General features: G+C 42.0%; 8 protein-coding genes and 3 pseudogenes across 9 annotated transcripts in view; 7 read left to right on the top strand and 4 right to left on the bottom strand.

Annotated features, from left to right (window-relative positions):
- Nucleotides 1-5,713: 5,713 nt before the first annotated feature.
- On the bottom strand, nucleotides 5,714-6,939 carry LOC121846631 (annotated as a pseudogene).
- A 2,053-nt stretch (nucleotides 6,940-8,992) lies between these two features.
- Nucleotides 8,993-11,587, top strand: LOC121846694 (interferon-induced protein with tetratricopeptide repeats 1-like). The gene is made up of 2 exons (XM_042323594.1): nucleotides 8,993-9,382; nucleotides 9,710-11,587. Exons 1-2 carry the CDS (start codon nucleotides 9,357-9,359, stop codon nucleotides 11,025-11,027), a joined length of 1,344 nt encoding a protein of 447 aa, XP_042179528.1. The 5' UTR covers nucleotides 8,993-9,356; the 3' UTR covers nucleotides 11,028-11,587.
- A 5,374-nt stretch (nucleotides 11,588-16,961) lies between these two features.
- LOC121846723 lies at nucleotides 16,962-18,341 on the bottom strand (annotated as a pseudogene).
- Nucleotides 18,342-21,029: 2,688 nt separating this feature from the next.
- LOC121846632 (interferon-induced protein with tetratricopeptide repeats 1B-like) lies at nucleotides 21,030-22,432 on the top strand. The gene is made up of 3 exons (XM_042322772.1): nucleotides 21,030-21,206; nucleotides 21,524-22,027; nucleotides 22,132-22,432. Exons 1-3 carry the CDS (start codon nucleotides 21,181-21,183, stop codon nucleotides 22,430-22,432), a joined length of 831 nt encoding a protein of 276 aa, XP_042178706.1. The 5' UTR covers nucleotides 21,030-21,180.
- Nucleotides 22,433-28,810: 6,378 nt separating this feature from the next.
- Nucleotides 28,811-30,569, bottom strand: LOC121846724 (annotated as a pseudogene).
- Nucleotides 30,570-32,624: 2,055 nt separating this feature from the next.
- LOC121846725 (interferon-induced protein with tetratricopeptide repeats 1-like) lies at nucleotides 32,625-34,617 on the top strand. Its single transcript, XM_042323703.1, has 2 exons — nucleotides 32,625-33,012; nucleotides 33,300-34,617. The coding sequence occupies exons 1-2, from the start codon at nucleotides 32,987-32,989 to the stop codon at nucleotides 34,615-34,617; spliced, it is 1,344 nt and encodes a 447-aa protein (XP_042179637.1). The 5' UTR covers nucleotides 32,625-32,986.
- A 1,629-nt stretch (nucleotides 34,618-36,246) lies between these two features.
- On the top strand, nucleotides 36,247-45,122 carry LOC112253042 (inositol 1,4,5-trisphosphate receptor-interacting protein). Of its 2 annotated transcripts, none has more exons than XM_024424906.2 (2): nucleotides 36,247-36,397; nucleotides 42,548-45,122. In XM_024424906.2, the coding sequence occupies exon 2, from the start codon at nucleotides 42,639-42,641 to the stop codon at nucleotides 44,259-44,261; it is 1,623 nt and encodes a 540-aa protein (XP_024280674.1). In that variant the 5' UTR covers nucleotides 36,247-36,397; nucleotides 42,548-42,638; the 3' UTR covers nucleotides 44,262-45,122. The 2 variants fall into 2 exon arrangements, with proteins under 2 accessions (XP_024280674.1, XP_042179529.1); XM_042323595.1 differs by lacking the exon at nucleotides 36,247-36,397 and adding an exon at nucleotides 41,436-41,509.
- Nucleotides 45,123-59,941: 14,819 nt separating this feature from the next.
- On the top strand, nucleotides 59,942-61,953 carry LOC112253431 (interferon-induced protein with tetratricopeptide repeats 1-like). Its single transcript, XM_042323704.1, has 2 exons — nucleotides 59,942-60,098; nucleotides 60,256-61,953. The coding sequence occupies exons 1-2, from the start codon at nucleotides 60,073-60,075 to the stop codon at nucleotides 61,571-61,573; spliced, it is 1,344 nt and encodes a 447-aa protein (XP_042179638.1). The 5' UTR covers nucleotides 59,942-60,072; the 3' UTR covers nucleotides 61,574-61,953.
- Nucleotides 61,954-80,661: 18,708 nt separating this feature from the next.
- Nucleotides 80,662-95,061, top strand: cfap43 (cilia and flagella associated protein 43). Its single transcript, XM_042323596.1, has 38 exons — nucleotides 80,662-80,768; nucleotides 80,997-81,250; nucleotides 81,371-81,467; nucleotides 81,570-81,740; nucleotides 81,902-82,052; nucleotides 82,211-82,355; nucleotides 82,635-82,717; nucleotides 82,911-83,042; nucleotides 83,129-83,245; nucleotides 83,339-83,419; nucleotides 83,599-83,747; nucleotides 83,873-83,976; nucleotides 84,078-84,230; nucleotides 84,409-84,572; nucleotides 84,778-84,942; nucleotides 85,188-85,318; nucleotides 85,536-85,707; nucleotides 86,122-86,232; nucleotides 86,941-87,018; nucleotides 87,139-87,264; nucleotides 87,345-87,449; nucleotides 87,540-87,656; nucleotides 87,803-87,997; nucleotides 88,510-88,716; nucleotides 88,834-88,923; nucleotides 89,151-89,231; nucleotides 89,432-89,560; nucleotides 89,680-89,799; nucleotides 89,904-90,011; nucleotides 90,518-90,604; nucleotides 90,699-90,787; nucleotides 90,902-91,112; nucleotides 91,427-91,539; nucleotides 91,764-91,923; nucleotides 92,090-92,254; nucleotides 94,240-94,320; nucleotides 94,409-94,562; nucleotides 94,798-95,061. Exons 1-38 carry the CDS (start codon nucleotides 80,686-80,688, stop codon nucleotides 94,971-94,973), a joined length of 5,055 nt encoding a protein of 1,684 aa, XP_042179530.1. The 5' UTR covers nucleotides 80,662-80,685; the 3' UTR covers nucleotides 94,974-95,061.
- Nucleotides 94,634-96,428, bottom strand: sfr1 (SWI5-dependent homologous recombination repair protein 1). The gene is made up of 3 exons (XM_024424907.2): nucleotides 96,287-96,428; nucleotides 95,586-95,951; nucleotides 94,634-95,466 (listed from the first exon to the last, which is right to left on the bottom strand). The coding sequence occupies exons 1-3, from the start codon at nucleotides 96,380-96,382 to the stop codon at nucleotides 95,275-95,277; spliced, it is 654 nt and encodes a 217-aa protein (XP_024280675.1). The 5' UTR covers nucleotides 96,383-96,428; the 3' UTR covers nucleotides 94,634-95,274.
- An 11,214-nt stretch (nucleotides 96,429-107,642) lies between these two features.
- The window catches only part of col17a1b (collagen, type XVII, alpha 1b), a 22,005-nt gene continuing 5,966 nt past the window's right edge, over nucleotides 107,643-123,681 (top strand). Inside the window, exons 1-38 of the mRNA XM_024424909.2 lie at nucleotides 107,643-107,832; nucleotides 108,208-108,255; nucleotides 108,403-108,444; nucleotides 108,570-108,620; nucleotides 108,857-109,003; nucleotides 109,230-109,424; nucleotides 109,758-109,844; nucleotides 110,061-110,129; nucleotides 110,247-110,405; nucleotides 110,487-110,582; nucleotides 110,920-110,964; nucleotides 111,061-111,216; nucleotides 113,831-114,127; nucleotides 114,277-114,327; nucleotides 115,537-115,563; nucleotides 115,662-115,688; nucleotides 115,817-115,879; nucleotides 116,040-116,144; nucleotides 116,257-116,319; nucleotides 118,691-118,726; nucleotides 118,888-118,941; nucleotides 119,049-119,084; nucleotides 120,446-120,481; nucleotides 120,615-120,677; nucleotides 120,773-120,808; nucleotides 120,903-120,974; nucleotides 121,127-121,153; nucleotides 121,260-121,295; nucleotides 121,375-121,410; nucleotides 121,514-121,594; nucleotides 121,792-121,827; nucleotides 121,940-122,050; nucleotides 122,307-122,429; nucleotides 122,566-122,628; nucleotides 122,756-122,815; nucleotides 122,970-122,996; nucleotides 123,152-123,214; nucleotides 123,634-123,681. The exon at nucleotides 123,634-123,681 is cut by the window's right edge and continues 30 nt beyond it. Coding sequence (XP_024280677.1) covers nucleotides 107,805-107,832; nucleotides 108,208-108,255; nucleotides 108,403-108,444; nucleotides 108,570-108,620; nucleotides 108,857-109,003; nucleotides 109,230-109,424; nucleotides 109,758-109,844; nucleotides 110,061-110,129; nucleotides 110,247-110,405; nucleotides 110,487-110,582; nucleotides 110,920-110,964; nucleotides 111,061-111,216; nucleotides 113,831-114,127; nucleotides 114,277-114,327; nucleotides 115,537-115,563; nucleotides 115,662-115,688; nucleotides 115,817-115,879; nucleotides 116,040-116,144; nucleotides 116,257-116,319; nucleotides 118,691-118,726; nucleotides 118,888-118,941; nucleotides 119,049-119,084; nucleotides 120,446-120,481; nucleotides 120,615-120,677; nucleotides 120,773-120,808; nucleotides 120,903-120,974; nucleotides 121,127-121,153; nucleotides 121,260-121,295; nucleotides 121,375-121,410; nucleotides 121,514-121,594; nucleotides 121,792-121,827; nucleotides 121,940-122,050; nucleotides 122,307-122,429; nucleotides 122,566-122,628; nucleotides 122,756-122,815; nucleotides 122,970-122,996; nucleotides 123,152-123,214; nucleotides 123,634-123,681 — 2,800 coding nt within the window. The 5' untranslated portion in view covers nucleotides 107,643-107,804. The remainder of the gene's footprint in view (nucleotides 107,833-108,207; nucleotides 108,256-108,402; nucleotides 108,445-108,569; nucleotides 108,621-108,856; nucleotides 109,004-109,229; nucleotides 109,425-109,757; nucleotides 109,845-110,060; nucleotides 110,130-110,246; nucleotides 110,406-110,486; nucleotides 110,583-110,919; nucleotides 110,965-111,060; nucleotides 111,217-113,830; nucleotides 114,128-114,276; nucleotides 114,328-115,536; nucleotides 115,564-115,661; nucleotides 115,689-115,816; nucleotides 115,880-116,039; nucleotides 116,145-116,256; nucleotides 116,320-118,690; nucleotides 118,727-118,887; nucleotides 118,942-119,048; nucleotides 119,085-120,445; nucleotides 120,482-120,614; nucleotides 120,678-120,772; nucleotides 120,809-120,902; nucleotides 120,975-121,126; nucleotides 121,154-121,259; nucleotides 121,296-121,374; nucleotides 121,411-121,513; nucleotides 121,595-121,791; nucleotides 121,828-121,939; nucleotides 122,051-122,306; nucleotides 122,430-122,565; nucleotides 122,629-122,755; nucleotides 122,816-122,969; nucleotides 122,997-123,151; nucleotides 123,215-123,633) is intronic.

Consider the following 123,681-nt stretch of genomic DNA (forward strand, 5'->3'; position numbering starts at 1 on the left):
CAGAGACAGAACACCACAATACAGCACAGAATGTTTCAGTGGAGCAATGGGGAATGAAGTGTGACAATGGTCAGTTGGCATCAAAATACATCACCTTCTCCGTAGTAGCTCCAGAAATCACAGTATCATTTGAAGGCAGGTAGCCTAGTGGTTAGAGTGTTGGGCCAGTAACCGAAAGATTACTAGATTGACTTCGAGCTGACAAGGTAAAAAGCTGTTCTGCCCCCGAACACGGCAGTTAACCCACTGTTCCTAGGCCGTCATTGTAAATAAGGATTTGTTCTTAACTGACTTAACATTGCTCCTTCAGTTTTATACAGACAACTACTTATCTCGAAAGGGTTTGACAAAAAATGATTTCATGTGCATAAGGCGCCACCTGGTGTTTTAATGAAGACAATCCATAACCTCCATCATCTCATGCGTCACAACCAGTTTAGCATCCATAAATTCACCCATGTGTCTCTATTTGTCATTGATTGACTGACATGCTGAAGTCCGTCAAGGAAAACTCCTGGCCTTAAACATAACATTCTCATTCCATCTCTTCTCTGTCTCTGGTGGTGTAGCTATTCATAGTAGGTGAATCCAGTGTGAGGAATATGTGAACCCTGGGCTCTGTTAATATACATTCTGTCCCGTACTCTTCGATTGTATATCCTGTTTCTCTATTTGGTTATCTCTCCCTAACCTAATATGTCAGGCCTAACAGAAAGGGCTGAAATTAGATCCCCAACATCCTAGATCTGACATGAAGAAAAAAACTTTGGGGGAGGTTCTCTTCTGCACTGTTCAACCAATCCAGTAACTGTGGAGTAGTTCAAATGGAGTATCGCCACAGATAGAACAATGAGACAGATATTTCACTAGATGTATAAATGTGAAGCATCCGGAAGCATCCGCCATCCGCCTATTTGCGGTAATGGGAGAAGATGGAATGAGATTGATTTTGGTCGACATTCTGCAAATCTTGACATCAATGAAACATTTGATCTCAATACAGTTTTCTGTTCCCAAAACTAAAATATGTTATGAACAGAACAGACAAAGATTTGTAGACTTCACCCTTTGCCAAAGCTTTTTTAAAATCGCTGCTGTTTAAGAGTGCAAAGGTGAATGGAGTTCTTACACAAACACACACACACACACACTTCACAGAGTAGGCGTTGACAAACGGAAATATGCAGAAGTAGACTAGAATGCGCCAATAGGCTCTGCCCACCTCCTTTCTTGTTCTGCCCACTATGACTCATTTGTTCCTATTGGAAACGACAAGCTTTTTAACATTTTTGTCTATCGTTTTTGTCTCTTTTTTACAACACAGTTTTTGTTTGTTTTAATGTATTTAGAAGCCCTCGAATGAATTACATCCAAAATCAATGCAACATTTCTTCAGCCAATGGCTGGGCCAAAATTCAATACTAAAATATCCAACTTGTCATGTCTGATGCAAAAACTATTCTTAAGACATGCCACTATCGTTGGTGTCTCGTTGTTAACGTCCAAAAGCGGATTTGCTTCACAGGCTCTCTTTCCATTTCTTCTGAAAGAAAGCTTCTGGAAAACCAGAACCAGATCTGGTTAGGGGACTCGGCAGAGGCACAGATAATCGATTATATTGACCAGAAACTCCAGAGAGAAATAGTAATTACATATTTTTGAGGCACACAAACTCTGAATGGTGTTTATGTAGTTTTGTTTTTGGATAAACGCCAAAAATAAGGTCAGCGGCAAACACAGGTTTAGGAGATCTTAAACGTTTTTTTGTAATCTTTATCAGGCTAATGTCACTTTTTGTGATTTTTTTTAAAAGCACATAAAGGCTTCATCATTAATAAAGGTCAAGTTAACTGACTTATTATTATTTCACAGAATCAGATGTACATGTATAAACTCTCCTAAATGTATGTTAACCTCAGACCTTATTTTCGGCATTTAGCCCAAAACCCTTTTCTTTCCCGATAAATAATCCACATAGGAATGAGTGAACCAAAGATTATGGTCATACTGACAAAATACATGTTTCTCAGCCATAACAATGGGAGTTGTTGTTCACAAAGCGGCACAGAGAGCTGTCTAGCTCCCGCTTATCCTTTCTTTGGATTGGTGGATATATCTCATTATTGTAAACCTCTTTTGAATATTCGATGAGGGTTGTTGACGTCAACTGCCCATATTCAACAGAGAAAGATGCTATGCTACTAACCTCAGACCATGCATCTCAAGACAACTCTGATTAAGTTTTTTTTCAAAGTTGCTGGGTTGTCACGCACACTCGTAACAGCAATTAGCAGTAATTAGCATTACGAAACCTATTTTCAATCAAATAAACCTCACGTAGCAAATAAGCCATGCATTTTTTTATCTACCAAATTCGAAACTCCATACAATTGATTTCCTTACAAAAAGTCCTTGCTTGGTTGGGGAAACAACAAAAAAACGTCATGCTGGAGGGAGACAAAATTTTCTCCGAGTTGGGTCTTCCTCTCTAGCTGAACGAACCAGAGGAAATGTATTTCCAGGTTTAATGGCTACAACAAAGATATGTACAGTGGGGCAAAAAACGTATTTAGTCAGCCACTGTCCACTATCCCAAGATATGTTTTCTGTGCCGTTCACAGTGAGCAAATAAAGAAATGAGCTGGGCAAAGTCAAGCACGAGATACTGGCGCCTTGTAGCAACTATTTGCATATTGTCGTTAGGTAACGCCTTCTCTGTGAAGTACGGGTGTGCACAAACTCAATTCAAAATTGCACTCCTTCTAAACAACGCATTTTTTTTTTTTTTACTTTAGCAGTGTGTCAACTCTATAAAACTTAGTGCACTGTGTTCGTAACATATCTTAGTTTGGGGAACTGAAAAATGTATTGAGATCAAATGTTTCATCGATGAGCCAATTAACAAGCCCAGTTTGACCAGAGATACTTTAGAGGAGATGGAAAACTCCATAATTCTCTTGATAACGCCATTGACGATGCATGGGTAACGTACACAAAGGGTGTGCATTCTGAGCCATTTTGGGACACAGAGCATCTCTCCTTCAAAAGGGTGAATGGGAGTCAATTGGGTGCCAGCTCAAATCAAATCAAATGTTATTGGTCACATACACATATTTAGCAGATGTTATTGCGGGTGTAGTGAAATGCTTGTGTTCTTAGCTCCAACAGTGTAGTAATATCTAACAATACACACAAATCTAAAAGTAAAGTCATGGAATTAAATAAATATTAGGACGAGCAATGTCGGAGTGGCATTGACTAAAATACAGTACAATAGAGTACAGTATATTGATATGAAATGAGTAAAGCAATGTGTAAACCTTATTAATTAAGGTGCAGGGTTGAGTAACCAGGTGGTAGCCAGCTAGTGATGCCTATTTAACAGTCTGATGACCTTGAGATAGAAGCTGTTTTTCAGTCTCTCGGACCCAGCTTTGATGCACCTGTGCTGACCTCGCCTCCTGGATGATAGCGGGGTGAACAGGCCGTGGCTTGGGTGGTTGATGTCCTTAACGATCTTTTTGGCCTTTCTGTGAAATCGGATGCTGTAGGTGTCCTGAAGGGCAGACAGTGTTCCCCTGGTGATGTGCTGGGCAGACTGCACCACACCTGGAGAGCCCTGCAGTTGCGGGCAGTGCAGTTGCCGTACCAGGTGGTGATACAGCCCAACAGGATGCTCTCAATTGTGCATCTGTAAAAGTTTGTGAGGTTCTTAGGGACCAAGCCAAATTTCTTCAGCCTCCTGCGGTTGAAGAGGCGCTGTTGCGCCTTCTTCACCTCACTGTCTCTGACCATTTCAAATCGTCAGTGATGTGTACGCTGAGGAACTTGAAGATTTCCACCTCCACTGCGGTCCCTTCAATGTGGATAGGGGTGTGCTTCCTCAGCTTTTTTCTGAAATACACAAGCAGCTCCTTTAGTTTTGTTGACGTTGAGGGAGAGGTTATTTTTCAGGCACCACTCTGCCTGGGCCCTCACCTCCTCCCTGTAGGCTGTCTTTTTTAATTTATTTTTAATTTAACCAGTCAGATAAGAACATATTCTTATTTACAATGACGGCCTATACCGGCCAAACCCGAACGACGCTGGGCCAATTGTGTGCCACCCTGTCTCGTCATTGTTGGTAATCAGAACTACTATGGTTGTGTCTTCGGCAAACTTGATGAATGAGTTGGAGGTGTGTTTGGCCACACAGTCATGGGTGAACAGGGAGTACAGGAAGGGGATGAGTCCTACCCTTGTGGGGTGCCTGTGTTGAGGAACAGTGAAGTGGAGGTGTTGTTTCCTACCTTCACCACATGGGGGAGGCCAGTCAGAAAGTACAGGACCCATTTGCACAGGGCGGGGTTCAGACCCAGGGCCCAGAGCTTGATGATGGTACAATGGTGTTGAATGTTTAGCTTGCCAAGCCAATGAGCTTAAAATATCTGACTTTGATGCTGGTGAGCAGACATAGTGGTTTGGGTGGAAAAACAAAGCTGAAGAGAGAGAAGAAAAACAAAGAGGGAAACATGGAGAAGTTCACTGTACATTTGACAGTAAAATAAAAGGTATGTGGCACACTGCAGATTCTATTGGAGGACTTCTCCAACGGATTGAAAGAGAAGTTGGGGAAACACGTGTACAACATTCGACACCAATACTCCAAACTGAGAGAATTAATAGAGAATCTGGAGAAAGAGGAGATCATTGTGCATATTAACTTTGCAGAGAACTACAGTACCTGTGTAAATAACCAGTGAAATCCAGGCAGTTCACTTTGTTTTCATATGTTTTTTTTTTCTTACATAGAAGTCATTTCCACCACACCTTGTCATTTCCATCACAACCCATATTTTTGAGGGAAATTAGTATATTATGTATAATTTACATATTTATTTGTTTTAGATATGGAAATCATACAGTTGTTATCATAATCTCACAAAAAGGTTGGGTGGAAATATCTTATTTTTCATGATAAATAAATGTTTTCAACTGTCACCAAGGCAAGTTTATACATTCAGGCATCGTGTTGAATTATTCATATTAGGAAAACCTTAAAAATCACTTAAAATAATATTCAATACCAATTCATGTACAAATGTTCATGTACAAATCCATTATAAATCAATTGTATGATATTTGATTTTCAACAAAAAATGGATGTTTAATGACGTGATGGAAATGACATTTGTCTATGGCTGTCTGGGAAAAGGGACAAATATATATACATCCTGAATAGTACGATCGCAGCCATTATCAGATATAGTTTCTAGACAAATCAAAGACAAGTACAATACTGGTAAAATGGTGTTTGAATAAGTTTTGATTCCTGAAAGTTTGCACGGCCAAAGTGCCCAAAGTTGCAGAATTCCCCATATATATATATATATACACTCATATACACACATATACATACATTCATTGTATTGAAGCAGCTACAGTAATAGTCCATTGGTCACATGATTCTGAATTTTTTCTTCACAGTATTGCACAAACACTATTTAACAACATAATACTGACATAGGTGACACAAACTCTTTGTAGAGCCCCATTCAAAGGTCCCTTTCTGGGGTGGTCCATGTGGGGTCAGAGAAAAGGGCCTCCTCATTTTCCTCTGAACTGTACCTCATAGTCTTTCACACAGCTTTGTGTAGTCTCATACACTGGTGCGTGGCTTACATCAGTCACACCACTTGATGCTGTATCACATCTTTTGAAGCATCCAACACATCTACATCAAACGTGTCTGGTTTGTCTGTATGCAGCAGCGAGCCAACAGCCTGTCCCAGTGTGTGAAGTAGGGTGCGTAGTTGACCATGAACTTGAGATGGTGGAGGTCGTGGTGTGGAGATCCGCCATAGAGCCCAAAGGGTACCAGTCTGTGAGGGGCCCAGGGCAGGTCATAACCTGAGTGGTCCTCCACAGACAGCCAGATGTTCAGGGTGAAGAAGAACATCTTGGTGAGCGGGTGGCAGCCCAGCAGGTTAGGGTCAGGGCGAAGGTGGCTGTGTAGCGGTGGTGCACCTTATGGATAGTCCGGTAGAGCCAGGGCACCTTGTGGTGCAGCACGTGCCACACAAAGTACTGCAGGTCAAAGAGAAGGAGACAGGCTAACACATCCCAGGCCACACGAAGAGAACCAGGGGCTTAGGCAGGGAGGACCACTGGTCTCCAGTACCAGTGCAGAACACTGAGGGGGAAAATGAACACAGCGTGGGTGTGCAGGGAGGTAGCCAGGCAGCTCCATGCCATTGCCCAGGTCACCCTGCTCTGTGACTGAATCTTGTAGCGGTGCACCAGGGCTACTCTGGAGGACAGGGTGTCCAGGCACAGGTAAGGCAGGCAGCAGCTCAGATAGAGTGTCATGGAGAACAGGACAGGGAACAAGGGAGAGCGGAGAAAGTCTTCTTGTGCTCTTATCTTGTCCCATAAAGTCTGTAGCAGGAAAGGAGAGGAGGACTCCAGGGAGGGCTCCATCTTTACTGTTCGAATGGTCTTCAGCCTGCAGTAGAGGATGCCCTGCCTTTTAAAGAGGGTGTATTGTTAGTCTGTGTGACGTTCTGCAGGTCCTTATGAGTCTTTTCCTGCTGGGGAACTCCGCAAGGAGGGAACGACATGCTTCACTCTCCAAACTATTTAACCCTCTGTGTCTATGAACAACTGTCCTCAAATCAAAATGTCATTTTTCAAAGGGAAATAAAATGATGTTTAGGGTGACAAAATGCTTCAGACAACGAAGTAAGTCATTATTCATTAGTTTAACATATTTGATAGTAACTGTTTTCAAATGGTCTACTATGACAACACCTTTCCACCCGTTTGAACCATAGCCAGGTAAATACATAATTTGATCACGTCATGGACTCTAGTTTCCAACTGTGTGTATGTTTGTTTTGTTTTGTGTTTTTATTTGCAAAAATACTAGTATTTAGTATTTGTTGCTGGGTAAACCAATAGGAATACGCCTGAGTTTGATTTTTATGCAGTACCTGTCAAAAGTTTGGACACACCTATTCATTAAAGGGTTTTTCTTTATTTTTACTATTTTCTACATTGTAGAATAATAGTGAAGACATTACAATTATGAAATAACACATATGGTATCATGTAGTAAAAAAGTTTTGATTTTATATTTGATGTCTTCACTATTATTCTACAATGTAGAAAATACAAAAACCCTTGGATGAGTAGGTGTGTCCAAACTTTTGACATGTACTGTTGGTACAAGGTCAGGGTTAGGGTACACGGTCAGAGACAGAGTTTTGGTAGAAAGCAATGGGGAATGAAGGGTGACTAGACTTCAGTAGACATCCCAATACATCACCTTCTCAGAAGTGCTCCAGAAATCACAGTATAATTTATCTTAGAAACATTGGACAACATTTAGCCAGTAGGCCTACTGTACAGTATATCACATATTCTTAAACTTCTATTGTACATGACATTATTGAAATACCCACTACACTGCACACCTATTGATCTTCTTGATGTTGTACAGTGCAGTAGTAGTGACAGTGGGTCATTCGTGAACGAACATCTCTTTTTGAACAGCTCTTGTTGGTGAACGTCGAATCGCATCCGTGGAAGAGACATTTCTTTGTCTCCCAGATTTGTCTAGCCTGCTGTTACCACTGCTTTTTGAGCTGCCAACAACAATTATCTGTAGATAAGTTATTTAAAATATTATCTGGAGATTCCTCACTGCAGGAACAATAGGTAGTGAGGAGAGAGCATCATTCTGGTCCACACACTGTGTTAATTATTAATTTGGTCAGATAAAAAAATACTTTAAGTTGCAAGTCACATTGTGACATAATGGCAGGTAAAAGGCTGTGCTTGACATTACAGATGTGCTCTTTTGTATGGTTTTATGTAAAAGTTTAAGAACTACAGAATGAAGAACTATTTGAGAGGCAAACCAGAGGCAAACCAACTCATCATCAAGCTTTGGTTATTTGAATCAGCTCTAGGGAAAAAAGCAAACGAGTTCGGGAAACCCTGGCCTAGCCCATAACTCTTGTGCGCTCTTAAAGGGGCACATGGCGATTTAACATTAACGTCACATCTCTCACCATCTTTTTCTCTTTGAAAAGTGAGATGACGAAACATTGCTTTTCATTTCTTAAGAAGAAGAACTCGTATCATAAGATGTTTCAAACATTATAATAAAATGTATCTAAAAAAGCTAAGTCTTGTTGTCAACTATGGGAACCTGTCCTGGGTGCACTATCACCAAGAGGAGCTGAACCACACGTGCTGTCATAAAATAAGAAACACTTGATGCCATAAAATATGAAACCTTTACATCTGGTGTACAACACAACTAGACCTTGGACCTGAAAGAGCCTGCTCTCTGATCTTAATACACTTTAACCTGTAAGATGTGATACACAAAACCTCCTTTGGCTCTACGTGTTGACTCAACATCTCTGTGACTGCCAATTAAAATGGGTCAGTTAGAAATCCACTGACGTATTTCTTACTTTTGCACAGAGTAAAAAAGGCTGAATTATGTTTGTATTCATTTCTCAGAAATATCATAATATCATATATTAAGTAATTGGGATGATGGGTCGGTTGGTTGGTTGGTTGATTAAAGTTGATTGATCTTTAAATGTAAATGATATTGGAATGGTGTCTTCAATGACCATTCACTTCAGTCTCTATTTGCTAGAAACAAAACTATGGCTAGAAATTAAACTTTGATACTGCTTGTAAAGTGAGGCAGTAAACAGCATAAGCAGCTGATTGTAAGATAAAAATGGTCTGTCGTCAGTTGCAACACTCACTACCGAGTTCCAAACTGCCTCTGGAAGCAATGTCATCACAATAACTGTTCCTAGGGAGCTTCCTGATATGGGCCTCCATGGCCGAGCACCCACACACACCCACACAAACGTTGGCTGGAGTGGTGTAAATCATGCTACCATTAGACTGTAGAGCAGTGGAAATACGTTCTCTGGAGTGATGATTCACGTTTCACCATCTGGCAGTCCGACGGACAAATCTAGGGTTTGCTAGGAGAACGATACCTGCCCGAATGCATAATGCCAGCTGTGAATTAGGTGGAGGAGGAATAATGATCTGGGGCTGTTTTTCATTGCTCGGGCCAGGCCCCTTAATTCAAGTGAAGGGAAATCTTAAGGAAACAGCATACAATGACATTCTAGACGATTCTGTGCTTCCAACTTTGTGGCAAAAGGCCCTTTCACGTTTCAACATGAGTCTTGTGGAGCACACACCCATTTGCTTTAGTCTCTATTTGTTAGAAACGAAACTATGACAATAACCACATAACCCGCCCATTGGAAGGTAACAATGTGGTCCATATCTAATCAGACAGTCATTTGCTCTTGAAACTCAGAGACGACAAGATGGCTATCTCTTGTCCAACTAAGAGGTAAGCGCTCTCTCTCTCTCTCTCTCTCTCTCTCTCTCTCTCTCTCTCTCTCTCTCTCTCTCTCTCTCTCTCTCTCTCTCTCTCTCTCTCTCTCTCTCTCTCTCTCTCTCTCTCTCTCTCTCTCTCTCTCTCTCTCTCTCTCTCTCTCTCTCTCTCTCTCTCTCTCTCTCTCTCTCTCTCTCTCTCTCTCTCTCTCTCTCTCTCTCTCTCTCTCTCTCTCTCTCTCTCTAAACAAGTAATTGGTTCACCATCCATGTCTGAAATATCTCCCTTAAGTATTGTTAGTTCTAAACTATTTTGATTGAACTGTTGTCTTTTTTAAACCAGAATGGCTCAGAACTCCTTGAAAATTAAGCTGCAGGATTTAGAATGCCACTTCACCTGGAAGCTGGACTGCAGCAGATCTAAACTAGAAAGTCTCAGAGAAACCCTGATAGATATCATCAGCAGCGAGGGGGTTCAATGTTCCTGGACGGGTCAACTGTACAACTTCCTGGCTTACCTACACCACACTTTGGGCTCCAGAGAGGACGCTCTTCAATACCTGAAGAAGGCTGAAGAGGCCATTCGCCTAAACAGCCCAGACGACGTGGAGCTAAGTCTGGTGGTCCACTATGGGAACTTGGCCTGGGTGCACTATCACCAAGGGGAGCTGACAGAGAGCCAGACCTATGTGGAGAAGGTGGGGAGACTACTGAAGGACAACCCCTCAACCTGCCCAGGTGTAGTGTGGGGAGAAAGGGCCTGGACTTTGAATAAGTTTGATGTAAGCAAGAAGGCAGAAGCACTACATTGCTTCTGGATGGCTTTAAAGGGGGACCCTGAGAACAAGGTGCTGCGATGCGGCTACGCCATGGCGTTTAATAAATCTGTTGAAAATAAAGACATTACCCCGAAGCTGCGATCTGAGATGTTGGAGCACCTACGGATTGCTAGAGAATTGGATCCAGAAGATTTGTACATCACAGTGATGTACCTGCAGAGGCTTGCAGAGAGCGGCCAGGTTGAGGAAGCACGTAAACTTGCAGAGGAAGTGATAGAGAAGCCTTTGGACAGCTTTGGTGGATTTGGAATCTTGCTATCATTTTTCAGAGAATACGTCTCTCATGATTCAAGCATTGACCTGGTAAGAAGGACCCTGGAGAGACACCCTGATTCACGCCAGCTGAAGAAGCATCTTGCGCAGTGTTACAAGTGGAAGATTTTCTCTCAAGAAGAGAAAAGGAACTCAATGAGGCATATTCTGATTGAAAATGCAGTCAACCTTTATGAAGAGGTGGTCACACTCTACCCAAAATCCCTTGCAATAAAACTGGGACTGTCTGCCATGTACAAAGAATCTGGCAGAGTTGATAGAGCAGATAAGATTTTTGAGGACCTGCTTCTTGATAGGGAAGGAATGGAACCACAGGATTTACAAAAATTTTACAACTGGTATGCCCAACATCTGTTTTATGCAAAACACGATGCTTCCAGGTCAATTAATTTCCACAAGAAGGCAGCAGAAATTATGCTACCCACTGACCAACGTGATAGCAGTATTCATGTTCTGTTGTCCATTGTCCGTAATGGAGGTGACAGAGCGAAGGAAATTGTGAACTTTCTGGATGGCCTTGATGGAGAAGGTGCTGTCGGCAAATTCTAAACCTTTTTTCCAATAAAGGCTTGAATTAAGTAGAACTGTCTGCTGAATCAGTCAAATGTGCATCACCTTTTTAATACTGATTAATGTAGAAAATATATTTACTATACCAAACACCACTAGGAAAAATCTAGGGCAATCTAGGACACATTTTGATTTAGAAGAAACTGAATACCTTAGTATTTAAAAGGTCTGCACTCAATTGCATGACCATCAATACTAACACTTGAAAGTAAATGCAATGCTGATAATAAAGTCTTGTAAATATGTAGGCCAACATGACAAACATCTGTCTGGAATCCACATTTTGAATTGAGTCTGTAAAAATGTACTTTGGACTAATGTACTGTAGACAAACGAATATGTTATTTTACATGTTTCATTATAGAGTATAGGCCCTGTATAGCCTCACAGACAGACTATCCAGAGCAATAGGATCATATTGCTTTTATTTTCTTCACACTGGACACAATAGATTGTGTTCCTGGAAAAGGTATGTAATGTGTAATATTGTACTGTCAAATATCTTGTAAGTTCTTGTGAAAATAAAGGTAGTATGTTAAGAGATCATTAATTAAAGAAATACAGTAACAGCAAACAATTCCAAGTTATTTTATAATACACCACTATCCCAGTAGGTTACTACAATTTCTTAATGCATAGCTGTGGAAATCTAGTTGAAATTGTACAACAAAATACGTTGACTATGACCAGCTATGGTCTGTGTTTGACTAAGGCTCTGAAGGTCATGCATACGGTACAAGGTCATGGTACACAGTCAGAGACAGAACACCACAATACAGCACAGAATGTTTCAGTGGAAAGCAATGGGGAATGAAGTGTGACAATGGTCAGTTGGCATCAAAATACATCACCTTCTCCGTAGTAGCTCCAGAAATCACAGTATCATTTGGGCGGCAGGTAGCCTAGTGGTTAGAGTGTTGGGCCAGTAACCGAAAGATTACTAGATTGACTCCCCGAGCTGACAAGGTAAAAAGCTGTTGTTCTGCCCCCGAACACGGCAGTTAACCCACTGTTCCTAGGCCGTCATTGTAAATAAGGATTTGTTCTTAACTGACTTAACATTGCTCCTTCAGTTTTATACAGACAACTACTTATCTCGAAAGGGTTTGACAAAAAAAATGATTTCATGTGCATAAGGCGCCACCTGGTGTTTTAATGAAGACAATCCATAACTCTCCATCATCTCATGCGTCACAACCAGTTTAGCATCCATAAATTCACCCATGTGTCTCTATTTGTCATTGATTGACTGACATGCTGAAGTCCGGTCAAGGAAAACTCCTGGCCTTAAACATAACATTCTCATTCCATCTCTCTTCTCCTGTCTCTGGTGGTGTAGCTATTCATAGTAGGTGAATCCAGTGTGAGGAATATGTGAACCCTGGGCTCGTTAATATATATTCTGTCCCGTACTCTTCGATTGTATATCCTGTTTCTCTATTTGGTTATCTCTCCCCTAACCTAATATGTCAGGCCTAACAGAAAGGGCTGAAATTAGATCCCCAACATCCTAGATCTGACATGAAGAAAAAAAACTTTGGGGGGAGGTTCTCTTCTGCACTGTTCAACCAATCCAGTAACTGTGGAGTAGTTCAAATGGAGTATCGCCACAGATAGAACAATGAGACAGATATTTCACTAGATGTATAAATGTGAAGCATCCGGAAGCATCCGCCAGCCGCCTATTTGCGGGTAATGGGAGAAGATGGAATGAGATTGATTTTGGTCGACATTCTGCAAATCTTGACATCAATGAAACATTTGATCTCAATACAGTTTTCTGTTCCCAAAACTAAAATATGTTATGAACAGAACAGACAAAGATTTGTAGACTTCACCCTTTGCCAAAGCTTTTTAAATCGCTGCTGTTTAAGAGTGCAAAGGTGAATGGAGTTCTTACACAAACACACACACACACACACTTCACAGAGTAGGCGTTGACAAACGGAAATATGCAGAAGTATACTAGAATGCGCCAATAGGCTCTGCCCACCTCCTTTCTTGTTCTGCCCACTATGACTCATTTGTTCCTATTGGAAACGACAAGCTTTTTAACATTTTTGTCTATCGTTTTTGTCTCTTTTTTTTACAACACAGTTTTTGTTTGTTTTAATGTATTTAGAAGCCCTCGAATGAATTACATCCAAAATCAATGCAACATTTCTTCAGCCAATGGCTGGGCCACAAATTCAATACTAAAATATCCAACTTGTCATGTCTGATGCAAAAAACTATTCTTAAAACATGCCACTATCGTTGGTGTCTCGTTGTTAACGTCCAAAAGCGGATTTGCTTCACAGGCTCTCTTTCCATTTCTTCTGAAAGAAAGCTTCTGAAAACCAGAACCAGATCTGGTTAGGGGACTCGGCAGAGGCACAGATAATCGATTATATTGACCAGAAACTCCAGAGAGAAATAGTAATTACATATTTTTGAGGCACACAAACTCTGAATGGTGTTTATGTAGTTTTGTTTTTGGATAAACGCCAAAAATAAGGTCAGCGGCAAACACAGGTTTAGGAGATCTTAAACGTTTTTTTGTAATCTTTATCAGGCTAATGTCACTTTTTGTGATTTTTTTTTAAAAGCACATAAAGGCTTCATCATTAATAAAGGTCAAGTTAACTGACTTATTATTATTTCACAGAATCAGATGTACATGTATAAACTCTCCTAAATGTATGTTAACCTCAGACCTTATTTTCGGCATTTAGCCCAAAACCCTTTTCTTTCCCGATAAATAATCCACATAGGAATGAGTGAACCAAAGATTATGGTCATACTGACAAAATACATGTTTCTCAGCCATAACAATGGGAGTTGTTGTTCACAAAGCGGCACAGAGAGCTGTCTAGCTCCCGCTTATCCTTTCTTTGGATTGGTGGATATATCTCATTATTGTAAACCTCTTTTGAATATTCGATGAGGGTTGTTGACGTCAACTGCCCATATTCAACAGAGAAAGATGCTATGCTACTAACCTCAGACCATGCATCTCAAGACAACTCTGATTAAGTTTTTTTCAAAGTTGCTGGGTTGTCACGCACACTCGTAACAGCAATTAGCAGTAATTAGCATTACGAAACCTATTTTCAATCAAATAAACCTCACGTAGCAAATAAGCCATGCATTTTTTTATCTACCAAATTCGAAACTCCATACAATTGATTTCCTTACAAAAAGTCCTTGCTTGGTTGGGGAAACAACAAAAACGTCATGCTGGAGGGAGACAAAATTTTCTCCGAGTTGGGTCTTCCTCTCTAGCTGAACGAACCAGAGGAAATGTATTTCCAGGTTTAATGGCTACAACAAAGATATGTACAGTGGGGCAAAAAACGTATTTAGTCAGCCACTGTCCACTATCCCAAGATGTGTTTTCTGTGTCGTTCACAGTGAGCAAATAAAGAAATGAGCTGGGCAAAGTCAAGCACGAGATACTGGCGCCTTGTAGCAACTATTTGCATATTGTCGTTAGGTAACGCCTTCTCTGTGAAGTACGGGTGTGCACAAACTCAATTCAAAATTGCACTCCTTCTAAACAACGCATTTTTTTTTTACTTTAGCAGTGTGTCAACTCTATAAAACTTAGTGCACTGTGTTCGTAACATATCTTAGTTTGGGGAACTGAAAAATGTATTGAGATCAAATGTTTAATCGATGAGCCAATTAACAGGCCCAGTTTGACCAGAGATACTTTAGAGGAGATGGAAAACTCCATAATTCTCTTGATAACGCCATTGACGATGCATGGGTAACGTACACAAAGGGTGTGCATTCTGAGCCATTTTGGGACACAGAGCATCTCTCCTTCAAAAGGGTGAATGGGAGTCAATTGGGTGCCAGCTCAAATCAAATCAAATGTTATTGGTCACATACACATATTTAGCAGATGTTATTGCGGGTGTAGTGAAATGCTTGTGTTCTTAGCTCCAACAGTGTAGTAATATCTAACAATACACACAAATCTAAAAGTAAAGTCATGGAATTAAATAAATATTAGGACGAGCAATGTCGGAGTGGCATTGACTAAAATACAGTACAATAGAGTACAGTATATTGATATGAAATGAGTAAAGCAATGTGTAAACCTTATTAATTAAGGTGCAGGGTTGAGTAACCAGGTGGTAGCCAGCTAGTGATGCCTATTTAACAGTCTGATGACCTTGAGATAGAAGCTGTTTTTCAGTCTCTCGGACCCAGCTTTGATGCACCTGTGCTGACCTCGCCTCCTGGATGATAGCGGGGTGAACAGGCCGTGGCTTGGGTGGTTGATGTCCTTAACGATCTTTTGGCCTTTCTGTGAAATCGGATGCTGTAGGTGTCCTGAAGGGCAGACAGTGTTCCCCTGGTGATGTGCTGGGCAGACTGCACCACACCTGGAGAGCCCTGCAGTTGCGGGCAGTGCAGTTGCCGTACCAGGTGGTGATACAGCCCAACAGGATGCTCTCAATTGTGCATCTGTAAAAGTTTGTGAGGTTCTTAGGGACCAAGCCAAATTTCTTCAGCCTCCTGCGGTTGAAGAGGCGCTGTTGCGCCTTCTTCACCTCACTGTCTCTGACCATTTCAAATCGTCAGTGATGTGTACGCTGAGGAACTTGAAGATTTCCACCTCCACTGCGGTCCCTTCAATGTGGATAGGGGTGTGCTTCCTCAGCTTTTTTCTGAAATACACAAGCAGCTCCTTTAGTTTTGTTGACGTTGAGGGAGAGGTTATTTTTCAGGCACCACTCTGCCTGGGCCCTCACCTCCTCCCTGTAGGCTGTCTTTTTAATTTATTTTTAATTTAACCAGTCAGATAAGAACATATTCTTATTTACAATGACGGCCTATACCGGCCAAACCCGAACGACGCTGGGCCAATTGTGTGCCACCCTGTCTCGTCATTGTTGGTAATCAGAACTACTATGGTTGTGTCTTCGGCAAACTTGATGAATGAGTTGGAGGTGTGTTTGGCCACACAGTCATGGGTGAACAGGGAGTACAGGAAGGGGATGAGTCCTACCCTTGTGGGGTGCCTGTGTTGAGGAACAGTGAAGTGGAGGTGTTGTTTCCTACCTTCACCACATGGGGGAGGCCAGTCAGAAAGTACAGGACCCATTTGCACAGGGCGGGGTTCAGACCCAGGGCCCAGAGCTTGATGATGGTACAATGGTGTTGAATGTTTAGCTTGCCAAGCCAATGAGCTTAAAATATCTGACTTTGATGCTGGTGAGCAGACATAGTGGTTTGGGTGGAAAACAAAGCTGAAGAGAGAGAAGAAAAACAAAGAGGGAAACATGGAGAAGTTCACTGTACATTTGACAGTAAAATAAAAGGTATGTGGCACACTGCAGATTCTATTGGAGGACTTCTCCAACGGATTGAAAGAGAAGTTGGGGAAACACGTGTACAACATTCGACACCAATACTCCAAACTGAGAGAATTAATAGAGAATCTGGAGAAAGAGGAGATCATTGTGCATATTAACTTTGCAGAGAACTACAGTACCTGTGTAAATACACCAGTGAAATCCAGGCAGTTCACTTTGTTTTCATATGTTTTTTTTCTTACATAGAAGTCATTTCCACCACACCTTGTCATTTCCATCACAACCCATATTTTTGAGGGAAATTAGTATATTATGTATAATTTACATATTTATTTGTTTTAGATATGGAAATCATACAGTTGTTATCATAATCTCACAAAAAGGTTGGGTGGAAATATCTTATTTTTCATGATAAATAAATGTTTTCAACTGTCACCAAGGCAAGTTTATACATTCAGGCATCGTGTTGAATTATTCATATTAGGAAAACCTTAAAAATCACTTAAAATAATATTCAATACCAATTCATGTACAAATGTTCATGTACAAATCCATTATAAATCAATTGTATGATATTTGATTTTCAACAAAAAATGGATGTTTAATGACGTGATGGAAATGACATTTGTCTATGGCTGTCTGGGAAAAGGGACAAATATATATACATCCTGAATAGTACGATCGCAGCCATTATCAGATATAGTTTCTAGACAAATCAAAGACAAGTACAATACTGGTAAAATGGTGTTTGAATAAGTTTTGATTCCTGAAAGTTTGCACGGCCAAAGTGCCCAAAGTTGCAGAATTCCCCATATATATATATATATACACTCATATACACACATATACATACATTCATTGTATTGAAGCAGCTACAGTAATAGTCCATTGGTCACATGATTCTGAATTTTTTTCTTCACAGTATTGCACAAACACTATTTAACAACATAATACTGACATAGGTGACACAAACTCTTTGTAGAGCCCCATTCAAAGGTCCCTTTCTGGGGTGGTCCATGTGGGGTCAGAGAAAAGGGCCTCCTCATTTTCCTCTGAACTGTACCTCATAGTCTTTCACACAGCTTTGTGTAGTCTCATACACTGGTGCGTGGCTTACATCAGTCACACCACTTGATGCTGTATCACATCTTTTTGAAGCATCCAACACATCTACATCAAACGTGTCTGGTTTGTCTGTATGCAGCAGCGAGCCGAACAGCCTGTCCCAGTGTGTGAAGTAGGGTGCGTAGTTGACCATGAACTTGAGATGGTGGAGGTCGTGGTGTGGAGATCCGCCATAGAGCCCAAAGGGTACCAGTCTGTGAGGGGCCCAGGGCAGGTCATAACCTGAGTGGTCCTCCACAGACAGCCAGATGTTCAGGGTGAAGAAGAACATCTTGGTGAGCGGGTGGCAGCCCAGCAGGTTAGGGTCAGGGCGAAGGTGGCTGTGTAGCGGTGGTGCACCTTATGGATAGTCCGGTAGAGCCAGGGCACCTTGTGGTGCAGCACGTGCCACACAAAGTACTGCAGGTCAAAGAGAAGGAGACAGGCTAACACATCCCAGGCCACACGAAGAGAACCAGGGGCTTAGGCAGGGAGGACCACTGGTCTCCAGTACCAGTGCAGAACACTGAGGGGGAAAATGAACACAGCGTGGGTGTGCAGGGAGGTAGCCAGGCAGCTCCATGCCATTGCCCAGGTCACCCTGCTCTGTGACTGAATCTTGTAGCGGTGCACCAGGGCTACTCTGGAGGACAGGGTGTCCAGGCACAGGTAAGGCAGGCAGCAGCTCAGATAGAGTGTCATGGAGAACAGGACAGGGAACAAGGGAGAGCGGAGAAAGTCTTCTTGTGCTCTTATCTTGTCCCATAAAGTCTGTAGCAGGAAAGGAGAGGAGGACTCCAGGGAGGGCTCCATCTTTACTGATCGAATGGTCTTCAGCCTGCAGTAGAGGATGCCCTGCCTTTTAAAGAGGGTGTATTGTTAGTCTGTGTGACGTTCTGCAGGTCCTTATGAGTCTTTTCCTGCTGGGGAACTCCGCAAGGAGGAACGACATGCTTCACTCTCCAAACTATTTAACCCTCTGTGTCTATGAACAACTGTCCTCAAATCAAAATGTCATTTTTCAAAGGGAAATAAAATGATGTTTAGGGTGACAAAATGCTTCAGACAACGAAGTAAGTCATTATTCATTAGTTTAACATATTTGATAGTAACTGTTTTCAAATGGTCTACTATGACAACACCTTTCCACCCGTTTGAACCATAGCCAGGTAAATACATAATTTGATCACGTCATGGACTCTAGTTTCCAACTGTGTGTATGTTTGTTTTGTTTTGTGTTTTTATTTGCAAAAATACTAGTATTTAGTATTTGTTGCTGGGTAAACCAATAGGAATACGCCTGAGTTTGATTTTTATGCAGTACCTGTCAAAAGTTTGGACACACCTATTCATTAAAGGGTTTTTCTTTATTTTTACTATTTTCTACATTGTAGAATAATAGTGAAGACATTACAATTATGAAATAACACATATGGTATCATGTAGTAACCCAAAGTTTTGATTTTATATTTGATGTCTTCACTATTATTCTACAATGTAGAAAATACAAAAACCCTTGGATGAGTAGGTGTGTCCAAACTTTTGACATGTACTGTTGGTACAAGGTCAGGGTTAGGGTACACGGTCAGAGACAGAGTTTTGGTAGAAAGCAATGGGGAATGAAGGGTGACTAGACTTCAGTAGACATCCCAATACATCACCTTCTCAGAAGTGCTCCAGAAATCACAGTATAATTTATCTTAGAAACATTGGACAACATTTAGCCAGTAGGCCTACTATACAGTATATCACATATTCTTAAACTTCTATTGTACATGACATTATTGAAATACCCACTACACTGCACACCTATTGATCTTCTTGATGTTGTACAGTGCAGTAGTAGTGACAGTGGGTCATTCGTGAACGAACATCTCTTTTTGAACAGCTCTTGTTGGTGAACGTCGAATCGCATCCGTGGAAGAGACATTTCTTTGTCTCCCAGATTTGTCTAGCCTGCTGTTACCACTGCTTTTGAGCTGCCAACAACAATTATCTGTAGATAAGTTATTTAAAATATTATCTGGAGATTCCTCACTGCAGGAACAATAGGTAGTGAGGAGAGAGCATCATTCTGGTCCACACACTGTGTTAATTATTAATTTGGTCAGATAAAAAAATACTTTAAGTTGCAAGTCACATTGTGACATAATGGCAGGTAAAAGGCTGTGCTTGACATTACAGATGTGCTCTTTTGTATGGTTTTATGTAAAAGTTTAAGAACTACAGAATGAAGAACTATTTGAGAGGCAAACCAGAGGCAAACCAACTCATCATCAAGCTTTGGTTATTTGAATCAGCTCTAGGGAAAAAAGCAAACGAGTTCGGGAAACCCTGGCCTAGCCCATAACTCTTGTGCGCTCTTAAAGGGGCACATGGCGATTTAACATTAACGTCACATCTCTCACCATCTTTTTCTCTTTGAAAAGTGAGATGACGAAACATTGCTTTTCATTTCTTAAGAAGAAGAACTCGTATCATAAGATGTTTCAAACATTATAATAAAATGTATCTAAAAAAGCTAAGTCTTGTTGTCAACTATGGGAACCTGTCCTGGGTGCACTATCACCAAGAGGAGCTGAACCACACGTGCTGTCATAAAATAAGAAACACTTGATGCCATAAAATATGAAACCTTTACATCTGGTGTACAACACAACTAGACCTTGGACCTGAAAGAGCCTGCTCTCTGATCTTAATACACTTTAACCTGTAAGATGTGATACACAAAACCTCCTTTGGCTCTACGTGTTGACTCAACATCTCTGTGACTGCCAATTAAAATGGGTCAGTTAGAAATCCACTGACGTATTTCTTACTTTTGCACAGAGTAAAAAAAGGCTGAATTATGTTTGTATTCATTTCTCAGAAATATCATAATATCATATATTAAGTAATTGGGATGATGGGTCGGTTGGTTGGTTGGTTGGTTGGTTGATTAAAGTTGATTGATCTTTAAATGTAAATGATATTGGAATGGTGTCTTCAATGACCATTCACTTCAGTCTCTATTTGCTAGAAACAAAACTATGGCTAGAAATTAAACTTTGATACTGCTTGTAAAGTGAGGCAGTAAACAGCATAAGCAGCTGATTGTAAGATAAAAATGGTCTGTCGTCAGTTGCAACACTCACTACCGAGTTCCAAACTGCCTCTGGAAGCAATGTCATCACAATAACTGTTCCTAGGGAGCTTCCTGATATGGGCCTCCATGGCCGAGCACCCACACACACCCACACAAACGTTGGCTGGAGTGGTGTAAATCATGCTACCATTAGACTGTAGAGCAGTGGAAATACGTTCTCTGGAGTGATGATTCACGTTTCACCATCTGGCAGTCCGACGGACAAATCTAGGGTTTGCTAGGAGAACGATACCTGCCCGAATGCATAATGCCAGCTGTGAATTAGGTGGAGGAGGAATAATGATCTGGGGCTGTTTTTCATTGCTCGGGCCAGGCCCCTTAATTCAAGTGAAGGGAAATCTTAAGGAAACAGCATACAATGACATTCTAGACGATTCTGTGCTTCCAACTTTGTGGCAAAAGGCCCTTTCACGTTTCAACATGAGTCTTGTGGAGCACACACCCATTTGCTTTAGTCTCTATTTGTTAGAAACGAAACTATGACAATAACCACATAACCCGCCCATTGGAAGGTAACAATGTGGTCCATATCTAATCAGACAGTCATTTGCTCTTGAAACTCAGAGACGACAAGATGGCTATCTCTTGTCCAACTAAGAGGTAAGCGCTCTCTCTCTCTCTCTCTCTCTCTCTCTCTCTCTCTCTCTCTCTCTCTCTCTCTCTCTCTCTCTCTCTCTCTCTCTCTCTCTCTCTCTCTCTCTCTCTCTCTCTCTCTCTCTCTCTCTCTCTCTCTCTCTCTCTCTCTCTCTCTCTCTCTCTCTCTCTCTCTCTCTCTCTCTCTCTCTCTCTCTCTCTCTCTCTCTCTCTCTCTCTCTCTCTAAACAAGTAATTGGTTCACCATCCATGTCTGAAATATCTCCCTTAAGTATTGTTAGTTCTAAACTATTTTGATTGAACTGTTGTCTTTTTTAAACCAGAATGGCTCAGAACTCCTTGAAAATTAAGCTGCAGGATTTAGAATGCCACTTCACCTGGAAGCTGGACTGCAGCAGATCTAAACTAGAAAGTCTCAGAGAAACCCTGATAGATATCATCAGCAGCGAGGGGGTTCAATGTTCCTGGACGGGTCAACTGTACAACTTCCTGGCTTACCTACACCACACTTTGGGCTCCAGAGAGGACGCTCTTCAATACCTGAAGAAGGCTGAAGAGGCCATTCGCCTAAACAGCCCAGACGACGTGGAGCTAAGTCTGGTGGTCCACTATGGGAACTTGGCCTGGGTGCACTATCACCAAGGGGAGCTGACAGAGAGCCAGACCTATGTGGAGAAGGTGGGGAGACTACTGAGGGACAACCCCTCAACCTGCCCAGGTGTAGTGTGGGGAGAAAGGGCCTGGACTTTGAATAAGTTTGATGTAAGCAAGAAGGCAGAAGCACTACATTGCTTCTGGATGGCTTTAAAGGGGACCCTGAGAACAAGGTGCTGCGATGCGGCTACGCCATGGCGTTTAATAAATCTGTTGAAAATAAAGACATTACCCCGAAGCTGCGATCTGAGATGTTGGAGCACCTACGGATTGCTAGAGAATTGGATCCAGAAGATTTGTACATCACAGTGATGTACCTGCAGAGGCTTGCAGAGAGCGGCCAGGTTGAGGAAGCACGTAAACTTGCAGAGGAAGTGATAGAGAAGCCTTTGGACAGCTTTGGTGGATTTGGAATCTTGCTATCATTTTTCAGAGAATACGTCTCTCATGATTCAAGCATTGACCTGGTAAGAAGGACCCTGGAGAGACACCCTGATTCACGCCAGCTGAAGAAGCATCTTGCGCAGTGTGTTACAAGTGGAAGATTTTCTCTCAAGAAGAGAAAAGGAACTCAATGAGGCATATTCTGATTGAAAATGCAGTCAACCTTTATGAAGAGGTGGTCACACTCTACCCAAAATCCCTTGCAATAAAACTGGGACTGTCTGCCATGTACAAAGAATCTGGCAGAGTTGATAGAGCAGATAAGATTTTTGAGGACCTGCTTCTTGATAGGGAAGGAATGGAACCACAGGATTTACAAAAATTTTACAACTGGTATGCCCAACATCTGTTTTATGCAAAACACGATGCTTCCAGGTCAATTAATTTCCACAAGAAGGCAGCAGAAATTATGCTACCCACTGACCAACGTGATAGCAGTATTCATGTTCTGTTGTCCATTGTCCGTAATGGAGGTGACAGAGCGAAGGAAATTGTGAACTTTCTGGATGGCCTTGATGGAGAAGGTGCTGTCGGCAAATTCTAAACCTTTTTCCAATAAAGGCTTGAATTAAGTAGAACTGTCTGCTGAATCAGTCAAATGTGCATCACCTTTTTAATACTGATTAATGTAGAAAATATATTTACTATACCAAACACCACTAGGAAAAATCTAGGGCAATCTAGGACACATTTTGATTTAGAAGAAACTGAATACCTTAGTATTTAAAAGGTCTGCACTCAATTGCATGACCATCAATACTAACACTTGAAAGTAAATTCAATGCTGATAATAAAGTCTTGTAAATATGTAGGCCAACATGACAAACATCTGTCTGGAATCCACATTTTGAATTGAGTCTGTAAAAATGTACTTTGGACTAATGTACTGTAGACAAACGAATATGTTATTTTACATGTTTCATTATAGAGTATAGGCCCTGTATAGCCTCACAGACAGACTATCCAGAGCAATAGGATCATATTGCTTTTATTTTCTTCACACTGGACACAATAGATTGTGTTCCTGGAAAAGGTATGTAATGTGTAATATTGTACTGTCAAATATCTTGTAAGTTCCTGTTGAAAATAAAGGTAGTATGTTAAGAGATCATTAATTAAAGAAATACAGTAACAGCAAACAATTCCAAGTTATTTTATAATACACCACTATCCCAGTAGGTTACTACAATTTCTTAATGCATAGCTGTGGAAATCTAGTTGAAATTGTACAACAAAATACGTTGACTATGACCAGCTATGGTCTGTGTTTGACTAAGGCTCTGAAGGTCATGCATACGGTACAAGGTCATGGTACACAGTCAGAGACAGAACACCACAATACAGCACAGAATGTTTCAGTGGAAAGCAATGGGGAATGAAGTGTGACAATGGTCAGTTGGCATCAAAATACATCACCTTCTCCGTAGTAGCTCCAGAAATCACAGTATCATTTGGGCGGCAGGTAGCCTAGTGGTTAGAGTGTTGGGCCAGTAACCGAAAGATTACTAGATTGACTCCCCGAGCTGACAAGGTAAAAGCTGTTGTTCTGCCCCGAACACGGCAGTTAACCCACTGTTCCTAGGCCGTCATTGTAAATAAGGATTTGTTCTTAACTGACTTAACATTGCTCCTTCAGTTTTATACAGACAACTACTTATCTCGAAAGGGTTTGACAAAAAAATGATTTCATGTGCATAAGGCGCCACCTGGTGTTTTAATGAAGACAATCCATAACTCTCCATCATCTCATGCGTCACAACCAGTTTAGCATCCATAAATTCACCCATGTGTCTCTATTTGTCATTGATTGACTGACATGCTGAAGTCCGGTCAAGGAAAACTCCTGGCCTTAAACATAACATTCTCATTCCATCTCTCTTCTCCTGTCTCTGGTGGTGTAGCTATTCATAGTAGGTGAATCCAGTGTGAGGAATATGTGAACCCTGGGCTCGTTAATATATATTCTGTCCCGTACTCTTCGATTGTATATCCTGTTTCTCTATTTGGTTATCTCTCCCCTAACCTAATATGTCAGGCCTAACAGAAAGGGCTGAAATTAGATCCCCAACATCCTAGATCTGACATGAAGAAAAAAAACTTTGGGGGGAGGTTCTCTTCTGCACTGTTCAACCAATCCAGTAACTGTGGAGTAGTTCAAATGGAGTATCGCCACAGATAGAACAATGAGACAGATATTTCACTAGATGTATAAATGTGAAGCATCCGGAAGCATCCGCCAGCCGCCTATTTGCGGGTAATGGGAGAAGATGGAATGAGATTGATTTTGGTCGACATTCTGCAAATCTTGACATCAATGAAACATTTGATCTCAATACAGTTTTCTGTTCCCAAAACTAAAATATGTTATGAACAGAACAGACAAAGATTTGTAGACTTCACCCTTTGCCAAAGCTTTTTAAATCGCTGCTGTTTAAGAGTGCAAAGGTGAATGGAGTTCTTACACAAACACACACACACACACACTTCACAGAGTAGGCGTTGACAAACGGAAATATGCAGAAGTATACTAGAATGCGCCAATAGGCTCTGCCCACCTCCTTTCTTGTTCTGCCCACTATGACTCATTTGTTCCTATTGGAAACGACAAGCTTTTTAACATTTTTGTCTATCGTTTTTGTCTCTTTTTTTTTTACAACACAGTTTTTGTTTGTTTTAATGTATTTAGAAGCCCTCGAATGAATTACATCCAAAATCAATGCAACATTTCTTCAGCCAATGGCTGGGCCACAAATTCAATACTAAAATATCCAACTTGTCATGTCTGATGCAAAAACTATTCTTAAGACATGCCACTATCGTTGGTGTCTCGTTGTTAACGTCCAAAAGCGGATTTGCTTCACAGGCTCTCTTTCCATTTCTTCTGAAAGAAAGATTCTGAAAACCAGAACCAGATTTGGTTAGGGGACTCGGCAGAGGCACAGATAATCGATTATATTGACCAGAAACTCCAGAGAGAAATAGTAATTACATATTTTTGAGGCACACAAACTCTGAATGGTGTTTATGTAGTTTTGTTTTTGGATAAACGCCAAAAATAAGGTCAGCGGCAAACACAGGTTTAGGAGATCTTAAACGTTTTTTGTAATCTTTATCAGGCTAATGTCACTTTTTGTGATTTTTTTAAAAGCACATAAAGGCTTCATCATTAATAAAGGTCAAGTTAACTGACTTATTATTATTTCACAGAATCAGATGTACATGTATAAACTCTCCTAAATGTATGTTAACCTCAGACCTTATTTTCGGCATTTAGCCCAAAACCCTTTTCTTTCCCGATAAATAATCCACATAGGAATGAGTGAACCAAAGATTATGGTCATACTGACAAAATACATGTTTCTCAGCCATAACAATGGGAGTTGTTGTTCACAAAGCGGCACAGAGAGCTGTCTAGCTCCCGCTTATCCTTTCTTTGGATTGGTGGATATATCTCATTATTGTAAACCTCTTTTGAATATTCGATGAGGGTTGTTGACGTCAACTGCCCATATTCAACAGAGAAAGATGCTATGCTACTAACCTCAGACCATGCATCTCAAGACAACTCTGATTAAGTTTTTTTCAAAGTTGCTGGGTTGTCACGCACACTCGTAACAGCAATTAGCAGTAATTAGCATTACGAAACCTATTTTCAATCAAATAAACCTCACGTAGCAAATAAGCCATGCATTTTTTTATCTACCAAATTCGAAACTCCATACAATTGATTTCCTTACAAAAAGTCCTTGCTTGGTTGGGGAAACAACAAAAAAACGTCATGCTGGAGGGAGACAAAATTTTCTCCGAGTTGGGTCTTCCTCTCTAGCTGAACGAACCAGAGGAAATGTATTTCCAGGTTTAATGGCTACAACAAAGATATGTACAGTGGGGCAAAAAACGTATTTAGTCAGCCACTGTCCACTATCCCAAGATGTGTTTTCTGTGTCGTTCACAGTGAGCAAATAAAGAAATGAGCTGGGCAAAGTCAAGCACGAGATACTGGCGCCTTGTAGCAACTATTTGCATATTGTCGTTAGGTAACGCCTTCTCTGTGAAGTACGGGTGTGCACAAACTCAATTCAAAATTGCACTCCTTCTAAACAACGCATTTTTTTTTTACTTTAGCAGTGTGTCAACTCTATAAAACTTAGTGCACTGTGTTCGTAACATATCTTAGTTTGGGGAACTGAAAAATGTATTGAGATCAAATGTTTAATCGATGAGCCAATTAACAGGCCCAGTTTGACCAGAGATACTTTAGAGGAGATGGAAAACTCCATAATTCTCTTGATAACGCCATTGACGATGCATGGGTAACGTACACAAAGGGTGTGCATTCTGAGCCATTTTGGGACACAGAGCATCTCTCCTTCAAAAGGGTGAATGGGAGTCAATTGGGTGCCAGCTCAAATCAAATCAAATGTTATTGGTCACATACACATATTTAGCAGATGTTATTGCGGGTGTAGTGAAATGCTTGTGTTCTTAGCTCCAACAGTGTAGTAATATCTAACAATACACACAAATCTAAAAGTAAAGTCATGGAATTAAATAAATATTAGGACGAGCAATGTCGGAGTGGCATTGACTAAAATACAGTACAATAGAGTACAGTATATTGATATGAAATGAGTAAAGCAATGTGTAAACCTTATTAATTAAGGTGCAGGGTTGAGTAACCAGGTGGTAGCCAGCTAGTGATGCCTATTTAACAGTCTGATGACCTTGAGATAGAAGCTGTTTTTCAGTCTCTCGGACCCAGCTTTGATGCACCTGTGCTGACCTCGCCTCCTGGATGATAGCGGGGTGAACAGGCCGTGGCTTGGGTGGTTGATGTCCTTAACGATCTTTTTGGCCTTTCTGTGAAATCGGATGCTGTAGGTGTCCTGAAGGGCAGACAGTGTTCCCCTGGTGATGTGCTGGGCAGACTGCACCACACCTGGAGAGCCCTGCAGTTGCGGGCAGTGCAGTTGCCGTACCAGGTGGTGATACAGCCCAACAGGATGCTCTCAATTGTGCATCTGTAAAAGTTTGTGAGGTTCTTAGGGACCAAGCCAAATTTCTTCAGCCTCCTGCGGTTGAAGAGGCGCTGTTGCGCCTTCTTCACCTCACTGTCTCTGACCATTTCAAATCGTCAGTGATGTGTACGCTGAGGAACTTGAAGATTTCCACCTCCACTGCGGTCCCTTCAATGTGGATAGGGGTGTGCTTCCTCAGCTTTTTTCTGAAATCCACAAGCAGCTGCTTTAGTTTTGTTGACGTTGAGGGAGAGGTTATTTTTCAGGCACCACTCTGCCTGGGCCCTCACCTCCTCCCTGTAGGCTGTCTTTTTTAATTTATTTTTAATTTAACCAGTCAGATAAGAACATATTCTTATTTACAATGACGGCCTATACCGGCCAAACCCGAACGACGCTGGGCCAATTGTGTGCCACCCTGTCTCGTCATTGTTGGTAATCAGAACTACTATGGTTGTGTCTTCGGCAAACTTGATGAATGAGTTGGAGGTGTGTTTGGCCACACAGTCATGGGTGAACAGGGAGTACAGGAAGGGGATGAGTCCTACCCTTGTGGGGTGCCTGTGTTGAGGAACAGTGAAGTGGAGGTGTTGTTTCCTACCTTCACCACATGGGGGAGGCCAGTCAGAAAGTACAGGACCCATTTGCACAGGGCGGGGTTCAGACCCAGGGCCCAGAGCTTGATGATGGTACAATGGTGTTGAATGTTTAGCTTGCCAAGCCAATGAGCTTAAAATATCTGACTTTGATGCTGGTGAGCAGACATAGTGGTTTGGGTGGAAAAACAAAGCTGAAGAGAGAGAAGAAAAACAAAGAGGGAAACATGGAGAAGTTCACTGTACATTTGACAGTAAAATAAAAGGTATGTGGCACACTGCAGATTCTATTGGAGGACTTCTCCAACGGATTGAAAGAGAAGTTGGGGAAACACGTGTACAACATTCGACACCAATACTCCAAACTGAGAGAATTAATAGAGAATCTGGAGAAAGAGGAGATCATTGTGCATATTAACTTTGCAGAGAACTACAGTACCTGTGTAAATACACCAGTGAAATCCAGGCAGTTCACTTTGTTTTCATATGTTTTTTTTCTTACATAGAAGTCATTTCCACCACACCTTGTCATTTCCATCACAACCCATATTTTTGAGGGAAATTAGTATATTATGTATAATTTACATATTTATTTGTTTTAGATATGGAAATCATACAGTTGTTATCATAATCTCACAAAAAGGTTGGGTGGAAATATCTTATTTTTCATGATAAATAAATGTTTTCAACTGTCACCAAGGCAAGTTTATACATTCAGGCATCGTGTTGAATTATTCATATTAGGAAAACCTTAAAAATCACTTAAAATAATATTCAATACCAATTCATGTACAAATGTTCATGTACAAATCCATTATAAATCAATTGTATGATATTTGATTTTCAACAAAAATGGATGTTTAATGACGTGATGGAAATGACATTTGTCTATGGCTGTCTGGGAAAAGGGACAAATATATATACATTCCTGAATAGTACGATCGCAGCCATTATCAGATATAGTTTCTAGACAAATCAAAGACAAGTACAATACTGGTAAAATGGTGTTTGAATAAGTTTTGATTCCTGAAAGTTTGCACGGCCAAAGTGCCCAAAGTTGCAGAATTCCCCATATATATATATATATACACTCATATACACACATATACATACATTCATTGTATTGAAGCAGCTACAGTAATAGTCCATTGGTCACATGATTCTGAATTTTTTTCTTCACAGTATTGCACAAACACTATTTAACAACATAATACTGACATAGGTGACACAAACTCTTTGTAGAGCCCCATTCAAAGGTCCCTTTCTGGGGTGGTCCATGTGGGGTCAGAGAAAAGGGCCTCCTCATTTTCCTCTGAACTGTACCTCATAGTCTTTCACACAGCTTTGTGTAGTCTCATACACTGGTGCGTGGCTTACATCAGTCACACCACTTGATGCTGTATCACATCTTTTGAAGCATCCAACACATCTACATCAAACGTGTCTGGTTTGTCTGTATGCAGCAGCGAGCCGAACAGCCTGTCCCAGTGTGTGAAGTAGGGTGCGTAGTTGACCATGAACTTGAGATGGTGGAGGTCGTGGTGTGGAGATCCGCCATAGAGCCCAAAGGGTACCAGTCTGTGAGGGGCCCAGGGCAGGTCATAACCTGAGTGGTCCTCCACAGACAGCCAGATGTTCAGGGTGAAGAAGAACATCTTGGTGAGCGGGTGGCAGCCCAGCAGGTTAGGGTCAGGGCGAAGGTGGCTGTGTAGCGGTGGTGCACCTTATGGATAGTCCGGTAGAGCCAGGGCACCTTGTGGTGCAGCACGTGCCACACAAAGTACTGCAGGTCAAAGAGAAGGAGACAGGCTAACACATCCCAGGCCACACGAAGAGAACCAGGGGCTTAGGCAGGGAGGACCACTGGTCTCCAGTACCAGTGCAGAACACTGAGGGGGAAAATGAACACAGCGTGGGTGTGCAGGGAGGTAGCCAGGCAGCTCCATGCCATTGCCCAGGTCACCCTGCTCTGTGACTGAATCTTGTAGCGGTGCACCAGGGCTACTCTGGAGGACAGGGTGTCCAGGCACAGGTAAGGCAGGCAGCAGCTCAGATAGAGTGTCATGGAGAACAGGACAGGGAACAAGGGAGAGCGGAGAAAGTCTTCTTGTGCTCTTATCTTGTCCCATAAAGTCTGTAGCAGGAAAGGAGAGGAGGACTCCAGGGAGGGCTCCATCTTTACTGTTCGAATGGTCTTCAGCCTGCAGTAGAGGATGCCCTGCCTTTTAAAGAGGGTGTATTGTTAGTCTGTGTGACGTTCTGCAGGTCCTTATGAGTCTTTTCCTGCTGGGGAACTCCGCAAGGAGGGAACGACATGCTTCACTCTCCAAACTATTTAACCCTCTGTGTCTATGAACAACTGTCCTCAAATCAAAATGTCATTTTTCAAAGGGAAATAAAATGATGTTTAGGGTGACAAAATGCTTCAGACAACGAAGTAAGTCATTATTCATTAGTTTAACATATTTGATAGTAACTGTTTTCAAATGGTCTACTATGACAACACCTTTCCACCCGTTTGAACCATAGCCAGGTAAATACATAATTTGATCACGTCATGGACTCTAGTTTCCAACTGTGTGTATGTTTGTTTTGTTTTGTGTTTTTATTTGCAAAAATACTAGTATTTAGTATTTGTTGCTGGGTAAACCAATAGGAATACGCCTGAGTTTGATTTTTATGCAGTACCTGTCAAAAGTTTGGACACACCTATTCATTAAAGGGTTTTTCTTTATTTTTACTATTTTCTACATTGTAGAATAATAGTGAAGACATTACAATTATGAAATAACACATATGGTATCATGTAGTAACCCAAAGTTTTGATTTTATATTTGATGTCTTCACTATTATTCTACAATGTAGAAAATACAAAAACCCTTGGATGAGTAGGTGTGTCCAAACTTTTGACATGTACTGTTGGTACAAGGTCAGGGTTAGGGTACACGGTCAGAGACAGAGTTTTGGTAGAAAGCAATGGGGAATGAAGGGTGACTAGACTTCAGTAGACATCCCAATACATCACCTTCTCAGAAGTGCTCCAGAAATCACAGTATAATTTATCTTAGAAACATTGGACAACATTTAGCCAGTAGGCCTACTATACAGTATATCACATATTCTTAAACTTCTATTGTACATGACATTATTGAAATACCCACTACACTGCACACCTATTGATCTTCTTGATGTTGTACAGTGCAGTAGTAGTGACAGTGGGTCATTCGTGAACGAACATCTCTTTTTGAACAGCTCTTGTTGGTGAACGTCGAATCGCATCCGTGGAAGAGACATTTCTTTGTCTCCCAGATTTGTCTAGCCTGCTGTTACCACTGCTTTTTGAGCTGCCAACAACAATTATCTGTAGATAAGTTATTTAAAATATTATCTGGAGATTCCTCACTGCAGGAACAATAGGTAGTGAGGAGAGAGCATCATTCTGGTCCACACACTGTGTTAATTATTAATTTGGTCAGATAAAAAAATACTTTAAGTTGCAAGTCACATTGTGACATAATGGCAGGTAAAAGGCTGTGCTTGACATTACAGATGTGCTCTTTTGTATGGTTTTATGTAAAAGTTTAAGAACTACAGAATGAAGAACTATTTGAGAGGCAAACCAGAGGCAAACCAACTCATCATCAAGCTTTGGTTATTTGAATCAGCTCTAGGGAAAAAGCAAACGAGTTCGGGAAACCCTGGCCTAGCCCATAACTCTTGTGCGCTCTTAAAGGGGCACATGGCGATTTAACATTAACGTCACATCTCTCACCATCTTTTTCTCTTTGAAAAGTGAGATGACGAAACATTGCTTTTCATTTCTTAAGAAGAAGAACTCGTATCATAAGATGTTTCAAACATTATAATAAAATGTATCTAAAAAAGCTAAGTCTTGTTGTCAACTATGGGAACCTGTCCTGGGTGCACTATCACCAAGAGGAGCTGAACCACACGTGCTGTCATAAAATAAGAAACACTTGATGCCATAAAATATGAAACCTTTACATCTGGTGTACAACACAACTAGACCTTGGACCTGAAAGAGCCTGCTCTCTGATCTTAATACACTTTAACCTGTAAGATGTGATACACAAAACCTCCTTTGGCTCTACGTGTTGACTCAACATCTCTGTGACTGCCAATTAAAATGGGTCAGTTAGAAATCCACTGACGTATTTCTTACTTTTGCACAGAGTAAAAAAGGCTGAATTATGTTTGTATTCATTTCTCAGAAATATCATAATATCATATATTAAGTAATTGGGATGATGGGTCGGTTGGTTGGTTGGTTGATTAAAGTTGATTGATCTTTAAATGTAAATGATATTGGAATGGTGTCTTCAATGACCATTCACTTCAGTCTCTATTTGCTAGAAACAAAACTATGGCTAGAAATTAAACTTTGATACTGCTTGTAAAGTGAGGCAGTAAACAGCATAAGCAGCTGATTGTAAGATAAAAATGGTCTGTCGTCAGTTGCAACACTCACTACCGAGTTCCAAACTGCCTCTGGAAGCAATGTCATCACAATAACTGTTCCTAGGGAGCTTCCTGATATGGGCCTCCATGGCCGAGCACCCACACACACCCACACAAACGTTGGCTGGAGTGGTGTAAATCATGCTACCATTAGACTGTAGAGCAGTGGAAATACGTTCTCTGGAGTGATGATTCACGTTTCACCATCTGGCAGTCCGACGGACAAATCTAGGGTTTGCTAGGAGAACGATACCTGCCCGAATGCATAATGCCAGCTGTGAATTAGGTGGAGGAGGAATAATGATCTGGGGCTGTTTTTCATTGCTCGGGCCAGGCCCCTTAATTCAAGTGAAGGGAAATCTTAAGGAAACAGCATACAATGACATTCTAGACGATTCTGTGCTTCCAACTTTGTGGCAAAAGGCCCTTTCACGTTTCAACATGAGTCTTGTGGAGCACACACCCATTTGCTTTAGTCTCTATTTGTTAGAAACGAAACTATGACAATAACCACATAACCCGCCCATTGGAAGGTAACAATGTGGTCCATATCTAATCAGACAGTCATTTGCTCTTGAAACTCAGAGACGACAAGATGGCTATCTCTTGTCCAACTAAGAGGTAAGCTCTCTCTCTCTCTCTCTCTCTCTCTCTCTCTCTCTCTCTCTCTCTCTCTCTCTCTCTCTCTCTCTCTCTCTCTCTCTCTCTCTCTCTCTCTCTCTCTCTCTCTCTCTCTCTCTCTCTCTCTCTCTCTCTCTCTCTCTCTCTCTCTCTCTCTCTCTCTCTCTCTCTCTCTCTCTCTCTCTCTCTAAACAAGTAATTGGTTCACCATCCATGTCTGAAATATCTCCCTTAAGTATTGTTAGTTCTAAACTATTTTGATTGAACTGTTGTCTTTTTTAAACCAGAATGGCTCAGAACTCCTTGAAAATTAAGCTGCAGGATTTAGAATGCCACTTCACCTGGAAGCTGGACTGCAGCAGATCTAAACTAGAAAGTCTCAGAGAAACCCTGATAGATATCATCAGCAGCGAGGGGGTTCAATGTTCCTGGACGGGTCAACTGTACAACTTCCTGGCTTACCTACACCACACTTTGGGCTCCAGAGAGGACGCTCTTCAATACCTGAAGAAGGCTGAAGAGGCCATTCGCCTAAACAGCCCAGACGACGTGGAGCTAAGTCTGGTGGTCCACTATGGGAACTTGGCCTGGGTGCACTATCACCAAGGGGAGCTGACAGAGAGCCAGACCTATGTGGAGAAGGTGGGGAGACTACTGAAGGACAACCCCTCAACCTGCCCAGGTGTAGTGTGGGGAGAAAGGGCCTGGACTTTGAATAAGTTTGATGTAAGCAAGAAGGCAGAAGCACTACATTGCTTCTGGATGGCTTTAAAGGGGGACCCTGAGAACAAGGTGCTGCGATGCGGCTACGCCATGGCGTTTAATAAATCTGTTGAAAATAAAGACATTACCCCGAAGCTGCGATCTGAGATGTTGGAGCACCTACGGATTGCTAGAGAATTGGATCCAGAAGATTTGTACATCACAGTGATGTACCTGCAGAGGCTTGCAGAGAGCGGCCAGGTTGAGGAAGCACGTAAACTTGCAGAGGAAGTGATAGAGAAGCCTTTGGACAGCTTTGGTGGATTTGGAATCTTGCTATCATTTTTCAGAGAATACGTCTCTCATGATTCAAGCATTGACCTGGTAAGAAGGACCCTGGAGAGACACCCTGATTCACGCCAGCTGAAGAAGCATCTTGCACAGTGTTACAAGTGGAAGATTTTCTCTCAAGAAGAGAAAAGGAACTCAATGAGGCATATTCTGATTGAAAATGCAGTCAACCTTTATGAAGAGGTGGTCACACTCTACCCAAAATCCCTTGCAATAAAACTGGGACTGTCTGCCATGTACAAAGAATCTGGCAGAGTTGATAGAGCAGATAAGATTTTTGAGGACCTGCTTCTTGATAGGGAAGGAATGGAACCACAGGATTTACAAAAATTTTACAACTGGTATGCCCAACATCTGTTTTATGCAAAACACGATGCTTCCAGGTCAATTAATTTCCACAAGAAGGCAGCAGAAATTATGCTACCCACTGACCAACGTGATAGCAGTATTCATGTTCTGTTGTCCATTGTCCGTAATGGAGGTGACAGAGCGAAGGAAATTGTGAACTTTCTGGATGGCCTTGATGGAGAAGGTGCTGTCGGCAAATTCTAAACCTTTTTCCAATAAAGGCTTGAATTAAGTAGAACTGTCTGCTGAATCAGTCAAATGTGCATCACCTTTTAATACTGATTAATGTAGAAAATATATTTACTATACCAAACACCACTAGGAAAAATCTAGGGCAATCTAGGACACATTTTGATTTAGAAGAAACTGAATACCTTAGTATTTAAAAGGTCTGCACTCAATTGCATGACCATCAATACTAACACTTGAAAGTAAATGCAATGCTGATAATAAAGTCTTGTAAATATGTAGGCCAACATGACAAACATCTGTCTGGAATCCACATTTTGAATTGAGTCTGTAAAAATGTACTTTGGACTAATGTACTGTAGACAAACGAATATGTTATTTTACATGTTTCATTATAGAGTATAGGCCCTGTATAGCCTCACAGACAGACTATCCAGAGCAATAGGATCATATTGCTTTTATTTTCTTCACACTGGACACAATAGATTGTGTTCCTGGAAAAGGTATGTAATGTGTAATATTGTACTGTCAAATATCTTGTAAGTTCTTGTGAAAATAAAGGTAGTATGTTAAGAGATCATTAATTAAAGAAATACAGTAACAGCAAACAATTCCAAGTTATTTTATAATACACCACTATCCCAGTAGGTTACTACAATTTCTTAATGCATAGCTGTGGAAATCTAGTTGAAATTGTACAACAAAATACGTTGACTATGACCAGCTATGGTCTGTGTTTGACTAAGGCTCTGAAGGTCATGCATACGGTACAAGGTCATGGTACACAGTCAGAGACAGAACACCACAATACAGCACAGAATGTTTCAGTGGAAAGCAATGGGGAATGAAGTGTGACAATGGTCAGTTGGCATCAAAATACATCACCTTCTCCGTAGTAGCTCCAGAAATCACAGTATCATTTGGGCGGCAGGTAGCCTAGTGGTTAGAGTGTTGGGCCAGTAACCGAAAGATTACTAGATTGACTCCCCGAGCTGACAAGGTAAAAGCTGTTGTTCTGCCCCGAACACGGCAGTTAACCCACTGTTCCTAGGCCGTCATTGTAAATAAGGATTTGTTCTTAACTGACTTAACATTGCTCCTTCAGTTTTATACAGACAACTACTTATCTCGAAAGGGTTTGACAAAAAAAAAATGATTTCATGTGCATAAGGCGCCACCTGGTGTTTTAATGAAGACAATCCATAACTCTCCATCATCTCATGCGTCACAACCAGTTTAGCATCCATAAATTCACCCATGTGTCTCTATTTGTCATTGATTGACTGACATGCTGAAGTCCGGTCAAGGAAAACTCCTGGCCTTAAACATAACATTCTCATTCCATCTCTCTCTCCTGTCTCTGGTGGTGTAGCTATTCATAGTAGGTGAATCCAGTGTGAGGAATATGTGAACCCTGGGCTCGTTAATATACATTCTGTCCCGTACTCTTCGATTGTATATCCTGTTTCTCTATTTGGTTATCTCTCCCTAACCTAATATGTCAGGCCTAACAGAAAAATGGCCAAAATCCATCTAGTTTCCTCTTCTTCTACTGCACGCCAGTAGTCTTCCTCTCACTACCATATTTGTTAGGGAGTGGAAACGCCAACCGGATGCTTCACATTTATACATCCAGTAAAATATCTGCCTTAATGTTCTGTCTGTGGCTGAACCACTTCTTCCTCATTCGCACATTTCAGAGTTTGCGTTTCCCGGTTCTAAATAATCTCCTGTTTGTCTTGAAGAATTGCAATCGCAGAAGAATGAATTATGTGAGATCTAACATCACTTAAAGGTTCGTGATTTTAAATAGTAAATCAAAACGCAATTTATCGTTTAGTTGATAATGTTTTATTTCGGCTCGTTCGAGTGTTACGGTTTGTTCATTGGCCTAAACGTTATTACGGGAAAAAACGTTTTATTTAGTTATCTCGGTAATCCACAATTATCTATGGATTGTCATAAGAAAATGGGTGAATTGCTTATATATATATATATATATACACACACATATATATATAGCTTGTTTTGATAGCTCGGATGTATTCTATCCGTATTTATGAAAGCATCTCATTCTTTCATGTTGGCACTGTGTGACTCATCCTCAGGTCCGGCAGTGCTAGTCGTCAGTGGTCCAATTTGAAGTGCCATTCTATTTTTCCATCCTTCATTAGCCTATGGGCTATTTTGAAGTACCATAGAAACAATAACAAAACATCATTGCCAGTAATCACTTTGCTAATGGTGTGTGGTTGTAGGCAGTTACTATTTCAGGCAGAGAGTACTGCAATTTTGCAAAAGTTTTTTTGTTTTATGGTTTTCCATTGAGTCAGTGTATTTTATTTTGTCCCCTTTAAGTTATGGGTTGTAAGTAGCACAATATTGGACTAAAGGAGCTAGCGTTAGTCCTTTGTCAAAGAACCATACAAATACTCCATCTGAACGTGAAATTGATTCTCAATTGCTGTATGTCTCTGGAAACATAAATCAATCTACTTTCACATCAAAATAATTTCACAAATGCAAAAAACACACTTAATGTACACTGTTTAACCGGTTTAAAACAATTGCAGACGACAGTATTTTACAGTGACAGCACGTTTGTGGAGTCAGTCTTCTGTTTAGCTAATTAGCACAGGTAGTGCACTTTGGGATTGGGTTGGCGGATCGCATCCAACTTTTAGGTGCATATACCGCCATCCACGGTCTATGAGTGGGAGGCCAGTTACGGCCTACCTACAATACATTCTAGTACTACAAAATTGTGGAAAAAGGAAAATTACCCTGCCAACTATTATCCTCACAAAAACACCACCTCATTCCACTATTTAACCGTATCTAATCTTACTACTGGCCAACGGTCTGGGAAGACAGATACTATCACACAACACCCCCTGCAACTCTTCTGCAGTAAAACCTCGCAATCCCAAGGACTTCTTTGCAGCTGCCAACACAACCTCTATTTTCTGTGACTTACTTTTTCTGTAGTACAGTTGACAACCATGGCTATGAATGCTAAGAAAACCCACCATACCGAAGCACATTCTTCCCACCCCCTGTATTGGTCTCTGCTTATTCACAGGAATCCTCTCAGGCTCCCTCACCCTGTACCCATCTTACTCTACCACTCTCTTCACTGCTTCAGCATACAACACTTCCTTTACTACTCTGACCATGGAAACCTCAACCTGCCTTTCTCTCACCGTACACCTCTGATTTCCAGCCCCATGGGCAACCCCTCAGCTAACACACACAACTTTCTCCACCGATACTACACATTCCTTCATCTCATGTCCTCCTGCACACTTCTCAAATCTAAGAATCTCCCTCTTACACACTGCTGCCACATGACCATAAACTTGGCACCTAAAACACTGTAGTACTTTTGGAACAGAATCTCTCACGGGATAACTGACACATCCTACATTGACCTCGTAGGGGCAAAGACGGCATCAAAACTCAGCAGGACAGACAATGTCTTCACTGTTTCACCACGTTCCTACCTCGTCTGCGTCACACCAAACGCCAGGCGTCACAGACACCAGGGATCTTCAATTTCAGCTGATCCTCCTCAACACTTAATGCCACCCCTTTATCACTCATTTCAACGTCGCCCTGCTCCAGGGAGCGAAGCAAGTCACAGTTCTTGTCGCGTGGTCCAGTTGTGTTTCGGAGAACGCACGCCTCTCCTGAGTCCGTACGGGAGTTGCGGCGATGAGACAAGACTGTAACTATCAATTGGATACCAGGAAATTGGGGAGAAAATGGGGTAAAACAAACAACAACGTTCCACTTTTCTAATTTCTTTCTTGTCCACCATCTTCTCCTTTATCAGATCTTCCAGAAGGCTTGTGTAATCCACCACTCCATATTTACTCATATGTCCATATGTTGTTAGCCATCTCTCCTGTTATGTCTTTCTCACCTCTATTGCTTAGATTCTGCCAGTCCACTCTGTCTTCCATCTGTTTTCCATAAACTAGTGCTGTGACATGGAAATATGGCCGTGTGGGAACCCTAAACATATAACGTTGATCAAACCTTTGTTTTTTGGCAGTTATTTCTCACCGATATGAAAGACAGCGAAGGTCCTTGTGCTTCCGAAACCATACCGCAAGCGATGCGTGTTAATGTTCAGACGGAGTGTAGTGGCTCTTAACAAAACAGTATTTTGTCTTGATTTTTAAGGCTAATGTCAGTGCTTTACATAGGGAACACAACTTGACATCTCGTTGTTGTAGGCCTATAATGTTTGTTGAGCTGTAGATGATGGAAAATACAAATAGCCAAGTGAAGTAAGTCATGGGAGGAAATGTTGCCAGTGTAAAATGTTACTCTGAATAAAAAAAAAAATCCTGGCTCTACAACTTTCATACCTCATCATAGTCTTTGACCTGAGTCATGAACAACTTTCATACCTCATCATAGTCTTTGACCTGAGGGAAATTTCAAAGAACAGACTAATTCCACCTAAAAGTCATGAACAACTTTCAAAGTTCAAAAGTCATGACAACTTTATGGTGTATATTTTGTATCATATGCTAGGCTACTATTGCTGTTTACAGGGGAAATGCCAAATAGTTGTTCAGCATCTTAATGGCCTATGGGAAATTCCAGCGAAATGTCTCAGAATGGACCAACCAAACAAATGAAATGTGTGTCTACAGAACCACTTCGGGGGAGCGTATACCCCAAAAAACAGACTTATAAATATTGGCATGTTGGAGAAAAAGCTAACAATGGACGTTATAGATGTGTCATGAAATGGACAAGCTTTTTGGGGAGACTGAACATAATTAGCTATATGAGTTTGTAAGTCCTACGTTAATGCATGGATGGCCATTTCAAAGGAAATGCTTGGCTGAATACAAAAACAATCTTTTTGATCAAGAAATCAATCATAACACATTTGTAGTCATCTGGAATAGGGATGCACAATTTATTGGTGAACATATCGGAATCAGCCGACATCAGCTACAAATGGCAACATCGGTATCGGCCCGATGTCTAGTTTAACATCGATGTGAATAACCGATGTCGAAGCTGACATGCATACCTATATGACGTAATGACGCCAAGTAAAATTTTTCACGTGCAACACAGCATTCCAAACCTAGCCCACAATGTCTGCTATGTGGATCAAGCAGTCATTTGAAAGAGTAAGAAAATTTCAGCGAGACAACTCAAAGGCGAAATCCATTAATGCCAAGATAATGGAATTCATTGCCCTTGACAGTCAACCGTTCTCTGTCATGGGTGATGTTGGCTTTCGCTAATGGTCGAGCACCGGTACACACTAACGTTACCAACTGCACTGTTATTCAGATGTTGCCCTACCAGAGTTACACAGTAATAACGTCACTGCTATTAGCTTCACGGCATAGCTAGCTTTTGCTTGGTATCTAGAGATAACCAATACAACCAGCCTGAAAACAATGACCAGTAGAAACTGCATCATTTTCACTGTTCTTAGCATTGATTTAGGAATCCTTGTGAGTAAGTATTAGCTAGGTAGCCACTTGTTGTTTGCCTATTTAAATTGAACTTCAGTTCATGAAAATAAATAGCTAGCCAGCTACTTAACCTTGATGCCCAAAGCTAATGTTATAAGCAGCCAGACAACTTCATCTGGCTATTGAGGCTTGATCTGACCGGGTTATGTGTTGTGAAGCTAGCCACAATAAGGATTAGGCACAATAGTGGAATTTGCTATTTGACTTAAAAATAAAAGTACCTCTTTGAAAGTGATGCAGAAGGTTACAATTGGTGGAATCATGCCATATTTAGATTAGATAATGTTAAACAAGGTTGGAATGTGATGCAATGAAATGGGGTATCAGTCTACTCGGTTACACCCACAGAACACAACTGTAAAGAGTTTACGCAAATAGCATTGTAGCTCTTATCGCGGGACTGACTATGTGAAATCACCTCCTCAGTTAGCTTATTGTGTGTATTGACATTCATATTGCACTCTACAGCATTACCTAAGAATTGGGAATCAATGAAATGGGGTAACACTCAATACCCAATACATTTTCTCCCAATGTGCTCCTCAGAGTTATCAGACTCTCAGCATCCACGCAGTATTGTTATTCCTCAGGAATAGTGTTCAATACACATAGGTTGACAATAAATGTGGCTCAATTCACAGTTGTTTCAGAATCCCGCAATAAGAGCTACCATGCTAATGTTCTCTGGGTGTCACTGAGTAGACTGATACCCGTGTCATTGATCCACAATCCATAGGTAAGGCTGTACAGTGAAACAGTGATTTTATATAACAACATTCCAACCTTGTTTAGCATGAGCTACTAAAAAAGTATGGCATAATTCTACTATCTGTAATCATTTGCATCACTGTCAATAAAATACTTTTATTTTGAAGGCTAACCGCAAGTTCACTATTGTGGCTAAACCTTATTGTGGCTCGCTTCACATAGATGTGTCCGACCACCATTAATCAAATAAGAACTGTCTTATAAATTAGGGTTATTTTAGATGATGACACATAGCTCTATAGTTAGCTAGCTAACTGTAGCCACTGAAACAGATTATGCCGTTTTGCTATGTTTTTGGGGAAGAACATTGTTTGCATCCATGAGCTAGCTAGCTTTTCTTTATGACCAGCACTGTAGGTGTGTGAGAACTTCACCAGCATCATAGCATCGGTATTGACGAATCGTTGTGACATATGAAATACGAGTGATTGTGTAATAACTACGTAAAAAAATTGTTGAACGCCTTAAATGATTACGTGACGTGCAGTCATATTCAGGTCTTGATTGGTCAACATGCTTATTTGACGTGTATCTTTTTTGACATGCAAAGACCCAAACGGCGTTCCATAGAAATCCTGGTTGAGAATGTAACAACTGAACAAATGAGCAACGAAACAGCCCAGCAAGTAAGTGAAAGAAATAGGTTTTGATTATGTTTTACTGGTAATGGGGACATACGTAAATGCCAACAAAATTACTTTTTGGTCAGTGTGGTGTGTGTGTGTGTAACCTTTTTTTTTTTACTATGCTAGTCACTTAAGAACACATTCTTATTTACATATGACGGCCTACCCCCGGCCAACCCCAGACGACGCTGGGTCAATTGTGCAGTGCCCTATGGGACTCCCAATCACAGCCGGATGTGATACAGCCTGGATTCGAACCAGGGACTGTAGTGATGCCTCTTGCACTGATATGCAGTGCCTTAGACCGCTGCATTCATGTGTGTGTGTTAACTATTTAACTGTACTAGAATGCTTAAAGGGCTGCCAAAAATGTCATATTGGTGCGTCACTAGTTTGGAATGTTTATGTTCAGTCTCCCAAAAAGCTTGTTAATTTCATGACCCATTCATAATGCCTACAATTTCTTTATTTCTCCAAATATTTAGACATCTGCTTTTTTGTTATATGCTCACCCCATTATGGTATTTCCTTTCCTATTTAGGCTAAATTATGGTTCCTTCCTATCTAAACACAACCAAAATGTTACATGAACTGAGCTACTATTTACTCCTTTAATACCGCTATGCAATAGTGATTCTTTGACACATCAATAAAAATGAATTATACATTTGCCAAATTAGTTATTGTAAGGCTTTTCCTCTAATTGTTTACTGGAAGCAAATTCTTTACAGATGCAATGCGATCCGTTATGTTTGGTTCTCGCAGTGCTTACTTCCTTCCATGACACACAGTTCAATATCTGGCTACAGTGCGTCACTCCTCTCTCTCTATATTTAGAGGTGCAGGCTGCTTCCTCAAGAAGGCTGAGGCTCTTCAGAGTTAACATGTGATTTTGTGTTATGATTCTACTGAATCACCTCGCAATGCATAGTACACAACGTGTTTGAAGAAGTAAACTAGCTCTCAAGCTGATTACGAAATCCTCCAAAAAGTTGCAAGGACATTTCATAATTTTGTCAAATCCTATTTATTTTTCAGGTTTTGGGCTGCAGCTTGATCAGAGTTGATGAGATGCTGGCGTGAGGGGTGACACTGGTTTTGTCTCCCCCCTGAGGTCCAGGGAGCCAGGATGCAGGGGGCCATAGCACGGGTGTTTGTGGTGGTGGCAGCGGCCATCTTGAACCATCCGCTGCTGTTCCCGCAGGAGAACACCACCCTCCCAGAGCAGGATGAGGCCCTGCTGGCCCGCATGAGGGAGCATGAGAAGAGGCTGGAGCTGGAGCAGGCGCGGCTGGAGCAGGAGCTCTTGTATGCAGGCACGGAGCAGCAGGACCCTGGCTCAGAGGACGGCTACGGCTGGTACTTCTGGAGCGCCCTCTCACTGGTCATCTTCTTCACTATTGAGGTGTGTCGGCAGGATTTGGCAGACATGGAAGCCCGATACGCTGACGATGAGGATGGGTTTGTTGAGGGTGGATCCATCAGTTCCAAGACACTCCAGCTTGATAAGGGAGTCCTAAACAGCTTCTGTGAGAGATGCATCCACACCTCGGCCCATGAGAACTGGAGGGTGCGGGAATTTGTGGAGGGCTTCGCTGATGACCTGCTGGAGTCCCTGAGGAGTGTGTGTGACAGGGAAACTGACATGGAGGTGGCGGACTTTGTGGGCGTTGGGAGCATGTTTGAGTCGTGGAGGGTGAGCAAGCCCCTGATGTGTGATCTCATTGTCCCTTTCGCCCCACCGGAGCCATACTCCTTCCAGTTCCATCTGTGGTGCAGCCCCTCCAGTGACGTGCCCCTGGACATGCAGGGCTGTGGCAGGATCAAGGTGACAAAGGTCGGGGAGAATGAGGACGGCTGTCTCTGTGGCTCTGCCAACCTGGGTGAGGACATGCTGTGCTTGCTACACAGCAAAAATGAAAAGCCTAGAGCAGACTACACCCCGGATGACCTTCTGTGCTCCAAGAACACACCTTATCTGGCTAAGGACCAGGTCATGAAGTGGTTCCAGGTCTCCGTGACCAAAGCCTGGGGTCGGATTTCTCACAAGTACGAGTTTGAGCTCACTTTCCGCAACCTGGATGCTACTGGAGCACTGAAGGTCCGATTCCGCTCAGGAAAGGTTGTTGTGATGAACATCATCCCCGTTGTGGAACTAGATGGCACAAATGCCTACTTTGTGTCACACTTCCCCTCTGACAGCAGCACCTCCTCAGACACTTATTGGCCCCTCTCCTTCGCTGTCTATGAGAGGAACCTGCTCAAACATCTGGCTAAAAGCCTGCCTGAAAATTCCTGCCACCTCCACTGCCTTCAGATCATCACTTTCCTACACAACAAACAGATGGGTCTAACTGGCAGGTGTGCTCTGACCAACTACCACCTGAAGACGACCCTGCTGCACCTGTTGTTGAGTAAGGGCTCGTCCAGCTGGGGCTCTGAGAGTCTGGAGCACAGGCTATGGGACATGCTAGGCTTCCTTCACAGGAGTCTTCAGGAGAAGAGACTCTGTCACGCTCTGGTTGGGAACAGCCAAGTTCCACCAGAAGTCCGGGTTCCGGAAACATTCCACAGAGCGGAGCCCATCAATCTTTTCCGGCCACTGGTGTTACAGAGAGAGCTTTACGCAGACACGCTTCGGCATTTCCAGGAGATGCTCAGGAACGCTCCTGTTCTGATTCAGGAGTACACGCCTCTGTTACAAAATGGTGACACTCATCACAGATTCAACTCAATGGCACAGTCTGAGTAATGGACTCTGTTTTAATGCACTGCAATGAGTGGTGGTATCCTTAATAACAACAATAATAATAACAATAATTAACAAATGTATGTTACAGCCTTAAGACATTTCTCTAGGCACTGAAAAGAGAGGTGAACAATGTTCCTTTGTTATTTTTAAATGGACTTTATGGTTGGTGGTTTTATTTGATAGCAGGTTCTAAAAACACTCAAGGAAGTTACCAAAGTGTGTTCTTAGTAACAGTACTGTAACTGCTATTTCAATATAGCTGTTTCACAAGTGCAATTATATTTTACTGAATGAAGGTTTACAAAAACTGTTTTCCCCTCACAAGATTAGAGCAGTATATTTTGATATGAAGAATAAGTATTATTTTTGTATTCTAGAGAAGACCACATCATACTTTGTAGTATGTGTGTTTTTATGATGCAGTACTTGTCAGCAATTGCTGTTTGACATGAAGGGATATTAATTTTGTAAGCCGTGCAACAGTTTGAAAATACCAATTGAAGACTCCCTGTTACATGTCTTGGCTGTCATTCACCAAAAGATAAGAATGTCAGCAAAGGTATTCCGTTGAAATTCCTTTACAATGGGTACATGAGGAACATAAGATAATTTTAGAAATTCCTGTCAGCATGACAATCTTAGAAATGACACTCAACATGTACACAGCAGAAGTTGTAAGGTTGTGCTAACTAATTGAAGGAAAAATTCCCCTCTGTTTAAGTTCAGTCTTAGGTTCAAGTATAATTAAATGGCAAATAGACAACGTATCGTTTGAGATAGTGGAATGCACTCGTAAAAATGTTATTTGTGTGTGTGTGTGTGTGTGTGTGTGTGTGTGTGTGTGTGTGTGTGTGTGTGTGTGTGTGTGTGTGTATGTGTAATATATATATATATACACACGTGTGTGTGTGTGTGTGTGTATATATATATATATATATACACACACACACATATAGGTGTGTGTGTGTGTGTGTGTATATATATATACACACGTGTGTGTGTGTGTATATATGTATATATACATATTTTGTAAGCCAAAATACACTTTATTTATTAAAAGAAAATGTATATTTTGTAGCATTACCTGCATCTCTCATACCCATTGTAACTTGCCTGTTTTACCATAGAATGTACTTTTAACAGCGTATGTTCTTTCGCAGTAATTTTATTCATAAATGTTGAAGGACTATCGTGTGTTGTGAGTAATGCCATTGATTTTTCTACACATGGACATAAAAGATAGGATTTGACAATGTGACAGGCAAGATCGTGGCATAACCAGTGGCAGTGCTCCACATTCTATTCACAGACCTGTCCAAGTACGGTGTAGGTTTATGTCAGGACTGGTGGTGAAAATAAGGTAATGCAGATGACTATCACTCTATTTCACTTCCAGATTTCAGGACAACAATAAAAAAACACCGGAACTCTTGTTGTGCAGTCTTTATTACATAATATTTATATGCTTTGTAAATGTAAAAAGAAATATCTGCCAGGTGTCGACAAAGCATGATAGAATTTATCTACAACAGACATGATTCACATAGTTCCATCGGTATTTCTGATCTAGCACTTGTGACACTAAACTAAATGATCATTGTTATGAGTTCATTGAACATCTAGTAATCAAACCATGCTCCATATGCAATGAAAACAAAGGAAAGGAGCACAGAAATGAACTTTCTGAAAAGTTTCCTTTGACATGTACAACTGATGCCCTAATTACCATAGCAGGAATATAAAATACATTTAAATGGGAAAACTGGACGGTCAAGGGTGAACTGCCACTGTACCACAGGCCATGGTCAAAATTGGGTTTCCCTCCAACATAGCTCCCTTGTCGGCCTCACTGGGGAACATGGTGGCTTTCACTGTTGGATCCTCAAACATGCACTCTGTCCACTTCTTGAGCTCAGTGGTACCATTCAGACAGCTTGGAATAAGAGATTACATTTATTTGAGTTTTGAAAATGAGATCTTGTCACTCACAGTGCCCTTTGGTTGAGCCAAACTATATAAATCACACAAGCAATAGGACCTTCTCATAATACCTGTGAGAGACGCAATAAGAATGTGAATGATTATGTCAACTGATATTCATACACTAGGGCCAGTATTCACAAAGCGTTTCAGAGTAGGAGTATGATCACACAATCATGATCAGGGGGCCCAGGGCCCATATCCACAAAGCACCCCAGAGGGGAAAATTGGTTGCAAGTTCTGAGAATAGAGACATTTTAATCCTACTCTTATGGTTAAAAATAGATTTTTAGGGAACCTCATGAGCTGTCCTAACCAGTTATGTTTTAATAGCAGGTGTCTTGATAATAGAAAATGCATTGAGTCAGTGGTTTCTGCACCACATGCAATTGCTTTGGAGTTGTTAAAATGTTTTGATATTTTCATCCATAAATAATCTAGAAGTACATGCAACAGTATTTGCGCTTTTGACTATTTTGATAATTTAATTACCTGCATCATGTTGTTTCAAGTTGTCCCTTTGGAGCGCAACATCACATCGTAAAACAAATATTTCTACAATTTGTAATGGTTGTCGTAGGTGGAAGAAGGTGAAGAGGACCAATGTGCAGAGTGGTACGTGTACATGGTAAATTTAATAAAGAAACAGAACACTAGAACAAAAAAAACAACAAAGCGGCACAAACAAAACAGTTCTGTCTGATGCAGACACACAAAGACAGAAAACCACTACCCACACCCATAGTAGGAAAACAGGCTGCCTAAGTATGGTTCTCAATCAGAGACAACGTTAACCAGCTGCCTCTGATTGGGAACCATACCAGGCCTAAACATAGAAACACAACACCTAGACATACAACATAGAATACCCACCCACATCACACCCTGACCAAACTAAAAATAGAAACATACAAAGCAATCTACAGTCAGGCTGTGACACAATTGTGCATGCCTAAAGTTGGGCAATTGAAGGCATCTAGGGCTTATGTTAACTTTGATTGTATTCGATGGAAATAGACAGTTTCAAACGTATGCAATGTTGTATGCAACATTATCAGGAAGTGACTTAATCTTGATGACTGTCAGCCAAAACGATTTAGAGTTGTAAAACTGGAGTGACGAGTGTGTTGATAGAACGGTAATATTGTAAAAATTCCGCTTTAACAACCATCAGAATTGCTTTAAAAAAAGTTATTCATGCCAACATAGTCATCCATAATTAAGAATATGCAAAGTGATCATGTCAGGCAAAAATGATTTTAAACGTTTATACTAATGCTGATGGTTGTGTTATATCAACACACTCCTCATTCTCGTTCTACAACTTTAAATAGTTTTGGCACACAGGAATCAAGATCAAGTCACTTGCTGGTAATGTTGCATACAACATTGCACAAGCAGCCGCACAATGCATAATGCCAAGCGTCGGCTGGAGTGTTCTAAAGTTCGCTGCCATTGGAAACACATTTTCTGAACGGACGAATCTGGATTTGGCAGAGGCCAGGAGAACTCTACTTGCCTGAATGCATAGTGACACATTTTTTATTTGTTGGAGGAGGAATAATGGTCTGGAGCTGTTTTTCATGGTTCGGGCTAGGCACCTTAGTTCCCCAGTGAAGTGACATCTTAATACTACAGCATAGAATGACATTCTAGAAGACGATACCGTGCTTCCAACTTTGTAGCAACAGTTTGGGTAAGGCCCTTTCCTGTTTCAGCACGAATATTGTGCACTCTTAAAAGTGGCACACATAGGACTGTGGCGGTCACGAAATTTCATCAGCTGGGGATTGTCAAGCAAATAACTGCCGGTCTCACGGTAGTTGACAGTTAATTAACAAACACATTTAGCATATCCAGGCTTCCACACAATCTACTGATGCAGACCTTTGGAAAATCTACATTTTAAAAAGTCAAATAAACCCATGTGATATAGCCTACATCTTCACAATAAATCCATTATTTATTTTGGATAAGTCTAAAGAAACATGATATGAAGAAAATGTAGTCTATTTCAGAAGAACAGAATAGCATACTCTGAGTTGTCATTATGTTAGGTCCTGATCTGGCTATGCCATTTGGCTGTGGGCTACGCTAGTTAATTTAGCAGACAAGATTTGCTTAGAATTCCGTGGCATTATTTTATAGTATGAAAAATACAATTGAACTAAGCAGAATTAAATAGAAAGGATATTTTCTCCAAACGATTTGAGGGAGTGCGCACACGTACCTATTCTGTGTTGAGTTGTTAACATACTGTAGAAACACAGTGCATTTGGAAAGTATTCAAATCCCTTGACTTTTTCCACATTTGGTTAAGTTATATCCTTATTGTTTTTTTCCCTCATCAATCTACACACAATACCCAATAATGACAAAGCAAAAGCAGGTCTTCATTTTTTTTGCAAACATATTAAAAATCACAAAGTATTCAGACCCTTTACTCAGTACTTTGTTGAAGCACCTTTGGAAGCAACTACAGCCTCAAGCCTTCTTTGGTATGACACTACAAGCTTGGCACACTCGTATTTGAGGAATTTCTCCCATTCTTCTGTGCAGATCCTCTCAAGCTCTGTCAGGTTGGATGGGAAGCGTCGCTGCACAGTTATTTCAGATCTCTCCAGAGATTGATCGGGTTCAAGGCTGGGCCACCCTAGTCTGAGGTCCTGAGCACTCTGGAGCAGGTTTTCATCAAGGATCACTTTGTACCTTGCTCCGTTCAACTTTCTCTAAATCCTGATTAGTCTTCCAGTCCCTGTCGCTGAAAAACATCCCTGAAGCTTGATGCTGCCACCACCATGCTTCATCGTAGGGATGATCCAAGGTTTCTTCCAAACGTGACACTTGACATTCAGACCAAAGAGTTTAATCTTGGTTTCATTAGACCAGAGCATCTTGTTTCTCATGGTCCTTTTGGTGCCTTTTGGCAAACTCCAAGCAGGCTGTCATGTGCCTTTTACTGAAGAGTGTCTTCCATCTGGCCACTCTACCATAAAGGCCAGGTTGGTGGAGTTGGTTTTAAACTTCCATATAAGAATGATGAAGGCCACTTGGTTCTTGGGACCCTCAATGCTGCAGAAATGTTTTGGTGCTCTTTCCCAGATCTGTCCCTAGACACAATCCTGTCTTGGAGTTCTACGGACAATTTCTTCCACCTCATGGCTTGGTTTTTGCTCTGACTTGCACTGTCAACTGTGGGATTTTATATAGACAGGTGTGTGCTATTTCCAAATCATGTCCAATCAATTGAATTTCCCACAGGTGGACTCCAATCAAGTTGTAGAAACATCTCAAGGATGATCAATGGAACATGATACACCGGAGCTCAATTTCTCATTTTTGAGTCTCATAGGAAAGGGTCTGAATACTTATGGGAATAAGTTTTTATATATATATATATACAGTCGTGGCCAAAAGTTTTGAGAATAACACAAATATACATTTTCACAAAGTTTGCTGCTTCAGTGTCTTTAGATATTTTTGTCAGATGTTACTATGGAATACTGAAGTATAATTACAAGCATTTCATAAGTGTCAAAGGCTTTTATTGACAATTACATGAAGTTGATGCAAAGAGTCAATATTTGCAGTGTTGACCCTTCTTTTTCAAGACCTCTGCAAATCCGCCCTGGCATGCTGTCAATTAACTTCTGGGCCACATCCTGACTGATGGCAGCCCATTCTTGCATAATCAATGCTTGGAGTTTGTCAGAATGTGTGGGTTTTTGTTTGTCCACCCACCTCACACCTGCCTGCTGCCATTCCTGAGCAAGCTCTGTACTGGTGGTGCCCCGATCCCGCAGCTGAATCAACTTTAGGAGACGGTCCTGGCGCTTGATAACTGACATTTAGACCAGCAATGTCAGCCCCGTGAGCATGCTGAGTCTGACAGCACAGTGGGTCGACAAGGATTTCATACTGAGGAATGACGTATTGCATGCTCAAGAATGTGCTGGCACCAATACCGCTGCAGCCATTTCAATGGCATTTGAGAACATGTTTGAAACTTGGAAACATGAACACACTCCTAGCTCCATTCGAACAACTGGCTCGAGAAATAAGCTCATCAACTGCTTCTGCAGCAGAAGTAATACCCTCTGTCATGGCATTGAAATGCCTGCTCAACAAAACTTCCGACAGACCGTGAGGTTAAACTTGCAAAGGTATTCTACTAGAGGCTGTGAACAAGCGATTCGGTGGCATTCTCTCTGAGCCTCTTTACTGTGTCACCACCATGCTCGATGCTAGGTACAAGGACCGCTACTTCAATGCAGACAAGAAACAGGGTTTACGTGAAATGTTACAGACACAGCGGGACAAGTTGGAAATGGACACAGTGACAGTGCGCACAGAGGAAGAGAAGCCAAGGACACACAGAGCTGAAACTTCACTACTTGACATGTATGATGAAATCCTGGTTGAGAATGAAACGACTGAGCAAATGAACAGCGAAACAGCCAGCAAGTAAGTGAAAAAAATTGGTTTTGATTATTTTTTACTGGGAATGGGGACATAAGTAAATGCCAACAAAATAACTTTTTGGTCAGTGTGTGTGTTTCAACTATTTAACTGTACTAGAGCGCTTAAAAGGCCTCTAAAATTGTAAATATTGGTCATCGTATCGGGTTTTCTGGCAAGAAAATATTGGATTTTGGTATCAGCTAAAAATGTAATATCGGTGCATCCCTAATTGTCCCCAATCAGACTATTCTTGATTTAATCTTGTGTTTACATACACTAAATAATATGTGTGAAATTTGTTTTGATTTAGAATGGACTGTTACGGAGTCTAGTTGATAGGTAATCGACTAGCTGGGCGGTTCCCGGACCCCGTATGTAGGGACTACTACAATGCTTGAACAAGGCTATTGAACTTCACATTTGTGTCTTTCTTTATTCGTTTATCCAATATATCATACTGAAACATGGTATCAGAAGAGGCTCAAAAACCATGTTTGTTATTTTTGTAACTAAGTACAGTTTAGGCGCAGTTACGTTCCATATGTTAACATACACCGTTTCCTACTGCCAATGTTAGTCACACCACTGATCAACTCGTTGTTAGCTGGCTAGCTAGCATCACTACCTACCTCAATGGCTGAAGGCAAAGAGATCTCCTATTCCATAGCTATGGCAGTGAGCATTCTGCCACCAAATCCCGTGGTTCTCACAGGGGACTGGAATACTAATTGGGACAACTTCAGGGATGAATTTAAAGACTATGCACTGGCGACCGGTCTACAATAGAAACCCAAAGAGGTCTAAGCGGCAATTCTGAGGAGCTTAATGGGGAGAGAATGCAGGCATATTTACCGGCACAATCTCACCCTCACAGCACGACAACAGGGTGATGCAAAGGCCATACTGGATACATTAGGGAATTACTTCAAACCCGACAGGAACGTAATTTACGAGTGGTTCATTTTTGGAAGCTGCAAACAGGAAGAGGGTGAGTCAGTACACAACTTCGTAACCCGTTTGAGAGAAAGATCAGCTACTTGTGAATGCGGGGGATTGAAAGATGAATTGATTCGTGACAAAATAGTACTGGGAATTGCAAATGAGAACACGAGCCGGGGCGACTACTAAGAGAGATAGGCTTAACATTAGTAACTGCCATTGAAATGTGCCGCACTGCCGAAGTCACTGACATGAGAATGAGAGCAATAGAAATTGAAACCCCACGCACAAGGCAAAGTGCACTGCTCTGCCAATGGAAAACCTGCATTGCTTGTGGAACTAATTATCCCTTTGCAAAAGTGTCTCAAAAGCAAAAAATGGGTGAGTGAGGGCAAGATTCACTATTTTTTAAGGTACACTTAAAAAATTGGATGAGAGCTTCCCTCCAGTCCAGTGTGCTCCTCGCAATGTGTCCATTGCAATGAAACTGGATGTGAAGGCCCAGCTGGACAAGTATGAGGCCGATGGCCACATGACATCTGTGACTGAACCAACTGACTGGATCAGCAATTTGGTCGTAGTGGAAAAAAACTGAGAAGCTGAGGGTCTGCATCGACCCAAAGCATCTGAACCAAGCACCAAGCTCCCACTACATCATGCTGACACTGAAGGACTTCCTCTACAAGCCACCCAAGGCCAGGATTTTCAACTTGGTGGACGCCCGAGATGCATTCCTTCCATGCAAGCTGGACGAAGAAAGAAGCTTCATGACTACCTTCTGGACCTCCTGGGGTCGGAAACGTTGACTCAAGCTCCCGTTTGGTGTCTCAGTGGTGCCTGAGGTATACCAACGTAAGCAGCACAAGTTATTGGCTGGGCTCAAGGGCATTGAACCCATCGCTGATGAGGTGCTGATTCAGATAGGATGCTGGGGATAAATTCAATGAAGAACATAAGAAGACAACAATAGTTGAGCAAAGTTTCAGACAGATAACTTCAGGAATGAACGAGCTACATGACATTGAGCATGAAGTCACCCAGGTGTCCCACACACATGTACCCAAATGTACCTTAGTGGACAAATTGGTACAGTGATACATTTGGAAGCAAATAACTATATACAAAATACAGAAATGCTTTTCTAACACACCCCCTAAAATAAAAAATAAAAAATAACAAGGGTAACTATTTACACACTTTCAATTTACAGACCCTCAGTCCTCTACAAAATATTGTGCTGCTGATGCCATGGCCCATAGCAGTCTCTTTATGCTGTAAAGCAGAGGGTTACTGAACAAGTGGTGCAGGTGATGGGTCATTTCCTGTGACAAAGCGCACAACGATAACCTCCCTACTGTGCCCTTTTTGCCCTGTGGCACATTCATGCCTGCAGAGATGAATCTGGGCAGGTGAACACCACTGGTTGGAGCAGAAGGGACAGAGGTAGAGGGGACAGAAGGTGCTACAGTGGACTTGCTGTAGCTAGCAAGCTCCTGGATGAGCAGCTCTCTGAAGGCTAGCTGTGAGATGGGGGGCTGTCCACAGCTCTTAGCCATTTCCTTCTGGAGGATGAAGGTATTCACCACAGTAATGTCGATGAAATGATAGAACAATGTCTTGTACCATTTCATTGTCTTGTGGAGAACATTGTAGTAGCCTATCAGCGCGTCTGACAGGTCCACACCTCCCATGCCCTTGTTGTAGTCCTTTACAGCAGCTGGAATGGGGACATTTTTTGTGGTCCATGCCCCAGTAGCGACCTACACACCTGACAATGTGATCGCCACTGAAGGACTTGTGGATAGTTGTGCACATGACCACCTCTCTGGTATCCATTCACTTTACAAAGAGCAGGCCATCTTCACGAATCCATCGCATGGTCCCCCGATCAGCCCGCTTTGGCATGTCGTTCACCTTTGTTTATGGAAAGCCCACTCTGTTGGTACGAATGGTGCCACAAGCCCACACATCCAGCTTCCTCAGGTCTGTAAACAGGGTAGGGCTTGTGTAGAAGTTGTCATCAAACAGTTTGTAGCCCTTCCCCAGCAGTTGAAAATCCAATAACTCCATAACGGAATCATAACTAAGTCCCTTACCGGTAGCAAAACTGCTTTCCCCCTCATAAAGTGTAGGCACCCACAGAATCAGCCAAAACAAACAGTTTGTAACCCCATTTAGTTGGTTTGTTACGCATGTACTGTTTTAGGCCAATTCTGGCATTTGAGGCTACCATCCTCTCATCTATGGACAGGTTCTAGGCAGGCTGGGTCTTGCAGGCCTCAACGATGTTGGGGAGAGGTTTGATTTTGCAGAGCCTATCAAACCTTGCTGTGCCTCTCTTCTTGTCATTCTCCCCATCAACTTCTGGGTCACTGATGTGAAGCGCCCGTGAGATAGTCTGAAACCTTTCACAATACATGACAGTGATGGGGAAAGGCAGTAGATAGAGAGGTGATGTTTTCCAGTAGTCCCTCAGAGTTTTCAACTTCACCTGCCCCATGTAAATGACCAGTGAAAGGTAGCAGAAAAGGTCTGACATGGAAATGGTCTTCAATGCCTCTTTCTTTCCTGCCTGCTTCTCAGCCCCATACTTGTTGGTGTTAGTCACCAGGGAATCAATAACAGACGAGGTGAAAAACAGCTGAAAAAGTTGAATGGGGCTGTACTTTGAGGTCATGTCCAGCTGTGGTCCTGGTGTTTTTTTCGGTCTGAATGTTGGTGGAAGTGGCTCCACATCCTCGTCTAATACAGTGTGCCAACGACCTTCTGCAGGTTTCACACTTTCCCTCCTCCACTTCTTTGTCAGTGCCTTCACACCTCTAGATGGCCGGGTAGGTGTGGTACCGGAAACAGCAGGGGTCCGGCTCGATGAACCAGCTTCAGTGGGGGATGGACACCTTGACATTGGGGGCTCATATTCAGAGTGCGTGGCAAAAAAAATAAAAAATCAGTAAGAATACTTTCACCTATGAGCCCTGTATCAACATGTAAAATTAACAGAGATATATATATCATATAGAGTACAGGGAACATAATCACTATGGTGAAGTGCTGTTCCATTCTACTCCATTCCATGTTTATATAAAATCAATTAAAAAATATATATAATATACACACACATCTACAATGTATAGCCAATGTTACTTTACACATTTCATTACTGATGATATTTTTATATATTGCAAATAAAATAAGAAAATCTAAAAAAATCTCATATTAATGATATTAGCATGACAAGTACTTATCAGTCCAAAATGGCATCCTCTCCAAGCAGAAACATGTCTTCTGCCTGTGAGTCAAAACTATCATCACTGACTCATCTTTCTGAAGCAACTCTGTCTCGCTTTCCCTATCAATTTCATCTATAATTTGGGTAAAATCTGTATGCCTAGTCTTTGTTTTTGCTTTTTCAGATTTATTCGCCACAATTTAAATATATAAAATTGCTGAAAATGCTGTTTACCATGTTCTGTTATGTGTAACACTCGTGGCATCGTCAAGTATGATTTGCAATGGCGAATGAACCTCTTTTACGCCTGAGTTTACGACAAAGGCTGGTCTTCGAACGTATAACCATTACATATTGCCTTTTACCGCAGCTCATCTTCCAAGCAAGATTTCAAGATGATCCCTGGTCATTGGGCCAAAATATAGTCATTTGACGAAAGACTGGTCCTATCATTGGTGCACAATGAGGTCATTGATTGGTGTCTTCAAATCGGTTTGTTTCGGTCAACCAGAGGATTGCAATGAAACCAACCATGACTAGATAAACGTATGTTTAGTGTGTGTATTTACATCGAATGTTTCGTCAAAAGTTGAATGAGACGAAATTCACGACACAAGCGGTTTACAAATGTTTCATGTTAGGCTATAAAAATTGATTTTATCAAACAAAATGAACATTCACTGTATCGCTGGGATACTTGGCATTGCCACCAGAGGAATATCTTTAAAGGTAAGCGATTTATTTTATTGATATTTCTGACTTTCGTGACGCTAATGCTTGGTTGGAAAATGCTAGTAATACTTTTGTGTGCTGGGCGCTGTCCTCAGATAATCACATAGTATGCTTTCGCCATAAAGCGTTTTTGAAATCTGACAAAGCGGCTGGATTAACAAGAAGTTAAGCTTTTAAATGATGTAAGACACATGTATTTACATGAATGTTTAATATTACAAATGGTGTATTTAGACTTTTAGCGCTCTGCAATTTCACCGGATGTTGGCCAGGTGGGGCGCTACCGTCCCACCTGCCCATAAATTAAGCTACGCCTTGGCCTGCAGTTCAAGGTGAAAGACGTCCACTTCCATGGCCACATTCTCTCGGTCAAAGGCCTGAAGCCGGACCCAGACAAAGTCAAAGCGATCCTCGTCATGTCAAATCTGTCTGATGCAAATGGAGTGCAGCGTCTCATCAGCTTTGCAAACTATCGTGCAAAGGTCATGCCACACCTATCAGCAGTCTGTGAGCCTCTGCGCTGGTTGCTGGACAAAGACACACCATGGCACTGGTTAACCAAACATGAGGCCATAGTGCAGGAGATGAAATCTTTGGCTTCATCCATGCCAGTTTTGCGGGACTCCAGCCAAAGTGAACTTGGCTGCTGCCTTATGCAGGAATCAAATCAAACTTTATTTGTCACGTGCGCCGAATACAACAAGTGTAGACCTTACCGTGAAATGCTTACATACAAGCCCTTAACCAACAGTGCAGTTCAAGAAGAGTTAAGGAAATATTTACCAAATAAACTACAGTAAAAAACAATTAAAAGTAACACAATAAAACAACAAGAACATGGCTATATACAGGAAGGCCAGCCCATTGGGTTCGCTTTGAGATCGCTCACCCCCACCTAACATGCACAAATTGAGAAAGAGTGCCTCAGCATAGTCTTCTCCTGCCAGTGCTTCCATCACTACTTATATGGCCGAGAGCTGATCACCAATGAAACGGACCACAAACCACTCATTGCCATATTCAGTAAACCTCTCCTCAACGCGCTCAAGAGGCTTCAAAGCATGCTCATAACTATGCAAAACTACAGCCTGAAGGTTGTCTACAAGAAAAGGCCAGAGATGTACATCAGTGACACAATGAGCAGGGCAACAGCACAATATACAGGCAGAGGCACTGCCTATCAGCAGCATGCCATCTGTTCGCTACAGCAGGAACAACAAGATGTTCAACAGAGCAATCAAGCAGACTACTTAAACGTAACAGTCACTGAAGTCCATGGCTCTCACATGTTGGCCATACCTGAAAGAGGAGACACCTTTCACAGTGAGAGAATACTGGATCTTTCGAGATGAGATTAGCGTGCAAAATGGCATCTTGTTCAGAGGTCAGAATGTCATTATTCCCAAATCACTAAGTCCAGAGATGCTTACTCGCATACACTCGAGTCACGTTGGAGGTGATGCATGCTACTGCCAGGCACGTGAAACATTATACTGACCAAAAATGCAAGCAGAAATGAAAGACTTTGTCAGCAGCTGTACCACATGCAGCGAGTACACTCTTAAACAGCAAAAGGAAACCATGATGTCGCACGAACAGCCCACAAGGGCTTGGCAAATCATCAGCATGGACTTATTCAGCCACAGACAAAAGCACTATCTTCTCATTTTTAAGCACTACACTGACTTTTGAGAAATTGAACGGCTCCCTGACTTGTCTGCAGAGACAGTCATAAAGTGCTTCAAGGCACAGTTTGCAAGGTAAGGCCAGCCTGACAAGGTCATCACGGACAATGGCCCACTGCACAGTTCAAGCGTTTCGCCTCAGAATGGGAGTTTGACCATGTGACCTCCACACCCAACGGCAAATGGCAAGACAGAGTCTGCTGTCAAGATTGCAAAAAAACCTGTGACGGAGGGCCTTGCGTGACAGCAACGACCCCTGGAAAGCCATCTTACAGTGGGGAATACACCCACCGAAACATGGACAGAAGCCCAGTGCAACGCCTGCTGTCCAGACCTCTGAAGACTACCATCCCCGTAGCTAACAAGCTACTTGAGCCATGCGTCATGGTTGGGGTCACGGACAAACTGTGGCACAGAAAGCAGCTCACTAAGTGCTTCTACGACTGGACATCTGGAGACTTACCAGAGCTGGAGGTGGGTGAAACAATAAGGATGAAACCACTGCCGGGAGACCACACAGGACTTTGGAGTCTGGATACATGCCTACAGAGTGTTGCACCACATTCTTACCTAGTGGCTCCCTCTATCGTCGCAATCGGGTGGATCTGCACGTAGCAGAGCAGACAACTAACCTAGAACACGCCATTCATGCACCTAGATGAGTTGGATCTCAGTCCAGGCCTAAAGGCAAGGGGCACAGAATTGAGACATGAGCCAATTGAAGGTGAGGCTTCTAGCCCACCAAGCTCTCCAGCTCATGGCCCTAATCCTACCCCTGTCAGAGCCCATACTTACTCACGAGTGGGTCAACTGTGTAAGGCTTACTCTGTAAGCAAGAGACTGTGGTAACTTGTCCTCATTTTATATAAAAATATAAAATGTAAAAACAAAGAGGAAAATGACAACTGAAGTAAATAGAAAATGTAATGCTTTTTCAATTGTTAATAAGAACTTAATGTTGTTCTGTTATGTTTGCACTTTCTATTGAAAATGATGATGTTACGGAGTCTAGTAGATAGGTAATTGATAGCTGGGCTATTCCCTAGACCCCGTATGTAGGGACATGTTGTAACGGTTTTCTTGAGTCGCACTGGGCTATGCAGGCGAACCGGGGACACCGTGCGCAAGGCTGGTGCCATGTAAGCCGGCCCAAGGAGACGCACTGGGGACCAGATACGTAGAGCCGGCTTCATGGCACTTGGCTCGATGCTCACTCTAGTCCGGCCGATACGCGGAGCTGGTATGTACCGCAACCGGGCTATGCACCCGCACTGGGGACACCGTGCGCTCCACCGCATAACACGGTGCCTGCCCGGTCTCTCTCGCCCCCCGGTAAGCACAGGAAGTTGGCGCAGGTCTCCTACCTGGCTTCGCCACACTTCCTGTGTGCCCCCTCCCAAGAAATTTTTGGGGCTGACTCTCGGGCTTCCCACCGCGCCGCCGTGCTTGTCTCTCCAACTCCATTCTCCTATACCCCTCTTCGCACTGCTCCAGCGAATCCCAGGTGGGCTCCGGCACTCTTCCTGGGTCGACCGCCCACCTGTCTATTTCCTCCCAAGTCATATAATCCAGAATTTGTTGCTCCTGCTGCCACTGCCTGTCACCACGCCGCTTGGTCCTGTTGTGGTGGGTGATTCTGTAACGGTTTTCTTGAGTCGAAGGAGAGGCGGACCAAAACGCAGCATGGTTATTATTCATGGTTCTTTATTAAAGAAACTATACATGAATAAACTAACAAAACAAGAAATGTGAAAAACCAAAACAGCCCTATCTGGTGCAAACACAGAAACAGGAACAATCACCCACAAAACCCAACGCCAAGCAGGCAACCTAAATATGGTTCCCAATCAGAGACAATGACTAACACCTGCCTCTGATTGAGAACCATATCAGGCCAAACACAGAAACAGACAAATTAGACACACAACATAGAATGCCCACTCAGATCACACCCTGACCAAACAAAACATAGAAACATACAAAGCAAACTATGGTCAGGGTGTGACACATGTACAATGCTTGAACTTGACATTTGTGTCTGTCTTTATTATTTTTACCTAACATATCATACTTTAACATGGACCATTGTCATGCACCTGTCTCAAAACAGGGGCAGGGGAAAAAAGACATGTCATCCATGCACTTAAATAGCAAATGGAGGTTCATTGTTTAATGCCAGCCAGGTAGGCTATACTCCTGCAGTAAAAGAGAAGCAATTTGCTTAATATTAGGAAAGTTGAGAAATGAATATTGTAAGCCTTTAGAAAGCTGATGGAATCCTCCTCTTTTTAATAGAGGCCACCACTCTGTTTTCTCACGCAATTGCATAGACTATAGAAATGTTGCACAACATGAGCTCATGGGCTCTCATGAAGTGTTAGATTAGATTTTCGATGACATTTGCATTGACGTCAGAGTGATTAGAGGGACAATAGAGTGCTGAGTACCAGGCAGTTAGCGTGTTTGGTAAGCCACTAATGACCATCATTAGCATCAGAGCTTGAATAAGACTAATTACCGTGACTAAATGGTCAAGTGGAATTTGACTGCCTTCATGACTCATAACTGTGAAAGGTAATATTGTTATCGTAACAGCCCTTGGCAAACACTCATTTGCTTTAGTCTCTATTTGCTAGAAACAAAATTATGATAGTTGTTTGTAAAGTGAGGTAATATCAGCATAACCTGCCCATTGGAAGATAATGTGGTATAAAATCAGGATAGAGTCCGTGAGGTATCTAATCCGACACTCATTTGCTCTGTGTTGAAACTCAGAGACCACAAGATGGCTTTCTCTTGTCCAACTATGAGGTAAGTGATATCTCTCTAGCACACTCTCTCTCCCTCTCTCTCTCTCTCTCATGACTGAAATTAGTCCTTGGTTCACCATCTAGGTCTTAAATATCTCTCTTCGGTATTGTTCATGAAAAAATGTATACAGTTAAAATGTTGTCTTTTTTTTAACCAGAATGGCTCAGACCTCCTTGAAAATTAGGCTGCAGGGTTTGGAATGCCACTTCACCTGGAAGCTGGACTACAGCAGATCTAAACTTCAAAGCCTCAGAGAAACGATGATAGATATCAGCAACAGAGAGGGGGTTCAATATTCCTGGGAGGGTTATCTGTACAACTTCCTGGCTTACCTACACCAGGCTCTGGGCTTCACAGAGGACGCTCTTCATTGCCTGAAGAAGGCTGAAGAGGCCATTCGCCAAAGCAGCCAAGATGGCGTGGAGCTAAGTCTGGTGGTCCACTATGGGAACCTGGCTTGGGTACACTATCACCAAGGGGAGCTAACAGAGAGCCAGACCTATGTGGAAAAGGTGGGGAGACTATTGCGGGACAACCCCTCGCCCTGCCCAGGTGTAGTATGGGGCGAAAGGGCCTGGACTTTGAATAAGTTTGATGTAAGCAAGAGGAAGGCAGCGGTATATTGCTTCCGGATGGCCTTAAAAGAGGACCCTGAGAACAAGGTGCTGCGCTGTGGCTACGCCATGGCATTTAATAAATCTGTTGATAGGAAAGACATTACCCCAAAGCTGCGATCTGAGATGTTGGAGCACCTACGGATTGCTAGAGAATTGGATCCAGAAGATTTGTACATCACAGTGATGTACCTGCAGAGGCTTGCAGAGAGCGGCCAGGTTGAGGAAGCATGTAAACTTGCAAAGGAAGTGATAGAGAAGCCTTTGGACAGCTTTGGTGGATTTGGAATCTTGCTAGATTTTTTCAAAGATTACATCTCTCATGATTCAAGCATTGACCTGGCAAGAAAGACCCTGGAGAGACACCCCAATTCACGCCAGCTGAAGAGACATCTTGGGAAGTGTTACAAATGGAAGATTTTCTCTCCGGAAGAGAAAAGGAACCCAATGAGGCATATTCTGATTGAAAATGCAGTCAACCTTTATGAAGAGGTGGTCGCACTCTACCCCAAATCCCTTGCTGTAAAACTGGAACTGACTGCCATGTACAAAGAATCTGGCAGATTTGATAGAGCAGATAAGATATTTGAGGACCTGCTTCTTGAAATAGAAGGAATGGAACCACAGGATTTACAAAAATTCTACAACTGGTATGCCCAGTATTTGTTTTATGCCAAACAAGATGCTTCCAGGTCAATTGATATCCACAAGAAGGCAGTAGAGATTATGCTACCCACTGGCCAACGTGACAGCAGTATTCGTGTTTTGTTGTCCGTTGTCCATAACAGAGGAGACAGAGCTGAGGAAATTGTTGACTTTCTGGATGGACTTGATAGAGATGGTGCTGTCAGCCAGTTCTAGACCTTTTTTTTACAATAAAGGCTTGAATTAACCAGAACTGCCTGCCGAATAACTCAACTTTGCATCACCTGTTTATGATTGATTAATGTGGAAAATATATTCACTATACCACTAGGACAAATCTAGGACAAGATTTTATTCAGTAACAATTGAATACTTTAGTATTAAAAATGTCTGCGCTTAATTTGGCTACAGGGATTTATTTGCATGATCAACAATACTAAAACTAGAAAGTAAAAATTCAAGGCTGATTGTAAATCCTATAAATATGTAGGCCTAACATGACAAACATCTGTCTCAAATCCACAGTTTCAATTGTATCTGTAAAGGTTTGCTGCACACTAATGTAGTGTAGACAAACTAATATTTTGTTCTTCAATATTGCATTATAGAGTAGAGGGCCCTGTTTAGCCTTACAGACTGTCTATCCAGATAGGATCTTATTGCTTCTTTTTTTTTTTAAATTGCGGACCTGGCACAATAGATTCTGTTTCAGGTAAATGTATTTAATGTCTAATATTTTACTGTCTAATATCTTGTAAGTTCTTGTGAAAATAAAGGTATTCTGTTCTATTCTATTAAGAGATTAAAGAAATACATTAACAGCAAACAACATTAATTTTATAATTATAAACCACTATCCCAGTAGGTTACTAAAATGTTTTAATGCATAGCTGTGGATATCCAGTTGAAATTGTTCAACTACATACATTGACTATCATCAGCTATGGGCTGAGTTTGATTGGTTATAAGGTCATGGATACGGTTCAGGGTCAGCGTACACAGTCAGAGACAGAGAACACCACATGTTGCAATGGGGGAATGAAGGGGTGACAAGTATCAATAGATGTTACAATACATCCATCACCTTCTCTGAAGTTGTTCCAGAAATCACAGTATTTTTTATTTATTTTTTTAACCTTTATTTTACTAGGCAAGTCAGTTAAGAACAAATTCTTATTTTCAATGACAGCCTAGGAACAGTGGGTTAACTGCCTGTTCAAGGGCAGAATGACAGATTTTGTACCTTGTCAGCTCAGGGATTTGAACTTGCAACCTTTCAGTTACTAGTCCAATGCTCTAACCACTAGGCTACACTGCCGCCCCGTATCATTGCTGCTGTGAAAGATTGGTCAATCTATTGCCAGTACTGTGCAGTATTTCAAAAATCCTTAAAGTACATGACATTATTGAAGTACACATTACACGACACACCCATTGAGCTCCTTGACTTTGTACAGTAGGCTACCCCTTCAGTTTTAGTCAGACAACACTACTTCCCTTGCAATGGTTTGACAAAAAACATGATTTTATCTGTGTAAGTAGCCACCTACTGTTTTAAGAAAGACAACGCATCACTTCGCCAATGTCTCATGCCACACCAGTTCAGTATCCATAAATTTGCCCATGTCTCTATTTTAGTCATTGATTAACTGACATACAGAAGGCTGAAATACAGGCTCAGAGTTTTTCCTGGTCTGGTCAAGTAGTCAGGTAAAACTCTTGGCCTTAAACATTCTCATTCCAAGAATATGTGAACCCTGGGGTTGTTTATTTACATCATGTCCTGTACTCTTAGATCATTTATCTTCTTTCTCTATTTGGTTATCTCTCTCCTAAACTAATGTAGCAGGCCTAACAGAAAGGCCTGAAACTAGATTCCCCCAATATGCTGGTCTTGACAAAAATAAAATAAAACTTGCAGGGTTCTCTTCTGCACTGTTCAACCAATCCAGTAAATGTGGACGAGTTAAAATGGAGTGTTGCTTTGTTAACGTCCAAAAGCGGATTCGACCTCACAGGCTCTCTTTCCATTTCTCCTGAAAACGGGAACATCTGCTTAGGGGACTCGGCAGAAGCACAGATTATCCATTATATTTACAGAGAGAAATATTAATGGCATCTTTTTCTAGGCACACTCACTCCAGCATGGCTTGTTGGACAAAGCCTATGTGGAAACGAATGGTGTTTTTGGATAAACTCTGAAAATAAGGTCTGTAGTAAACAGAGGTTTAGGAGATCTTATGCGTTTTGTTCTATGAGATAATCTATCAGCTAACTTCCCTTTGTGAATGTTTAAGAATTTATATGATTTAAAAAAGCACATAAAGGCTTCATAATTCATAAAGGTCATGTTAACTGACATAATCTCACAGAACAAAACGTAAAAGAACTCATAAACTTGTGTTAACCTCAGTGTAATGTTCGTCGTCTTCCTCTGATGAGGAGTAAGATAGATCGGACCAATTTTCAGCGTGTTAAGTGTCCATTTTAATGAGTAAAAACTGACCAGGGCAGTAGCCAACTACTGACAGGCGGGAGACTCCGGCAGCGCTGGAGTGAAGAACAACTCCGGCAGCGCCAGACAAGCGGGAGGCTCCGGCCGTGCAGGACAAGCGGGAGACTCCGGCAGCGCCGGACAGGCGGGAAACTCCGGCAGCTCCGGAGTGAAGGGCGATTCTGGCAGCTCCTAGCTGACTGACGGCTCTGGCAGCTCAGGACAGACGGGAGACTCTGGCAGCTCAGGACGGACGGGAGACTCTGGCAGCTCAGGACAGACGGGAGACTCTGGCAGCTCAGGACAGACGGGAGACTCTGGGAGCTCAGGACAGACGGGAGACTCTAGCAGCGCTGGAGAGGAGGAAGGCTCTGACAGCACTGGACACCGGAGGGCTGGTACGTGGAGGTGGCACCGGATAGACCGGACCGCGAAAGCGCACAGGAGGTCTCGAGCACCGAGCCTGCCCAACCTTACCTGGTTGAATGCTCCCCGTAGCCAGACCATTGCGGCGAGGTGAAATACTCCAGATATAACAGACTGACCCTAGCCCCCCGACACATAAACTACTGCAGCATAAATACTGGAGGCTGAGACAGGAGGGGTCAGGAGACACTGTGGCCCCATCCGATGATACCCCCAGACAGGGCCAAACAGGCAGGATATAACCACACAAACTTTGCCATGGCACAGGCCACACACCACTAGAGGGATATCTTCAACCACCAACTTACCATCCTGAGACAAGGCCGAGTATAGCCCACAAAGATCTCCGCCACGGCACAACCCAAGGGGGGACGCCAACCCAGACAGGAAGACCATGTCAGTGACTCAACACACTCAAGTGATGCACCCCTCCTAGGGACGGCATGGAAGAGCACCAGTAAGCTAGTGACTCAGCCCCTGTAATAGGGTTAGAGGCAGAGAATCCCAGCGGAGAGAGGGGAACCGGCCAGGCAGAGTTAGCAAGGGCGGTTTGTTGCTCCTGTACCTTTCCGTTCACCTTCACACTCCTGGGCCAGACTACACTCAATCATAGGACCTACTGAAGAGATGAGTCTTCAATAAAAACATAAAGTTTGAGACCGAGTCTGCGTCTCTCACATGGGTAGGCAGACCATTCCATAAAAATGGAACTCTATAGGAGAAAGCCCTGCCTCCAGCTGTTTGCTTAGAAATTCTAGGGACAATTAGAAGGCCTGCATCTTGTGACTGTAGCATACGTGCAGGTATGTTCGGCAGAACCAAATCGGAAAGATAGGTAGGAGCAAGCCCATATAATGCTTTGTGGGTTAGCAGTAAAACCTTGAAATCAGCCCTTGCCTTAACAGGAAGCCAGTGTCGGGAGGCTAGCACTGGAGAAATATGATACATTTTTGGGGTTCTAGTCAGGATTCTAGCAGTCATATTTAGCACTAACTGAAGTTTATTTAGTGCTTTATCCGGGTAGGCAGAAAGTAGAGCATTGCAGTAGTCTAACCTAGAAGTAACAAAAGCATGGATTAATTTTTCTGCATCAGTTTTGGACAAAAAATGTCTGATTTTTGCAATGTTACGTAGTTGGAAAAAAGCTGTCCTTGAAACAGTCTTGATATGTTCATCAAAAGAGAGATCAGGGTCCAGAGAAACGCCAAGGTTCTTCACAGTTTTATTTGAGATGACTGTACAACCATCAAGATTATTTGTCAGATTCAACAGAAGATCTCTTTGTTTCTTGGGACCTAGAACAAGCATCTCTGTTTTGTCCAAGTTTAAAAGTAGAAAGTTTGACGCCATCCACTTCCTTATGTCTGAAACAGAGGCTTCCAGCAAGGGCAATTTTGGGGCTCCACCATGTTTCATTGAAATGTCAAAAACAGCTGTGTGTCATCCACATAACAGTGAAAGTTAACATTATGTTTTCGAATAACATCCCCAAGAGGTAAAGTATATAGTGAAAACAATAGTGGTCCTAAAACGGAACCTTGAGGAACACCAAAATGTACAGTTGATTTGTCAGAGGACAAACCATCCACAGAGACAAACTGATATCTTTCTGACAGATAAGATCTAAACCAGGCCAGAACTTGTCCGTGTAAACCAATTTGGGTTTCCAATCTCTCCAAAATAATGTGGTGATCGATAGTATCAAAAGCAGCACTAAGGTCTTGGAGCACGAGGACAGATGCAGAGCTTCGGTCTGACGCCATTAAAAGGTAATTTACCACCTTCACAAATGGAGTCTCAGTGCTATGATGGGGTCTAAAACCAGACTGAAGCAATTCCTATACATTGTTTGTCTTCAGGAAGGCAGTGAGTTGCTGCGCAACAGATTTTAACACATTTTTTGAGAGGAATGGGAGATTCGATATAGGCCAATAGTTTTTTATATTTAATTGGCTTTTTCAAGAGAGGCTTTATTACTGTCACTTCTAGTGAGTTTGGTACACATCCGGTGGATAGAGAGCCATTTATTATGTTCAACATAGGAGGGCCAAGCACAGGAAGCAGCTCTTTCAGTAATTTAGTTGAAATAGGGTCCAGTATGCAGCTTGAAGGTTTAGAGGCCATGATTATTTTCATCGTTGTGTCAAGAGATATAGTACTAAAACACTTGAGTGTCTCTCTTGATCCTAGGTCTTAGCAGAGTTGTGCAGACTCAGGACAACTGAGCTTTTGAGGAATACGCAGATTTAAAGAGGAGTCCGTAATTTGCTTTCTATTGATCATGATCTTTTCCTCAAAGAAGTTCATGAATTTATTACTGCTGAAGTGAAAGCAATCCTCTCTTGGGGAATGCTGCTTTTTAGTTAGCTTTGCGACAGTATCAAAAATACATTTAGGATTGTTCTTATTTTCCTCAATTAAGTTGGAAAAATAGGATGATCGAGCAGCAGTGAGGGCTCTTCGATACTGCACGGTACTGTCTTTCCAAGCTGGTCAGAAGACTTCCAGTTTGGCGTGGCGCCATTTCCGTTCCAATTTTCTGGAAGCTTGCTTCAGAGCTCAGATGTTTTCTGTAGGGGTGCGACTGCATCTAGGGTTTTGCGCAAGGTAAATTGAGTTCCTCAGTTTGGTGGTTAACTGATTTTTGTCCTCTGACGTCCTTGGGCAGGCAGAGGCAGTCTGGAAGGGCATCAAGGAATCTTTGGGTTGTCTGAGAATTTATAGCACCGACTTTGATGATCCTTGGTTGGAGTCTGAGCAGATTATTTGTTGCGATTGCAAAAGTAATAAAATCGTGGTCCGATAGTCTAGGATTATGTGGAAAAACATTAAGATCCACAACATTTATTCCATGGGACAAAACTAGGTCCAGAGTATGACTGTGGCAGTGAGTAGGTCCGGAGACATGTTGGACAAAACCCACTGAGTCGATGATGGCTCCGAAAGCCTTTTGGAGTGGGTCTGTGGACTTTTGCATGTGAATATTAAAGTCACCAACAATTACGATATTATCTGCTATGACTACAAGGTCCGATAGGAGTTTAGGGAACTCTGTGAGGAACCCTGTATATGGCCCAGGAGGCCTGTAAACAGTTGCTATAAAAAGTGATTGAGTAGGCTGCATAGATTTCATGACTGGAAGCTCAAAAGACGAAAAGATTGTTTTATTTGTAGATTGAAATTTGCTATCGTAAATGTCAGCAACACCTCCGCCTTTGCGGGATGCGCGGGGGATATGGTCACTAGTGTAACCAGGAGGTGAGGCCACATTTAACACAGTAAATTCATCAGGCTTAATCCATGTTTCAGTCATGCTAATCACATCAAGATTATGATCAGTGATTAGTTCATTGACTATAACTGCCTTGGAAGTGAGGGATCTAACATTAAGTAGCCCTATTTTGAGATGTGAGGTATCACAATCTCTTTCAATAATGGCAGGAATGGAGGAGATCTTTATTCTAGTGAGATTGCTAAGGCGAACACCGCCATGTTTAGTTTTGCCCAACCTAGGTTGAGGCACAGACACGGTCTCAATGGGGATAGCTGAGCTGACTACACTGACTGTGCTAGTGGCAGACTCCACTAAGCTGGCAGGCTGGCTGGCTAACAGCCTGCTGCCTGGCCTGCACCATATTTCATTGTGGAGCAAGGGGAGTTAGAGCCCTGTCTATGTTCGTAGATAAGATGAGAGCACCCCTCCAGCTAGGATGGAGTCTGCCACTCCTCAACAGGCCAGGCTTGGTCCTGTTTGTGGGTGAGTCCCAGAAATAGGGCCAATTATCTACAAATTCTATCTTTTGGGAGGGGCAGAAAACCGTTTCAACCAGCGATTGAGTTGTGAGACTCTGCATCACTCCCCCTAACTGGGAGGGGTCCAGAGACAATTACTCGATGCAGACACATCTTTCTAGCTGATTTACACGCTGAAGCTATGTTGTGCTTGGTGACCTCTGACGTTGGTGCCGACGTGGATAACAATATCCCTATACTCTCTACACTCACCAGTTTTAGCTTTAGCTAGCACCATCTTCAGATTAGCCTTAACGTCAGTAGCCCTGCCCAGTGGTAAACAGTGTATGATCGCTGGATGATTCATTTGAAGTCTAATACTGCGGGTAATGGAGTCGCCAATGACTAGGGTTTTCAATTTGTCAGAGCTAATGGTGGGAGGCTTCGGCGTCTTAGACCCCGTAACGGGAGGAGAAGAGACCCAAGAAGGCTCGGCCTTTGACTCCGACACGCTGCTTAATGGGGAGAACGGGTCGAAAGTTTCTGTAGGCTGAACGAGTGACACAGGTTGAGCATTCCTACAGCATTTCCCTCCAGAAGCCATGAGAAAGTTGTCCGGCTGCGGGGACCATGCGAGGGGATTTATACTACTATCTGTACTTACTGGTGGCACAGACGCCGTTTCATCCTTTCCTACACTGAAATTACCCTTGCCTAACGATTGCGTCTGAAGCTGGGCTTGCAGCACAGCTATCCTCGCCGTAAGGCGATCTTTCTCCTGTATATTATGAGTACAGTGACTGCAATTAGAAGGCATCATGTTACTGTTACTACTTAGCTTCGGCTGGTGGAGGTCCTGACGAACCCTGTCAAGATAAAGCGTCCGGAGTGAAAAAGTTGAATGAAAAAAAGTTGAGTGAGGGAAAAACCAAAAAATATAAACGGTAATTAAAATGTAAAAACCGTAAAGTTGTCAGGTATCCCCAGTAAGGTTAGCAACAAAACGCAAAACAAAAAAAAATTGAGTGAGGGAGGGAAACCCTAAAATAGAAACGGTCATTAAAAGTAAAAATCGTTGTTAGGTAGCAAAGTAAGGTTAGCAACAAAACGCACAGCAGCACGTAAACAAGTCTGCAAGTTGTGACCAGAAATGAGAGATTACATTTATGTGAGTTTTGAAAATGAGACTAATGAGTCCTTGTCACTCGCAGTGGACTTTGGTTGAGCCAAACTATATAAATCACACAAGCAATAGGACCATCTCATAAAACCTGTGAGAGACGCAATAAGAATGTGAAGAATTTTGTAGACTGCTATTCATACACTAGGGCCAGTATTCACAAAGCATTTAAGAGAACGAGTATGATCACGCGATCCTATGATCAGGGGGACCAGGGCCTGTCAGACAGCTGGGAATAAGAGATGAAATTTATACTGAACAAAAATATAAATGCTACAATTTCAACAATTTTTATGATGGGGAGGAGACAGGTTCAAGAAGGATTTTCAATTCAGACATGGATTGTGTATGTGTGCTATTCAGAGGGTGAATGGGCAAGACAAAAGATTGAATTGCCTCTGAACAGGGTATTGTAGTAGATGCCAGTTGCACCTGTTTGTGACCAAAACTGCAAAGCTTTCTTCCTTTACAGACTCCATAAACTTATGACTGTTTCCAAAATATGAATTTTGTGTATGGCTTCCTAGAAACAAGGGGTGGCTCAACTAACCTTTTGGGACAATTTATCCCACCCTCCCTTAACTTGAACAAAGATCCTTATAATCCAGTCACAGTGAGTTTGCAGAATTTCAAGAGTACTAGGCTACATATGTTACGCCCCTGAAAACAGGGGAGAAATAATCTTGAGAGTGATACGGTGTTGTATTCTCAATTCAACGTTTAGTGTAATGAGAAAAGACAGCGATTTTCCCCAGGAATATGGGTGGAGACCAGAGCAATCGATCTCCGGCTCATAGATTAAGAGCATTTCGTAGATCACAGATTAACACTTTTAGGCACCACAAAATAAAGTAATCAATATAACGTTTACACATTACTCTCACAATTCGTACCCTTTGACAGATTTTAACTTTAACACAATTATATGAATGTTATCAATCTCGATCAACTAATACTGAATGCATCTTTTTAACCTTAGATGTTTTAAGATCCTCACATACTATGAACTTACTAATACTTTTTAATGTATAACAGGCTATGAATATTTCCTTTAACCTGTCACACATACAGTAATCACATCTTGATCATGGTGACTTTGCAAAATAGGTCCAAACGAGGTCATATGTCAAGATATCTTGTAAAACAAATGTCCCATCCTTATCCTGAAGTAGATATCTAATATATGTTGAATATGTACAGTACCAGCCAAATGTTTTGACACACCTTCTACTTCTAGGGTTTTTCTTTATTTTGACTATTTTCTATATTGTAGAATAATAGTGACGACATCAAAACTATGAAATAACACATGGAATCATGTAGTAAATACCTAGGTGTCTGGCTAGACTGTAAACTCTCCTTCCAGACTCATATTAAACATCTCCAATCCAAAATTACATCTAGAATCGGCTTCTTATTTCGCAAACAAAGCCTCCTTCACTCATGCCGCCAAACATACCCTTGTAAAACTGACTATCCTACCGATCCTCGACTTCAGCGATGTCATTTACAAAATAGCTTCCAATACTCTACTCAGCAAACTGGTTGCAGTCTATCACAGTGCCATCCGTTTTGTCACCAAAGCCCCTTATACCACCCACCACTGCAACCTTTATGCTCTAGTCTGCTGGCCCTCGTTACATATTCGTCGCCAGACCCACTGGCTCCGGGTCATCTATAAGTCTATGATAGGTAAAGCTCTGCCTTATCTCAGCTCACTGGTCACGATATCAACACCCACCGGTAGCACACGCTCCAGCAGGTATATCTCACTGGTCATCCCCAAAGCCAACACCTCCTTTGGCCGCCTTTCCTTCCAGTTCTCTGCTGCCAATGACTGGAACGAATTGCAAAAATCGCTGAAGCTGGAAACTTATATTTCCCTCACTAACATTAAACATCAGCTATCTGAGCAGCTAACCGATCGCTGCAGCTGTACATAGCCAATCTGTAAATTGCCCATCTAATCTACCTACCTCATCCCCATATTGTTTTTATTTACTTTTTGCTCTTTTGCACACCAGTATTTCTACTTGCACATCATCATCTGCTATTTGTCACTCCAGTGTTAATTTGCTAAACTGTAATTACTTCGCTACAATGGCCTATTTATTGCCTTACCTCCTCACGTCATTTGCACACACTGTATATAGACTTTCTTTTTTTTCTATTGTGTAATTGACTCTACGCTTGTTTATTCCATGTGTAACTCTGTGTTGTTGTTGTGTCGCACTGCTTTGCTTTATCTTGGCCAGGTCACAGTTATAAATGAGAACTTGTTCTTAACTAGCTTACCTGGTTAAATAAAGGTTTGAAATACATGAATATAATGTCTGGTAGTGTATTCTTTTTGTCCAAAATAACAAACTTTTTATTTTCATTTTTAACATTCTGTCACATTCTGACCTTAGTTCCTTTTTTATGTCTTTGTGTTAGGTTGGTCACGGCGTGAGTTGGGGTGGGTAGTCCATGTTCTTTTTTCTTTGTTATATTTCTATGTTTTTGGGCTAGTATGGTACTCAATCAGAGGCAGGTGTTGTTTGTTGTCTCTGATTGAGAATCATACTTAAGTAGCCTGTTTTCCCCATTTTGGTTGTGGGTGGTTGTTTTCTGTTTAGTGTCACCTTACAGAACGGGTTCGTTTCTTTCATTTCACTTTGTTATTTTGTTTTGTGCGTTCAGTCAAATAAAGTATGACGAACACTTACCACGCTGCATTTTGGTCCTCCTCTCCTTCCACCAACGACAATCGTTACACATCCTGTCATAGCGCATACGTTCAACTTCATAACAAACATCCCATTGTCCCATTTTTTTTCTTTTTTTCCCCCCACCTTCAGTTAAGAACAAATTCTTATTTACAATGACAGCCTACCAGGGAACAGTGGGTTAATTGCCTTGTTATGGGGCAGAAGGACAGATTTTTACTTTGTCAGCTCAAGGATTCAATCCAGCAACCTTTTGGTTAATGGCCCAACACTCTAATCACTACGCTACCTGTCGCCACAATTGACACATATAATGAGGCAAGGACAAGGTAGAAAATACAGCTGGAGGAAATACAGCTTAAGAACTATAGCTAGCAATGGGCCCGAACCAACACATTACATAACCCTTGTGTGGTGTTCATGTTTTTGTTATTCACCCAATGTTCGCGGGTCTGATGGACCCACAACATTATTGTGTTTTAAAAACAATACAGCAATAACAATTTACTTAAAATATTTAATACTTAAATGTTGACTTATATCAATTATAAGCAATACAGGCAGCATACATGGTTAATATTTGCCATTTACCTCTGCTAGATCACATTTATCAAGAAAAGCTCTATTCATAAAATTAAAAGATTTTGTCAACAAAAATCTATTATAATCAAGACATGGGTAGAATAAATCATGTTGATCTGGAACAAATATAAATTAAATAAGGTTTTCATAACTATTGATGTTTGTTGCTTCGAACTGAACAAATTGGAAGAACAAATGGTACATACAGAGGGGCAAAAAAGTACTTAGTCAGCCACCAATTGTGCAAGTTCTCCCACTTAAAAAGATGAGAGAGGCCTGTAATGTTCATCATAGGTACACTTCAACTATGACAGACAAAATGAGAAATAAAATCCAGAAAATCACATTGTAGGATTTTAAATTAATTTATCTGCAAATTATGGCGGAAAATAGGTATTTGGTCAATAACAAAAGTTTATCTCAATACTTTGTGATATACTCTTTGTTGGCAATGACAGAGGTCAAACGTTTTCTGTAAGTCTTCACAAGGTTTTCACACACTGTTGCTGGTATTTTGGCCCATTCTTCCATGCAGATCTCCTCAAGAGCAGTGATGTTTTGGGGCTGTTGCTGGGCAACACGGACTTTGATGAAAATTACAGGCCTCTCTCATATTTTTAAGTAGGAGAACTTGCACAATTGGTGGCTGACTAAATACTTTTTTGCCCCACTGTACATTATTTTAGGGAAATTATAAAATGAGCCCCATTGAACACAAATTAAGGCCGGTCTATACACCACATGAGGGACAGAGTTTTACTGTGTGTGTGTGTTGCAAAGCATTTCTTGCACTTGATGCATGTGTACTGTGTCTTTCTGTCTTTCTTGGGTCCACACACATCGCAGCGCTTCTTCTTGTTGCTCCCGGCTGCAATCTAGTATGATGAAAACACTTAGTTCAGGAATTTTATGAACATCTCACTCACTCAGTCACATATATAGCTGCAGCAGGCCAAGGTAGGAGAGTCAGACACACACACATGCAACATCACTCACACTTACTTGTGTGAATTGTCGGTTCTGTGGGTCATGCGGATGGGGCACCAGCATCCTCCTCCTGAATCCTCTTCACGATGGATTCGTCAAGATGACAAACACGTTGTACGCCAAAATGTCCAAGTGGCCAGCGTAGGGTTCTTCTTTTGCAGCTGTAGCCAGTCACCAGCTTGTCTAAAAATTGTCCACCGCTCCTTTTATGGCATTGTAATAATTCATTATGATTTCTGTTTTTTCTGGTCATCCCTATTCAGCGTACTCATGAGTACCACATTTTTGCCATTCTTTGGCACATAGGACACTAGGGACATGTCGGTCGTTAACACAAACTTAGAGGAATTGATAGGCCTGTTCCGTGTATTCAACAGCTGAGGTGGGAGCTCTGGCTGGGGTAGAGTGTGGGAAAATACTGCATTTTTTACAATGTTTCAAAATAATGTATTGTAATACCATTGTACAAGTTCCCGCAGGATATTGTGTAGTTTCACACACTACAAAGGGTAAAGAGTATGAGAAAAGCGGGAGACAGGCAGACTGGCAGCGAGACAGACAGGTGCTTGGTGCTATGTTGAAACAGCCAGCCTAGGGAGGAGGAAGACACACACACTTTTCCACACTTTTATTACCCTCGGGTCCAGGAAGACCTGAACACCACATATGTAATATAAATGTGTAGGGGGGTTCACAGTGTGCACTCAATGAAAATGTGTTATTTGACATGTTCTTCACAGAAAATTAGCCATTCTTAGGTTGAAAAAATAATTAATTGTATAATTTTTAATTTAGTAAACATTGAAAATGGGTCCCACAGGCCCGAACACCACACAAGGGTTAAATTGATTTTAGAAGTTGTCTTTCTTACCTTTGGCAAAAGAAATTCAGAGGTCATGGAAGATGAGCAGTTGTGGTTACTCCGAGTCTCTAAGTGACAAATGAACACGTTGCACACTTGTATAGAAACATTACAATGCAAACACTCCTTGTGCACATGTTTTGTTAAATTAAATTAAAACCAAGGTAACATTATTTTCTTTACTAAAGTCACAGATAGAACAAGGAGCTAGTTATTGTCACGGTTCATGAATCCACTGCCTCCCTCTCTCTCTCTCTTTCTCTTTCTCTTTCTCTCTCTCTCTCTCTCTCTCTCCCGTGTTTGTGTGGGCGTGGTTCCCAATCTCGGCCTGATTGTCTGTGCCAGCTGGAATCACTTATCTTCCCTTTATATGTTCTGTAACCAGTGTTTCTTGTTGTCAGATCGTTGTTACTTCTCTGAGGTTGTGTCGTGTGTCCGTGCTCATCTCTCACCGCCCTTGTGTGGATTATCTGCTGTGCTTCCTCCTACCCATCCGGACACACTCCCCTGGATTTCTCAGCACGCTATCATCGGAAGATGCGCCCTAGTCCCTGGGTCGGATTCCGTCTGAGTACAGTCTGTCTGTCCTGTTGCTGCTGTAAACTGTATTAATTAAACCATCGTTGCTTGCATCTTGCATCCGCCTCTGTATTGTCACAGAACGATCTGACCAGACCATGGATGCAGCGAGTTCAACGAGTCTGACCGAATTCATTTCCCGCAGTATCACGAGAATGGATCAACAAGAGGAGAACATCTCCAGCACAGGTCGGGTAGTACAAGCCCTTGCGACGCAGGTATCCCAGCTGACCCAACAATTACAACATCTGAGGGGTCTCGATGTGCCACCTACACCGGCAGTTCAACCCGCCCCGCCAGAGCCGGATTCCCAGCTAGAGCCACGGCTACCGACACCAGAGGGTTATTCAGGTGATCCTGACTATTGCAGAGCTTTTCTTACGAGATGTTCCATGCAATTCTCGTTGCAGCCACGGACCTTCAACCGTGAACAGTCTAAGGTAGCATTCGTACTCACACTGCTATCAGGCAAAGCGGCTCTTTGGGGAACGGCGGTGTGGGCGAACCAGGACCCATGCTGCACCTCGTTCAAGACACTCTCCGAGGAGATGAGAAGGGTCTTCGATCGGGCCGTGGCGGGTAGGGAGGCGGCCAGACTACTCGCTGACCTTCGCCAAGGAGACCGTTCAGTATCGGAATACTCCATCCAATTCCGCACTCTGGCCGCAGAGTGTCAGTGGAACGAGGAGGCGCAGTGGGACATGTTCCTGCATGGGCTGGAGGACCGGATCCAGAAGGAGATTTATGTTCTGGACCTTCCCAGGAATTTAAATGGATTAGTGGAACTAGCCTTGAGGGTCGACGCTCGTCTGAGTCGTATTGGCCGCCGAGCATGCCCTAACAGACCGTATAATGACACGGAGGGCTGGCATGCCAGCGGCGGGAACACGGCCAGTTCAGCCTCCGCTCACGAACCCATGCAGCTGGGAGAGCTCGCCTCTCCCGGGAAGAGAGGGAGAGGCGGAGATCCCAAGGACTCTGTCTCTACTGTGGTAGAGCGGGCCACTTTATCCACTCCTGCCCGGTAAAAGATCAGGCCCGGTAGTAAGCATGAGGCTACTATCGGGTGGTGTCACCACAGAGAAGACCTCATCATCTACTCTCCTCCCGGTAAGACTAAGATGGGCCACCCACACGCACGACACCCAAGCCTTACTGGACTCAGGAGCAGAGGGTAATTTCATGGACTTCAAGCTCGCTCACAAACTCCAGATTCCTATCACCTCACTCTCGCACAAGATATCCGTCAACGCTCTCAATGGTCAAGAACTCCCCAACATTTCTCACACCACTGAACCTATCACACTCATCACTTCTGGCAATCACACTGAGACACTATCATTTCTACTCATGGACTCACCCTTGCACCATTAGTTCTCGGCCACCCTTGGCTCACCCAACACAACCCCAGAGTTGACTGGGGTCATAACTCTATATCCATGTGGAGTAACAAGTGCCTTGAGTCCTGTTTGGTGTCTGCTTGTTCGTCTGTGTCTGATTCTGTGTTTCTAGAGGAGGCAGTGGATTTGTCTAACGTGCCCGTTGAATACCTCGACCTGAAGGAGGTGTTCAGTAAGTCCCGTGCTGCTTCTCTTCCTCCGCATCGTCCCTATGACTGTGCAATAGAATTATTGCCAGGTGAGTCTCCGCCTAAAGGCAAGTTATATTCACTCTCTGTTCCTGAGAGGGAGGCTATGGAGAGATACATCTCTGATTCTCTGGCATCTGGATTCATTCGTCCTTCCTCTTCTCCAGCGGGGCGGGGTTCTTCTTTGTGGGGAAGAAGGACGGTTCTCTGCGTCCTTGCATTGATTACCGTGGGTTGAATAACATCACAGTGAAGAATACCTATCCCTTACCGTTGATGTCCTCAGCCTTTGAAAGGTTACAGGGAGCATCCGTGTTCACTAAGTTGGATTTACGGAATGCATATCATTTGGTTCGCATAAGGGGGACGAATGGAAGACCGCGTTTAACACCCCCAGAGGGCACTTCGAATATTTGGTCATGCCTTTTGGGCTATCCAACTCCCCAGCGGTTTTCCAGGCACTCGTCAATGACGTGCTGAGAGATATGATTGATCAGTTCATATATGTTTACCTGGATGACATACTGATTTTTTTCTTCTTCTCTCCAGGAACACGTTCAGCACGTCAGACGAGTGCTTCAGAGGTTGTTGGAGAATGGACTTTTGTCAAGGCGGAGAAATGCATTTTTCATGCACAATCCGTTCCATTCCTAGGTTACATCGTCTCGACTGAAGGTATTCGCATGGATCCTGACAAGGTTAAGGCTGTGGTGGATTGGCCAAGCCCAGATTCCCGTAAGGCCCTACAGAGGTTTCTGGGATTCGCCAATTTCTACCGACGTTTCGTTCGCAACTTTAGCCAGATAGTCGCTCCTCTTACCGCCTTAACCTCCCCCAGAGTGACGTTCAGGTGGTCCGATACAGCCGAGGCTGCATTCGCCAAACTCAAGAGCCGCTTTGTTTCGGCTCCCATCCTCATAGCTCCCGATCCCTCGCGTCAGTTCGTGGTGGAGGTGGACGCTTCAGAGGTGGGGTAGGTGCGGTACTTTCCCAACGTCCTCTTCTGACGACAAGATGCACCCTTGCGCGTTCCTTTCCCATCGGTTATCACCTGCGGAACGCAACTACGACATTGGCAACAGAGAGTTGTTGGCAGTGAAGTTAGCACTGGAGGAGTGGCGCCATTGGTTAGAGGGTTCGGGGTACCTTTTATAGTTTGGACCGATCACAAGAATTTAGAATATATCAGAACCGCCAAGCGACTCAACTCCAGGCAGGCGCGGTGGGCACTCTTTTTCGGACGTTTTGACTTCTCTCTCTCGTATCGCCCGGGTTCCAAGAATGTCAAACCCGATTCCCTTTCTCGCATTTTTGACCATTCCGAACGCCCATCCACTCCCGAGTGCATCCTACCCGGGACCCTAGTGGTCTCCACACTCACATGGGAGGTTGAATCGAGGGTCAAAACGGCCTTAGAAGGGGTAACGCCTCCGCCCGGTTGCCCGCCTAATCGGTTGTTTGTGCCGGAGGGGTGTCGGTCCGATGTTATTCGGTGGGGGCATTGCTCCAACGTAGCGTGTCATCCAGGAGTCAGCCGCACTAGCTTTTTGGTTAAGCAACGCTTTTGGTGGCCACTGATGGCTCGTGACATTCACAGTTTTGTCTTGGCTTGCTCGGTTTGTGCCACTGGGAAGACTTCTAATCGACCCCCAGATGGGTTACTCCAACCGCTGTCGGTCCCTTCGAGACCCTGGTCCCACATCGCGCTAGATTTTGTTACCGCCCTCCCGCCCTCCCAGGGCAAGACTGTTGTTTTGACCGTGGTGGACCGGTTCTCGAAGGCGGCTCATTTTATTCCCTTGCCTAAATTACCATCTGCCGAAGGAGACAGCTGTAACTGTCGTGGATCACGTCTTTCGCTTACATGGCCTGCCGATGGACGTAGTTTCTGACAGGGGGCCCCAATTTGTGTCCAAGTTTTGGCAAGAGTTTTGTAGGTTACTGGGAGCGAGTGTCAGCCTGTCTTCAGGGTTTCATCCCCAGAGCAACGGTCAAACGGAGAGGGCCAACCAAGATTTGGAGAGAGTGTTGCGATGTTTGGTTTCTAAGAATCCCTCTTCCTGGAGTCAACAACTCTCTATGGTTGAGTACGCTCACAATTCGTTGCCAGTGGCAGCCACGGGTCTCTCTCCGTTTGAGTGTAGTTTAGGTTACCAGCCACCTATCTTTCCCAGTACGGAGTCCGAGGTCACTGTTCCCTCCGCTCACGCTTTCATCCAGAGGTGCCGTCACGCATGGAGCAGAGCCCGTGAGACTCTTCTCCGGGTGGGGCGCGCACCAAGGCTAAGGCCGATCGCCACCGGTCGAAGCCTCCGGTATACGACGTTGGCCAAAGAGTGTGGCTTTCTACTAAGAACATTCCACTCCGATCCGTTTCCGAACAAGCTTGCCCCCAAATTTATCGGCCCGTTCAAAGTCACCAGGATCATTAGTCCGGTGGCGGTCCGGCTCAAGCTTCCTCCGGCGTATAGGAGAATTCATCCTACCTTTCATGTGTCTAAAATAAAACCTGTGTTTCAGGCACGCATTAACCCGCCGGTCCCGGTTCCCCCGCCGCCACGACTTGTTGATGGGGAACCCACCTTTTCTGTCAATTGTATTTTGGACTCTAGAAGGAGGGGACGCGGATTCCAGTACCTGGTGGACTGGGAGGGTTACGGCCCGGAGGAGAGAAGTTGGGTACCTGCTAGGGACATTCTGGATCACTCCCTTATCGATGATTTCAATCGACAGGTAAATTCGCCTGGGAACGCCAAGAGGCGTTCCTAGGGGGGGGGGTATTGTCACGGTTCATGAATCCACTGCCTCCCTCTCTCTCTCTCTCTCTCTCTCTCTCCCGTGTTTGTGTGGGTGTGGTTCCCAATCTCGGCCTGATTGTCTGTGCCAGCTGGAATCACTTATCTTCCCTTTATATGTTCTGTAACCAGTGTTTCTTGTTGTCAGATCGTTGTTACTTCTCTGAGGTTGTGTCGTGTGTCCGTGCTCATCTCTCACCGCCCTTGTGTGGATTATCTGCTGTGCTTCCTCCTACCCATCCAGACACACTCCCCTGGATTTCTCAGCACGCTATCATCGGAAGATGCGCCCTAGTCCCTGGGTCGGATTCCGTCTGAGTACAGTCTGTCTGTCCTGTTGCTGCTGTAAACTGTATTAATTAAACCATCGTTGCTTGCATCTTGCATCCGCCTCTGTATTGTCACAGTTAGTGTTAGTTATTATAAATATACTTGGCAATGATACATTCTCCTCTTTGTTTTGACCGTGTTTCCGAGGTCTGTGGATTTAACACAGAGTTACTGTCTTAACAAGAGTATGGACAAATATGTTTTTTGTTGTGGTATGGTCAAAGATTTGTTTATTTTATTTATTTATTTAAAAAATATTAACAAAAAGTAAAAACTGGGTGGTTTGAGCCCTGAATAGTGCTTGGCTGACATACAATGGGTATGACACCACTTTTCTTTTTACTGCTCTAATTACGTTGGTAACCAGTTTCAAATAGTAATAAGGCACCTCTGGGGTTTGTGGTATATGACCAATATAAGAGCTGTATCCAGGCATTGAGTCGTGACTAAGAACAGCCCTTCATAATTCATAATTCATAATGCAGATCAACAACTTACATTGCTACATCAAACAAAAAGAGTATTAACCAGAAAATACAAAAACACAAATATCAATGAAATAATAAAAAAAATAAACAATTATAGTGCAATTGTAATCCCTCTGAAACAATATCATTATAATGATTCAGGAAAATGTTATTCCTGTTGTTATTCACTGGGGTTAATCTTTTAAGAAAGTTCAATTCAATCAAAAATATGTGTAATTTTGGTATAGAATTTGGGGATTTTTGTTTGTGTATAAAAGTATTTGGCAACAAGAATTTTAAAAAATCATAATCATTTCAGTGGTCTTGTTATCATTGCAAGAGCAACATATTATATCCTTCATGTCAAAAACATGGGTAGTGTTCATAATGGTAAATAAGTATTCTGCAAGGTTTTCCCCAAATTCTGACACGAATTTACATTCAAAGAACAAGTGGTCAAATATTTGTATGTATTTGACTTTCCTGGGTGTGACGGATTTAGAAATCAACAAATGGTTAAAACGCATGTAGGTGGAGGGTGTGGAAGGGAAATTGTAGTTGTCAAGACAACAAAACCAAACATTTGCTCCTGTGTTACATGCTAGCTGTTAGTTGTCTTGCACAGCTCAGTTTATTCAGTACATTTCCAGAAATGGATGTATTGGGAAATTTAGAAGTCAGGTAAGTTAAAATGCATTGGTTTGTTCATTTGGTGATGCGTGGTGTATCTTAGTTCATCTAAAATTATGTGTGTTAGCGAAATGGTAAGATAGCAAACTATATAAATGTATCTATAAATGTATCTATATTCACGTTAACGTTACAGTAACTAACGTTACTAGCTAACGTTAGCTACTATAATGCACTCTTAGAAAAAATGGTTCTTCGTCTGTGTGTTTTGTTTCTTAGGTGGGCTCAGGGTTTGACAAGCCAAAATGTTGAATTTGTTGACAAGAAAACAGCCTGCTACATTTGTGGGAATTACATCGTTTTCCTGAATATAGAGACGAAAATTAGAAGTGTGCTGCAGTGTCCTGGTCGAGGTATTGGTGCCTTCACAGCAAATGGACATTGCAGGACACTTGCATTCTCCAACCATAAACTAAATCCCTCCATATTTGTGTACAACTACCCTGAACTTATTCTGAAGAATGAACTGAAGGGTAAGTCTTTATCTGAAACACTGACATTATTAACATGATTAAAGAGTTATATACATTGCATTAGCTATTCAAATACTTCCTCCAGTTAGCAATATTACTAAAGTGTTTTCTCATTTACAGGAACAGCCCATGTAGACTACACATCTCTGGCACTAAGTGATGCTGGTCCTTATTTGGCCTGCTGCTCATCAATACCAGACCACACCATAACAGTATGGTAACTGAAACCACTCCACTTGATATCCTCCTTCCACATTCATTTAAATGACCTCTGTTTTGTACACTCACTATTTGTGGTAATACCAATGCTTTTTTGTAGGAACTGGGAAACTGGGGATCCAATTTGTAACCAACCACAAGCTGGAAAAGACATCACCTCTTTGGTGTTTAACCCAATGAACTGGCTCCAGATTTGCTCTTTGAGTGCATCATCATCCCTTACAGTTTGGACCATTGAGAAGAGTGACAGCTTTCATATAATGAAACCAGGGTAATTGAGGTTAATTGTAACTACATAAATGTTGCTGGTTATTTCAATAATCACAATTGATACCTACAATAAATGTTATCCATGTCTTCACTATAAATTACATTTCATGGGTACATTTCATGTGTTATTAATGTATTATTCATTACATTGTCAATTGTCAGTGTGATAGATCTCCCTGCGACTGATGGCTGTCTGGTTGAGAGGGAGATTAACCCCTCTCATGTCCCCACTGGAATACTCACCTACTTCGGACCTCAGATGCCCAACTCAGCCATCGCAGGGCTTGCAGAAGACAAGGCAGAAACCTTTGTGGTACTGTCTTCTTAACACCTCTCAACTGCAGGAACTAATTGCACAGGTTTTGTCTCACTCTGTAGTGAGTAGCTTATGTAAAAAAAATGTATTCAAAAATGTGCAATTGTAGTACTCTTCTCAATCTCAAAACAAGTTCACTATCCCTGTTTTGAAAGCCCAAAGAGCGCATCAAGACCAGGCTAAGACCTAGCACCATCTGCTGGACTGCCTCATCAGAGCTCTATGTGGGCTGTCAGGAAGGCCACCTGCTACAGGTTGACCCAGACTCTCTGGCTGTCTCTGTCCTCTTCAACCCCTCAGGTACACCCTGCTGTCTCATAGCGTTCTTTACTCTGGCCTAGGGGACCTGCTGTGCACTGGCTCTCACTCCAGATGAGTATCAGTCAGACACTCATATTGAGGTTCATGGAACAAAAATGTACTGACAGTCACCAATTTTAGAAACATTGCCGAAAAGAATCTACTTGGTTAGAAAAATTGTGCACTGACATATCACGTCAATGATCACAATTATATGTGTAGTGTTATATTGCATGTTCATATCAATATGATAAAATATGTGTGCTTACTATTGTTCAGCTGCAGATGACATTCCTGGGTTCCAGCAGGGTAGCTTCCAGAGCTTAGCCCTGCACAAGGATGGACTATTTGTGTCAGGAAAGGTAACAAACTGCTCTTCACATTGATTAGAGGATGGATACATGATATCCAGCGAATTCAGCAGTATGAAGTCTGGGTCTTAGAGTTTAACTTACCCAGATGCATTCCCATTTGGTCTGTTAATCCACCTATTTAGAGCCAACAACAACATATTCCAGATTTATATTGTTTAAAATAGGCTTTTCTATTCTACAGGAGAATGTGCTACGCTGCTTAAAAATTAAGGGGAACCAAGTGGAGGTTACACAAACTTGGACATTGGAGGAACCAGCCACAACCATAATATATTCGCCAGACTATGAAACACTGCTCTTAGCTTCCAGTACAGTGAGTGCATACATTGTACTGTATTATGGATACATATTTTTATTATTTCTAGGCTCTTGTTATAGTATGCTTTTGCTTTTTTCCAGGGACGCATCTACAGGTATAAACGATCCCAGTGCGAGAAGGTGGTGAAAGTCCTGGACGTTCTCAGTGGAGACTTTGTGGCAGCAGCTTCCCTGTATACTGATAATAACTTATGTGTGGTAAGAGATCATTGATGTCATGTTTAACTGATGTAAATGTTTTGTAATGGATCCTCATTCATAATGATGTTGCCGTTTCTCTCCTCGTTACAGTCAGTGAGGGACTCGGGAGAGTTGCAGCTGTGGTCTCTAGATGCTGGCTTCTGCATCGGCTCTATATCTCTTCAAGTAAAGGTTAATAGTCATTCATTTACAATAGTATTAGGGCAGCTATGCTAAATAATACAGTAAGTAGGCATAGTCAATTGTGAATTGTGCTTGTTACAGTATTTAAGTGAAAGTCTCATGTAAACTTCATGGACAATAGAACAATAATTTAAATAAATAAATAAATCAACTACTATTGTGTCTAGGTGACCAGTTTGGCCTGCTGTCCGATTGCTCAATATGTTGCCGTGGGAACAGTGTCGGGGCATGTCCTGTTCATTGAGCTGACCAGGGAGCAACAGCCTCGTCTGGTGCACAGGGTTCACCTCTACTACACTCCTGTGGACCACCTACTGCAAGTATCTCCAATGGGTTTACTGTTGTTATTTGCGTTTTGGTTGTTCTTATTGTAAAATGAGCCTTTTAAAGTTATCAATGTTCAATAGTAATATAGGATTTCATATTGTTTTTGGTTTACAGTTTTGATCAAGGAGGAAACTTCCTTATCACTGGTGCCTCGGATGCAAATATATATGTGTTGAATGCAAGGGCTTCCAGAGTATTTGAGGTAATCGGATACACAGGTACATTAATGCTCCACAAAAGTCCATATATGTTTCTCCTGGTATTTCTTTAACTCATTTCAACCCATTATGTTTGATTAAAGCAGTGTTGTTCTCTCCAGGTACTAAAGGAGCCATCGTGTCCCTGTCTACTCAGTATAGCCGGGACATTAAGCAGGTCAAACTGCTGGCTCTGTGTGCTGGAGAGAAGGACATAGGCCGAGGGGAGGGAAGTCTGCTTACACTGCTCACTCTGCCTGTGCAGGAGCTTACGGGTACTGACTGGGCTGTGTGTGTGTGTGTGTGTGTGTCCACAGAAAGAAGCTGTTGTTAATCATCCTGCCTGACTTTGGGACTGTTCCATTTTATTTCACATCTGTCTCTGTTTAATTCCTGTATTGACACGCTGGAACTGAGATAGAATGGAATTTGTGTACTGCTGTTGCTTTGCAGGGGCAGGAGTGTGTGCAGACCTGAGAGGATGTCTTTCCAATAATGTCCTACAGCGGTGCACATATGAGGTCCCTCACGCACTCAGCTCCTCTGCCCTGGGAGCCAATAAGATCTTTGGCTACTGCCAAAAGAGGAAAGCTCTCCAGAGATTCCAGCTACCTGAGGTAAGGTCCCATGCATTACCAGTCTGACTTATGTTTAAAACCCCAAAAATCTTATATCTAACATCTGAACATTTGTTGATGATGGGTGGTTTGCTGTTTAGTTTTTATTTGGTCATGACGTATGACCAAATTTGACACAATACCAATAACATTTGCTTAAACACAACACAATACACGTGACCACTGTGCCATGTCTGTCTCCTAGAGCACAGAAAGGTCCTCTGACCAGGACGTGGTCCAGTTGACCCCAGAGAAGGAGGTGGAGGGTCACCCTATGGGCCCCGCCTCCATCCTCCTGTCGCCCCACCAGTCTTGGCTGGCCTCAGTGGGCCAAGACGGACTGCTGCGCATCCGGGAGATCTCCAGTCTGGTACGACCTTGTTTCACTTCAGGCTTTGCATGTTACATTGAACATAACATGCAGTTTTATAGAGCTAATTTGAAATATACTGAAGAAAAAAAAACAGTATTGTATTATAAATGTAGTATTGTTCTTAAGAGAGTGAATCTCAAAAGAGGAAATCTGTGAGAACAAAATATTGATGAAAACACATCTTTGTGTTATGACCACTCGTAATGCTATTAACCTGAGTATGTTGTCATTGTCATGTACAGGACCGGTATGTTCAGATTCAGTGCCACTCGTGTTGGCTGGGAGGGGTGAGGACAGTGTCCTTTACCTCAGACAGTCAGACAATGATCACTACAGGCCTGAAAGACGGCTCTATGGTCTGTACAAGACTAAGGTAAGTCAACGGGGACAAGTCTGAAGGCAATGCAGCGTTGAACACCAGAGAGCACTGTAGTTCATGTAGATGTGGAATTTCAAAGATTATTAGATCATTCTAAAACATTTCACAATTTCTACTATAACAAGGAGAACCTTTCTCTCATAATGCATTGGACTACTTTTATTTGTAAGACATTGTATTCTGTCTATGTATTTTTCTGTTTTCCATGAAGGCTGAAAATGGCAGGTGTTGGCAAAGCGAATGCAGCTACACAGTACAGCCAGTCTATAGCCAAATACCAGGAGAGTGTGATAACATCAGAGAACCCTATTCTCAGTAGGATGGCTGACTGGGACCCAGAGGCCCTGTCCCCTCCTGGGTCAGCAGATCTACACAGAGAAGAGGTAGCCAAGGTTACCATTCACATCACAGGAAGTTGCTGGCACCTTAATTGGGAAGAACAGGCTGGTGGTAATAACTGGAGCGGAATTAGTGGAATGGTGTTAAATACATCAAACACATGGTTTCCAGGTGTTTGATGCCATTCTACTTGCACCGTTCCAGCCATTATTATGAGTCATTCTCCCCACAGCAGCCTCCTGTGATTCATATAGATTTTACATCCTCCATCTTAACTTACGCCTCACTGCGCCAGCTAAATACATCCTAGTTGACGCTATTCACATAGGGTTTGTCCTTTGCATCAGTGTAATGAAGATCATTTCAGATCCATCAAATCTTATGGAGTCAGATATGTGATGTTTCATATTTACACATGAAATGTAGTTAATTTGTTTGTCCTCACCTCCTGTCTTTAGGCCAATGATAAGCGACAGATAGTTGATGTGACGGAACAGGATGAGAGCTCCACCAACCTGCCCTCAGCCACAGCCTCAGACTCCACCTGGCTGGACAACAAGCTGGAAGCTGTCAGTAACACTGCTGATGTCACTTCAGCACAAGAGCTTTAGTCCGTCATTGTAGGCCGTCATTGTCAAGAAGAATTTGTTCTTTACTGACTTGCATATTTAAATATAGATTTGGTACTCAGTTTCACTCCAGTACTGATAGTAGAAATATTGATGTTGGCCGTGACAAATACTTCAATACCTGATTCACAAAACAGCTGTGTTGCTGTTGGCACATTCTTCCTGGGTGAAAAGATCAGGCGCAGATTGGGAGAAAGGCAGATAAACATTTCGGAGATTGTAGATAACACTGAACTGATATCAAAGCTGTGGCATTCATTGTGTTGTGGGTTTGCACATTGTAGATCACAGTTAGATAACAGTTAGATAACATGAAACAGCCATAGTTGGGTAACGTTAAGCCACTGTGCCATTACCTGCTTTATTATTTGTGTGGTGATGTGTTTGATTCCATTCAAGTCCCATCATGTTGAGTATAGAAGAATTTAGTAGGGTGTAATGTTATAGCTGATGTATTGTGAAATATATGACAACAGTTCTGGTGAAAGTCAGTGTTGAAAGATATGCTGGCAAAACAATGTACTGTTTTTCAGGTAGTCCAGATAAATGTATCCACTGACGTGCTTTGAGTATGGGGATACAAAACAGAACAACAAATTGTCATCAGACAATACACACATCCTGCTACTACCATTATACTGTCCACAGGTTATCAATGAGGAGATCCAGCAGTTTTCACAGACAAAGAAAAGCCTGAGGAAAAATGTCAAACAACTGCGTGACACAGTAAGCAGAACTCTAATCCTCTTTTTATTTACTTTGCTTAATGAATCATGCGTGAGTGTAAAATTAGACACAATATCATCAAAATGCTAATGGCTAATCTGACCATGTCGTCGGCCCCAGATCCAGGCAATGATGCGTGAGAACGAGACGCTGCCTGACATGGAGAAGCTGGAGCAGCAGGAGTACAACCTGGATGTAGATGAGCAAAAGAGACTGCAAGCCGAGGGGGAGCAGGAGGTCACCAGGGTAAAACACACACACACACACACACACACACACACACACACACACACACACTGTGATAGTATTCTTATTATCCCTTACAGGTCCGAAATGAGATTGAGTTGGAGAACCTAGCCAAGTGCTACCTGCGTGACGTCCTTAAGAGAGAATGCTGGGATTCCATGAAGGTCAAAGGGCAAGCTATCAAGGTAAGTTGAGTCACAACCAAAATGGAGTTGGTTTTCAAAGGTGCAGCAACAGATATCTTTTGAGACTGTGTTTTGTTGACTTTACCTTAGGCCTTCCACACTGAACACGAGGTGAAGAACTACCCCATGAAGGAGCGGACACAGCAGGAGCTGGATGAACTTCATAGAGTGGAGAGTATGAGGAAGATTGAACGGGCTGACAGTAATGTGAGTTAGAACGTGCTGTATGTCCCTTAAGTCACAGTGCAATTGCTAGAGATTTTGCCAATTTTATACACCTTCATTGGCAATAGTGCCAAGCGATATGTTTTTTTTGTTTTACATGCCACTCATCCTCTTCCAAAACACTCTAGCTCCAGCAGGAGATTCTAGAGAAGAAGACCAAGACCACAACGGAAGAAGAGGAGGAGGAGGAAGGCCGTGAGATGGAGAGTGCTTCCCTCACAGGTAGCCTCAGTGCCCAGTATGGAGGCTCAAACCCCTACCTCTACAATCAGTTCAACCTGCACATCAGAGAGCAGAAGATCAACCAGATCACTTTGCTACAGGTAAACAAACAGTTTGACAATATGTACTAGGATTTTAATAACCAATGTATACATATTCAGCATTTAAAGGGCAATTCCACCACTTTTCAACCTCTTATTCATTATCTCCAGCACGATAACAAGTGTCTACATATGCGAACACAGCACATTTCTATGATCTGTGGTTGAAATGATAAAAAAAATCCATGAATTGCAAAACCTGTAACAAGTTGTTTTTGCCAAAGACAGGGTATTTTCTTGCTCCTCGTGTCACCGTGAATCTCAGTGTTTGAAAATCATTTAATATATTTTTTTACTACAAAACATAAACACACCGTTTTCACATATGTAGACACTGGTATTGTGCTTGAGATAATGAATATGAGGTTGAAAAGTGGTGGAATTGCCCTTTAATGATTAAAGTATTAGTGTTTAGCATTAAATAACCAAATTGAGTTTAGCTAATTATTTCACCTAATTGCCTATAACAGCCTCCTTCTCCATTTGACTTCTCACCTTCACTCACACACTAGGATGTCATCTACAAAGTGAAGACAGCCTTTAACACAGACTTTAAGGGGGTGCACAAGCAGAAGGAGCAGGAGATCAACCGAGTGAAAGATAAGAATCGTCGCATCATGGAGATCATGTCAGAGCTGGACCACAAGATGAAGCTGTGGGAGCCCAGTCTGTCTGACAACGAGCGGCCAGAGAGGGCACTGTCTGTGGAGGACTCTGAGGTTAGACTTGAAGCTGTTTTTTTTTGTTATTGACCTACTTTAATGGTTTAGATTTCCACCAAAACACAAGTTACTGCACATCAAATGATAATTTATGACTTATGACTCCGTCTCCAGATTCATTTTGAAAAGTACCTCACCCCAGAGCAGAGAAAAAAAGAGGAGTTGAAGAAGAAAGAGGAGGAACAAAGACGGCAGACGGCCAAGGTACTGTATCACTACCTTCCTACCTTTCCCATCTCCCACTTATTAAATGTTTACTCTTAGGGGTCATTCTAACAGCCGATAAACCATTACTAACCCAAGCAAGGTCTTAATCACTAACCGATAAATTGTGAAAACTGAGCTGTTTTCTTAGTAAAAATACAGTGTGAATTGATGTTATTGGCTTGGGTACCCATTGAAACAGACATTCTGGTTCTCCTTTTCCTTAGAGTGACAATATCAGAGAGCGAGCTCTGGATGAAATGATGGGTGGAGTACTCGAGCTAAAAAAAGAGGACATCTTGAGAGTGGTATGGTGGTGGTCAAAAAATGAAAAATCTGAAATATGGATATGAATTTAATATCCAATATGAATTAACATTTAATACATCTACCGTTAACATGATAAGCATTTATTAAACGTGATTGTCCTGAAGAAAAGTATTTGAATGACAGAATGTAGAGAATGTGTTTGAATGTATTTTCTGACCCTGTACTTTTCTACATGCAGGAGGTGCCTCAGCCTGAGTTCATTGTATACAAACCGGACATTCAGTGGACAGAGGAAGAGAAAAAGATCTATAAAGAGTATGAGAAGAAAGCCAAAGAACTGAGCGAGGAACAGGAGAAGTACAGAAAGGTGTGATTTTTGTGTGAAAACATCTGCTTTTCAATGTTGTATTCAAAAGAAATACACCATCATAATAGGACCCAGACTTGATTTACTACACAAGTTCAGTTGCCATTGTCTTGTTCCAGACTCTGGAAGCTGAAATGAATAAACTACAGACGTCCATCATGGACTCCACTCAGGGGTTTGATGAAACCTTGACCAAGCTCTTTGAGAGGAAGGTGAAATCTGAGATGGTTATATACCAGGTAAGACAGAGCACACACACACACACACAGATCAAGATTTAATTAAAGAAATATACAGTACATTCCATGTGCCATTGTTATTTTCTTGCTATGTTCTTTTGTAGGAAGAGCTGAAGATTACAAATCTAGTTCACTCCATTCTGATAGAGGAGGAGGTTCTCAATAGAGAGCGAGAACTCAGCCTCAAGCTAGAAAAAAACAGGGTCCATAAGGTGAGATGTCGTTATATTAATGCCAATGGAGGCTGGCGGGATGAGCTATAGGAGGACGGGCTCATTGTATTCCAGCCTTTACAATGAGCACATCCTCCTATACCTCCTCCTACCAGCCTTCATGCTCTATTGGCTATCTTTCTCATGGGGAAGGGATTTACAATGGTTGAGTCCACAGGAGGTTGGTGTTTGTGGTAATGGCTGGAGCGGAGTGAGTTTCCATGTGTTGGATGCCATTCCATTCCAGACAATATTATGAGCCGTCCTCCCCTCAGCAGCCTCCTGTGGTTGGCTTAGAGATAATTTTATGTTAGCTATCCTATCTCTATTATATACAACCATATTATTACACATTCCAGTCAGATATTATCCTGTTTCTCTGTCTTAGACTGTGTTTTACAAGCTTCAACATGTGTGGGATCTTAATTGGTTTGCCTTCAACACTGTTCTTGTTACTTCCTGTTCTTTGCGTTCCCATCACTTAACATACCTTATTCTCCTGACAGAATGAGATTGGAGAAGAGCTTAAGAAGCACAAAGAGGATGTAGAAATGTTCCGGGAGACCTACGACAATGTTGTGGCCGAGGACAAAGTACGACTGGCAGTAGCACGTCTACTATCTCATGTCAGATACTGTCCGACACTTATTGTTCTTGGGGACTATCTGACATATTGTGTATCCCTAGCTTCTCGACAGGGGATTCAGGAAGGAGTTCTTTGATGTCCCAGGCCATGTTGTTGATCAGCTGTACAAGCTATACAAGCGCAGACCCAGGTACTGCATAAAAAAAGAGAAAGGGGTCATAGTATCTTCAATACATACAGTACATAGTTTTTGCCATTCAGATTTTTAGAATAGGGTGCAACATCCCAGTACTCTCTTGCCCAGGGTCCAGAGGATGAGGACCCAGGCAGACAACAGTACCAGCCCCTTTAAAGAGCGGCCCCTACCGGGCCCAGTGGCAGCAGAGGGTCTCTGTCAGATGATGAAGGCCATGGAGGAGCTGGATGCTCCAGAGAACATACCTGAAAGCCTAGACGTGTCTGTGTGGGAGAGGTTCTGCCTGGCCCGCAGAGCCAAAGTTGAGAGTGAGCAGCAGGTAATGGAAAACCAGCCACGGAACAAGTGAGGTAGTCTGAGGAAATGTTAGTGGCAGTACATGCATTTCCTTGTCATTGATGTTCTCCAGCACCTTGAAACCTACAGTATATTTCATAGAATATATAAACTTACTTTACTTACAGGGTAAGTCTGCCTTATTAAAGTGTTATGTAACACAGGACACAAAGAATGTGGAACAGAGAATGAGAGATTGGATCCAGTTAATTATCCCATTTTGTTAAACATTGTAGTAGTTCTAGTTCATTTCCCTTTGTTATTTCAATGTCATCTTTTGTGTCTTGTCCTACTCAGGTGAAAGTTAAGGCTTTGACTCTGGCTGAAATGCAAGCCTTTCTGCAGAAGAGGACCGATGAGGATGAGAGTGCAAGACTGGAAATGAAAAGTCTCATGGATGACATCAATGGGTAAGAGTGTCATACCGTGAGAGTACATCAATTATATTCTTAAAAGCGCAGTACATTTTTCACTAAACACAAATGTTTCCACCCCATGATTCTTTTGAACACTTTATACAGGTGTAGTCTTTCTTAACAGTTGTCTGTCTGAGCACGAATAAGCTTGGCACGCAAGGCTAATTCAGGAGTGACTCATTGATAGCGCATGGTCTTTAAACTCTTGATGTCTCCAGGCTACGAGAGGAGAAGATGCGTTTCCGCCTGGACATCATGGTTCAGATCCTGATCAAGCAGGGCCAGGTGGAGGTGGAGAACGGAGACTTCATTGCGGACTACTCTGACTCTCTGCTGCTCCATAAGAGTGTGGTGGAGGACCTCAACGGGACCATCAGAGTGAGACCCATAGACATTCTTTATTCATTTACGTGAGCAGAATCATGCTAACATTGTAGCATAAGTTAAACATTTGTAAATGGGGACAAACAGGGCAAAAATGGGTCATGAGGAACTCCACCGATGAGATGCATAGGCTATGTATTGACCTGTGCTCTTCTGTCAGGCTCTGGGAGAGCAGAAGATAGCCAGCATGGTGGAGTGCAAGGACTTCCGTAAAGGCATCATCCAGCAGGAGTGGGAGCACAAGAGGATGAGGATGCAGAAGGAGGACCTGAACAACAAAGCCAGGGACATCCAGATGCTGCGCGTCTCTCAGGAGCTGCAGGAGGTACACTAAAGCTTACCATGGGACAGTTCTCCCTGGAACAATAGTTAATTGCAAAGGCATACAGTACACTACCGTTCAAAAGTTGCCACAGAAATATCCTTTTTTTTTTCTTTTAAGAAAAGCACATTTTTTTTGTCCATGAAAACAATCAAATTGATCAGAAATAGTGTAAGCATTGTTAATGTTGTAAATGACTATTGTAGCTGGAAACAGATTTATGGAATATCTACATTATCAGCAACCATCACTCCTGTGTTCCAATAGCACATTGTGTTAGCTAATCCAAGTTTATAATTTAAAAAAGGCTAATTGATCATCAGAACACTTTTGAAATTGTTGGAACAGCTGAAAACTGTTCTGATTAAAGCAATAAAATTGGCCTTAGACTAGTTGAGCATCAGCATTTGTGGGTTCGAATACAGGCTCAAAATGGCCAGAAACAAAGAACTTTCTCCTGAAACTCGTCAGTCTATTTTTGTTCTGAGGAATGAAGGCTATTCCATGCAAGAAATTGCCAAGAAACTGAAGATCTCATACAACGCTGTGTACTACTCCCTTCAGAAGAAACAGCGCAAACCGGCTCTAACCAGAATAGAAAGAGTGGGAGGCCCCAGTGCACAACTGAGCGAAAGAACAAAGTACATTAGTGTCTAGTTTGATAAAGACGCCTCACAAGTCCTCAACTGGCAGCTTCATTAAATAGTACCCGCAAAACACCAGTGTCAACAATGAAGAGGTGACTCCAGAATGCTGGCCTTCTAGGCAGAGTTGCAAATAAAAAGCCATAGCAGACTGGCCAATAAAATAAAGATGAAGGAAATGGGCAAAATAAGACACTGGACCAGAGGAACTCTGCCTAGGCCAGCATCCTGGAGTCACCTCTTCATTGTTGACGTTGAGACTGGTGTTTTGTGGGTACTATTTAATGAAGCTGCCAGTTGATGACTTGTGAGGCATCCGTTTCTCAAACTATACACTAATTTACTTGTCCTCTTGTGCACCAGGGCCTCCCACTCTTTCTATTCTGGTTAGGGCCAGTTTGCTCTGTTTGGTGAAGAGAGTAGTACACAGCGTTGTACGAGATCTTCAGTTTCGTGGCAATTCCTCACATGGAATAGCCTTCATTTCTCAGAACAAGAATAGGCTGACGAGTTTCAGAAGGTCTTTGTTTCTGACCATTTTCAGCCTGTAATCAAAACCACAAATGCTGATGCTGAAGATACTCAACTAGTCTAAAGGAGGCCAGTTTTATTGGACCTTTAAAATCGGTACAACAGTTTTCAGCTGTGCTAACAATTGCAAAAGGGTTTTCTAATGATCAATTAGCCTTGTGTTAGCTAATCCAGGTTTAGCATTTTTACAACATACAATTGGAACACAGGAGTGATGGTTGCTGATAATGGGCCTCCATGGAATATCTACATATGCGTACAAAAATAAAGATCTGTCGTTTCCAGCTACAATAGTCATTTACAACATTAACAATGTCTACACTATTTCTGAGCAATGTTATTTCAAAACAGACAGAGTACTTTTCTTTCAAACTTTTTTTAAGTGACACCCAACTTTTGAACAGTAGTGTACATGTGATAATAGAAACCCGTGGTCTGGTTAGCTCAGCTGGTTTGAGCAAAATGCTAGCAACACCAAAGTTGCAGGTACAAGTATGAACCCTCTATAGGCCACAAGACATCCCATTGGCTGTAATATAGGTTATGCTGAAAAAGTGTCTGCACTGTAACAATGTAAAATACCTGCATTGCCTCTTCCACATGGCCAGAAACCATTGACATATCAAAAATACCCTGAACCACCACCTATTTTTGAGCTATAAAATGATCAACCTGCTTTTTTTGTTCTGACATTTGACAGTGAGAGCTTGTATCGTTCGGGGGATGTAGAATCAATCTATGTCAAATGAAATATGCATGTTTTTCCACACAAACTAAGAGATCATTATTTAAACAAAGCTTTTTTGCCCCAAGTATCTCAGTGAGACGGATCATGACAACCGCATATCAAAGCAGGTTTCAACTCTGGAGAAAACCATAACATTACAGGAAAAGGTAATGTGAACAGAGTTAATATAATTTCATATCAATTACATTTATTCAAGTGCTTAAAATATCAGCTATAAATGCTTGTGTATTTCAGACTCACCAAAAGAATGTGCTGACCTGTAAGAAGTTGATCAAGCAGCTGAACAGACAGGCAGCAATGAAGGCATTGAAGAATTCTGCTCTGGATGAGCAGCTGACCAACATGCAAGTGACTGTGGCTGAGAGGAGACACATCTGTGAAGCCATAGGTACTGTAATAATTATACATTTCATTGCAGTATAGGTTTACACAATTTTAGGTACATCATTACTTCAACTGTGATGTTATCAGGATCTTTATTGGCATCACTGTGTACATGTGGTGGATATTGTTCCATTGCGTTGTTGTTTTTAACCCCTAACTTGCCCCTTGATGTCTCATTTCCTATAACACTTCCACTGAATCATCTAATGAACTGTGATGCTATTTGCTGCTCTGCTCAGCCATGGAGGAGAACCATGAGAGTGATGCAGAGGAGAGGTACCAGGAGATCATCCAGAGGAAGAAGCTGGTGGAGCTAGCCAGGGCCCAGGCTGAGGAGGTGGCTACCCTCAGGGCAGAGGTGGAACGCATGAGGATGAAGTCCTTCCCCGCTCTCGCTCAGCTAAAACATAACTGACACATTTAGGAAACACTTTATTTTTAAAAAATTAACAAAACGTCAAATTGATTTTCATGTTTAAATATAGAACTAATATAAATTACTATGGTAGGTAACAGTATGAAATTAAACTGATGAAGTGGCAAATTAATGTTATTTTTTCACTCAAATTACTTCTGGATCATAGTAAATTTAGGGTGAAAAACATCCAGTACATAAGATTGAATCTAGATTATTCAACAAAGGCAGGAAATCTGCATGACAAATCTGATAAGCAATTAATATGATTTGTGACAATATGAACAGAAGGCATGTGGGTCTATGCATTGGTGAAGTCCTCTTCTGTGCGGTTAAAGTGCAGTATGCGGTCCTCTACACCAAAGAGGTCAATTAGCTGGGAGATGCTGGCTTTCCTGCCATCTATGGGGAGATCTGACTGGAGCTCATACAATGCAGCCTGACTACAACTCCGCCACTTGTCAATCAAAACTCTCAACTGTGTCAGGTCATTCTAGAGAGAAGTGAGAGATGGGGAATACAATAAACAGTGGTTGAATATTCAAACAATTATACCACTTTTTTTTTTTTTTTTTACAGCCATGTCATTTAGCATTTTCATTGAGCAGTTACCTTGCTTCTGTACATTTTAACCATCTTCAGTCGCCGTAGTCTCTCGGTCCTTTCTTTAACCTCTCTCTTCAATTGGTCTCGTAGTTGTAGCAAGTCTATAGGAGTGGGTTGAGCTGATTCAGGCATGGGGCCAGGGACCCCAGCCCTTCTAGTCTCTGGACATTCACTGGGCGTGATCTCATTTCTGTTGATGTCAATATTCTTCGGTCTGTCTGTTTCGGCACCATGCTCGGTCTCTTTGTCTGCTGTTGAGGGAAGTTGGTCATCATCGATGTTAAGACGTTTGGCCACGGAAACAGGAGAGGTGAAGGAACGTTTTGATCTTTTCAGTCGTTCCTTCAGAGAAGAACTCATCTGCTGTTTTGGCTGAGAAAACGTTTGACACTTGTGAATGACAATGAACAGCTAGAATCATGCCAGAGGCCCATTATTTAATACGAAAATCCATGTAGAAAAACATCAGTACGTTAAATATGCATGTTAGAGGGGTTTGACAAACGTTAAGAAATGGTATCTAACTATACTGTAGCTATCTTTGTGTGTGTATTCAGCACAATTAGATGGGTTTGAAACAAATTAGATTAGCTACTGGCTGCTACATATATTAGTTAGGTCATTTTAGCTACTTAGCTAGCTAGATTTCACTGTAAATTACATTGCAACATGCCTGGTTCTGGTACTGTAGACCGTCCTTACCTTACCTTTTGCACACTACTGGATTCACATGAGCTTGATTTTAAATAACAGGGTGTGCCGTACACAGGTTTTGATTTGGTTGTCTTCGGTGTGGTCTCCATTTCTTTAATTACAACAAGCTACATCCATATAAACACAACGCGTAGGTTACAAATTGGCCTCACGAAAGTTTTTCACGGGGTTAGCTTGCTAACAACAAGCTCATGCAAACCTCCAAGCTTTTATTGGTCATTATTACAGTCACAGTCATAAACCCCGCCCATTTCTACAATTTATTTTCTTAAAATCTGATTTTAAAACTAACGTTAACCACACTGGTAATTTATACACAACACTAACCTTACATTAACATCAAAAAGCCACTTGTTGTTTCCATGATTTTTTACGATATAGCCGATTTTGACTTTGTGGCTGTGGTAACTAATGGGAAATCTTTTGATTGGTTGAAAGTTAGACTATATTTCCTGCTTACAGAAAATAAATGTGGGAGTTGTAGTATGTCAATCCTAAAGCAGATTTAATTCGTTTCAGGGCAATGTATTTATGAATATTTCAACTGGAAAATCAATTTTGCTTTAGTACAGAAATCAACAACCCATATTGCGTTATTTTATTTAATCAGTGGTGTTGAAGAAATAAAATAATTGAAAACATGTCTGTTTTTCCCACGGATTATTTTAGTTGCCCAGGCCTTCAATATTTTGTTGCAATTATGTTAAACTCAACAAAAAACATTTTAATTTCCTATTAAAGGATTTATTCCCTAATCTCAAATATGGCCACATATGGTTTTCAATTCGTGAGAGTTTTGCGATGCCTTATTGTATTAATTGTCTTTCAAAAGAGTTAGCCAGTCTGTAGTCCTAAAAACGGAAATGAGCTAACTGCTTTGTTCAACCATTCCTATGGGAAAAAATAAATGGTGAAAGAATCAATGTGTATAATCCCTGGATTGCTCATGCTATGTGTTGGCCATTGAAAGTATTTGAAGCCACCGTTCGTACTCCATAGGAATTCTACAGTATTTCAATTAAATGTTTCAAAGACAAAATTACATGTATTTAAGTAACATTAGTACTCTATATAAAAAAATACTTGAAGAAAATGTTTTCATATATTTTTTCATACTTTTTATGTTTAGCTCATGTAATGTAGTTTAAAAGTATGCATTAAAGTGTTTATAATAAAATAACCGTGTCAAATACTAAATGCATTTTTATAGCTTCTAAAGTTGTTTTTACAACGGAGGATGAGTACCAAGATGGCCGCTCATTGGCTTCAATACAGAACCCAGTCATCCAGGGTTTATGCACATAATTGGAAAGAAATGAGGTCTGAGGTTATTAACACAGGCTTTGGAGATCTTATATGTTTTATTGTATGAAATAATATCAGTCAGTTAACATGACCTTTATGGATTATGAAGACTTTATGTGCTTTTTCTGATTACATAAATGCTTCAAAATCCATAAAAAGTGATGAAAATTATCTTAAAGAACAAAACGTACAAGATCTCCTAAGCCTGTGTTCACCACAGACCTTATTTTCGGAGTTGATCCAAAATCCCTACAAAAAGAAAATACATTTCCCCATAGGCTTTGTCCAACAAATCCTGCCCTGCCTATCTAAGGTCTTTGAAAGCCAAGTCAACAAACAGGTCACTGACCATCTCGAATCCCACCGTACCTTCTCCGCTGTGCAATCTGGTTTCCGAGCCGGTCACGGGTGCACCTCAGCCACGCTCAAGGTACTAAACAATATCATAACCGCCATCGATAAAAGACAGTACTGTGCAGCCGTCTTCATCGACCTTGCCAAAGCTTTCGACTCTGTCAATCACCATATTCTTATCGGCAGACTCAGTAGCCTCGGTTTTTCTGATGACTGCCGTGCCTGGTTCACCAACTACTTTGCAGACAGAGTTCAGTGTGTCAAATCGGAGGGCAGGCTGTCCGGTCCTCTGGCAGTCTCTATGGGGATGCCACAGGGTTCAATTCTCAGGCCGACTCTTTTCTCTGTATATATCAATGATGTTGCTCTTGCTGCGGGCGATTCCCTGATCCACCTCTACGCAGACAACACCATTCTATATACTTCCGGCCCGTCCTTGGACACTGTGCTATCTAACCTCCAAACGAGCTTCAATGCCATACAACACTCCTTCCGTGGCCTCCAACTGCTCTTAAACGCTAGTAAAACCAAATCAAATCAAATTTATTTATATAGCCCTTCGTACATCAGCTGATATCTCAAAGTGCTGTACAGAAATGCATGCTTTTCAACCGTTCTCTGCCTGTACCCGCACGCCTGACTAGCATCACCACCCTGGATGGTTCCGACCTTGAATATGTGGACATCTATAAGTGCCTAGGTGTCTGGCTAGACTGTAAACTCTCCTTCCAGACTCATATCAAACATCTCCAATCGAAAATCAAATCTAGAGTCGGCTTTCTATTCTGCAACAAAGCCTCCTTCACTCACGCCGCCAAACTTACCCTAGTAAAATTGACTATCCTACCGATCCTCGACTTCGGCGATGTCATCTACAAAATAGCTTCCAACACTCTACTCAGCAAACTGGATGCAGTTTATCACAGTGCCATCCGTTTTGTCACTAAAGCACCTTATACCACCCACCACTGCGACCTGTATGCTCTAACCGGCTGGCCCTCGCTACATATTCATCGCCAGACCCACTGGCTCCACGTCATCTACAAGTCCATGCTAGGTAAAGCTCCGCCTTATCTCAGTTCACTGGTCACGATGGCAACACCCACCCGTAGCACGCGCTCCAGCAGGTGTATCTCACTGATCATCCCTAAAGCCAACACCTCATTTGGCCGCCTTTCGTTCCAGTTCTCCGCTGCCTGTGACTGGAACGAATTGCAAAAATCCCTGAAGTTGGAGACTTTTATCTCCCTCACCAACTTCAAACATCTGCTATCTGAGCAGCTAACCGATCGCTGCAGCTGTACATAGTCTATCGGTAAATAGCCCACCCATTTTTACCTACCTCATCCCCATACTGTTTTTATTTATTTACTTTTCTGCTCTTTTGCACACCAATATCTCTAACGGTACATGACCATCTGATCATTTATCACTCCAGTGTTAATCTGCTAAATTGTAATTATTCACCTACCTCCTCATGCCTTTTGCACACAATGTATATAGACTCTCTTTTTTTTTTACTGTGTTATTGACTTGTTAATTGTTTACTCCATGTGTAACTCTGTGTTGTCTGTTCACACTGCTATGCTTTATCTTGGCCAGGTCGCAGTTGCAAATGAGAACTTGTTCTCAACTAGCCTACCTGGTTAAATAAAGGTGAAAAAAAATGGCGGAGTTAGTGTTTATGAAAAGACACCATTACTACTGGTCTGTATAGCCTTGGGGAGAGAGGTGTGGATTGAAATTATATCCTGTCTTGACTTGAACATCAGCATCTGGCTGTCTTATATTACACACCTTAGGGGAGGGAATTTTTTACTTTTTATACTGCGGTTGATTCTCCTAGAGATGAAGGTTGATGATGATTACTCTGTCTGAATGAGTAAGCAGACAGAACATTTTTTCTTCAGGAATTAAACCGTTGGAAGTTGTTGACAGAAGAGCATGACTAATTTTTTTGTGGACTGTTGAGAGAATATAGACATTCAGAGACCATCAGACATTCCAAAGTGGGGCTAGATAAATAAACATGTTTCTACAGTATATGGGTCATCCACCAATTCGTGCAGTTTTGAGCATGGTTACTTGGTAAAACAATTGTTTTAATAATTTAAACATTCTGTCATAAAGAGCACATGTTCAACTTCATAAAAAACATATCTTCCCATTTTAAGAGCTTAAATTAAAAAAATACCATAGTAAGTGCCTATTATGTGTCAAATAAAGTAACAGGGCTGACTGTAACAGGGTTGACCGTGACAGGGTTGACCGTAACAGGGTTGACGATTTCATCTTAAATCAGCCATAAATCCTTGTGCCAGGGGGAATGAAAGCTTGTTGCGTACAATAGGGAGGGGAAATTGAATGCAAGCTTAAAAAACAAATAACAATTGTTAAAACATTTCTAGCCTGTCTATTTATGGGTAACAGGGTTGACATGTTATGCTTGAATCTGCTCAGTTTTACACCACAAAACTTCAGAAAATGGCCAAAACGAGTATAACCAGCTCACCTGCCTTTACACTATGATTTGGCTATTAGTTGTTCAATGTTTCTTTTGAAAAAAATATTTTAAAAGGAATAAGTTCACCATAATTAAAACGAGAGCTCAGTTCATGTAACAGGGTTGAGCTTAAAATGAGGGACAGACGTAAATGAATCACTAATCACATGAAATAAATAATTATCTTCATAAATTACTTTGTCAAAGCAACAAAATAACTAGGGCTTTACAATGATGGTGAATATTTGGAGAAATGTTGGTGTGAAGTGGGTTAAAATCTTCCTAGAAGTGATTGAGGGTGTGCGGAGGAACATGTCAAAATGCACAATTTTGTAACTTTAGCAAGTCCTTATTCGTATATCATGCTTTTAAAATTCATTATTGGTGCATAGTTTTTCATTAAAATATCAAAGGGATGCAAAAGCACTCATTTTCATGGAAAGACCTATATAAATACTCTTGTTATTAGTCAAGGATTTGCAGACATGGGCATAAAAAAACAGTATGACCAAGTCCATCTTTCAGGTCTGCATATATTTCAAATGGTAGCATTCATTCTGTCAGAGGTTCTGTAAGAATGGAAATGTCAGGGAGAGAAAAGATCTAGAAGATTCTGGGGGGAACCAAATGGCTAATGATAAAGGACATTTAGCATTTTATCTGTAAATAGGACATTTGCTTTTAGACCCTTTCCAAGAGAGATTGATAGATAGAACACACAATAATTTAAGAAAACAAATGGCAAAGTTCCTTACATAATTAATGAATGTAAATAGGGTGTGTAGGCCAAACAGTATCTCTGGTGGGATGTCTTTGTTGCTATGGGCTGTGATGTTAAACCAATCTACCCAGCCTTTTTGCTGTCAGTTAACCAGTGTACCATCCCTGATGTTTTCTGGTGTATCTGAGGTAAAGTTGCGATATACTGGCAACACCTACATAATCATATGATTTAATTGAGTGGTGAATCATCATTTTATTCATGCTTTAAGGGCATTAAAAGTCACTCTTAATCAGTGGCGTAAAATAAAAGTGGAATGCATGCCAGCCAGCAAAGCCACAACACAACACTAAATAATACATTAATTGCGCTATAATGGTGACAAACGGTGCCCACAAACTGTTAGAACCTACATAAAGCTGTCCCAACAGCAGTCCCAACATCTTACCACTGCTACACATGGCTATCATCGGAGACTTATCTGGCAGCGAAACAGTTCATTCAGTCTCATTTACTGCCTTTTAAAGAAACATAGCTGATATGACTGACTTGCTTAAACAAATGTGGTTTCTAATGACACCTTAGATGTACAAACTATGGCATAAGAAGACGACTAGTGTATAAGAGTCAATCCATAATTTCGATCACATTAATGAACGAGCTAGAACAGTTGGTCAATATAACTATTTGTTTAGCACTTTTGAAATGTACAGCGACATAATTCAGAACACTGGCTGTTCTTACAGTGTTTTCCCTGTACACCAAGTCAGAACCGTAGGATAAATAAAGGGGACATATAAGCAGACAATGAAAGCTCTTACAATATTCAATGATTACATTTCTCTAAAACAGATTATAGGCTACAGTAGAACAGTCAGAACAGTAGGTGCAATTAAGAGGGGTAAATAGACCAAATTATTAATGTGAGGCACATGGGCTACTAACATCTTACTACACAACATCTTACTGCATTCCATGGGACTACCTCATGAAGCTGGTTGAGAGAATGTCAAAAGTGTGCAAAGCTGTCATCAAGGCAAAGGGTGGCTACTTTAAAGAATCTCAAATATAAAATATATTTTGATTTGTTTAACACTTTTTTGGATACTACATGATTCCATATGTGTTATTTCATAGTGCTGATGTCTTCCCTAGTAGATAATAGGAAAAATAAAGAAAAACCCTTTAATGAGTAGGTGTATCCAAACTTTTGACTGGTACTGTATTCGAATATGAAACAAAAAATGAGTTCACACATTTTTAGATAATTGACATTAAAGGTTAAAGACATTTTTATAAACTAAATTATGGAGTAGTTTGACAACCCTGTTTCTAAGCTTTTCAAATATATCAAACTCAACCATTTATCTTTTCCATGAAGATACATGTCTCATGGTATGTTGGTGTATGCAATATTGGTCAACTTTGACTGCATTTATCTCCTACATGTTTTGTCATTCAGGTTCAAAAGGTCGCTTTCTGACCAACATGGGCAAACATGTATGGAAAGTTTTTTTTTAAATCAAAAGGGACGCTGTACAAAATGTAATGTATTCAAATGGATTTACCCATACACATTTTCTGACACTCATGTTACAGTAGTCTGGTAGGCAACATTTAATTACTGTAAAGTAAGTGGTGGTGTCGACAGCAGGCGTATTATGTTTGTGTGACTTTAGGCATCACTAACTTTAAAATACCTTGGAATTAGGGCACCTATAATTTTAGGGATGGGTTTATCACTTTCTCCTGTATCTTTTTCTATAATTCATTGGTTAAGATGCTGTGTAAGCAAGATGAATCCACAATCACTAGTTCCTCTTTGTGCATACTATAATAAAAATACCGGTGTCATTTTATGGTAACTCAGTGAAGAAGCTGATGGCATCCAAATACCAAATGCATGTGAATAACCACTTAAAAACCTCTACCACACTTTTTTTCTGACATTAAATAGCCGATTCGGAGCAAACACAGATTTCTCAGCAATGCATCATTCAAGCCTGTGAATCATTCATCATTCAAAAGCTGAATAGCACAATGAGTTTTCAGTGATAATTGCAGATTAAGAGGTGTATCCCAGAGTGAGTCATGCAGGGTGGGTGGTTGTTTCTGGAGGGTGTGGTGGGTGGAGACTGGTACCCACCCGACGAGAGCAGGGTGGCAGCCAACCAACCCCTCAGGACAGCAGAGGAGAAGACTTGTGACTGCCGGGATCCTGGGCAGCCCTCCTAATGAAACATCCTCATTTGTTCCATCCTCCCCCTCACAGCAATAAGGAATCAATGAAAAGGCATTTGCACATGCTCCATCTTGTTATATTGGACTCAATGGACATTGGTAGAACACACAATTCAATGAGCCTTTGCTATCAAATGTTCCTTTTCCTATTCTCAATCATCAACAAAGCATAGCTATCTAGGTTGTGGAACTTTATACACACAGTAGGTCTATATAAGGCAATTTATAAGACCCTGTAGGGAAACAACTTCACCATCATAAATCGGCACCATTCAATTCAACTGCATGTTTCTGTAACTTTGAAATCAGTATTAAAGTAGGTCTTGTCCAGGCATGGGAGGTTAGTGTGTGTGTGTGTGTGTGTGTGTGTGTGTGTGTGTGTGTGTGTGTGTGTGTGTGTGTGTGTGTGTGTGTGTGTGTGTGTGTGCATGCATGCGTACGTGCGTGCGTGTGAAATGTATATACATCTGAAAAAGTTCATTTAGAATTATAAAGTAAAATAGGTAGAATGTCAGTCCAGAAAAGAGAAAAACTATCCAAAAGCAGATTCTTGGTTTGCTTTTTAACAGTTAAAGGCTCTAGAATATCTAGACACTACTCAAACTCCTATCTCCGAGTATGCACATGTTTTGAGTGTGAAAAGTTAATTGGTCATTCCCGAGGGCACTGTTTCTTTCAAGCCGTGCTGGGTAGCCTACCTGTTACCTGACAAGCAACGGTGATGGGTGTGGTTGGATTGGGACAAAAGCCCATTGCCCTGTTATGACTTGCCTGAGAAAGTTGAGAGAAAATAAAAAAAGAGGCAGGTATAAGGACAAACCACTTCACTACCCTGCAACAGTAACATCAACAACATTCACTACCTGACGGATATCAGTTGGACTATCTTAGTGGATTTTTATTTATCTTCTTCAGAAGTTGACTGAAGATTCTCCTATTGACACACACTAAAGGTATGCCACGGGTCCACTTGATGATGATATATTTTTGTTGTTTGACTGTTTGATGAACTTGCAGGTTTTAAAAGTGCATATTGCACTGATAATTCAAAAATACTTTTTGGGAGAAAAATGTTGATTTAGCTGTTGTTTGTTGCTGTAAATTACTGTAAGGTAGGTGGTAGGCTAGTTAGTTCCCCAAGACACAAAGACAGCAGGTTAATTATGGTTGTGTGGCTTTAGGCGTCACTAACTTGAAATACCTTGGCATTAGGACACCTATAATTTTAGAGATTGGTGTATCACTTTCTTCTGTAGGACTATTTTGTCTGTTGTCTAGTTCCTTGGTTGAGACACTATGTAAAGGTATACGTCGACTTCATGATGATCAATGTTTTTGTTGTTTGACCGCACCTGCAGGTTTTCTAAATTCTGCTGTATTTTGATTGCTGCAACTACATTTATGGGAGGCTTAGGACCTTTTCTATTGAAGAAATTGAAGAGCTAAAAAATTGTGACAGACTCGCTTAATTAAACAAATGCTTTGTTATTCTTTCTTTTTTTAATTCTTTTTTTTTTTTACATAGGCTAAGCCTTTTTATCTCACGGGCATAGGCTAATAATAAGCAGTTATACAGAATGAATGCTATTGCTTTAACAGTCTAACAGGGATGTAGCTAAGTTATTCAATGACCAAAAACTTGTTCTGAGATGTGCCGTTTGTGCGGTGTTTATGTCCTATTTTAGAATGATAGCAGGTATTCTAGTCCCTGTTTTAGCACGTTCAGTTTTGACCATGGAAACTGGAGTTGAGCGTGCGGACACAGAAACTGAAGCTACGCCTAACCTAATGAAATGGAAATTATATTCAATCATAGTAGGTCTGTAGATAGGGGTCTGAAACTGATTTTCAAAATGCCCAAAGTCTCCGATGCATTCTATAGATCTGGGTGTGGTAGAGAGACGAGCCACAGTTAGAAAGGATGATCCTTTGTGTCCTCAGAACAGTACAATGCACCAGGGTTTTTTGTTCTTTGATTACCATGGGATCTTCAAAGAAGACTGCAAAGTTATTTTACCCCAGGCCTCAGGCCCATTCAAAAGCTGCTTGCTCAGGCGTACATAATCTCCTTTTGGGAATTGAGGGCTTTTCCTGGGGTCGGCGAAGTAGTTATGCTATTCAATTTCATGCACTGGCTGTAAATGTGTAAATGCCTCTAACGAACACAGCAAACAAAATAATAGTAGAATCTCAAAAAGCTTAATGAATCTGCTTGTAAAACACCAAACTAGGCTACTCCCTACAATAATTATGGATGATCTCTGTGTAACATGTAATGCCTGCACGAGAAGGCCTATCTGAAAATCCAGGTCCTCTACAATGTAGTGAACTTAACCCAACACCTACTGTAGCAACCTCATCAAGAGGTTTGGCTCTCTTGGTGCAACGGCTAAGATTTGTCGGAGTAGGCCTGTGAACCGTTTGTGTGATTATAATTTATATTGTAAGAATGATAATGCTGTGCTGTGCATGTTAACTAAACTAAGAGGAAACTTTAAATAGGCCAATTTTCAGTATCTACTGTAAAATGATCAGTTGCAGTTGCCAGCTGATAACTCTTTGAAAAGCAAAACAAATGTTATCAGTCTGTGTTTAATCTGCACTTAATACTCTGGTAAACTATCACTGATGTTGTTATTTGAGATCAATTGAGGTTATCTAGTTTATAATGAGCTGTATCTATAAGTGCTTTCATGAAAGGAGTGACTGCGGGAGGTGATTTTCTGCCCTCAGGAATATAAAAATGAAATGAATGAGTACAGTATGTGTTCAGACATATACTTGGCCTGTGTGCTGTATTTTTGAGAGTGTTACTGATTTAAGAAATTAAGCTGTTTATTCTCATTGTTAACCTTTAGTTTTAGCAAAAAAATACAATGGAAACAAAAAAATGCTAGACCACACAACTAAAAGCTTTTTAGTTCAGTTGTTGAAGTCAAGTTAATACGCTAATGCTATTGACATATTATTTTCCCTAAATGTGGTCTCACTTCACCAGATAACATGGGATGGATGATTTAACAACAAGAAAGAGAAACCACTCAGGAGGAAGCTCCGGGGGAAAGGGTGAGAATTGCCTTCTTAACAGTTCTAATGTCGACCTTGTTGAGATATTTATTATTACGTCTATTGTATAGTAGAGATCTATGATAGTCATTAACTGCTAGTCATGTGATTTACTGTGTTTCCAGTTGCATATCCATTTCCATTCCTGTCTGAATAAACCATTCTAATTCCACCTTTAATACACAGATGTGAAATGTCTGGATGAAAGCAATTATCTCCAGTCAGGCTATTAGTGGGCTGGGTGAAGTCATCATCACTATGTTCCTTGCACCTATTTGGTAGATCCTGAACACAGAGGGGGTTGTTGCTAGGGGAAGGGTGTAGCCCAGGGAGGTGTAGTGCAATGTTCTTGTTTGAATTGATTGAATTGGACAGTCGATATTGTAGATACAGGGTGCCACCCAGTGGCTTCTTAAAGTTATTGCAAATCCTCTGCTGAATCCCAAATCGACCCTTTTCAAGTGTCTATTTGTGACTGTAAAATGTGATAACCAAACACAGATATAGGATCTTATAAATTGAATAACATTTGTAAGTGATTTTTTTTCTCTTTGTTTCCAGTTGTGACAGAAACTACAACCTCGACAAGTAGATTGGTATCTTTACCTCCAAGTAAGTTTTCTGTACTCTTAAAATTCCCCTCAAACTGTTAAATTGTTTGATTAAAGGTATTGGTAATGCAGTTTTGTAATAATTTGATTATCATTTCACACTATGTTTTTGTGAATATTCTGAGAGTTGGACTGCTCTAACACATTGAAAGAACTGTTGAAGAATGTGGCCATGTATCTCTTTATCTACCAGAGGGTGGCAGTGGATCAAAAAGTAGTACCCACAGGACTATGTCTAGCAATGCTGGAGGCCTGTGGTTGGAAAAGAACATTTTAACCCAGAACAGCAGTGGAACTAACTTTTCCTCATGTGAGAATAGATCTGTTAAAATGTTAATTTGTACATTTTTAATCTGGAACATGGACATTAGGCTATGACTATAAATACTTAGGGGGATTAACCCATGCTCTCTGCCCCTCCAGCTTCTGTGGGTGTCAATGCCGGAGGATCCAGCTCCTCATTAGGGTTCTACATGGGGGACTACTCTGAGGGTGGTGGAGATGGTGGAGGGGGAGGTGGTGGAGGGGGAGGTGGTGGAGGTGGGGGAGGTGGAGGAGGTGGCGGAGGTGGGGGTGGCTCAGGCTATGGAGGAGTGTATGGAGGAAGCCCCGGGTCAAAAGTAAAGAGCAGCTCGTCAGGGTGCTCCAGGAGGGCCCAGAGCTCTGCCTCGCCTGGGGGTCTCTCCCCTGGCTTCCTGGAAAGGAAGAGTATGGCCAGTCGCTCAGGAGGCTACGACGGTAAGGGAGGATCCAGCCAATCACACTGTTGATTGTGTGTGTGTGTGTGTGTGTGTGTGTGTGTGTCAGAGAAGGCTGGTGGGAGGAGCTATAGGAGAGCGGGCTCATTGTAATGGCTGGAATAAAATCAATGGAATGACACCGAACACATAAAACACGTGTTTGACTCCGTTCCATTGATTCCATTCCAGCCATTAAAATGAGCCCGTTCTCCTATATCTCCTCCAACCAGCCTCCTTTGATATGTATGTGTGTGTGTGTGTGTGTGTGTGTGTGTGTGTGTGTGTGTGTGTGTGTGCGTGCGTGCGTGTATGTGCAGCTTCTAAATGTGTGTTAGTGTAAATGACTAATCTGTCTTGACCTGTTTTCATTCAGGAAGCTCAAGTGGCAACTCCTCCCCCGAGTTTACACGGAAAGACTATGGTAACTGTTTTATATCAATACATTTTAGAATTATGTATAGGAGTATTTATTGTAGCTACATTGTGACTATAGAGATCATACTGACATTTCAATCAAATCCAATTTAGTCAAAATCTATATAATATCAATATATGTATTTCTTTTCAGCAGGGTCAGGTGCCACTAGAATCGGGAGGAGCCAGAGCAGAGGTATACCAATACTTCTATTTATTTCTGCTTTCTCACCTCTATTCCTCCCTTACCTGTCATACTGATAATGACAAGGTGACTATAAAACACCATTATTAATAATAATAATGTGTTTGATATTCCAGAGAGTGAAATCAGAGCCAGACTGCAGAGTGCCTCTCCCAGTGCTGGCAGATGTGAGTTGATATGTCTTCAGGGAAATTGTTTCTAGACACAATTCATCAAATATATGTCATGCTGTTGTTTTTGAGATATTGTGTGGCAATGAATAGCAGCATGGGGAGTTTTATTTTTATCTGAAAGAGCTATTTGGACACCATTTTAGTTGATTCATTTTGATCTGGTGGATCAGTTGTGATGTGAGGTTACCATTTCAGAAATAGCATTACTGACTCAGTTGACTTCCACACAGGGACTGAGCTGGATGATGTGAAGAGGCTGGTGAAGGGAGGACGCTCCAACAGTGTCAGCCCCACCCGCTCCTCCGCTTCCTCCACCCTGCCTGTCCCCAGGAAGGCCACCGTCGAGGCCAAGATCGTCACCCAGGCCTCCCAGTCAGGTAAGCTACGCAGTTCACACACATACCATGTACACACCTGCAGCATGCTAAACAAGAACACACACCAGCAGGATCAAGAGTCAGATAGGTTAGGTTATATTTATTTATGGTTTACCATAGATTTATGGCTGGAGATGGTTTTTGCTGTTGCTGTCCCCCTACCTCCTCCTATTGGGGCATATAAAAAGCCTGAATTTACAGACTCTTTCTTCCCTGGTCCCTCTAGTCTCTGGGCAGTATGAGACCACTACCCTGGACTCTGGCCTACCTTCTTCCTACTGCTGGACTAGCTCTACGCTGCCCATCTCCTCTGCCACTGGCAACAGCAGCAGCGCATACGGTTACCACAGTAACACAAACAACATGTCTCCAGGCTTGGGGTCCTCCCTGCTCAACACCACCTCACCCTCCTCCTTGTCAGGTGAGACAACCAATGAGAGCACTGAGCAGCACTCTGGATGATGTTAGGGCAACCAAATTTGGATCCAGTTCAATTATATCCAATAAGACGGCAGATGCTGCATTCAGAAAAGCACCCCCCACTTAGATATATTGGGTACGACATACTGTATGTTTTTCATGATTCTTATTGGTTCGTCTGAACTCAGTAAATTGTTTTGGGTGTATATCTTCACCTCACAGTTTAGCAAGTGCTCTTCTAGTGCATTCTCTCATGTTTCAGAAAATGTTCTGTTTCCACATAAAGGCTCACAGCTTTGAGTACAATTCTGTGTGTTGTCTGTGACTGCTGCAGTGTATGGATTCCAGAATAACTTGGCGCCCATGTCCAGTAGTGTCCTCACCACCAGTGGAGTTAACGCACATTCAGGCACTTTGACAGGTAGTAGAACCTCCTCATCCTACAGAGAGTATACATTTTAATAGACTTAGACACTCATGAAATTAACACTGTGTGTCTGTCTGTGTGTGTGTGTGTGTGTGTGTGTGTGTGTGTGTGTGTGTGTGTGTGTGTGTGTGTGTGTGTGTGTGTGTGTGTGTGTGTGTGTGTGTGTGTGTGTGTGTGTGTGTGCGTGCGTACGTGCGTGTGTGCAAGCAGGATATGGAGTGCAGAAGAACATATCGAATGGTGGTGGTCTCGTCAGCACCGGAGTGTCAACCTCTGCAAGTAAGTCTAGAGTTTAGAGGATTGCTGAACTTAATGTATAGATTTCGTGATACTGAATTAGAGAACCATGTTTATGGCAACTTGTGTTTTTAAAGGACTATTTGTGTTTCTCCATAGTGTCCGCTTTGAGGTCTCACACTGATGACGCATACAGGAAAGACTTAAAGTACCTTGTGCTGCAGAAGGAGAATGTTCCAGTCAAGAGAGATACTGAGGTGCTCACCCTCACAAAAGACAGTGGAAAACACTTCACTAGCAGTGTTCGCAGTGTTGGGGGTAAGACAGCTCCTTCAATATCAGAGTATTCACTGCTTTTTAATGTTGATGTGATTTTAACTTCTGTGTATGTTATCACAGGTTCACTGTCTGGTGATTCTCTAAAGAAGGAGAAGATGGTGTCCAGCTACAGTGAGACTGCACCAGTCCTTCTGAAGTCTGAGTCCAATTCATACTGTAAGCACCATGTTTATATGTGCACTCACTCACTCACACACAGACACGCACACACACACACACCTGAAAACGTTAACCCTAAACCTAACCCAAGCTCCTAACCCTAATCCTAAAACTAACTCTAGCTCTTAACCTTCAACCTAATTCTAACCCTAACACTAATTCTAACCTTAACCCTAAACCACCTAGAAATGTAAAAACGTCCCCAGTTGGTCAAATTGTTTCCTTACTATTCTTGTAGGAACTTCTGGTCCCCACAAGTATAGCTCGTTAAACACGTCCACACATGCACACAGTGAAGAGAATGCTGCTGATACATCACCATTTTATCCCGTAGATGGATCACCCCTAGTGTCAACAAAAGACAAAGCAACATATGCAGGTATTTGTGATTTAAATATATCAGTAGTTGGCCATTTATATCTCACACTTCATCCATAACCCACCCATCATATTCTCTGTTCCCCCTCCCTGTCAGAGATCCAAAAAGAGGGGGACTACTACAGCAGCGGAGGACGAGGTGGGGGCTGCTGTGGGTGTGAGGACTCCTGCTGTTCCTGGTGGAAGTGGCTGCTAGGACTGCTCCTGCTCTCCCTGCTGCTCCTGGGCCTGCTCTTCGGGCTCATTGCCCTGGGTCAGTCATATTTAGGGACAAGAGTTTCCCCTGACCTTATGACCTATAGATGTAGGATCCTAATTTGACCAGAATGGTCATTGTAAAATAATCCTGCAGCAACTGGATTTGAACGTTTGGTTAGGCCATTAGCAGAACAAAAGTAGGCTACAGTAAAAGTGCAATACTGTTATAGTTTTTTCAATTGCTAACAAGCATCTGTCAATACTGAAGCCACTTTTTCAAAACAATTCTCACTCAGAAAGCATACATTGTCACTCATAACACACTGACCTAAAAACACTAACAGGGAGCATTACGTAAATTATGAACTTTTCTCTTTGAAGTTTGAATGATTTGTCACATAAATCAGTATTTGATTATGTAATAAGAATAGCATCTTTTCACTTTATTGACTGTACTAAAGTATATGTAACAAGAATTAATCAGAAATGCAGCAATTTGCTTCAGTAGCCTTTATTTTTCTATATCTTTGCACATAGTAATTTACTGGTGAAAAATAAAAAGTTGATACAAAAAAATAATTATTGAAATTCCAGGGCTGCAATAATAATTACAAACAAGAACAACATGTATAGTATAATCACTCATACTGTACAGTACTGTGAGGGTTCTAGTTCTCCCTCTCTCCTACATTTGGTCACAAGTTCTCATCAACATCACATCTTATGTCTTCTCTGGCGATGCATCTTGGGAAGTATCTTCTGGAATGTCTAATCCAACCCTGGCAGACTTCAGGAGAAGTGTCTCCACTCCCTGCATTCATGGCATCCAGTAAGGACATCTGGTCATGTGGATGGTGGTCATAAACCTTCCACCTCAAAGCAGAGAAAAGCTCCTCTATGGAGTTTAGGAAGGGGGAGTATGGAGGCAGGAATAGTACTGACATCCTGGGATGTGCAGCAAACCAGTCTGTGACTGCAGCAAAATGGTGGAATGCCACATTATCCCACACAACAACGAAGGTAGGGGAGTTTCTTGCCCCTCTCTCCTTCACCGGCACAAGTCGATTATGCAGGTCATCCAGACCACATGAGCCTCTGTATCGTAAGGGCCAATGAGTGGTTTGTGTAAAAACAAACCATCATTGGACAGTGCTGCACACATTGTGATGTTAGCGCCTCTCTGGCCTGGGACATCCGCTGTTTCTCTAAGTGCAATCAAAATTCTTTCCCTGCGGCGTTTTTTTGCCAGGTTGAATCCAGCTTCATCCACAAAGATGAATGTATATGCAGTTTGCCTGACTTCCATCTCCATTAATCTCTAAAATACAGTAAATCCACAGTTTTACAGTACTTGACATTATGAATAGCTGTGTACCCTGTTTGGTTATTGAACCAACATCTTACCTGGATATATTGATACCGGAGTTCTTTCACAGGTTCACCGTTTCTCTCAAAGGGTACAGTGAACAATGAACAGTGAACTTCATCCTTATTTTCTGTTTCTCTAAGACTCTGGCAATTGTCGTTTTGCTGACCGTAGTCACATTGCCAAAAATGATCTGCCAGCACTCTGTCCCGAATTTCCCGCAATTTTATTGTATTGTTGCCAATTACCATGTCAACAATGGAAATTTCCTGCCCATCTAATAATATTCTGCCTCTCCCTCTTGTGGGAGGCAACCATTGGATCCTACTGAAAAACACAAAACAATCAATATATTTCTAAATGTAAGTACATGTAAAAATGTGAACATACTGTATTGTACTGTAGTATGTAGTTCAATTATCATTGAAGGATGCACATCCCACCTGTTGTTTTGCTGGAAAATTAATACTATTGATGCAACTGTTGAACGCTGCAGATTTGGTTGCACCCTTAAACCGTCCTCTCTCAAAGAGAGACCATGGTTTACAACATGGTCAATAATTGTGGCCCTTATCTCATCAGAGACCACCGCTCTTGGTCTTCCTCTCCTTTGTCCTCCACATATTCTCCCTCTCCCTGCCACTCTTCTTTCCCCACCAACCTGTCTTCCTTGATCCATGTTTACAAATTAAATTATTTCGAAGCCGTCCTCTTTTGTCTGTTTGGTAACGCATCTAAAAACAGGACACTTGGGTAGGCTTTCAGCTAAAATTACAATCAGCTGTGTTTGTAATGATCAGCTATTCTGCTGAGATTTTCTATATGTTTATATGTTTACTGCAGAACTGCACAACATTTGCCATCATTCTGTTTTGAATGTGTTTTTAACAGTTTTGGAAACAGTGTGTTAGCATTTGAAAACGTGCTGCAAATATATCGTTTTGCAGGTCGTGGAGTATGAATGTGAAAAGAGGATGGATTCATGGATTTCGGGGAATGTGGTCATTGAATGCATTTTGTGTGAAAGCAATGAAAAATGATTCACAGTTTGGTCCACATGCACTTCTTTTTCGCTGACTGTGTGATGAGTTTTGACAATGTGACTTCAGTTTTGACCAACGCATATTAGCAATTGAAAGAAACTGTAATAAAACCGTGTGTTTGTGTGGGTTTTCAGTGAATTTATGTAAATCACGAAGCTCTCTGCAACAAAAGAGGGATTCAATTAAGATCCTACATCTGTATAGTTAACTAGGACCACTGCACACAATATAGTCAAAACACATTCTGTGTCCCTCCACAGCGGAGGACGTGAGGAATCTGAAGTCTCGAGTGGCAGCTCTGGAGTCCACCTCCACCGCTGCTCATGCCAGCCAACTGTCAGTCTCCAAGAACGACATCCGCAACCCCCAGTCTGGCACCTACATGGACCCTGGGGGCGCGGCCCGCTCCGACAACACCCTGAACCAGGATACCAGCCTGGGCATGGGGATGGGCACTGGCACGGGCACTGGCATCGCCGGGCACACAGACAATGCTGCCCTCCAGAGGACCATCCAGGAACTACTACTAGCTGAGATGCAGTCTCAGTCCTTCAAAGGTATTGTACACACATGAACATGACTAGAACTCGAACGTAAGAAATACATTCACCATTTATGGTACATGTACATTAAACATTTACTGAATTCACTGAGCATTCATTTTTTTCTCCCAAATTTGTGCTTATTTTGTTATTTTGTTTCACAGCCCTTCTTACCTCTTCAATGAAAGGGGACAGAGGAGAGCCGGGAACTAAAGGTAAGATCTCTTGTGAAAATATTGTCAGTATGTGTATTTTGTGAGTACAAACAATGGAGACAATTGTGTAATCCAAGGATATTCAAAGAATTATGTCTCTACACCGATACTTTAACCTGTTGTGATGAGCAATCCTGTATCCGGGAGCGTAATCATAGCCTCAAGCTCATTACCATAACGCAACGTTAACTATTCATGAAAATCGCAAATGAAATGAAATAAATATATTGGTTCACAAGCTTAGCCTTTTGTTAACAACACTGTCATCTCAGATTTTCAAAAAATGCTTTTCAACCATAGCTACACAAGCATTTGTGTAAGAGTATTGATAGCTAGCATAGCATTAAGCCTAGCATTCAGCAGGCAAATTTTTCACAAAAACAAGAAAAGCATTCAAATAAAATCATTTACCTTTGAAGAACTTCAGATGTTTTCAATGAGGAGACTCTCAGATAGCCAATGTTCAGTTTTTCCAAAAAGATTATTTGTGTAGGAGAAATCGCTCTGTTTTGTTCATCACTTTTGGTTGAGAAAAAAAAACAAAAATTCAGTCATTACAACGCAAACTTTTTTCCAAATTAACTCCATAATATCGACAGAAACATGGCAAACGTTGTTTAGAATCAATCCTCAAGGTGTTTTTCACATATCTATTCGATGATAAGTCACTCGTGGCAGTTTGGTTTCTCCTCTGTTCAAAATGGAAACATGCACGCACCTGGAGATTACGCAATAGTTTCGACGGAGGACACCGAGCGGACACCTGGTAAATGTAGTCTCTTATGGTCAATTTTCCAATGATATGCCTACAAATACGTCACAATGCTGCAAACACCTTGGGGAAACGACAGAAAGTGTAGGCTCTCTCCTTGCGCATTCACAGCCATATAAGGAGACATTGGAACACAGCGCCTCAAAAATCTGGCTCACTTCCTGTATGAAATTTCATCTTGGTTTCGCCTGTAGCATTAGTTCTGTGGCACTCACAGACAATATCTTTGCAGTTTTGGAAACGTCAGAGTGTTTTTCCAAAGCTGTCAATTATATGCATAGTCAAGCATCTTTTCGTGACAAAATATCTTGTTTAAAACGGGAACGTTTTTCATCCAAAAATGAAATACTGCCCCCAGAGGTTCAAGAGGTTAAGGAGTTATTCTGTCTCAATGCTCTTTCTGCTATGTTTCATGTATTCTGTTTACTTTGCTTCAGGCGATGCAGGGAATCATGGAACTAAAGGTTTGTTTTTTTAAGACTTAAAAAATAAATGTATTTATTGTACTTTAATTTGAAGTTCGCTGTCACCAAGTGTGTTACCGTCATTTTCTTTGTTTCAGGTGACAATGGTTTCCCAGGACTTCCAGGTAAGGACAAGATGTGGAAGTTACCATTATGCTGGTTCAGTACTAGTTTAATTGACAGTACAGTATGACTTTTAAGAATAACTTGGTACTTATGTCACACATTTTTGACCTCTCACCTTTGACTTCAGGTCCTCCAGGTGCCATTGGTCACCCAGGACACGAAGGACCCAAAGGACAAAAAGGAAGTCAAGGTACAATAACGTTAACCCTTTTTTTATTATTACTTGTGTTGATTCATATTGTAACCAGCTTTTATCAAAAAGCTAATATGGACCCATTTAAACAAGTGGGTTACAAGTCAAACTATGTGTATGCTTATACATGTGCATGTGTGTGTGCATGTGTGTGTAGGTGACCATGGAGCTGAGGGGCCACAAGGGCTCAGGGGCCGAGAGGGGCCTGGAGGGCCAAGAGGGGAGCCAGGACCCTCAGGGTTTGGAGAGAAGGGGGAGAAAGGTAGGTTGTGAATTTAGATTTTCCTAATTTATATAGACTGCATACTCACATGGTTCACTTTCCAGGTAAAAAAAAGAGTTAAATGATCATCAATTTGTGTTTGTTCTCACAGGTTCTCCTGGTGAATCAGGATCTCTTGGTCCTGCTGGTCCAGTCGGCCCGGCTGGGCCCAAAGGTAGGGCTATGAGTGGGACTGTGTGTCTCAGAGAGGATCATAAACACAGTAGCGCTTCACTCTAGACCAGGGGTGTCAAACTCATTCCATGGAGGACCTACAGTAGGGTCTGTGAGTTTTTGCTTTTTACTTTCATTTAAGACCTAGACAACTAGGTGATGGGAGTTCTTTAGTAATTTCTGACCTTAATTCATCAATCAAGTACAAGGGTGGAGCAAAAACCCACAGATACTCTGTGGAATGATTTTGACAGATATGCTCTACACTGTAACAAAAAAATATTGATTCAATGTATATTTGTAAGGAAACCAGCTGCAATAGGATTGCGAGTTGGCTTAACATCTGGGCATATAGCTGAACCAACATACATTCTCAAGTTGAATTGTATGTTCACTCAACTTAAAATTTTAGGTTGAGTGAACATACATTTCAACTTGAGAATTTATTCAAACTTATTTGCATATTTCCTGGTGCAAAATTTATGACAATACATTACATACACTGACTATACAAAACATTAAGAACACCTGCTCTTTCCATGATATAGATGACCAGTTGAATCCAGGTGAAAGCTATGATCCCTTATTGTTGTCACTTGTTAAATCCACTCCAATCAGGGTAGATGAAGAGGAGGAGACAGGTTAAAGAAGGATTTTACAGCCTTGAGACAATTGAAACATGGAATGTGTATGTGTGCCATTCAGAGGGTGAATGGGCAAGAGACAACATGCAAGGGGCTTTGAACGGGGTATGGTAGCAGTTGCCAGACGCACCAGTTTGTGTCAACTGCAACTATGCTGGGTTTTTCACGCTCAACAGTTTCCCAGTTTCTCTTGCCCATTCACCCTCTGAATGGCACACATACACATTCCATGTTTCAATTGTCTCAAGGCTGTAAAATCCTTCTTTAACCTGTCTCCTCCTCTTCATCTACCCTGATTGGAGTGGATTTAACAAGTGACAACAATACGGGATCATAGCTTTCACCTGGATTCAACTGGTCATCTATATCATCAAGAATGGTCCACCACCCAAAGGACATCCAGCCAACTTAACACAACTGTGGAAAGAATTTGAGTCAACATGGGCCAGCATCCCTGTGGAACACTTTCGACACCTTGTAGAGTCCTTGCCCCGACAAATGGGGGCTGTTCTGAGGGCAAAAGGTGGGGTAGGGGGTGCCACTTAATATTAGGAAGGTGTTCCTAATGTTTGGTATAGTAAGTGTATATCATAAGGTCTTTCTTTGAAATCCTATCCACTGGGCACACACTGGTTGAATCAACATTGTTTCCACATCATTTCAATGAAATTAGGTTGAACCAACGTGGAATAGATGTTGAATTGACCCACACAGTGGTCTGAAACTCTTTTACAGTCCACATCAAACCTGCAAGTCGCATTATGCTAGTTTACAAAGTGATGGGTTATTCCTATTGGAATCCAGTCAGCGTGAGGATATCCAACAACTGGAACTTTTAATCACCCTCAACCTGCATTGAGAAGATTCATATAAACTGCAACTACTAACAGATTGGATTAGTTTAGAAAAATGTATGTTTCTGTAGCATAAGATTAATCAACCAATCAATGTACATACAAAAACACAGATATTGAAACAAGCAATTCTGAAAACCAACCTGCAATAGAGTATGCTGGGAAATATGATAATGATGGGCATGTTTTTTTGTGGTTTTGAGCAAAAATGAATTAGTAATTCCTGTAATTTGTTCAAATTCAGCTCACGTCGATCTGTTTGTTGAGTAAACAAACTTTAACATATTAGCTCAAATTCTTGTCCTTTTGATGTCCACTCAACTCACATAATAAACCTGATTAAGCCATGGGTCAATAATGGCTTTTTTACAGCGTTCCCTTCCAAAGGCAAACATGAATTTGTAATTTTACTCAATCAGCTTTTTCATATTCAGCTCACTTCGAGCAGAGTTTTTTGAGTAAACAAACTTGAACACATTAGCTTGATTCTTGTCCTTTTGAAGCACAAGAGGTTGGTGGCACCTTTTAATTGGGGTGAACGGGCTGGTGGTAATGACTGGAGCGAAATAGGTGGAATGCTATCCAATACTTCAAACACATGGTTTCCAGGTGTTTAATGCCATTCCATTTGCTCCGTTCCAGCCATTATTATGAGCCGCGCTCCCCTCAGCAACCTCCACTGTTTTTAAGTCCCCCTCAACTCACAGAATAACTCTGATTAAGCAATTGGTTAAGTTGGCTTTTTTACAGTATACTACCAATGTCAAACTGAGGGTGGCCATAAAAAATTGTGCTTCTGAAGTGTATTTCAAAATGAAGGGTATTGCATACACTCCATCAGGTTTCTAATCTCCTTTCTAAATGTCTGTTCCAGGCTCAGGGGGTGCTCCGGGTACTCCTGGTACGCCAGGTCAGTCTCCTTCATTCACTTAGGGCTAAATCCTAACTTGAGATATAAACTCTGAGTAGCCTACATAAAAGTTTGAATTAAGTGTGCGTTGACCTTTTGGAATTATTCCACAGCACATTCAGTGAAAGGTTAAAACCTTGTTATTGTGTATATGCTTCAAGGCCAACCAGGATCTCAAGGCTTCCGTGGAGAATCAGGACTACCTGGTCCGAAGGGTACAGTATGACCTTACATTATGTGGGGCTAATTGATCCAGAGATCATTGATTGAATTAATGAATACTAGTATTGAACTGTTCAATAATGTATTTTCTCTGCTACAGGGGAGAGGGGTCCTGCTGGATTTCAGGGAATCAAAGGTATGTCTTAGGAATTATGTGTTAACATAGAGACACAATCTATTGTGTGGTTTTACTTTTGGCAGTGGAAAACATTGATCTATTCATTGACCGCTAAGCAGTGTAGGCTATTGGGAGGAGCTATAGGTGGACGGGCTCATTGTAATGGGTGGAATGGGATAAATTAAACCGTGTCAAATGGTGTGTCAAATCAATCAAATTTTCAATCAATCAAATGTATTTATTAAGCCCTTTTTACATCAGCCGATGTCACGAAGTGCTATAGCCTAAAACCTAGCCTAAAACCCCAAACATCAAGCAATGCTGATCATTCAGAGTTAGAGACAGCAGTTGCGGTAGAGAGAGAGTTGAAAACAGCAGGACCGGGACAAGGTAGCACGTCCGGTGAACAGGTCAGGGTTCCATATCCGCAGGCAGAACAGTTGAAACTGGAGCAGCAGCACGACCAGGTGGACTGGGGACAGCAAGGAGTCATCAGGTCAGGTAGTCCTGAGGCATGGTCCTAGGGCTCAGGTCCTCAGAGAGAAGAGAAAGAGAGAGAGAGAGAGAGAAAGAGAGAGAGAATTAGAGGGAGCATACTTAAATTCACACAGGACACCGGATAAGACAGGAGAAGTACTCAAAATATAACAGACTGACCCTAGCCCCCCGACACATAAACCATTACGGCATAATTACTGGAGGCTGAGACAGAAGGGGTTGGGAGACACTGTGGCCCCGTCCGACAATACCCCCGGACAAGGCCAACCAGGCAGGATATTACCCCACCCAATCTTCCAAAGCACAGTCCCCACACCACTAGAGGGATATTTTCAACCACCAACCTACTACCCTGAGACAAGGCCGAGTATAGCCCATGAAGATCTCCCCCACGGCACGAACCCGAGGGAGGCGTCAACCCGGAGAGGAAGATCACGTCAGAGACTCAACCCACTCAAGTGACGCACCCCTCCTAGGGACGGCATGGAAGAGCACCAGTACGCCAGTGACTCAGCCCCCGTGATAGGGTTAGAGGCAGAGAATCCCGGTGGAGAGATGGGAACTGGCCAGGCAGAGACAGCAAGTATGGTTCGTTGCTCCAGTGCCTTTCCGTTCACCTTCACACCCTTTGGCCAGACTACACTCAATCATAGGACCTACTGAATTGATGAGTCTTCAATAAAAACTTCAACTTCATCAAACATATGGAAACCACATGTTTGACCCCATTCCATTCACTCCATTTCAGCCATTACAATGAGCCTGTCCTCGTATAGCTCCTCCCACCAGCCTCCAATGCCACTAAGAGAGTCAGTAACATGCCTGTGTTTTTCCCATATGATATACAGTAGCTAAGTAGTAACCTTTATTTTTTATAATAGGTGACCATGGTGAGAAAGGACCTCGTGGTGCCGCAGGTGCGTAGCTGGCGTGATATAGATATACGAAAGGCACTTTCATCCCAAGCAACATATTCAGTATTTAAATGACCCATGATGCAGCATCTGGCATTGAAGGTACTGTATTCCAATCAACTGTCTTTTCCCTCAGGTGACCCAGGACTATCAGGCTTGCCAGGACCAGCCGGAGAGAAAGGACCCAAAGGATCTGCAGGTGAGTGGCTGGTTGCGCTTTGAATCTCTACCATTCTCCCCAAACTCATTCTAGAGCTTAACGTGGTTTAATACATTTATTTAATTCTTAAACAGGAACTCCTGGAATTGATGGTGACAAAGGCCAAAGAGGTAGAGGGAATAATATGTTCTATGTAAAAAGACAGGAAACAATACATCAAGTGTTATGTACAATAGGCCTATATAATGATGATGTCATTCTCAGGTGATCACGGTCCTACTGGGTTACCAGGGATCAGAGGTCCATCTGGGCCTGCAGGGGACTCAGGCCTACCAGGTATGCTACTGTGGCACGCTCAATATTCCCGAACACCTCTATTATTTACATTCCTGTTCATCCTGACTTGGCTTTTCTACAGAAAATGATCACATTGTATCCACTTGAAAGAGAAGATTGAAATGCATCTTAATTGATCTTTCTCTCTTTAGGAACACCCGGGCTTCAAGGGCCACCAGGTATGTTGTTGCAGTTGGGATTTAGTGTAATAACAGAATTATGACGACAAGCTCAAGTGAAGTCTTTTGTCATCAGTTTTCCTCTAAAGTGTTCTTCCCTCTGTAGGAATACCAGGGAACCCTGGACAACCAGGAGCCAAGGGTAAAACAGCTGACATTGTTTTTAGAAAATGGAGGGCTCTAAACTTTGATATTGTGATGACTGTGTAACTTTCTTTTAGGTGAGGCAGGAGAACCAGGAAGAATCATCAATGCAGGTAACCGGTTGACTATTGCATAACAGCGGCGATGTGTTTACAGTAGCTATACATCTGTATGACTGTCAGTGTGTACCTAAAACTGCTTGTGGTGATTCCTCAGGGGGATCCAGTTCTGTGGCCATCCCCGGCCCCCCAGGAAGCCCCGGAGCACCCGGTCAAGCCGGACCCCCAGGGTTATCAGGTCAGACATAGACTTCCTGTTTAGCTTTGTAGCACTGTGGTTTGTTACAACTACAACATAACAACGTTGTAATAGCGATACCATGTAGTTTCTACGGTACGTAGTTGACCTAGCTGTGAACCTATGTTGGTTTGGTCAATATGAATGACATGTATAACACAACAGTGTTTTCTAATACAACTTTTCATTCTCCTCAGGCCCCATTGGCCCTGCTGGTCTTCCTGGCCAGTCTGGTAAGTCAGATAACCTATGGATCTGTGGATAGCTAAAGTATTGGTCTTATACATGCTATCTATTTTCTGGCCAAGAGTCCTGGACGTACTGTATGTATGCTTATTTCCCCAGGTCCTAAAGGTGAGAGAGGGCTGAAGGGTGAGATGGGTATTCAGGGACTCCAGGGAGAGGCAGGTATCTCAGTGAAAACCAGTGAAACCGTCAGCTCATCTAGAGCTGAGAGTGAGTACTCATTACAATGATGCTTATAATTTAATTAAAGGATAAGTTCATATTTTTTCAACCAAATCAACATTTTTGATGTAAATGGCATGTTATAGAAGACACTGTGGACTCGAGCAATGCTTATTGCCTTATTGCCCAAGCATGCACACATTGAAAAGTATCACTCGAGTCCAACACAGTGAAACATAACGTTGCGGATAAAACAGTCAGATGCTTGTGTAACCTCATGGTTCTTCTTGATATCCTCATTCAGGACAGTTCAGTCTTCCTGCACAACCAGGTCCCCCTGGTCCCCCTGGACCCCCTGGAGCCCCTGGACGTACAGGTGACTCAAGATCAGGACTCCCAGGACCAGCTGGTCCTCCAGGAGAGCCAGGTAAGCCTGGGAGAAGTGTCCATGTTAAGAATGAATATCAACAATACACAAGTTACTGATTTTTTTGTTTGTTGATTAGGCTAAATGTTGAGTCTTGATGTCATCGTATGATTTTCCTGGTGGTTCTGCCTCTCAGGATATGGCAGACCTGGTCCTAGAGGAGAGAAAGGAGAGTCAGGAAGCTTTGTACCCAATTCAGGTGCGTAACAACATGACTTACATGACCAAACCCATAACGCAATCGAGTTCAAGAAGTGACCCTACATTTCTGTAGAGCTTTTTTTGGCTGCATTGTAATGCTGTGCTTGTCACTATAATTCTTTCAGGAACATTCTTCTCTGGACCCCCTGGACCTCCCGGGCCATCTGGGCCAAAAGGATCACCTGGTAGGCCTTTCAGACACTTTTCACCTGCCTTTCAGAGGCATTGCAGATGCGTACTGACAGCATACTCTAAACTGGCTCTGTTTATCATCACAAACGTAATCTCCTAATCCTATGATCTTCATCTAAAAGTATTTAAAAAATATTCTTACTTCAGGTACACCAGGACCAAGAGGAGACCAAGGTATGTGGTCTGTCCCCCTACAATCTAAAAAGCTACATTTAGTGGAAATCAATTCATATAACAGAATGAACTACTTATCTAGATCCACATTGGTTGTTCCCATTGGAAACACTAATCCTCTGTCCTTCATCCCTGTGTCCCATGTTCCCTTGTAGGAGATTCAGGCCAGCCTGGTCTACCAGGGAGCCCAGGAAGACCAGGAGGAGGCTCTGAAAGAGGTGAGCTTATCTTGGTCAAACTCAAGGCTAAGCCAACAGCGATTGAAAAAAAACATGACCAACTCTGATACAGGAGGTTATTGACCCAGTAATGAGAATTTATTGTGGCCCACCATAGTCTACCACTGGTCTAGTGGTTCTCAAACCTCTCCTCTGGGACCCACAGACTAGCTCATCTCTAAATTAGCTCAACTAATTCACCTAGTCATGGGCTTGATAATAAGTGGACAAGTTGAATCAGGGGGTGCTAGCTCTGGAATAGATCAAATACATGGAACGGCTGGGGGGCCCAGAGGAGAGGTTTGATAACCACTGCTATAGACCATAGTCAAAACATTGTTAACGGGCAGAAGTCTAGAAGTATGTATAGTAGGACAAAATATTTCTGATTAATTGCTTTGCTCTTTTGTTCCACACAGCATCACCATACGGTGGAACACATGGGCCACCTGGGCCCCCAGGGACTC

The sequence above is a fragment of the Oncorhynchus tshawytscha genome, linkage group LG06 (assembly GCF_018296145.1).
Source record: "Oncorhynchus tshawytscha isolate Ot180627B linkage group LG06, Otsh_v2.0, whole genome shotgun sequence".
In the NCBI taxonomy this organism is placed as follows: Eukaryota; Metazoa; Chordata; class Actinopteri; order Salmoniformes; family Salmonidae; genus Oncorhynchus; species Oncorhynchus tshawytscha.

Excerpts from the sequence above, each read along its gene's own strand:
- LOC121846694 (XM_042323594.1), top strand. The coding sequence starts at position 9,357 with ATGGCTATCTCTTGTCCAACTAAGAG. Across the intron at positions 9,383-9,709 it reads ATCTCTTGTCCAACTAAGAG|AATGGCTCAGAACTCCTTGA; the intron begins GTAAGCGCTCTC and ends TTTTTAAACCAG.
- LOC121846632 (XM_042322772.1), top strand. The coding sequence starts at position 21,181 with ATGGCTATCTCTTGTCCAACTAAGAG. Across the intron at positions 21,207-21,523 it reads ATCTCTTGTCCAACTAAGAG|AATGGCTCAGAACTCCTTGA; the intron begins GTAAGCGCTCTC and ends TTTTTAAACCAG. Across the intron at positions 22,028-22,131 it reads AAGGGGACCCTGAGAACAAG|AGAATTGGATCCAGAAGATT; the intron begins GTGCTGCGATGC and ends ACGGATTGCTAG.
- LOC121846725 (XM_042323703.1), top strand. The coding sequence starts at position 32,987 with ATGGCTATCTCTTGTCCAACTAAGAG. Across the intron at positions 33,013-33,299 it reads ATCTCTTGTCCAACTAAGAG|AATGGCTCAGAACTCCTTGA; the intron begins GTAAGCTCTCTC and ends TTTTTAAACCAG.
- LOC112253042 (XM_024424906.2), top strand. The coding sequence starts at position 42,639 with ATGCAGGGGGCCATAGCACGGGTGTTTGTGGTGGTGGCAGCGGCCATC.
- LOC112253431 (XM_042323704.1), top strand. The coding sequence starts at position 60,073 with ATGGCTTTCTCTTGTCCAACTATGAG. Across the intron at positions 60,099-60,255 it reads TTCTCTTGTCCAACTATGAG|AATGGCTCAGACCTCCTTGA; the intron begins GTAAGTGATATC and ends TTTTTTAACCAG.
- cfap43 (XM_042323596.1), top strand. The coding sequence starts at position 80,686 with ATGCTAGCTGTTAGTTGTCTTGCACAGCTCAGTTTATTCAGTACATTT. Across the intron at positions 83,246-83,338 it reads CTGATAATAACTTATGTGTG|TCAGTGAGGGACTCGGGAGA; the intron begins GTAAGAGATCAT and ends TCCTCGTTACAG. Across the intron at positions 90,012-90,517 it reads AAAAAAACAGGGTCCATAAG|AATGAGATTGGAGAAGAGCT; the intron begins GTGAGATGTCGT and ends TTCTCCTGACAG.
- sfr1 (XM_024424907.2), bottom strand. The coding sequence starts at position 96,382 with ATGGAGACCACACCGAAGACAACCAAATCAAAACCTGTGTACGGCACA. Across the intron at positions 95,952-96,286 it reads AATCCAGTAGTGTGCAAAAG|CCAAAACAGCAGATGAGTTC; the intron begins GTAAGGTAAGGA and ends ACGTTTTCTCAG. Across the intron at positions 95,467-95,585 it reads TTAAAATGTACAGAAGCAAG|AATGACCTGACACAGTTGAG; the intron begins GTAACTGCTCAA and ends ACTTCTCTCTAG.